General features: G+C 41.7%; 1 protein-coding gene and 3 pseudogenes across 10 annotated transcripts; all 4 read left to right on the top strand.

The window, feature by feature from the left end:
• The first annotated feature begins 14935 nt into the window (after positions 1 to 14935).
• Positions 14936 to 21030, top strand: LOC142457132 (PC4 and SFRS1-interacting protein pseudogene; annotated as a pseudogene).
• Positions 21031 to 21277: 247 nt separating this feature from the next.
• Positions 21278 to 22160, top strand: LOC142457131 (PC4 and SFRS1-interacting protein pseudogene; annotated as a pseudogene).
• Positions 22161 to 41613: 19453 nt separating this feature from the next.
• On the top strand, positions 41614 to 136673 carry LOC142456714 (zinc finger protein 614-like). Of its 10 annotated transcripts, XM_075557934.1 has the most exons (12): positions 41678 to 41763; positions 42083 to 42126; positions 47338 to 47655; positions 57363 to 57489; positions 101246 to 101338; positions 104685 to 104909; positions 110420 to 110653; positions 119122 to 119201; positions 120349 to 120389; positions 129324 to 129450; positions 130587 to 130710; positions 132417 to 136673. In XM_075557934.1, the coding sequence occupies exons 9-12, from the start codon at positions 120387 to 120389 to the stop codon at positions 133144 to 133146; spliced, it is 984 nt and encodes a 327-aa protein (XP_075414049.1). In that variant the 5' UTR covers positions 41678 to 41763; positions 42083 to 42126; positions 47338 to 47655; positions 57363 to 57489; positions 101246 to 101338; positions 104685 to 104909; positions 110420 to 110653; positions 119122 to 119201; positions 120349 to 120386; the 3' UTR covers positions 133147 to 136673. The 10 variants fall into 10 exon arrangements, with proteins under 10 accessions (XP_075414040.1, XP_075414049.1, XP_075414048.1 ...); XM_075557933.1 differs by lacking the exon at positions 119122 to 119201 and having other exon boundaries at positions 110523 to 110653; XM_075557931.1 differs by lacking the exon at positions 119122 to 119201.
• On the top strand, positions 49091 to 49996 carry LOC142456715 (protein C1orf43-like; annotated as a pseudogene).
• Positions 136674 to 144179: the final 7506 nt, after the last annotated feature.

Genomic DNA, 144179 nt, shown 5'->3' with positions numbered 1-144179 from the left:
TGTCCTACCAGGCCTGCCACACCCACCTCACCACCAACTTCAATCATTTGTCCCTGGGTTTGTTAACACCACTTCCTTACCCCCTGCCTTCCCCTATCCCAAATTTCCCTGGAACTGTCGGTCCTGTTGTTTTCTCCTCCAGATTGTTCATCCAGCCTATCTTATTTAGACAGACCTGTGGAGATAATAACAATCACAAAATCAAAATCAAGACAGAGCAAAACCAAGCAACAATATGCAACAAAACAACAACAACAAACCACTGACAAAGAACAAAACAAAACACAACAAGAAAGAAAAGCTTGTAGTTAGTTCAAGGATTGTTTGTTGGCCTTTAGGGTGTTTTCCAGTCCAGTCTGTTAGGGCACCATGCCCTGGTCCCAAAGTGCACCTTCAGCATTCCCTGTGGACCATGCCGCTTCATTCTCTTGTTGTTCCACTGCACTCCCCCAGCGCTTTCCCTCAGTGTGGTGGGATCAGGTCAGGTGCAATTCCCACAATATGTCTCCAGTGCTGTCCCCCGCAGGGTCATGGGTCAGTGAAGGACGTCATGTCTCATAGTGGGACTGGACATGTGGTGCTCTCTGTGGACTGGCTGTGCTAATTGGGGTCATCATCCTCAGGGCCTGGTGGGCCAAGATGTGCTCCACTCTCTCCTACTCCCCCTTCATCTGCTCCCTTGTGCTCCGATCAGATATGTCCCTCTCCTGGAACTGCAGATTCAATGGAGTCCTTTGAAAAAAAATTATTCTGGGGGGAAGGGCAAGCATCCACTTAGTATTTGGTACTGAGGTAAGTCTCCCGAAACCTCTCCACTGGTTCCCTACTCCACGCCAGAATGTTAAATTCACACCTTGCGGCACTGGGTTGAAGTCTGGTCCCTCTTTCCCTGTGGAGATATAAGCAATACCCTCTCCTTGAGTGGGTTAGCGCCCCATGCCCCCGCTACCCATTTCTTCCTTATTTTCATTTTTTTTATTTCCCTTCCCCACCTCCTACCCAGTTGTCTACCATGTGCATCCCTGCATTTGATCTGGTCCCTGCCATACTACAAGGTCCTCACCCCAAAATGTTTGTATACAGTAGCTTTTTCTCTATGCCCCTTTTGCATTTTTTTAATGCTTACCTCAGCGGGCTCATGTTGTACTTGTCCTTTTGTGCCTGACTTACTTTGCTTAGCATGATTTTCTACCGTTCTTCCCATGCCGCTATGTGCCTCATACATGCATTGCTGCCTTTTAGTGATGCGTAGTGCTCTATTGTATGTATATACCACATTTTTTAATCCAGTCGTCATTTGATGGAAATTTGGGTTGCTTCCAACTCCTTGCAATTGTGAACTGTGCCGCAATGGATATTGGAGCACAGATATCTAGCCATGTTTTTTATTTGCCTCTTCTGGGTATATGCCCAGTAGGGGGATTGCTGGGTCATATGGTAACTCTATTTCCATCTGTTTTAGATATCACCAGATCTATTTCCATAGTGTTTGTACATACTTACAAGTCCACCAGCAGTGGATGAGAGTTCCTGTCTCCCCACAACCCCTCCAACACTTGTTGCTTTCTGATTTTTTTAATTGGGCTACCTTTGAGGGTGTTATGTGGTACCACACTGTTGTTTTAATATGTATTTCTCTTATGTCTAGAGGTCGGGAACATTTTCTCATATGTTTGTTGGTCATTAGGATTTCTGCCCCTGTGAAACTTCTGTTCAAGTCCTTTTCCCACCACTCAAGAGGGCAATTGGGTTTTTTTTCTTTTTGGATGCTGAGTATTCTAGATTTTAGTAATAAGGCCTTTGTCTGATGTGTCATTGCTAAAGATGTTTTCCCAGTTCGTGGACTCTTTTATTACTCTCTTGGTGAATTCTTTCGATGTACACAGGTGTTTTATCTTCAGTATATCCCTTTTGTCAATTTGTGCCTCCTCTGTGTGTGTAACCTTCCCTATTTCTGATAGCCTGTGCATTCCCTGTGCCAAAGTTCTCAAGTTGGTCCCAATTCCCTTATTAATGGCCCTAATAGTTTGGGGTTTAACTTTAAGGTCTATGACCCACCTTGAGTTTCTTCTTGTGGATGGAGTGAGATAAGGGTCTTGCTTCATTTTTCTGCATGTAAATATCCATTTTTTCCAGCACCACTTGTTAAAGAGGGCATCTGCTTCTCATTGGATATTTTGGGGGCCCTTATCAAAGATCAGTTGTCTGTATGCTGATGATTTTATTTCTGGGTTTTCAGTTCTTTTCCATTGATCTGGTTATCTGCCATTGTAGTAATACCATGCGGTTTTGATAACTGTGGCTGTATAGTATGTGCAAAAGTCAAGTAAGCAAGCCCTCTCACTATGTACTTCTTCTTGAGGAGTTCTCTGCTATTTCTGGGCTTCCTCCCTCTCCATATGAAGTTGGTAATGAGTTTTTCCATTTCTTTGAAGAAAGATGATGGAAATTGTATTGGGATGGAATTAAAATTATATAGTGCTTTTGGAATAACTGACATCTTGACTATATTGAGTCTTTCAATACACGAGCATGGGATAGTCTTCCATTTGTTGAGGTCGCTCTTGGTTTCTTGTAATAGTGTTCTATAGTTTTCCCCGTATAGATCTTTTGTTTTTTAAGTCAGGTATATCCCTGGATATTTCCATTTGTATTTGGGTATTGTGAAGTGCACCACCTTTTTTATTTCTTCTTCTGTGGTCTTATCCGATGTGTATAACAGTCCAATGGATTTCTGTTTGTTGACCTTGTATCCTGCCACTCTGCCAAAGTCCTCTATTGTTTCCAGTGCTCCCTTCTGGAACTTTTGGGATTTTCCATATATAAAATCACATCATCTGCAAATAACGATAGTTTCACCTCTTCCTTCCCCAGACGAATACCTTTGATGTCTCTTCTTTGCCTTATGCTGTTAGCTAAAGCCTCCAGTACGATATTAAATAAGAGTGAGGACAAGGGGTATCCTTGTCTGGTCCCCTTTTTCAGTGGGATTGTGTTAGTCTTTTCTCCATTGACTACCACATTGGCTGTTGGTTTTTCTTTTTTTAAAAAACATTTTATTAGGGGATCATACAACTCTTATCACAACCCATACATATACATACATCAGTTGTATACAGCACATCTGTACATTCTTTTCCCTAATCACTTTTAAAGCATTTGCTCTCCACTTAAGCCCTTTGCATCAGGTCCTGTTTTTTTCCCCTCACTACCCGTTCCCTCCTCCCTCATGAGCCCTTGACAACTTATAGATTGTTATTTTGTCATATCTTTCCCTATCTGGAGTCTCCCTTCCCCCCCCCCCCTTCTCTGCCGTCCGTCTCCCAGGGAAGAGGTCACATGTGGACCCTTGTAATCGGTTCCCCCTTTCCAACCCACTCTCCCAGTCTCGCCCCTCATACCCCTGGTCCTGAAGGTATCATCCATCCTGGATTCCCTGTACCTCCAGCTCCCATATGCACCAGTGTACAACCTCTGCCCTATCCAGTCCTGCAAGGTAGAATTTGGATCTTGGTAGTTGGGGGGAGGATCTGGGAGAAAGCTCTGTTCTTCACTGGTACTACATCACACCCTGACTGACCCATCTCCTCTCCTAAACCCCTCTGTGAGGGGATCTCCAGTGGCTGACAAATGGGCTTGGGTCTCCACTCTGCACTTCTCCCTTCATTCACTATTGTGTGTGTGTGTGTGTGTGTGTGTATACCATCAGCTTTTCAAAGAACCAACTTTTAGCAGTATTTTTCCCATAATTTTATTTTCCCTCTCCTGATTGTCCTACTGACTCTGCTCTAGTTGTAAATTTTGTGCTAGCATATCAATCATGAGTCTCTTTTCCTTTCTCAGGTGTGCATGTATTGCTATGGAACTTCCTCTAATGACTGCCTTTGCTGTGTCTCATAAGTTTTGGTACATCGTGTGCTCATTTTCATTGGTTTCTAGAAGTTGACTTATTTCATCTCTGGTCTACACCAGTTCACACTCCTTTTGCCATAGAGAGTTAGTCATCTTCCAATTGGGTGCTCTTATTTTATTTGTCTCCCTTTTGTTAATTTCCAGCCTTTTGACAGAGTGGTCAGAGAGAGGTCTGTATTATTTCAATGTGCTTAAATTTATGTAGATTTGCCTTATGCCCCAGAATGTGGTCTATTTTTTAATATGTGCCATGTGGACTTGAAAAGAATGTGAACTTTTTTTTATTTTGATGAAAAGCTCTGTAAATATCTATCAGGTCAAATTGTCTAATTGTGGTGTTTAGCTCTCCAGTCTCCTTGTTGAGTTTCTTTCCCTGTGATCTTTCTCAGAGAGTGATGTGTTGAAGTCACTCACTATAATTGTCGAGTCTGTGATTTCTTTGTTAATCTTCTGGAGTGTTTGGTTGACATATTTAGCAGATCTCTCATTTGGGGAATATATGTTTACAATGCTTAGTGGTTCTTTGCCTACCATTCCCTTGACCATTATATAGTGTCCCTCCTTATCTCTTTTTATGGTTTGCACTTTGAGGTCAATTTTATCAGAGATTAGGATTACAACCCCTGCTTTTTTTTTTTTTTTTTTTTTGCTGTTTGCTTGGTAGGACCTTCTCTAGCCTTTGATTCTCAGCCCATTTTTGTCTTTAGCTTTGAGATATGTCTCCTGTAGGCAATAGATTGATGAGTTATGTTTTCTAAGCCAGTCTGCTAATCTCAATCTTTTGATGCCTTTGTTCAGTTCATTGGTATTCAGGGTTAATATCTCCATCTGTGGACTCTGTGCTGTCATACCTTTTGTGTTGGGGGTTTTCCTACTTTCCTTTCTCATTTGTGTGTTGTGCATGTGTGTCATTCTTGACTTCTTTCCATCCTTAAGCCAATGCTATCTTGGGGTCTGTTTTCTCTTTGTTGCCCTCTGGGTGAGGTTGTTCTATGTGGCGGTCTCTTATTTATGCTTGGTGAGTGTTGTTCTTCTGCCCACAATAGGTCGACAAGGATCTTTTGTAGGGCTGGGTTTCTTTTAACGTGTTCTTTGAGCTTTTCCTTGTCTGAGAAGACTCTTCTCCATCTATCTTGATTGATTATTTGGTTGGGTAGAGTATTCTTGGGTTTTCATTGTTTTCCTTCAATTTTTAGAATATGTTACTCCACTCTCTCCGCTTCATAGTTTCTGCTGATAGTTTTGAGCATATTCTTATGTGGGAACTTTTATATGTGATTGCTTGTTTTTCCCTAGCTGCTCTCATGATTTTCTCCTTTTCCTCAAAGTTGGCTAATTTAACTATAATGTGCCTTGGTGAGTTCTTCTTGGGATTTAGTATTGCTGGTGTTCTTTCAGCCTCATGAATGGTTACTTGGTTTTTATTCATTAAGCTAGGGAATTTTTCCTCCAAGAATTCTCTCACTATTGTTGCAGATGACTTCTTTGTTGTGTCTTCCTCCAGTAAGCCAATAATTCTAATGTTGTTCTGCTTCAAAGCATTAGACATAGCTTTTAAGTTTTCTTCAGCTTCTCTGATGATCATATTAGATTTTTGTTTACGTTTGTTAAAGTCTGATTGGCTGTCCTCCAAGTCACTGATGCGGTGCTCTGATTCCTCCCATCGATTCTCAAGGCTCATGTTTCTGCTACTGGTTTTTGTTATCTCCTTCCTAAGCTCCTGTATTTCCCTTTGGTGTATGGCCTTTATCCCCTCTGTCATTTCATCCTTTTTCTGTATTGTTTCCCTCATATCCTGTATGACTGCAAGCAGCATTCTGAACATTTATTTCTGTAGCAGCTCAATGTCTGCTTCTTCTATGTATGTTGTTATGTTCAGGACATCTTCTGCCATTGCCTTTTGTTTCTCCTGTTTTTTCCATTGAGGTTGTTGGGGCTGTTTATGTTGCATTGTTTTAGAGGAGCCAGGTGCAATTTTCCAGGGAGTTGAAGAGCATTGGCTCCCACTGGGAGATTTATTTAGAGGAATGTTTCTTCAAACTGCCTACATCTAATTTTACTACCTCTTTATCCTCCTGTAGCTTCTCTATCAGGGGAGTGCCCCAGAAAGCTGGTAGGGTGTCTGCTTTGGTGTTGCAGAAGTTAGGCAGAGGATTCTGCAACTGCTTGGAACGTTGATGAGTGTTGGCTGAGCTGCCTTATGCCCTCAGGTACACAGGCAGGAATTCCCTGTGAGAAGTTGGGTAGAGTATCCCCTGGAGGGAAAACGGGGCTTTCCTTAGCCTTGGGCTAGCTACACAGGGTGACACTCACCTAGCTGGGTGTAGTACAGGTGTAAATGCCATAGGACAAAGAGAGTATTCTGGAGGTCAGCAGTGGAGTGTGAGAAAACAGGAAAGAGACACAGAGGAGGAAAAAAATTAAAAGTAAGACCGTTTAAACTGTGTGGGGAATATAGGGAAGAGAAGGAAACAAAAGCAACTATGTAGCTGAGTCCCACACCTCGCTCATGGAGTTACACGGGTTTAGTCCCTACCCGGAGGCAGTGAGGCAAGCCACAGCTGAGCAGAGAGAAAGCCGCTGAGCAGCCCTCAAAGACCGCGGGAGGGGGACAGAGAGCAGAGATATACACAGAAGCTGAATCCTGATCCCTGCCCGTGGAGCTGCGAGGGTTTGGGTTTAGTCCCTGGTGGCAAGCTGTGGCTGTGCAGAGAAAAAGTCCCTGTACAGCCTTCCAGGGCTATGTGGGAACAGAGAGCAGAGATGTAAACAGAAGCAACAATGTAGCTGAACCCCCATCCCTGCAGGTGGAGCTGCAAGGGTCCTGTGCCTGCCCTGAGGCAGGCAGGAGAAAACTGTGGCTTTGTTGAGAACAAGCCCAGCTACAGGCTCCAAATGGTCATGGCTCCGGTAGATACAGTGGCAGGGCCAAGGTCAAGCCCCAGCCAGCTTCCACTGAGGTAAGCCTAAAGCCCCCAGCTCCTCAAAACCTCATGGGTCTCTGCCTACTTATCTTTATGATGCTCCTCCTGCATTCCAGCAGTGTTGCATTTCCCTCTAAGCAACTCTCCTGAGCTGAATTTGTTAGGCAGCTAGCATCAGGCATGGGAAAGTCCATTTATGCATGCCCAGGAGAGCCAGCAAAGGACAAAGCTGGATTTTTCCGCCCGTGGGCGCAGATGGGCGTTACACCTGGAGCAGCCCACCTGGGCCAGGTGATTGCAATTCAGCCAATGGGAGCGACCTGGGGTTGTTCACCACGCCTCCCCCAGGAACCCTTGAAAAGGCAGGGTCCGGAAGGCAGAGGGGCTGGTCTGGGGTGGTCTGGTCATCTTTGTGGGAGGAGAGAGGTCCTTGCGTGACCTGGGGCGGTCTCTGCCAGGCCGCATGGTCAAAGGAATCCTATGGGTGCCGCGTAAAACCTGAAACTTCTTTTAACTCTCATTAAATTCACTTGGATCATGAGCCCGGCTTCGGAGTGAAATCTCTCTCGCATGGAGCCAAGGACCGAGGCTGAAATCTAGCCTGGAGAGAGAGACCTAAGAAATTCTGCGGAGTCCCTCTGGTATGTGTCACTGTATCACCATCTTCCCCCTCGCCCTTTTCGAGTCCTATATTCTTATGATTTAGGTTAATTATATTAAAGGACTAGACCTCTGGTGGACCAGGTTGGACTGGTCAGGGTTCACTCATTTTGGATTATGGAGGTGACCAAGTCCAAGTGGGGTAGCTGGGTCTACTGCTGCTGCATACCTAGGTGGCCTAGAAGGGAAGGATAAAGCAGTATCCTACTCAGAGGGCAGAATGATTTCTGAGTGGCTTAGGGTGCTGACCTGGGGCTAGTGTCATGGGACAGCTGGTGGATGACTCAATATATCCAGTAACTCAGTGGGGAGTTGCTTTGGGGTCCTGTGGCTTATTATGGTCCTTGTCTCATCTACAAACTCCTGTCTTTGTAAAACCAATGGTGCAATTTCTACTTGTATTATTATGCTAAATACCTTGCGAATGGGCCGGGAGTGTGTTGTTTGCTAACAAAGGGGGGGGGGTGGAGAAAAAAGTGAAAGCCAGGAATGGTCGTACTTTTCTATTGCTTTAAGATGGGGCTGTACAGAGCTGTATTTCAAGGACAAGGGATTTGTTTCTCTTAGTGAGATTGGAGTTGTTTCAACGTGTGTGGGTAGTTATATTCACTATTCATGCCCACTCCAGTCTGTCCTAACGAATTATGCCCACATTTTGGTATTCTGTGCTATCCCTGTTATCGTGGGGGTAGGGCTGAGAGAGGATCGGAAGAGAGCACCCTTAGCTTGGGCTGAGAACCAAGTCTATTTGTGCTCATATCTGCCCCAGGCTGGTCATGCACAGCTATGTCCCCACAAGTTATTCAGCCAGGCACCTTACCTAGCTCCAGAGCCTGGAAAAATTGGTTGGGAGAGTTTGAGATCTGCACTCCTCCAGTTTGTGTTGAGGGCCAATGATAAAAGGGACATCAATCAGCAGTCATTACTTCTCTTTTAATAAATCTGTGACTATTTGATGCTGAGAATCACACTGTCTGGATGTGCAGGGTATTCTTCTCTGTGGCCCCTTTGTGCTAGTAGCTGCCTCAATCCCTCTTCTGACACCAAAAATGCCATAGAGGAAAAAAATGACACGTAAAGTAAAATGCTTTATTAAGACCAGAAAGTTTTTTTTACCGACAAACAGGGAGGACAGAGCCAAGAGCCCTGACAATGTACACTGAAAATTTTATTATTTGGGGCTAGCCACCACAAACCAGTGGTAGTGGTACACTTAGGTATTTTCTGATTAAATAACATAAGCAAAGCTGTAGGTGGCAGGACCTTAGCCACATTACAGAAGCATTTTCTCTTGAAAAGGGGGTGTCAAATGAGATAAAATGTGACTGCAAATTACTTGGACTAAGTTTACAAAAGAGTTGTAATTATAAGTAGGGTTACTTTAAGTACCGAAATCGCATATTTAACAGTGTATGTAAAAAAACTGTTCACATTTAATCATTGAATCACATTTAATCATTACTTAACAACATCTGTTTCTAACCACAAAACTGAATTGAAATAAGCAAAACCCTATTTTCCTGTTAGGAACAACTTGTATATGTGTCAAATATTTTCCAAAAAATAACAAGTGGTACTTTTAATTTAATAAAAAGAGACTCACTTGGGATGAGAAAATAAAAGTAGACCTTAATCAGGAGTCTTTAGTCACATCTAAGCATTAGTTTTGAAATACTCTTTGTCAGCAGTAAAATATATCTAAGTTAATACGTAATGTTTTTAACCTCTAAAGACAAAGATTGAATTTGTAAAGAAACGTATAATAATAAAAGGCAATAAAGATGGGGGGGGGGCAGGTATTCAAATTTCCTCAAGACCTACTCCATGGTACTATGAACTTCAGGGCTATGAACTTCAGTGAATTTGAACCCATGACTTCTAGGTAATTTGAGAGAACCCAATAAAGAGAACCGTCCTAGACAACACTGTGCCTCAGTCTAAACTCGGAAAGGACGGTTCGGACGAAGAGGGTTATGGGAAATGTGCCCTGGCTCCCCGCGCATGCCTGATAATGGTCCGCCTGGGCTCCATGTGGGCTTGCGCAGTCGGCTTCACGCCCGCTTCCGGAAGGGGCTGATACTCCTCTGGGCTGGACGAAACACTGGGTGGCAGAGCCGGGGTGAAAGCACATTACAGGACTGACCACGAACTTGCCACGGACACCCGCGGTGATGCCTGACCGTCGGCTCACTCCACGAAAATGAAGAAATTGAGAAGGACTACCTCATGGTGTTGTTCTGAGAAGTAGGTAATTAGGCGGTTATCCAACTGCCAGGGACTCGTGCTAGCGCACATTGTTTCAGAGAGGTTGACATGACCATCTGTGAGTCTGAGGGCCAGTGATTTGTTCAAGGACGCCCAGTTTGTGATAGAGCCAGAAACAAGACCACAGTACTGCTCACCCTCAAAGGTAAGCCACACAAAGGGAAGTACTCAAGGGCCTTTCTGGGAAACCAGGTAAAATTTGTTTTAAAAAGGCAGTATTTATAAACTACCAAGGGCACATGAGGGAGGGGGAAAGGGGAGGAAGGGGGAAAAAAAAGAGGACCTGATGCGAGGGGCTTAAGTGGAGAACAAATGCCTTGAGAATGATTGGGGCAGGGAATGTATGGATGTGCTTTATACAATTGATGTATGTATATGTATGGATGGTGATAAGAGTTGTATGAGTCCCTAATAAAATGTAAAAAAAAGAAAAGAGGAGAAAAAAATGATTAGGGCAAAGACTGTACAGATGTGCTTGATACAATTGATGTATGTATATGTATGAACTGTGATAAGAATTGTATGAGCCCCAATAAATTGTTAAAAAAAAAGAGGTAAGCAAAAAAAAATGCTCCTGAATTTTAAAATGTTAACATTCCTAATAAACCCAATAATCATGGGGAAAAAAAGGCAGTATTTGGAAGCATGGTTGTCTCCTATTTAACTTTCTGGGATTTTAACCCTAGGGATAAACAATACTGCAAGGGACATGGGTAAAGAACATAGTTGAAATTTTCTACATTAATTTGAAGAAAATCACTCTAATTTGTCAACTTTTTCCTGTGCATCAATCAATAGAAAGATTTTCATTCAGCAATGAAAGTCTGCAAGTTTCTGTCTCCCAATTCACTTCAGAGTCTAATTAGGACAGGGAGTACTGTCTTTTCAAATCAAATACCACAGCTCTTATTCATCTAGGGAGATTGTGCCTTAGCTGCTGTGCTCAGATTTTGGGAGGAGAAACTAGTTGCTGTATGACAACCATGATCTCATGATCCCAGGTCTCTTTCTGTCCTCACATCTGATTGACTCTTCCAGAAAATGAATCCTTTCAAGTGAGATTTTTGTTTGTTTCCCACTTTGTAATGGACTATGAAATGTATAGGGTCGATACATTAAATGGAGCTTTATGGCAAACACACTGTTTTACCTCGATGTTTACTGTTGGCTAGTGGAAAACATAACCACTTGTCTGTAATTGTCTCTTACTATGGTGGCTTGTGTGTTGCTCAGATGTTTTAAGTTATGCCACCAGTATTTCAATTACCAGCAGTGTGGCTCATTTTGAACAAATTTCAACAGAGCTTACAAACTAGGAAGAAGGAAGAGGTAGTTTACTTCTGAGAAATTATCTACTGAGAACCTCAGGAATAATAGAGGAAGATTGTCTGATATGTTGCCAGAAGATGAGCTCCTCAGGTTAGAAGGCACTCAAAGTATGATGGCCTCATATCCACCCACCTACTGCCTTCAAGTTAATTCTGACTCATAGCAACCCTCAACCTTAATGGGCTGGAGGGAGAAAAGCTTTCAGGATCTTTTGCTGAACTGGCATGACTCAAAATGAGAATAATCAACTGTAGCTATCCATTACTAATGGGAATATAGAAATGTCTGAAGTACAAACCAAGGTAAATGGAAATTTATCAAGAATGAATTAAAATATCTAAACATTGATATCCTAGGCATTAGTGAACTGACATGGATTCATATTGACCATTTGCCTGGAATGATAAATTTGTAAAGGAAAGCTGTGAGAGTCATCATTAACAAGAACATTTTAGGGAGAAAAGTAATAAGTAAAATGTAATAGTATATAATTATTTTAATCAATATTATAAAATTTGCAAAAAGAATATAGCTCTTTCTAGAAATTGGCCTCACTTGTGAAATATTCAGATATTTGATCATATAACTTGTTTCATTTAAAAATCAAGCAAACCCCACAAACACGATACAATCTTTGTACAAAATAATATACTAGTTGCATGGCATCTTTGCCGGTTCATTTTGCTCCTGAAGTCCATTTATTGTAGTACTCACTTTCTCATGCATCCACAGACAAGAAATCAGTCCTTTTGAGTGGCAGAAGTGATGCCCAACAAAATATAGCTGTAACACTGATGTCAGTAAACTAGATGACAACGAAAATTAGACAAGTAGATATTTTACCTTCCTTAGAAAGTTGAGGATTGAACTCAACTAGTAAACTCACGTCAATTCACTAATGTCTAGGATATAAAGAAGACTAGATTGTAGTCTTCTTACCTTGGGCCAGAGTCTAATGAATGCCTGTTAAGGGACAGCCTGTGCATGTTTCTATGAGGATTAGAATTCCTTTGTTCACAAGTAATAAGATAAAAGACGCAAATACAGAAACATTTCCTCTGCTAAGTGGAGCTGGTGCTATTCCTTCTGCACTGCCAATCCGATAAGTAGTTCCATAGCTACTCAGAAGAGGCTGTCAGTGGGTGGCTGCTCACTCGGGCTCCTGAGAATGGAGGTAATAGCTCAGCATGTGAGCTCTGTAGGAGTTCTCTGTGGAGATGGCTGAGGGTGTCTCCGAGGCAGATTTCTCTGGAGGTCTCTTTGGAGATCTCTATCAGAGGTTTCTCTTGGAGATTTTTGTGTGGTGCCTATGGTTCTTCCCCGTAGGAGGTCTAAGTTTGAGAGGTCCCAGTGGGAGATCGCTGTATGGTGACTGTCAGGGGTCTGTGGTGAAAGTTTCTATAGAAGGCTTTCTGTGAGGTCTGTATGGGAGTCTCCTGGTGACGTCCCTGATTGCTTGCTAAGGGAAGTCTCTGTTGGAGATCTTTGAGGTTTCTTTTAGTCTCTGTGTGAGTTCCCTGAGAGATGTTCAGATCTGTGTGTGATAACTCTTTGGAAGGTCTCTTGGTGGGGCATCTCCTGGTGACAGATTTCTATATGGGGTTTCTCTATGAGGTAACTCTAAGACAGTCCTCTGTAGGAGGACTGTTTGTGAGAAGTTTCAGTTGGAGATGTGTCTGAGATGAGAATTCTGTGTGGGGGGTCTTTTGATTCTCAGTTGGGTTTCTGTGGTAGGTCTCTGGGAGACCTACCTGGGAGACCTCTCTGGGAGAGGTTTCTTGTCTGCCATTGTGAAGTCCCTATGGATTCTCTCTCTGTGGACATCTTTCTGTCAAGTCTCTGTGTAGAGCTCGTTATTCTGGTCTTCCAGAACCTTATAAGGACATTTGGAGACAAGAGAACGAGAAGGGAGATGCTACATTCAGTCACCCCATCTGTGTGTTACTGTTGAGATTAAATTTGGGAGTGCTTGTTAAATGAGATTCATTGTGATTTCCTTCCTGCTTCATATAAAAGGAGTCATCTCACAGGAAAGTAGGGGTTTCTCACTGCCAGCAAGAGCCAGGAGTGAAGCTTGTCCTCTGCACTCCGAGGTCTCTATGCAATGAACCTTCTTGGTCTGGGAGATGGCATTGATGCCACAGGACTGACAGTGAAGCAGTAGCTCTGATAAGAATGTCTGTCCATCTGGGGGGAACCCTCATTGTCAATAGAATTTCTTTGGGTGGTGGGTGGGTGTTTGGTTTTTGTTTATTAATAAATGCATAGAGTGCTTATAATTCTTCAGGTATTTTAATAAGCATTTTTATAGCAACATGTTAACATCCCCATTTTACAGACAAACTGAGGTACTCTACCCCCAAAAAGAAAAACGAATCCATTCTAATCAAGTAAATTCCAACCCATATGACCCAATAGAGGACAGAATAGAATGGCCCCATAAGGTTTCTACGGCTGGAAGTCTTTATCTTTGTTTAAAGTTTTATTAGAACTTCATCCACATACCATACAATGCAATGATTTAGTCATATCAAGAAGAGTTTTACACTCCTTCCAACAGAAGAGTGTGAACCCAAAGCCCCACTTGAGTTTTACACTCCTTCCAACAGAAGGGGGTGAACCCAAAGCCCCACTTCACCCCGTTTGCCAGCAGGAAGCAGCTAGAGATGTCATTGCCCAGTACCCCAAAGATTTGGGTCCATACCTCTTCAGGGTAGGGACTGGGTTGTCCATGGTATATGCTCAGAGTTTTGAGCTTCTGGCTAGGAAGGAGTGGTAAACTTAGGTGGGGGTTATACCTGGATTGGCCCATTTGGGCCAGGAGATTCAGTTCATCGCTTGAGCTGAGACTGTTGGGCCCTGTCATCTGGCTGACTGTTGGTGACCTGCCTTGGTGTTTGCTGCCTGTGGCCGGGTTGCCTGAATTGCTGAACAGAGGACTTAGCTGTCTGCTTCCTTGACTTGCACCCAGCGGCCCTCAAGACTTGAAGGACTGGCAGTGTATTAGCTGTTTCACAGAATTAAGTTGCTCTGAGCCATTTGTACTGCTCTATAGACTAATTAGCAGTTTATTTCTTATGTTGTATATATAAATATATATAATCATAAATTTCCTAGTTTTGTTTCCCTAGAGAACCCTGTCTAACATAACCCCCCTAAGCAACAACTCTTTCTCCTAATTGTGATGATGTATATACAACTCTTTTTTTAAAATGACAAAGCTATGGAAGTGTATGACATGTGAATTTGATATCAAGAAAAGTACTAAAAAAAGAAAAAGAAACCAAAGTTGACCAGTTGTTATCATGGATAATGGAGGAAGGCTTTTGCTTAGAGGGCATTGAGTTTATGTTAATGCTGTTGGAATAATAACTGGATTATGCATGTAGAAGTTGATGAATGGGATAATGTTTCATATTTCTGAATTTGAATCTCTCAGCTGCAACCACCACTGCCCAAAGGAAGAAATTTACAGTGTCATCATTAAAACATCTTTATAATGTGCTGTCCCAGTAAAAATACTTGGATGCGCTTAACATAGTAGAAGAATGGTAACCATTCCCAAGATGTTATAAAATGTTGCAGAGTACCGACATTTTGAAACAGTCATTTAAAATGTTTTAAAAATACAAATATAAAAATATCAGAGAATCCTGCTTATAACAATGCAACTTTCAAATGTTTTAAAATCGGCTGTCATTAGGTTGCTCACCTTTGGGGATTTTGTGGTGGGAGTTGGCTTTCAGTTTGTTGTCTGATAGCTTCCTTGGAAGCATGAATTCCCACTCCTTCACCACATTTCCATCTTCCAAAATGTTGTTGACTTCTTTTGTGGCATTGGAGCCATGGTGGTGGTGTCGTGGTTAAACGTCTACATTCAAGGTCAGTAGTTGGAAACCACCAGATGCCCCAAGAGAGATCAATGAGGTTTTCTACTCCCAGATAGAGTTAGAGTCTTGGAAAACAACAAGGGCAATTCTACCCAGTCCTATAAGGTTGCTGGAGTCAGAATTGACTCAATGACAGTAAGTTTTTTGGGGGATTTTTTGGATATTTTTTCTGCTGCATTCTCTCCTGTTCTTATCCTCAAAGGCCTATTTTTTTTAAACATTTTATTGTGAACTTGGTGAAAGTATACATAACAAATCATCTGTTTTACATTAAACAATTCATACACATTCTTTCATCTTATTCATTGCAGTCCCCTCAATGTGCAATCATTTATTCAACATCTTGCTTGTGTTTCCTAGTTCCATTTCTCCTTTCCTACGCCTTTTAAACTTTGTATTTTTCTAACTTTTGTGAACTCTATTCTCAAGGGTTTACATTTTAACAGGCTGTATATCACTATCATCATTTTCAGAACATTTTCATTACCTCAAGGAGAAACCTATACCCTTTAGCTATCACTTCTCTTACCTCCCTCTTCCTCAAGTCCTCAGCAGCTATGCACAACTCTCTATTTCTTGAGATTTCTGTTCTGTAATTTCATGAAAATGGATTTCTAAGAGGGTAAGACAGACTATATTGCTACAAAACCATAGAACACGTTCTTAAGCATAACTATCATGTGAAGCCATTGCTTCTAAAGCACATATTATACATCAACATTTATTCCTCAAACACTTCTGATTGCAGGGTTCCCCTTTCTCTAAAGCTTCCCTGAGTGATTTTCTGCAAAAATGACTTTAAAATATCATTTTATTAGGGGCTCATACAACTCATCACAATCCATACGTACCTCAATTGTGTAAAGCACATTTGTACATTCATTGCCCTCATCATTCTCAAAACATTTGCTCTCTACTTAAGCCCCTGGCATCAGTTCCTCATTTTCCCCACTCCCCCCGTCCCTCATGAACCCTTGATAATTTATGAATTATTATTTTGTCATATCTTGCCCTGTCCCATGTTTCCCTTCATCCACTTTTCTGTTGTCCATTCCCCAAGGAGGAGGTCACATGTAGATCCCTGTAGTCGAATCCCCTTTTCCAACCCATTCTTCCTCTACCCTCCCCGTATCGCCACTCACACCAAGTCCTGAAGGGATCATCCATCCTGAATTCCCTGTTTCCAGTTCCTATCTGTACCAGTATACATGCTCTAGTCTAGCCAGAATTGCCAGGTAGAATTGGGATCATGATGGGGTGGGGGAAGAAGGGGGGAAGGAATCATTTAGGAACTAGAAGAAAGTTGTATGCTTCATTGTTGCTACATCGCACGCTGACAGGCTCGTCTCTTCCCGCGACCCTTCTGTAAGGGGATGTCCAGTTGTCTACAGATGGGCTTTGGGTCCCCACTCGCACATCCCCTCATTCACAATGATATATTTTGTCCTTTGATGCCTGATACCTCATCCTTTCAACACCTCGTGATCACACAGGCTAGCATGCTTCTTCCCTGGGGGCTTTGTTGCTTCTGAGCTAGATGGCTAATTGTTTACCTTCAAGTCTTTAAGACCCCAGACGCTGTATCTTTTGATAGCCGGGCACCATCAGCTTTCTTTGCCACATTTGCTTATGCACCCATTTGTCTTCAGCGATCTTATCATGGAGGTGAGCACACAATGATATGACTATTTGTTCTTTGATGCCTGATACCTGATCCCTTTGACACCTCGTGATCACACAGGCTGGTGTGCTTCTTCCATGTGGGCTTTGTTGCTTCTGAGCTAGATGGCCGCTTGTTTACCTTCAAGCCTTTAAGACCCCAGACTTCAGGCACCATCAGCTTTCTTCACCACATTTTCTTATTCACCCGCTTTGTCTTCAGCAGTTGTGTCTGGAAGGTGAGCGTCATAGAATGCCAATTTAATAGAAGAGAGTATTCTTGCATTGAGGGAGTACTTGATTGGAGTCCCAATGTCCTTCTGCTACCTTAATACTAAACCTATAAATATATGCACATAGATCTACTTCCCATTCTCATTTATAAGTATATTTGCATATGTACATGTATTTATCTGGGCCTCTATAAATGCTCTTTTCCTCCTAGCTCTTTCCTCTATTTCCTTTGACTTTCCTCCTGTCCCACTATCATGCTCAGTTCCCACGAGGTTTTCAGCAATTCCTCTTGGTTACATTACCCTTGATCATGCCCTACCAGGCCTCCCACATCCTCTTCACCACCGATTTGGATCATTTGTTGTTCCCTTGTCCCTGGGTTTGTTAACACCACTACCTTTCCCCCCACCTTCCCCTCTCCCATATCCCCCCAGAACTGTCAGTCCAGTTGTTTTCACCTCCAGATTGTTCATCCAGCCTATCTTAATAAGACAGACCTGCGGAGATAATAACATGCACAAAAACAAGACAGAGCAAAACCAAGCAACAATATACAACAAAACAATGACAAAACACAACACAACAGAACAAAAAAGAAAAGCTTGTAGTTAGTTCAAGGATTGTTTGTTGGCCTTTAGGAGTGTTTTCCAGTCCAGTCTGTTGGGGCACTACGCCTTGGCCCCAGAGTCCACCTTCAGCATTTTCCGGGGACCTCGCCACTCCATTCCCTTGATGTTCTGTTACACCCCCTTAGCCCCTCGCCTTGGTGTGGTGGGATTGATCAGGTGCAATTCCCACACTGTGTGTCCAGTGCTGTCCTCTGTAGGGCTATGTTTCAGTGAGGGGCATCATGTCTCACAGTGGGGCCGGCCATGTCCAAAATGACTCTTTTGACTCCTGTAAAGATTTACAGTCTTGGAAAACCAAGGGGAAATTCTACCCTGTCAAATAGGGTCACTCTGACTTGACTCTCCTCGGTGACAGTGAGTTGTTGGACCACTAACCTCACACAGAGCCAGGCTGCCTACTTGCATGCGGTGACACACAATGGCCACAAGGGGTAAGCATTGTGCCAGTTCTGCCCAAGGCAAGCCTACTGGGGCCCAAGGCAAGCCTACTGTGGGAGTGAGGGCAGTCTTTGAGGAGCTGTGGCTGGCAGACATCACTCACACCAGACCATGGTGAAGGGTGGACACTGAGGAGCACAATAGAGTGAGTGACCGTGATCTGTTAGGGTGGTGGGCTCACTGAACTCTTACCTGTTCCCACATTTGCCCACAATGGCAATAAGGTGCTGGTCCACAGGTTGGGGGGTAAAGTGGGGGTGTCAAACTTGTGCTGCAACAGAGATGAGCCAGCACAATGCACATCTAATCTTTTTCCTCTACTGTGGGAGTGTGAAGGCTGTACATCCTGGCTCAGCTGAGGAGGGCGAGGCTTGCTCTTGATCCTAGGTCTGTGAGTGAACATGGTGAGCAGATTCCTATGGGCAAAATTTGGACATGGAGCCTAGGCCAGAGATAAACCTCACTGCTTAAGTCACGGAGTTAAGGGCCATTGGTTGTTACTGTTGCATAGGTTTGCCTTACTTGATTAGATCACCTGATCGCTGATGGAACCTTGTTCTATCTCCTGCATAGTGATGCCAGTTACACTGAGCTGGTTATGAACCCAGAAGGGGCTCTTGATGATGCTCTGACAGCTTGGGCCTTGCCACAGATGGCTGGTCCAAGTTGTGGCAGTCATGTCGACTTTGTGAGTAAGTAAGAGACAGCAGCATGGCCGGATGTTCTTCCATCTCCATGAGCTTTGGGGATTCAGTCCGTTATTGGGGCTATGATGACTTTCCTTCGTTTGGTTGACCTACTTTAGAAACCATGATGTCTTTTTCTACTGGTGGGTCTTTCCTGGTGATATGTTCAACATAAGTAAGCTGGAGCCCCATCATTCTCACTTCCAAGTGGCGTTCTTATTCCATTGCTTGAAGATTGATTCATGTGTTCTTCTGGCAGTCCACAATATATTCAGTGTTTTTTCATCAGTACCACAGTCCCATTGCATATATCCGTCATCACTCTTCCTTATTCTGTGTCCAGCTCTCACACATGCACAGAAGGAAAGACCATGGGTTGGGTCAAGTGCCTCTTAGTTATCAAAGTGTGACCTTTATTTTTTTAAACTTCAAAAAGTTACTTGGGCATCAGATTTGATCAATATCCTGGATCATTTAATTTCTTGAACTTAGCTGTGACTGGGTACCACTGCTCCATAGGCCACAGTGGGAAGCAATGCAGCACAAGGTGCTTGGGATGCCCAGGGGCATCCCTTCCTCCCACTGAACCCCACCTCACCTGACTTGCCTGCTTGCTGGGCTCCGGCCACACAGAAGGGATGTTAAGTCCAAGGTGCTGTGTAGCACTGATGAAATATATAGCTGTCCTCTAGTTCTTTAATATTTCCTCCCCTCGCTATTATGGTTCTTGTTTTACCTCATTATTCTTGTGAGACATGAGTATGTTCATTTGTACAATTGGGATCCTTTGATGAATGAAAGCCAAGTTAGATAACCCTTTAGAAACAGTAACGGAATCAATGGTTCTTTGAAGATATGGGAAGATAGGACAGGGGTGGGGGGTAGGTAAGGAGTAGCTGACAGTAGTGATGACTGTATAATCCCACTTGAGGGGAATGAATAATAGTACTGTAGTTAAACAAATATATGGGAAGGTGTAAGACATGGAAAACAACAATTATATTAATATATAACATAACAATAAGGGTTTCTGGGTGATAGGCAGGGGTGGGAGGGGATAAAAGGGAGCTGATATCAAGGAATTCACGAAGAAAGAAAACTTTTTGAAACGGATGGTGGCAGCAATGGTACAATTATGCTGGTTCTTTGTTGTTGTTGTTGTTGCTCTAATTGAATTATGAATAGTCACAACATCTGTAAGAGCTCCCAGTTAAATGATTAATTAGAACAAGAAACAAGAAACCTGACTCACGATTTCAAAACCAGAGGCCTCGTTTTCGCCAAGATCAAAGGATATCCTCGTTGGCCAGCTCCAGTAGGTGAAGTTCCTGATGGAAGTGTAAAGCCACCTGCAAAGAAACCACCCATTTTCTTTTATGGAACTCATGAGAATGCTTTTTTAGGACCAAAAGATGTATTTCCTTACTCTGAAAATAAGGAAAAATATGGCAAGTCAAACAAATGAAAAGATTTTAATGAAGGTTTCTAGGAAAAAGATAACCCCAAAGTGAAAATTTTCAAGTCACTGGGCCGCAAGAAGCAATCTAATTTGTCCTCTAATGTTGAAGCTGAAGAAAAGGAATCTAGTGTTTAATTTTGAGTTAGGAGGCAAAAGCCCGGAATGAGTTTGTGACTAAAGCAATTGATATAACTATTCCGAAAGCTGCCAGAAGAGGGAGAAAGATAACGGCAGAAAAACAAGTAGAAACTGAGGAGACTGGAGGAGGGATAACAGCAGTCGAGTCCCATTCATCTAAAAGAGGATGGCTTTCAGCTACAGAAGGTAACTTCTAAAACCAAGAGGCAGAGCCAAAATGGTAAAACAGCTTTGCCCTTCAGAGAGTGAAGTGGGAACTGAAGAGAAAAGTAAGAAAAAAAGTGCAAGAGGAAAAACAACTTAAAAAGCACCTGATATCTGTATTATCTCCTGTGTTAGGCTGGTTGACTGAAGAAACAAAGTCCAGAGACACTCATATATGTGTAAGAGAGAGCTTTATATCAAGAAGTAATTGTATATCGAGCAAACATCCCAGCCTAGTCCAGATCAAATTCATAAGTCCAGTACTAGCCCAGAAGTCCCTCTTCAGACTCACGCAGCCACAGCAATGATGCAGAATGTAGGGAGATCACAGGCTGGTGGGAGCAAAGTCTGGTGGATCCAATGTTGGTGGCTGCATTGCTGGGCTCACTCAGTTCTCAGTGTGGCTCTACATGGCTTTTCAGCAGAAGGTGATGCAGAGAGAGAGAGAGAAAGAGAGAGAGAGCAGTTTCTAAAGAGCCATTTGTCTCATGGCACCTACAAATAAGGTCATCAAGCTGCGACCTGATTAACAGGCTACACTCCACCCATATCTTCTTATTTTTTGTGCCATGTCACACACAGAAAAACTGTCACAGTCAGTAAATAAAGTGATTAGGGGGAAAAAGAGAGATCAAATGACATCTTGCATGGGACAAATCTGCTGCACAGGACCTCTTTAAGGTGTTGAAAATCAAAGATGTTACTCTGAGGACTAAGATACACCTGGCCCAAGTCATGGTATTTTCAATTGCCTCATTTGCATGTGGAATTTGGACATTGAATAAAAGTTGGATAACAGACATGTGGGTAAAAAAAAACAAAACAACAACAACTCTGCCCCCACCAAAAAAAACTGAAAAAGAAGAAAGAAGGCCAAAAGTAGGAAAAACAAGAAAAGAGCCAGACTAACAAGAAGGGGAGAATGAAGTAGAATCAAAGTGGAAAAAAATCACCCACCAGTAGCAGGAGCTGCTCTGTTTCTGAAGAAGGGATGGTCACCTAGGTGAAAAGAACAAGGTGGGCAGAGCGTTCCCACTGTTCCTTGGAGGAACGTGCTGAACTGGCAGCACCAGATGGGAGCAACAGAGAGGGAACGTAAGCCAGGGGAGCAAACGGAGATGAGCAACAGAATAAAGAGGAAGGAAAGAAGCCCAAAGTTAAGAGAGTGGAGAAGAAGCGAAGAAACCTCAGGGGATTCTCGGCTTCAAAGGATACCCACTGAAATTAAAATTTTGCTCCGAATTAATCATCTTGACGTGAACAGTTGTATTGAGGCCCTGGGTGAATTTGCTTGACTTTAGGTCACGATTCAACAGAACCACACAGAGATGATTCCACCACTGGAAAACAAAGTCCACAACATTGTACAGCAAGTTTAAGACTATGTGTCTGGTGGCTGAGGGAGTCTGTGATCACCCAAGTGCTGAATACATCTCTAGCTGAACAAAACCAGCACGAGGAAGTGAATAAAATCAAGGATCAAGGAAAGAAAATACCAAGCAGAAAGCCAGAAAAGAGCAAACAGTTTGATGATTGTCAATGGGCATCGGAGGCACAGCCACAGCCCCATGGCGATAGCCGTGAAGAAGCAGAGACCACGAGGCGAGGCAGCACTAAGGAAAGAACTTCTAGCGGAGACAGATGTGGAGCTCTCTCTCAAAGAGTGCACACACGATGACCAAGCTGAAGCCCTTGGAGCACAGGACACTCAAGATGTTTGTAATGATTTTTAATGGGAAATATTTAGACAGTTGAGAAGGAAAGATGAACATTTTTGTAACCATAAGGTTTGATGTTGAAAACTTATTTCAGGGGAATGAATCTCATTGTCTTTGTTTACGATCAAAACGTCATTGCTGATTATACTCGTGCAGTATGAACAGCTACAGTAAACAGTAAAAGTGAGGGTGGGAGGGGGAATCCACTTGGAGAATGTTAAGCTGCTTTTCCGGACATTATGGTTGTAGCATTTTCTCACTGAAATGTGTAAGTTAATGTGTAATTGAGAGTAGAGTTACTTCTGTAAAAGCCATATTTGTATTATCTTCCCCCTCCTCCCCTCCCCCCAAATACCGTGGGTTTTGTGCATCACTTATGCACACATTGGACTTACCAAGTTGTCTAATAACTCTTTGTGAGTTCTGGAGAAGTTGAGCATTTTTATGGTAGCTAAGATGTTGCTTCAATGTAAGTACTTACCACCTCCTTTAATCGAGAGTTCATTTTAATCTTCATCTACATTGGGCTACACTAACCTACTTCTTTGTCACAAGGTGTGGTCTGTATACCTTTTTGTAGGATAACTTGATTCTCAATTATGGTGGAACTGACAATTTTGTAAGGTACAAAACTTATGGTAATCTTTGAAGATCATTTAGCTTTGTGGCTGGGAATTCACTGAAATCACAGGACTTCCCCTGCAGAGAGCAGAGTGGGTATATATTGGAATGAATGACTGGCATTAAAAACCTCCTTGAAATTAACCATGGAAGGAAGAAAGCTGATGGTGCCCGGCTATCAAAAGATACAGTGTCTGGGGTCTTAAAGGCTTGAAGGTAAACAAGTAGCCATCTAGCAACAAAGCCCCCATGGAAGAAGCACGCCAACCTGTGTGATCACAAGGTGTTGAAGGGATGAGGTATCAGGCATCAAAGAACAAAAAAATCATATCATTGTGAATGAGGGGGTATGCTGAGTGGGGACCCAAAGCCCACCTGTAGACAACTGGACATGCCCTTATGGAAGGGTCACGGGGAAGAGACGAGCCAGTCAGGGTGCAGTGTAGCAAGGATGAAACATACAACTTTTCTCTAGTTCCTAAATGCTTCCTCCCTACCCACTATCATGATTCCCAATTCTACCTTACAAATCTGGCTAGACCAGAGGATGTACACTGGTACAGATAGGAAGTGGAAACAGGGAATCCAGGACGGATGATCTCTTCAAGAACAGTGGTGAGAGTGGCAATTCTGGAAGGGTGGAAGAAGGTTGGCGTAGAGAGGGGAAACCGATTATAAGGATCTACATATAACCTCCTCACTGGGGGGCAGACAACAGAAAAGTGGCTGATGGGAGACGTAGGACAGTGTAAGATATGACAAAATAATAATTTATAAATTATCAAGGCTTTATGAGGAGGGGAGTGAGAAGGCAGGGAGAAAATGAGGACATGATGCCAGGGGCTTATGTGCAGAGCAAATTTTGAGAATGATGAGGGTAACAAATATACAAAAGTGCTTTATACAATTGATCTATGTATGGATTGTGATAAGAGCTCTATGGGCCACCAATAAAACGATGTAAAAAAAGAAATTAACCACGTAAGGTCCTTTGTATGTAGTATGAGCCAAAATTAAAACAAAACAAAAACAACCCAACTAAATGATAAAAGTTCTTTTTTGAGGAATATCTCACACTTGCTCTTTTAAAAGTCAAGCTCCATGGGAGCAGATGAAGGGGCAGGAGGAGAGAGTGGAGCACAGCCTGGCCCACCAGGCCATGAGGATGATGTTCCTGAGTAGAGCAGCCAGTTCACAGAGAGAACAACATGCTGGCCCCACTATGAGAAATGATGCCAATCAGTGACTAAGGGCGATACAGGGGACTGCACCGGAGACACAGTGTGGGAATTGCACCGGACCTGATCCCACCACACCGAGGCAAATCACTGGGGGAGTGCAGCGGAACAGCAAGGGAATGGAGTGGCAAGGTCCCCAGGGAATGCTGAAAGTGGACTTTGGGGCCAGGGCACGGTGCCCCAACAGACTGGACTGGAAAACACTCCTAGGGCCAGCAAACGATCCCTGAACTAACTACAAGCGTTTCTTTTGTGAAGTGTTTTGTTTTATTCTTTGTCAGTGGTTTGTTTTTGTTGTGTTGTTGTCTGGTTGTATACTGTTGCTTTGTTTTCCTCTGTCTTGTTTTCGTGCATGTTAGTGTCTCCACAAGTCTGCCTGAATAGGACAGGCTGGATGAACTATCTGGAGGAAAAACAACGGGACTGACAGTTCCGTGGGGGCTTGGGGTGGGGGGGTGGGGGGGTAAGGAAGTGGTGTTAACAAACCCAGGGAAAAGGGAAAAACATGGGACCCCAAATGGTAGAGAGGGGGGAGTGGCAGGCCTGGTGGGAAATGATCAAGGGTAAGGTTGCTTAGAGAAGAGGTATACTCTAGCCCAGGTGGCAACGAAACATGGTAGTAGGGCAGGAGGAAAGTGAAGGGAGATGGAGGAAAGAGCTAGGAGTCAAAGGGCATTTATGGAGGTCTAGACAAATACATGTACATGCAAATATATATAGGAGGATGGGGAAATAGATCTATGTGTCTATATTTATAGGTTAATTATTAAGGTGGCGGAAGGACCTTGGGCCTCTACTCAAACACTCCCTCAATGCATGAATACTTTCTTTTATTAAATTGGAACTCTATGATGCTCACTCTCCCGACACAACTGCTGGAGCCAAAGGGGGTGAACAAGTAAATGTGGTGAAGAAAGCTGATGGTGCCCAGCTATTAAAAGAGATAGTAACTGGGGTCTTAAAGGCTTGAAGATAAACAAGCGGCCATCTGGCTCAGAAGCAACAAAGTCCACATGGAAGAACACACCAGCCTGTGTGATCGAGTGGTCGCGAAGGGATCAGTTACCAGGCATCAAAGAACAAAAAAATCATATCATTGACTGCACACCTCCATGATAGGATCGCTGAAGACAAATGGGAGCATAAGCAAATGTGGTGAAGAAAGCTGATGGTGCCCCGCTATCAAAAGAGATAGTGTCTGCGGTCTTAAAGGCTTGAAGATGAACAAGCGGCCCTCTAGCTCAAAAGCAAAAAATCCCACATCGAAGAAGCACACCGGCCAGTGTGATCACGAGGTGCCAAGGGACCAGGTATAAGGCATCATGCAAGAAAAAAAAAAGATATATGTGTGTGTATGTATATATATGTATATATATATATACCATATTAAATGAAGGGGGAAGTGCAGTGTGGGGACCCAAGGCCCAAGTGTCGGCCAATGGAGATCCCCTCAGAGGGGTTTAGGAGAGGAGGTGGGTTAATTAGGGTGCGAGGTAGTACCGATGAAGAACACAGCTTTCCCCAGATCCTGGATGATTCCTCCCCCCAACTACCATGATCCGAATTCTACCTTGCAGGGCTGGATAGGGCAGAGGCTGTACACTGGTACATATGAGGGCTGGAGGCACAGGGAATCCAGGGTGGATGATAACTTCAGGACCAAGGGTGTGAGGGGCGATGCTGGGAGAGTGCAGGGTGAGTGGGTTGGAAAGGGGGAACTGATTACAAGGATCCACATGTGACCTCTTCCCTGGTAGAGGGACAGCAGAATGGGGGGGAAGAGAGACTCTGGATAGGGCAAGATATGACAAAATAACGATGTATAAAATACCAATGGCACATGAGGGAGGGGGAAGAGGGGAGGGAGGGAGAAAAAAAAGAGGACCTGATGCAAAGGGCTTAAGTGGAGAGCAAATGCTTTGAGAATGATTGGGGCAGGGAATGTATGGATGTGCTTTATACAATTGATTTATGTATATGTATGGATTGTGATAAGAGTTGTATGAGCCCCTAATAAAACATTAAAAATTTTTTTTAAAAATAGATTATTTTAATGGAGAAATATAGTTTGAATCACTAGCCATTCATGTGATCTAAAAAAGTCTATCATTTTTTGAATGTTTATATATGAGTAAACATAATAATTTCCAAAAAAGAGTTGTATGAGCCCCTAATAAATTGTTAAAAAATAATAATAAAGCCTGTTAATGCCTGCAAAAAAAAAAAAGTCAAGCTCATTAAGAAAGTCACTGAAGAGGAGGGAGAGGAGGGGAGGACAGGTAGGGAGTGACCAAGAGCAAGGTAATTGAGAGGAATTACTGAAACCAGAATGAAGGCTAAACATGGGAATGGGTCGGGAGGAAAGCGAAAGGAAATAGAGGAAAGGAGTAGGAGGCAAAGTGCATACAGAGAAGCCTAAATACAGACATGTACATATATAAATATATTTATGATTATGGGGGTAATAGACTTATGTGCATATATTTATAGGTTCAGTGGTAGGGTAGCAGATGGACATTGGGCCTCCTCATGCATAATCCCCCAATACAATAGCACCTCGCCCTGCTAAACGGTCATTGCAGGATACCCACCTTCCTGACATCACTGAAGACAGACGTGTGTGTAAGCAAACGTGGTGAAGAAAGCTGATGGTGCCCGGCTATCAAAAAATATAGCGTCTGGGGTCTTAAAGGCTTGAAGGCAAATAAGTGGTCATCTAGCTCAGAAGCAACAAAGCCCCCAGAGAAGAAGCACACGGCCTAAGTGAATACAAGGTGTTGAATGGACAATGTAGCAGACACCAAGGAACACAAACAATCATTGTGTGATCACCTTCCTCACATAATCGCTGAAGACGAAAGTGTGCATAAGCAAGTGTGGTGAAGATGGCTGACCGTGCCCGGCTACTGAGAGATATAGCATCTGGGGACTTAAAGGCTTGAAAGCAAACAAGCGGCCATCTAGCCCAGAAGCAACCAAGCCCACACGGAAGCAGCACACCAACATAGGTGATCGTGAAGGTCAGAGGAGACCAGGTCTCAAACAACAAAGATGGGGTGGTGGTGAGAATCACATCACCGTGAAAGAGGGGGAGTACATGATGGGGACCCAATGCCCATCTGTAGACAGCTGGACATCCCTTCCAGAGGGGTAGTGGGGAGGAGATGAGTCACTCAGGGTTCCGTTTAGCAACAATAAAACTCAAAACCTTCCTCTAGTTCGTGAACACTTCCTCCCCTCCCAATTATCATGACCCCATTTCTACCTTGCAGACCTGGTTATACCAGAGGATGTACAGCGGTGCAGTAGGGATCTGGAAACACAGGGAATCTAGGACAGATGAACCCCTCAACACCAGCGGTGGGAGTGGCGACACCAGGAGGGAAGGGGGTGTAGAAAGGGAGAACCGATCTCGGAGATCTATGTGTAACCTCCTCTCTGGGAGATGGGCAATGGGAAGGTAGGTGAAGGTAGACGCTGGGGAGTGTAAGATAAGATATAATAATTATTTATAAACTATCAAGGGACCAGGGTTGGGGTCGGGGAGGGAGGGGGATGGGGGGGAAAAGGGAAACCGAGCTGATTCCAGGAACCCAAGTGGAAGGTGAATTATGAGAGTGATGAGTGCAACGAATGTATAAGGGTGCTTTGCTCAATTGATGTATGTACAGATTGTGATAAGAGCCTTATGAGCCCCAATAAAAAGATTTTTTAAAAGAGAAAGTCACTGGAAAGTAGTTTTTAAATTTGGAAATCAATACCTAATACTTATGCAATAAATATGTTAATGTATATAAAATATAACCTATTTGAAACATGACTTTAGATGATGATTTTTAGATGATAATTTTAATTTTCATTTTTATATCATGTGACAGGATTACAAAGAGTAGAAACAGATTGCTTGAAGCAAGTTGACAGGGACTTAGTACTTTGATGGTTTGTATACTCATATGGCCCGAGTCAGGCAAAATCAATGTTAACACACATGAAAAGGCTGCATTAGCTAAAAGTCAGCATTCTATTTTGACTATTAGGTGAGAGGCTGGTTTTCAACAGTTTAAACGGCACTTCACATGTTTTGATAGGATTATGGGGAAATGGGATGAAGAGTGAATGTAAGGTCTATGGCTTATAAACTGACCCACCCTAAGTGGGTGGTAAGCATTGTCTATTTTAATTTCATGGCTGATTGTTTTATCTATAGAGGAAAAATTTGAACCTTCAGTTTCAATAATTGCACTTTTGCTTTCAAAGGGTCTTAAAATAGAACACAGGCCATTGTTTTGATGGAGCACTGCTATAATACTAGATAGATTGGATTTGAACAGATTTGTTCTAGTTGAGCCATAAACTTTGTTTGATGAAAATATTTTTTATGAAGTTCTACTGGTACACTACTTTTTTTGCTACCTACAAGAGCAAGAGATGGATTGTGGATTTGCTCCTAAGAAAATAATATGAGGGAGACTTCTAAATGTTAATGGAAAAATTCTGTTATCTAGCCTAATTTCCAGTGAACTGTAATTTTAGTGATGAGGTCATGGAGCTTCAGAGCCAGGGTAACTAACAGAAAGATAAAAGTAAAAGAAAGAGTTTCTTTTTTATACAAAAAAATCTTGAGTGCTGGTTTGTGGACATTGATTATTGATGAAAGTTGAAATAGCTGACAACTTAAATTTCTTCCCCGTTGACCAAGGCACATTTTACTACTTCATTTGTGACATTGCCACTTTCATGATATCAGCTGTAATCTATACTGAAGGCTTTCATGCTCTAAGGTTTAGGCAAGCAGCACTGTGCCACGTGATTATTTCATGCATCCAACAGAATTGGATAGGATAGTTTCTTGGGTTATTTTCTCAGTATACCGAATAAGCACGTAACGTGAAAGGATACAGCCTGCTGCACATCTTTCCAATTCTGGAATTATTATTAAGAGAGATGTAGGTATTTCTTCCTGGCAAATGGAACTGTCTACCGAGCTCATGCTGCCATGTGGTGTGGACAGTCTGGTCAGGTCATACTGCATGCTGCAGGGTGGCCACAAGGGGGCTCCAGAGCCCACACTTTGCCCTATCAAGCCTAGGTGAGGTCATCCTGGGGACCTGGACAGTTTGTAAGGATCTAGAGCTGGCCTTGCTCACAGTTCTGAACAGGACTCTGACTGAGCCCTGAGCTTGACTCCACGGGACACAGGGCTTGGACTCATCCCCAGTGTGGCACCCCTAAGGGAATGATTATAACCTTCTTTTGAGGTTGTTCGAAGGACTCCACACTCACTTCCACTCAAAAGATGGGGAGGAAGAAATTATTTCAGACCTGGACTTTTACTGGGGTAAAGGGGCCACTTAGGGCAAGGATCCACAACAAGTTGTGGTTCAGTGTGTGCCCTTTGATGGCTCTGAGACCCAGGAGAATGGGCTGGAACGTTTTTTGATGGAGGTGTAACTGCAATGCTGCAGACCAGCACATGGTGTCGCCAGAGTCATGGTCTCTTTAGAGTTGCTTACACTTCATGAGACCCTGGACTAGAGTGTAGCTGGCTCTCAAGGGTCCTGGGAGCTCCTGATGTCTGACTAACTGTGGACCCCAGGCCTATAGAGGATCAGACTGAGCCCTCATCTCATGTTGAGCCCCTTAACCCCACAGTGAGCCCTGATCCCAGCCCCAGCTCTGACCCTGCTGCAGACGAGGAAAAGAGACATCTTTCAGGCCACCAACTTTCCTTATCCACGCTGGGCCTGAGTGAGCTGTTGGTGTTGTGTGGTTGAGGTCAACTTTTGGACACCATTGCCATCCCTCAGAGACTGGCGTAAGGCCCTTGTGGGACTCTCTCTCCTGGCTTGTCCTCCTTTGGGGCTGGGTTCTGTCCATTGGCAATTCTCAAGCGTTAAGTAGGTAGGTAGGGAGAAGTCTGGGCCTTGGGATTCCACTCCGCAGGGAGGGTTTGGAGGTGCTGGTCCAGGATGGAATCACACTCAAAGCTATGGAGGCTACAGAAGCCCTCTTGGAGCAGGCTCTCAAACTCTTTAACCCCACAGACTCTATGAGGTTGCAGGCCCTCCGCTTCAGAACAATTGGGAACATTGCAGACAGTGGCACTCTGGGGCCATACAGCAAACAGCCCCAGGAGGGAGGCTAAGACCCTTGTCCATACTTCTGTTTCCCATGCTGTTGACTGGGAATCCAGATATGTTGTGTTCTGAGTCCCCCTCAGGCCTGGCAACCGGGGCCCTCCTTGCTGGGTAGTGAAACTGGGTCATTTTAGGGCTCTGTGGCTCCCTTCCCACATTTAGTCTTTCCTTTCAGCTGTGAGAATGTTAGTGAATTAGGAATTCTCAGAGTGACTGGCTAGGAAGAATGGAAATACTCATCTGCCCATTTTGAGATGGGTTAAGATATTGAGAACCATAGAAAACCTAATAGAAAACCTAATCCCATCCCCACTTTTCTGATTACTAGCCTATCTCCACATGTGCTGTCATTCTGTGTCTATAAGTATATCTCTGTGTTGCCTATATTTGACTCTGTAGCTAGATCACCTACCTGTAAACCAAGACAAATAAACAGTTGTCCTGGAGTCCACCTGACTCATCGTACCCACACATGTATCCAAGTAGAACTGTGTTCTCTGGGGATTTCAGTGGCTGCTTTTTGGGTAGAAGATCACAGGCCTTTCTTCCAAGGAGCATCTGGGTAGACTCAAATCACCATTCTTCCATTTAGCTATGAGTGTGAAAATTGGCTCCAAGCCAGGTAGAATCCATGCCCTCTCTCTGCCATTCTGTTTCTATGAAGTCCCTTTAATGGCCCAAATCCAACAATCAACCTAACCCAAACCAAACCAAACAAAGCACACCAAACTCTCTGTCATTGAATGTATTTGAGTCATAGTAGCTCAGAGGACCAAGTGACTGTCAGTCTTTATATGAGCAGACAGCCTCATCTTCACCGCAGAGCAGCTGGTTGGTTTCAAGCAGTGACCCTTCAGTTTGCAGCCTGATGCTTACAGTTGGACCACTAATACTCCATACTTCAATGCACAGAGGTAGATAAAAGGCATGTGTGAAATGCCAAACAACAATTGTGTGTCAGCTTGCTGTGCTGTGGAGGCTGTGTTGCTGTGATGCTGGAAGCTGTGTCACTGGTACTTGAAGTACCAGCAGGATCATCTGACGTGAACAGGTTTCAGTGGAGATACCAGACGAAGAATACACAGCCGAGAAGCAATCGGCCGCCTACTTCTGAGACAGTTGTCATTGTAAATCCAGTACCAGAAATGCTGTCAGATAATGAAGGCATAATGAATGGACACAGAGCATTCATAGTTGGAGATAGTGTCATATGATGGGCCAAGTCGGGCAGAGTCAGTGGAAATGTGACGGAGGAGGAGCTGCTTTCATGGGAACTGACTGGAAGAACTCTTGTGGGAGCTGAGACGTTGAGATCTTAATTTGCTTGTGAGGCATGACTCAAGGTAGGCAGCAACTTCAAAAATCTTCTAGTGATAAAAGTTTGGAATGTACAGGTATGAATCTAGGAAAATTGGAAGTCATCAGAAATGAAGTAGAAGACATAAAGAGCGATATCCCAGGCTTTAGTGAGCTGAAATGTACTGGGATTGGTTATTTTTAATCATAGAAATTCATAGTTTTCTATGCTTGGAAGGACACACTCAAGAGGAATGGTGTGGCATTTACAGTAGATGTATGTATGGATTGTGACAAGAGTTGTATGAGGCCCCAATAAAATGATTTTTAAAAGGACATTTTAAGAAGGACCTTGAAGCACATCAGTGATAGGATTATAACCGTCTGTTTTAAGGAAATCCAATTAAATACAACTATTATTTAGATATATGCACCAACTATGGATACTCGTGATGAAGAAATTGAAGAATTCTGTCAGTGCCTTCAGCTGGAAATTGATCAAGCATGGGGTCAAGATGCTTTGCGATTGGAGTACAAAAGTTGGGAACGAGGAGGATGGAAAATATATGTTTGGTGATAGATCTGCAGCTGTTTATATTACAGAATTTTGCTTTAGCAATGTATTATTCATAGGAAATACCTTTTTTCAAAAACAAATGTTAAGTACATACATGGGCTTCTCCAGGTGGAATACCCAGAAACCAAATGACAGCAGTGGACAAAGAGAACGCACATGCTCAACATCAGCATCTGAAACCAAGCCAGGGGCCAACTGTGGAACAGACCATCCATGGCTCATATGTAAGTTCAGGCTGAAGTTGAAGAAAATTAAAACAAGACCACAAAAGCCAAAATATGACCTTGAGTCTATGCCATGTGAACTTTGAGAACACCTCAAGAACATATTTACTGTCTTGAACACTAATGACAAAGGGCTGATGAGCTGTGGAAGGACATCCAGAAAGCCATTCAGGAGCAAAGCCAACAATCATGAGAAAGACAGGAAGGAATGTACAGATCACTGTGGATGTCAGAAGAGACTCTGAAACTTGCTCTTCATACCAGAGTACCTGAAGCAGATGAAGGAAATGATGAAGTTAGAGAGCTGAATAGAACCTACCAAAGAGAAGCTATAGAAGACAAAGTCAAATGTTATCATGACATGTGCAAAGACCTAGAGCCAGAAAACGAAAGAGAAGAACAAGCTTGGCCAATGTGAAAGTAAGAGAAATTCAAGAATTTCTGCTCAGGCAGAAAGACACTGCTGCTAGGTGACCACAAGGGGGCTACAGAGCCTTCCCTTTACCTTTGGCCAGTCTAGGTGAGGTCATTTTGTGAGGGTTTCTAGGTGGCATAAGTCACTTGCCAATCTGATAGCACCCCTGAGTTCTGAGCCCGACCATGCTCTTAATTCTGGCCTGGACTGGGATGGGCAGACTTTGACTTTGACTGGTTTCAGAACAAAGGTCTTTTCTCTTGTCATGACCCCAAGATTAAGGTGACCAGATTTTAACATCGGTAAAGCGGGACACCATTGACGGGGGGTGGGGGGTGTTCTTGATTAAAAATTTGGTCTATATGGAGCAACAAAAATTTTCATAGAACGCAAAAATATATATTTTTAAATAATATATTTTTTTAATTTCAACATAAGTATAATTTACAAATATACATTTAAAATTATGTATAGTATTATTTAATCCTTTGGCGTATTTCTCATTTGAGTGAATTTTTTTAGTAGATTGTCGTTTAAAAGGTCATGAAATTTTCATAAGAATTTGTTAAATTATATTTCACACATAAAATGGCTTTCAAAGTCGCAACACTTCTTTGTGATTTTTCCGATGTCCACACTTTATTTACCATAGAAAAAATGCATTCAGTCACAGCACTAGTTCCTGGTAAGGGCAGCACGTATTCCACAATTTTTAGTGCATTATTGTATGGAACGTGGTTTGTTTCAAAATGATGAAATATTTCTAACCATTTGTTCTCTATTGTGATGTTTGCTGATGCCGAAGATTTAACCTTGTCCTTATCAATATATTTTTTAATAATGATACCTGATTAAGAAGATCATTTTCAGAAATATCATGATATGAGAAATTTTGAGTAATATGATCAAATGTTTTTTGCACATTATTCAAATTAAGTTCTTGTTTTAATGTAACCCAATGAAAATGTTCAATATCATTGTAATGTACCATCACTCTTCTAAATAATCTATGCAGTTACTATAGAACTTTTTAACGTGATTCATGATATCTGCATGATTTATTGCACCTTGTTCTTCTAGCTGGCTTGTCCTATTACAGATAGTTAATGGAAGAAAATTATTTTCTAACTGCTCGACACTGAAAATTTAAATTATAAACTTCACTGGCTACTTGGATTACCGAAATTTTGTCATCTTCAATAAGTTTTATAGAATTTTGAAAAAGAGCTGCTTGAATGTGTACAAACTCTAGCCCAATTTTTGAAGATTCTTTTTCAAAATAATCTTCTGAAATTCCAGGACATTTATCCTGTGATAGAAAGTAGGATTTCAAAGGATCATATATTTTCAAAATTCTTTCGACAGCTGGCAAAAGAGCTAACTAGCGTGTTTTACTGTATCCAAGTATTTTCTGATAATCGACTTCTGCAGTTTCACAAAATTCTTTAAGCATTTCAACACGCACAGTGTATATATAGAAATAATCTATTTTAATAACAATATTTTCCACATCTACAGGCAACAAATCAGCAGCTGTTTGAATGGCATTATGTATAATGTGTACTGTACAACCAACACCAATAATGTTTTGACTAAGGTTTTAGTTTAATTTATAAAAAATATTATTTGTACCTCTTCTCGCTTTTCCTCCAAAATTTGTGTTCATGTTGTCTGCACAATATGCAATCATTTTATGTTTTAAATTTTTTCCAAAATATTAATAATGGAACTGAAAATTATTTCAGAAGTTTTGCTGGGCAAAGAAACAAAATATAAAATTCTAACTTTTATTCGTTTCTGAATCAAAAATTCTAATAATGGTTGGAAATAACTTTATATCCTTAGGCTTAGATGCCTCAATATATGGATATAAAATTAATTTTTTCTACATTTTTGTTTAATTCTGAAAATGCATATGGGGCAGCACATTACACACAATTGACTCAGATTTTGTTCTAGCACAGGCAAATTTTTGGTTGATTACCTTTTTGACAACTTGTGATGTACAGTCCATAGATCTGAAGGAATGATTGTGATTAATAGAATGAAATGGCATAAGTCCTTCTTCTAACGCTAACTTCTTCGTCTCCGTAAGATGTTTTCAGAAAAAATTCCTGTATTTTAGAGGAAGATGTAGCGGTATTAAATTATCTTTTTATGTTTCTGTGTCTCCAAGTGCTTTGAAATATCATTCTTCCAGCCATGCGGAATAGAAAATTCACCATTATATTTCTCACATTTTACCATGTAATCACTTTTGGTTTTTTTAATAAAAGGAAATTCACTTCTTAGATCATCGTTGAATTTGCATCCTCTTTTCTTACTCATTATGTTAAAAATCTAAAAAAATTTTTTAAATTATATTATAAATTATATACATATTGCTTAAAAACACAGCAACTAGGTACATAATTACAGGAACATCTTTTATTGTTAGTTTATAAATTAAAATAATTTGATTGTTATAAAGTAACTATATTTTAAGATTTATTTTAATTTTAATCCTATATTTCTTTCTAAATAATAACAATACTAACTTGTATTATTTTTTCTCTCAATTTTCCCTAACATAAGTTATAAGTGTCACTTTCAAGGCCGGCGCTAGACTTTTTACCGCCACTATAAAATATAAATAATACAAGTACTGTCTGCTAAATTCAAGAAAATGTATGTATTTATGAAATAAATACTTACCTAAATTATCTGAATAGCTGATTTGTTGACATCACTTGTTTAACAAGCACTAGCACGCAGTACGATGTGTATCGTCTGAGAGACAGTTACAAAATGTTTCCATCATTGCCAATGCCAAAAAATGCCATTGTTTATTAAGCCCAAACAATGGTGATCAATTCTAACAACTGATCAACAATGCGAACTTTGATAAGCAGTTCTCGATTATCAGTTCTCAACAATTATTTGTTATTATTAAAGTTTAACATTATAAAATTAACAAAAATAATATGAAACTCATATCCTGGCGAAACAGCCACGTGGTAGCCGAAAAGTGTATATTCCCCTCCTTTTCTCCCGCTGTTCCCTAGCTTGTGCATTCTTTCCAAAAATCAGGACATTCAAAAAACGCTGCGGGACACGGGGCAAATTGTTAAAAACCCGACTGTCCTGCCAAAAGCGGGACGTCTGGTCACCTTAGAAGTGGGCTCCGTGCTCCCGCCCCTGCTTGGGCCGGGACACAGCCCACTCCTCCTCTCTTCTCGAACTGCTGGAGCCTGTCTGAACGAGCAACCTCTGGTCAGTATCTCTCTGTGTCTGTTCGTTCTGTCTCATTTGTCTTGTTTGTCGCTGTGGACACCGAGGACCAGCAAACTCATAGGGAACATAGGGTCCGCGGGAGGCTAACTAGCTGAAAGCCCTGAAAAGCAGGAGGAGCTGGAAATAACTGCCTTTCCCCAAAAGGGGTGCAACGATAAGGTCATTTTCTCTCTCGGGTCCATCTTTTCTGTGTGTCAGTCTTCGCTCACGTGGCCTCCAGCCTTTTGCCTCTGTGCTCATCTTCTGGGACTCCTGCTGACAACAGGTCTCCTAGCAGGAGGCCTAGCAGTCACTGCACCTTCTGCCTGGCCTGGAACGCAGAGGGTGTGTCTGAGCCCTTTCTACCTGTTTGTGTTTTGAGTCTGCGACCCCGGTGCTTTCTCTAAAATTTTCTGCTTCCCCTTCCGCTCCCCCTAAACAAAGGCCTGACTAAACTCCATTTTTACCCGCCATAAAGCCAGGCCCCTCTCCCCCCCTCCTTGGCTTCCACTGTGCCTCTCTGATCTGAGGTGCCTGTCTGCTGATTAAAGCCACAGGCCTGCGCCAGAGAACCTTCCTGTTCCAGATATTCCAGGACTCTCCCACTGGGCCCCTGATATGGTTACATATTTTTCATATTTTAAATAACAGCAGATTAACCCTTTCACTCTCCCTCCACCCTCACAGTTTTGACTTAACCATTTCAAGCCTCTTAAGGCACTATCTTCTGGCAGTCCATGGTACTTTCTGCATTCTTTGCCAATACCCTATTTCAAATGAATTGATTCCTCTTTGGTCTTCTTTACTCAATATCCAACTTGCACATGCATATGAAGGGACTGACAAAAGGTGTACCTCTGTCCTCAAAGTGACCTCTTTCCTCTTCAGTACTTTAAAGAGGTCTTGTACAGCAGATATGCCCACTGAAAACATGTGCCCAAACAAGATGAAATCCTTGACAACTTCAATATTTCCCCTATTTATCATATTATCTCTTGATTCCATTAATGATAGTTTCATTTTCTTTACATCGTGTTGGAATCCATGCTGAAAGTTTCCATCCTTTTCAGCATGCAAGGTGTGGCACGTGTAGATTGACAGATGTTAAAAAGCCTTCGTCCTAGAAAATGCAAAGTATAAAGCCAAGTTCTTCTTCAGAAACTCCAGCTTCTTGGATGATTTGCTCAGCGAATAGATTGAATAAGTATGATGAAAGGATACAATTCTGACATACGCCTTTCCTGATTCTAAACCACAAAACATTCTCTTCTTTTTAAATGGGAGCTTCTTGGTCCATGTACAAGTTCTACATGAGCACAACTACATGTTCTGAAATTCAAATTCATCTCAATGCTGTGATCCTGTGTTAGGCCAGGTTGTCTAGAGAAACAAATCCAGTGACACTCATATGTATAAGGAAGAGTTTTACATCAAGAAGTAACATTCTATCACGAAGGCATCCCACCCCAGTCTAACTCAAGGTCACAAGTCTGATGCAGGGCAGGGTCTTCTGCACACTCACATAGCTGCAGGATGATGACGTATAAAGGTGAAGCGGGATGCGGAAGATAACAGGCAAAATCACATGTATCTAAGGTCAGTCGTGGTGTGGAAGGGTGCCAATAGTTCTCAGGCTCAGGCAGCCTACATGGGATCACCCCTGAAGAAAGACAGAGTTCTAACAAGCAGGAATATGGAGTGGCAGATAGAGGGAAATTCCAATATTGTCCAATTATTAGAAGGCCACACCCCCAAGGAGGGATCATGAGGCTGTGATCTGATTGACAGGTTGGATTCCACCACTACACGTTCATACATCTTCACGTTGACATAAATCTACCTGCCACAGATCCACACAGTTAAACGCTTTTGCATAGTCAATGAACACAAGTAAACACCTTTCTGGTAGCTTTCAGGCAAGACCCATCTGATGTCAACAGTGACATCTCATTTCACATTCTCTTCTGAGTCCAGATTGCATTTCTGGAGTCTCCCTGTTGAAGTACTGCTGTAATCATTATTGAATTATATTCTGCAAAATGTTATGTGCATGAGGTATTAATTCTATTGGTTGATAATTTCTACAGTTTTTTATTGTGAGATCGCTGTGTTTTGAATTTCTTACACAGAGGAATGAGTGATTCCTGTGCTTCATCAGCTGGTTGGAAGATTTCAGCTGGTATTCTGTCAGCTCCTGGAGCCTTGTTTTTTGCTAGAATCTTCAGTACCATTTGGACTTCTTCCTTCAGTGTCACCGGTTCTTGATCATGTGCTATTCTTGTTTTGTGTTTTTCTTCCATTCAATTTTGGTATTTCCTGTATCATTTGAATTATGGTTTGGCAAAGAATACTGAAAGAACCATGGACTTCAAGAAGAACTAACAAATCTGTCTCAGAAGACGGACATCGAGAATGCTCCTGAGAAGTGAGCATGGTGAGATGTTGTCTCATGTGCTTTGGATATGTTATCAGGAGAAAGCAGTTCCTGGAAAAGGTTATCATGCTTGGGAAAGTAGACGGGCAGTGAAAAAGAGGAAGATCCTTGTGAGAGTAAGTGCAACAATGGACTTAAACAGAAAAAGTGTTGAGATGGAGCAGGACTTGGCAGTGTTTCATTCTGTTGTACATAGGTTTTCTGTGAGCTGGACCTAATTGAGGGTAACTATCAACAACAACACACTATCATTCATCCCACTCTCTTCAGGACTTTTCTGTTTCTATTCCTCCACATTTCCTAAATTCTGTTCTTGGGTGGGTACTGTCCTTTGATCTTACATGGTTGGCTAGTCTATCAACAGGGTGAGTTCAGTTCCAGACTATGGGAAAATAAGACTGAGGGAAATGGGACTAGGACTATAGTCCCCAATTTATAACAGTGGGAATCTGGAAAGCTAGTATTCCACAATAGGAAAGCCACCACTTTGGTACGTTAGATATAAAGTCCAAGTACATCATCCTGCTTTAAATATCATTCCCATAGATTCTCCCCTAACAGCTATGCTGCCTTAAAATGAACTCATGGTTGATTCTATCTCTATATAGAAGCAAATATTCTTGTTGTTTCCTCCCACCTCAGCACCCATCCCCCCTCATGCCCTCCCCGCAACGTAGGTATTAGGTTTCCTCACCTGTGAGCTCAGAGACTTTACTGTGGTGACCACCCACCTTGCGATGTATGGAACTATTGAATGTGCATATTTTATGGCTACCTACAAATACACCAAGACAGTAATGATTGTCTCTCTCCTCTTCCCTCTTTCTGCATGGACCTGGCTGTTGAATTAATGGGCATCCCAGAGTTGAGCACGCCACCATAAAATGTGTCTGACTCCTTTATTTTACTTTCTCTCTCCTCTCTTCTATGACTTTACTATGATCTTTATATACTATAGCCAAACAATTGCACCTATGAACCCTATGATTGTCACAGGCTTGTTTACACTAAGACTGGACTTGAAAGGTGACTAAAGGCCATTGTACTGAGGATCTCTTTGGTGATTTGAGTTTGGGTCCACATTTTCCTCCCACTCGATCTAGGATCTCCTAATGGGATTCCTTTTGGAGCACTTAGTAGTGGTACCTGGGCACATCTGGTTCTGATCACTCACTAACATTAGGTTAACAATTCAATGGAAAGTACCTTGCATAACTGAGGGATCCTTTTGGACTCTACTTGCATGCTAATGTGGGTAGAGCTACAATGATAGATAAGAAGCCCTGTTTGTGTAGTGGCTATGAGTTGGGCTGCTAACTTTAAGACTAGCACTTTGAATCCACCATTCACAAGGAAAGATGGAACTTTTTACTTCAGCAAAGATTTAGTCTTGAAAGCTCTCAGGGGCAGTTCTACCCTATCCTGTAGCATCACTATGAGTCCACATTGACTCGATGGCAGAGAGTTGGGGTTTTTGTTTTAAAATTCATGATTTATCCATGGAGACAGAAAACTTCATCTGAAAGCAGGTATAGTAGTTATATAATTTAATATTCACTTGATAAATAAGTCTAGGGGTAGAGGTTAGCCTGTCAATCAGGTCACAGCTGGATGATGCCTCCTGGCGGGTTTGACTTCTCATGAGCATTCTGGGAACTTCCACTCTTTCTCCATGGAGGTCAGCCACCCTCTCTGCGTCACCCTCTCACTGTTCGGAGAGCTAGAAGAGCCACGTGGAGACCTGCGGGCAGCACTAAGAAATTCTACCGCCTTTGGATACACAAGAATTTTCCGCCATTGACCTGTGATCTTTCTGCATTCAGTATCATTGTATGTGCTGTGTGAGTCTGAAGAGGAATCTATGGACTAGTATTGGACTTGTGTGCTAACATCGGACTTATGGACTTGATCTAGACTGGGCTGGGATGTTTCCTTGACATCCAATTACTCTTTGATATAAAGCCCTTTCTTACACATCACGAGTATCCCTGGATTTGTTTCTCTAGCTTACCCAGTCAAACAGGACAGGTATTTCAAGAGAAGTTCCCCTTTAGTTGCAAAATCTAGCCTCTGCTTTCCAAGATTTAAGAACTGGGAACATAAATCAGTTTAATTCAGTAAGTATTTGCTGATAAGTACTTATTTCGATTCCTGATAACGTTAGACAACAGAGTTTTCTGTACAGTCTGCAGAACAATCTGACCAAATTGGGAAATGTGACAAATTGTTACAATTCTCATATGCAATTCTCATTTTCAGCCAGCAACTTTGGAATCTGACTAGAACTTTCATAAAGGAATTCTCTATATAACAGGTATAAAAGAAGCATAATCCTTATGGATGCAAATTAATAGGGAAATGCTTCACTTTGATCTGTCCCATAAGCACTTGTTCTGAGAGACCCAACAGACAAGAGTTACTTGGAGGAAGTAAACTTAAATTGCAAACCTCTCAATTTGGAAGAGTCTCTAAAAACATCTGCACATTCACTTGAAACCACTGGATTGATAGAACCTCTGGTCAGTGATAAATTAAATTATCAGTGCGATAATCATGATAGGCCTCATTGAACTGAACTGTATGTTTAACTGCCCCAATAGCATTCAAGCAAAACAAAACAAGATAAAAATACAAACTCTAACCCTAAGGGCAGTCAAGTTGAACAACCATCCCCCCAGCCACCCCTTTCTCCCATCAATATTTAGGGCTCCTGCTTGTTTTATTTTTAAATTTTGTTACACTGACATACTTTTCCTAGACCATATGATGCCAGGTATTTCTCTTCCTAAAGGCAGTCATACACGACAATGCTTTGGGGGGCGGAATGGTCCATCATCTCAAGGTCATTAGTTTCGGTTCTTGCTTCAGCCCCATTAACACCTTGGCAGGGTTGGGTGGCTGGGTGGTTCGCATTAGTTACTAGGAGTCCCCATCTGGGGAATCTGATCACAGGCTTGCACACGTTCATTGTGCATCATTTTATGTCCCCCGAGCACGCTCTTGGGGCTGGGGGAAAGTATCATTTCTGCCCGCAGGTGCCTCAGCCATCATTACCTGAGCCTTTGCAGCTGCAGCCTCAGCCAGCCTGAGGGCCCATTGTTGCCAGACCGCCTCTCCCTGTCCCCTCCCCGCCCCAGACCCCGCCCCCTGCCCCCAGGCCCAAACAGCACCGCCCCTCCGCGCTTCCCCAGGCACCTGCAGCAGCAGCAGCAGCAATGGGCGGGTCCAGAGCCGCCTCAAAGGTGACATGAAGGTGGAGACCATGACCCCGCAAGCTCCTCCCCCCGGGGGGTCGCTGAGAGACAGGGCGGAAGTGGCGGTGTCCTAGCAGGAAGGGTGGCTTTTGGGGCGGGTCCTACTTTGCGCCGCGCGCGGAGCTGGAGGAGCGTCCGCAACCTGAGCACCATGTAGCCCAAGCTCCCAGGTGAGGGGCGCTCGTCTCCAGGGACTTGCGTGTGGGCGGCGGCCAGAGTGGGGTACCCTGGCGCACACAGCAGCCCTGCTGGGGTGCAAGCGCCCTTTCTCGCCTCCCCTTCCACCATGCGGCGCCCCTCTGGTGGTGATAGAGGAGAGCAGGCGCCCTGGGAGGCTGATCCCATCCCCCAGATTTTGGATTGGCTGGGGTTCATGGTGGGAATCCCAGTTGGAGAAAGGGGTAATCCCACATTTGGGTTCTTGTCTTGGGGGTTCCCAGGTTCGTTGCCTTGTGGGTTTCCACCTTTCATTGTTTCCTTTCCGCACAGCGGTGCCTTCTCCGGGAGACTCCTTGCACCTCTTCAGCTCAAAGGTGAGCCCGGGGTCTGTTATTTCTCTCACTACGAAGAAGAGAACACGTCTCCGGAAGCGCGTGGCTGCGGCTGGTGCGCAAAACGTTAGGGCTTCCTCCGCAGGATTGCTAAGTCTTGTCACCTGTTTGGGGGGGGGGGAGGGGAGAACCCAAGGTCCAGGTCTGGAAACTCCCTGGCTCTTCGTGCCAGCTGGTGTGTGGCTGCAGGGAGCACACTCAGCCGTGTGGGTGTTGAAGTAGGCTAGAGGAAGAAATCCATAGAAACGCATGTGTATAAAAGTTTTCTATGAAGGGTAATGTAAAGGCGAAACTGAGGAACAGGGAGGAAGACGGATATAACTGACAGGACGAGGGAGAGCAGAAACAGAAATAGCTTTATTACGGGGTGGGAGGTCCAGGAAGCGGTTCCGTGACCTAGGCAACAGGTCTGGGACGTCTACTCAGCAGCTGGGGGCGAGGGTTCGTAAAGGGGTGGTGAGGCACGTATGGCACTTAGCTTATGGAGTATGGAAGCCTCTTTCTTCGAACCTGGAACATCTGGTTTCACTGGTTACCTTATTTGACGCCGGCTGCTGCTGACCTTTAGGATGTGCAGGGAAGCATGTGCTTTGTGAATTGAGTACCCAAAGTTATATTTGCGTGTTGAAATGTAGCCTACAACGTTTATATATTTATTACCTATTTAAGGCATATCTTGACTCTTTCATGGATACGATCATTAATGTATGATTCAAGCACTTTTTATTTCTCTTTGGCAGCCTCGTCCTTAAAAAACTTATTCTGAATGTGGTAGTTTTAATATACAGCCAATTTTGAATATCATTGGTGAAAGTGGATATTTTTGTAGTGTTTCTGAGGTGGGGTGATGTTTTTTTCTCTTCTCTCTAAGTCTGACATTTTGACCTTTTTTTAAAAAGGAGTGTTTATTAGCATATTAACATATTGAACTATATCTCTTGTATGTAAGGTTTATGGAGGGTTTTTTCCCTTAACATGAAAATCCTTTGACTTTGTTTAGTATGTTTTATGTGTCTAGGTAATTGATAATTATCAATTTTTTTGTAATGTGAAAAAGAGTTTTTTTACATTAATTGGTATATTAGAGTGCTTATTGTATGTTAAGTCAAATCTAGGGCACATTTCAATTAATCATCGTATATAATTATTATTAAATCATTTTATTGGGGGCTCATACAATTCTTATCACAATCCATACATACCTCTGTTGTGTCAAGAATAAATGTACATTTGTTGCCATCATCATTCTCAAAACATTTGCCTTCTACTTGAGCCCTTAATATCTGCTGCTCATTTTACCCCTCCCTCCCCATTCCCCCCTGCCTCATGAACCCTTCATCATTCATAAATTATTATTATTTTGTCATATATTACACTGTCTGACGTCTTCCCCACCCCACCCCACCCCCGCCTTCTTCTCTGCTGTCCCTCCACCAGGGAGGAGGCTATACGTAGATTCTTGTAATCAATTCCCCCTTTCCAATGCACCCTCCCTCCACCCTCCCAGCATCACCACTCTCACCACTGCTCCTGGAGGAGTCATCTGTCCTGGATTCCCTGTGTTTCCAGTTGCTTTCTGTACCAATGTACATCCTCTGGTCTAGCCAGATTTTTAAGGTAGAATTGGGATCATGATAGTGGGGGGCAGAAAGTATTTAAGAACTACATGAAAATTATATGTTGCACCCTGCCTGGTTCATCTCTTCCCCACAACCCTTCAGTAAGGGGGTGTCTGGTTGGCTACCGATGGGTTTTGAGTCTCCACTCGGCACTCACCCACCTTTTCAGTGATATGATTTTTGTTCCTTTATGTTTGATACCTGATTCCTTCGACATCTCGTGGTCAGCCAAGCTGGTGTGCTTCTTCCATGTGGGCTTTGATACTTCTCAGCTAGATGGCTGCTTGTTTATCTTCAATCCTTTAGGACCCCAAATGCTATATCTTTTGATAGCTGGGCACCATCAGCTTTCTTCACCACATTTGCTTATGCACACGTTTGTCTTCATTGATCATATCAGGGAGGAGGGCACCCACTGATATGGTTTTCAGCTCTTTGATGTCTGATAACTGGTCCCTTCTGCATCTTGTGGTCAGACAGGCTGGTGTGCTTCTTCCCTGTGGGCTTTGATGCTTCTCAGCTAGATGGCCTCTTGTTTATCTTCAAGCCTTTAAGACCCCAGGCGCTATATCTTTTGATAGCCGGGCACTGTCAGCTTTCTTCACATTTGCTTATGCACACATTTTCTTCAGCTATCCTGTCGGGAAGGTTTGCATCCTGGAATGCCAATTTATTAGAACAACGTGTTCTTGCATTGAGTAAGTGCTTGATTATTTTAATGTGTTGTCTGACTCAGTTCCCAATAATTTTAAGAACTTTTTCATGTAATTCCATTACCAATATTGGTCTAGAGTTTTCTTAATTATCATCTGACCTTGGTATCAGTTTTTTTACTGGTCTCATAGAAAATGTTAGTAAGTGTACCCAATAACTTGAGCTTACACAACAAAACCTAAAGAAATACTGTGTGAATACTCTGGTCTCTAGCTACCAGAATCTTTAGCTTTAATCTATTTTACAGTTAGCCTTGAAATTTTGCATGGAATTTAATTTTGCTTCGGTGATTGTAGACCTTTTGAGTATCCTGAATCCCACTTAACTCTCATAGATAACTTGCTCTGTCTGGATCTTCTGGACTTGTAACTGACCCCTCAGTGTAGAGGGATAAATGATTTACACTCCTCTTGACAGACAAATAGTCACTCACACCTGAGTGACTGTATACTGCCCTCACACTTGAGCACAAGTTTGGGAAATACTCTGTCATAAGACATTGTTTGGTGGATCTCAGAGGATTTCCTTCAACTCCCCTCCAGGAGAATGGTGTAAATCAATAAGGGGCAGGAATTCCTCAGTGATTTTGTCATTGCTTTGTTACACACACACACACACACACACACACACCCACAAAAAAAAAACAACATTCCTTTTTAATAAGAAAGCTTTTGTTCCAGCAAATGTTGCGTGAAAGATTTGGCTTCCGTTACCATGGAAACAGTGTTTTGTAAACATAACTAACACACTGGTATTTTGTGCCTGTCTTGGGTACTGATCAGTGGTTTCTGAGGCTGTTGTTAGGTGGCATTGAGTTGATTCCACATCCCAGGGACCAACATATAACATATACAACAGAAGGAAACACTGGCTTCTCCTCTGCCAGACTCACAATTTAGGATGAACCCATTGTTGCCATCACTGTGTCAATCCCTTTAGCTTGGGATTCCTACTTTTCCCTGTCCTTCTACTTTGCCACATATACTATCCTCCAGGGACTGCTCCCTTCTCACAACATTGTCCAAAGTATGTAATATGAACTCTCAGTATGTTTACCTCTAATTAGCACTCTGAGTTTACTTCTTCGAAGGCAAATTTGTTTGTGCTTTTGGAGACCCAATGTTATTTCCGTATTCTTGGCCAGCATTACAATTCAAACAAATCAATTCTTCTTCATTCTTCCTTATGCTGGGTTCAACTCCCAGTACATATGAAACAATTGACAATACCATGTTTTGGGTGAGGTGAACCTAGTCCTCAAAAGTAAGAGCCCTGCTCTTCAACACTCTGAACAGGCCTAATAAGGCATATTTATCCAATGCAATGTATCTGTTGGTCTCTTGACTGTTACTATCACCATTCTGTTTTTTTGTATTTTTTGCACAAGCTATCAGTATTTCTGGAAGGAATTAAAGCTTAGTCAAGCTTAGATTAAAAGTGTTGCTCAAGGAGGGGCCTGTAAGCCAACCTTACTCTGCAACCAACCAATGTAAGAGCCCTGAGTTGAAGCCTGTCCTTAAGACCCGGTGGAATGGTGAGCCTTATATTGAAGGTATGCCTGATGACTGGTATACATGAGAGAGTTTAAAACAAATTGTGTTTTTCTATAGGAACCTGACTTACTGATTAGTTTTAGACTAGCACTAATCCACATCCTTTATCCTATCCCTTCACCTCACACATCTCTTCCTTCAGAAACACTGGGGCTTGCAAAAGGTCAGTGTCAGTGATATCCAACTAGTCACTCAGGCTACTGCCTCCCTACTTTATCACAGCATAGCTTCTTCCCAGCACATTCATTTTGTTATCCTGCCAAACTAGGTTCCTGGTAGAGCATGTTTCACAAGCTCAAGCCTAGGCATTAGCTTTTTCCTTTCTCCCTAGAAGACCACGACTATGGATGGGACATCCTAGAACCCAAGCCAATAAGCCCTCTCCTACAGTTTGTGTTGTGTGTCATCAGTCAGCATTACCTAGAGCTAGGAATCCAGAATCTAGGCCAAGATGACAGAATGGTTGATCAGTCATCTCTTTCCTGGATCCCTCTTGTTCTTTTAAGCTTCTGCCTTTACCTTGGTTCTTGGCATCACCCATCTACCTACCCCTTGCCATTCTTTGACTGTAGGATGCAATCTTTCCCAAAGGCTTTAAAATTGGACATGCATCAAGCCACGAACTTAAGAGGGTAGCAAATAAGCATTCCCCTGGCTTATTTTCTTGTTTAGGATAACTCTGTCTTGGCCAAGGTACCTCTAGGTTGTCCTGTTGGTGTTCTTCTGTCTCTTGTCTACTTCCACAGCAAGTTTCTCTAATTACCACACAACCTTAGGCATTTCTTCACACTCAATAGATATTGTAAAGAATACACAGGATGGAAGGGAATTGTGGCAGGTTAAACTTGATGAACTTGATGAAAAGCTCAGCATGGATTGGAGGGCATATGTGAGCATGATTCAGCCAAATATGATTTAGCCAAATACGTCAAAGGTTGGTCTGAGGTCGAGTACAGGTTAGGAAATGTTTTTCATAAAATATTCCTTTCTTCAGATTGCTGGTGAAAAGGAGATATTTAGCTTCAATTGAGCTTGAGAATTTTGAGACTTTAAATACTTCCATTTTATTCTGAATATAAATAAATAAATACTGTACATATAGGATGTGGATCCGAAGTTGAAAACGATATTTGAGAAATGAGTAAAATTACGCTGTAAAGATAGAGTGGGCTCTTGTTTAATGTAAACACCCTCAGATTGGAGCATGGTTTTGATCCCAGGGGGTGGGGTGGTCACTATTTAGTGCAAAAAGTACAGGCCAAGAACCTGACATACCTTTCTCAACACTGATTCCTCTTCTGTTTCAGATCAAAGATTTGCCACAGTGAAATTTGATCCAGTCTAGGGAGCTAGAAATCTGTTACTACTGTCTTGCGCATTGAAGTGTCACAAGGAAAGATTTCAACTTCTGACTGGTTTGTGAAGCAAATCCGTTCACCTGACTCCAAGCAGGGTGTGAAGGCCTGGGGTTCCTGAGGGCAGTGCTGGGCGAGGAGCTTGAGGGGAGGCAGGAAGGATCCGTGTCTCCTGGACTCTGACCCCAGGAGAGCGCCAGTGTACAAGGCTGTCCTGATGGTCAGCGTCCAAGGTCTTTACTCGTCTCCCTGAATGATAGCATTCACTGGGTAAGTAACTGTTTATAATTGTATTAGAACTTAAGTTCTGAGCACTCCAACTTAACAAAAGGCTGGTGTCGTAGTGGTTACAGATTCCAAGTCACACCTGGGGTGAAAGACGGGGTGTCTACTCTTGTAGAGAGTTAGTCTTAGAAACCCAGAAACAGCAGTTCATCTTCTCCTAAAGAGTTGCTATAATCGGAATCCACTTGATGGCATTGAGTTGGGTTTTAGGATTGGTTTGCTGATGACAGTGACAACTCAGTGTCCATTTGCTGTGTCCCCACTTTGATTAAGCCGCCATTAAATTCTCTCTGATCATTAACCTAGCAGGCAGATCATTTTCCTCTGGGGAAGAATGCCTTCGAAGTAGACTGCACTCCTTTCCAGCCAGCCTCTCTCCACTTGCCTGCCTAGGTGTATCCTTGATGGAGGTCAACTTCCTGAGGGAAGAACAGGGGCCATTGTCAGGAGTCTTGCCTTGACTGGCTTTGTGTAAAGACTCTGGACCTATTTTGTAAGTCCCTCTCTCTAATAATGTGCATGTCCTAATCATGGTCTCATTCCTGATGCTGCAGTCCCATGTGTACCTGTGATGTATTCCTATGCCACCAGTCGTGATCTGTGACTTGCCTTTTGTTCTACGCCCTTTTTATTCAGGGTCCCGACTGATTCTTCAGTTGTTATTTTGACTTTATGCTACTGGCCTCCCTTAAATATATGGGGTGTGTGTGCGTGCGTGCGCACACGCATGTCTTTTGCTATCTCTTAAGTTTAATAAATGATCTCCTTAAATTATATTTGACAAATGGTTCACTTTTCTACCCTAACACACAATTTAGGATCATAAATGACTCAAGGTACAGTTCTTCTTTCGGATAGCACTTTGACAGATATACCTGCATCTAAGGTCAGGCCCTGTAGCCTATTGGTCTCTGTCTTAAATGGGCAAATGTTATAAAGGTCTTTTAGCTCTGCGGAATAAATGCTCTCTCTACTCCTTAGCCTCAGACCAAATATACTCAGCTCTGTGTGGGTCGGCAAATCTAGTTCCCAAATAAGTACTCAGATAGATGTACAGTACTTCACCTCCTAACCTCCTGCCCAAAGGCACTGAGCTCTCGTGTTCTGTGGCCTCTAAGCCCACTGCTCTCTCTCAGTCTCTTGGTTTTGCTGTCACATGTCTCTGTTGTTGCTCCTCCCCATCGCATTCTCTCTTGTGTCACAGCTCTGTCTTTTGGATTGAAGAGTTTTAATACAAGAATCTAGGATATGCCTCCTCCCCCCCACCCCCTCCCGAAGCTGCCATGTTTCTGGCTGGGTCTCACTTAGTCTTCCCCCATAAGGAAATGGCCGGGGTGCTCCAGGAAACGCAGACAAACCTGGGCTGATGAGTCAAGGCATCGGGGTAAACCAGAGCAGCTCTGTGTAGGGTGGGAAGGCCATGGCATCCAGTAGTGACTGGCTGTCCGAGGTGAATGTCACGCTGGTGATGGTCTACGGGAGCTTGGTGTTTATACTACTATTTATTTTTTGTGAAGAGGCAAATCATGCACTTTGCAATGAAATCTCAGAGGGGACCTCATGACCCTGTGGGACACAATGCCCCCAAGGATCTGAAAGAAGTAATTGATATTCAACTGTCCAGAGTTCTGGCTAGCAAGTAGGAACCCCATCTCCTTGCAGTTGATGATGCCAAACTGCCACAGCTGGAAACCTGGGGAAATCAAAATTGCTACAACTATCTGTACAAGATGAAAGCTCTGGACGCCATTCCTGCCTCTGAGTTCCCATTTCACAGTGAAGGCCGGCATCCCTGTTCCCTAATGGGCAAACATTTCTCCTACCTGCTCTATCTTTGGAACGCTGCTCCTCCTTTCAAGGGTATGTGCAAGACCCTCATTGATCCCCTGCTGCATGGCTATGAGGCAGTCCGCTATGGGGCAGGGGTCTTTGGCCAGAGTGAGTACCTGTGCTATCAGGAGGCCCTGACTGAGCTGGCCACTGCGGTCAAAGCACCAAGTGGGAGCTCTCAGTGACACCACCAGTCAGCAGCCAAAGACCTTACCCAATCTCCTGAAGCCTCCCCAACTACCTTCCAGGTGACATACCTCCCCTCCAGTCAGAAGAGTGAACGTGCCAAGCACGTCCTCGGATTGAAGGGCTTTAAGGACAACTGTAATGCCCTGGGGAGTGCTCTGTGATGGACCTGACAGACTCGCTGGAGATGAGCCAGGACTAGAGCGTGCTACCAGGCAGTCCTCAGGGTAGCTGGCTGGTGGCCTGCACTCTGCTGCCTGACGTTCCCGATGTGTGCAAGATCATGCCTGGACGCCCTTGGGGGATATTTCTAAACAACAAGTAAGACTATTTTCCCCACCCCCTACTCCCCCCTTCTCAATAAAAATAAGAATCTTGGATCCAGGCTCTTCTTTTTTGATGGTAGTGAGATCCCAATTTCTTTTTCTGAAATGGATCAATGAAACCTAACACGATGTCTAATGTGACTAATTCCCTCATTAGGTTTTCAGACATCTTATTTGCATAGCCCCAAGGATACCAATGTGTTGTTGGGCAAGCTGCCCAATCCTCTTAAACAAAAAACAAACAAAAAAAAAAACAAAACAAACTCAGTGCTATCAAGTTAACACTGGCTCATAGAAAGCTTATATGACAGGGTAGAACTGCCCTTGTGGGTTTCAAAGACTATCTCTTTAGCAGAGTAGAGAGCCGTGCCACTCTTGAGAGAAGAAAATAACATCTTTCTTTCAAGGAGAAATACATGGTTTCCAACTGTTGACCTTGCAGTTAGCAGCCCAACAGTAGCCACTATTGCCACCAGGGCTCCTTTGCTTCATTCACATTGGTGGGCAACAAACCCGCGTAAATATTTGGAAGGAGTTAAGGGGCCATCTCTAGAGGGACTGTATACTTGTATGGGCCAACTAGCAAACTGCATTAGGTAATACAAATAATGCTACCTTAAAAGCACTATAAGGGGATGTATACTTCTTACTTCATTTCAAAATATATAAGTTTCAATCGGATATGATACATAAGTATTTATTTTGGAGCCCTGGTTTTGACATGTATTAAGAGTTGGACTGCTAACCTCATGGTCAGAGGTACAAACCCATTAGCTGCCTGTCATGGCTTTAGAGTCTCAGAAACTCTGTGCAGCAGTTTTATTGTGTCCTAACGGGTGCTTATCCTTCTAACTCTACTTGATGGTTAGTTTTAAAGTGTTTCTAAAGTGATTTTAAAATTTAAAGTTCCTCCTGAAAATAATTTTCAGTGTATAATAGTTTTTATATAGCCCATGTAAAATGTTGCCAGATGGTTTAATTAATGTAATCATCTTTAAAGTTCATTGATTTGTCATTCTCTTTGAGATTCACACAGTAAGTAATTGATAGTTCTGTATGCTGTGAGGTAGGGATCCAGCTTTTTTGAGATGTATATTTGATTGTCCACTCTCTAGTTGTCAGAAACTCATCTTTTACTCGCATGTCTGAAAATTCAGGGTTTTTGATTTATTGGGCATGGTATAAGCATGTTTTCCGTCAAGCATGTTTTCCGTCACTCAGTAAGGGCACTGTTAACAGGATTGAGGACTTTGTGTAAGAAGAGGGACAGAATAGTAACACATCTGGACCTACAGGTTATGTATTACTCACGTTGCATTCTCTCACCAGCCTGCAAATTGTGCGTCAACAGCAGCGAAGTAGAAAGAGGAAGTGCCTGGTTTGGGTATTATTATTTCTGGATATCCCCATGAGAGATTGAAATTTGTGAACATCGTTAGAGCTGATACAGATAAGACAAACATAGAGCATCCCAGTTGCCGGCAGTGTCCTAAAGACCAAAAGAAAATTGCCAAGACTCAGGTGATTTTGATGTATTTTATCCTTTTCTATATTTCCTACTGGAAATGTAGAAGCCTGTATAATACTGATTCAGTTCATTGGAAAAGAGGAAATTTGAAATAGAAGTTATAGATAAACTCTGATTCTGACTTCAAGATTGGTCTGGAGAAGATTAGGAGTATGTATATTGTTCATAGGATTAAAACTAAACTATTGACATTGAACATAATACGTCACTGAGGAGTCTTTGGATGACATTATCTTTCAACTAATAATTCATTATTCTATGGCCAACTCATAAATATCATTCAAATGATATGCTATGCCAAATTTGTTTGTTGAAGTCATTTTATTTGTGGAATCGTACAACACTTTCCACAATCCATACATATATCTATTGTTTCAAGCACATTTGTGCGTCTGTTGCAATCCTTCTCAAAACATTTTCTTTCTACTTGAGCCCTTGATTTTAGCTTCCCATTTTTCCCACCTTCCCTTACCCTTGATAATTTATAAATTATTATTCTTTTTTCATGTCTTACACTGTCCAGTGTCTCTCTTTACCCACTTTTCTGTTGTTCCTTCCCCAGGGAGGGGGTTAAATGTAGATCATTGTGATCGATTTCCCTTTTCTCCCCCACCTTCCCCTTACCCTCCTGGTATCTCTACTCTCATTATTGGTCCTCAGGGGGTTATGTATCTTGGATGACCTGTGTTTCCAGTCCTATCTGTACCATTTTACATCCTCTGGTCTAGCTGGATTTGCAAGGTAGAATTGAGATCATGATTGTGGAGGGGAAGAAGCATTAAAGAACTAGAGGAATATTGTATGTCTCATCGGTGCTATAGTGCACCCTAACTGGCTCTTCTCACTGCGACCCCTCTGCAAGGGGATGTCCAATTGCCTACAGTTGGGCTCTGGGTCTCCACTCTGCACTCCCCGCTCATTCACAATGATATGATTTTTTTTGTTCTTTGATGTATGCTACTTGATCCCTTCAACACCTCATGATCACACAGGCTGGTGTGCTTCTTTTCTCCCTTGTGGGCTTTGTTGCTTCTGAGCTAGATGGCTGTCTGTTTATCGTCAAGCCTTTAAGGCTCCAGACACTATATCTGTTGATAGCCGGGCACCATCAGCTTTCTTCACCACACTTGCTTATGCACTCGGCAATCATGTGGGGAAGGTGAGCATGCCAGGTTAATAGAACAAAATGTTCATGCATTGAGGGAGTACTTGAGTAGAGGCCCAAGGTCCATTTGCTACCTTAGTACTAAAACCTATAAAATATATGCACATAGATCTATTTCCCCATCATCATATATAAATATATTTATATTTGTACATGACTGTATTTAGACCTCTGTCGATGCCCTTTGCCTCTTAGTTCCTTCCTATATTTCCTTTTACTTTATTCTTGTCACACTATCATGTTCAGCCTTCATGTAGATTTCAGTAATTCCTCTCGGTTACATTGTCCTTGATAAGCAGTACTAGGCCTCCTACATGCTCCTCACCATCAATTTTAGATCACTTGTTGTTCCCGTGTCTCTGGATTTATTAACAACCACTTCCTTTCCCCCTGCCTCCCCCTCTCCCATTGCTTTCTCCTCTAGTTTGTTTATCCTGCCTATCTTATCTACATAGACCTGCAGAGATAATAACATGCATACAAAAGAAGACAGAGCAAAACAAAGCAACAAAAGAAAACAAAACAACAACAACAAAACCAAAAACATACACAAAAAGCCTGTAAATAATTCAAGGTCTGTTAACATTTAGGAGTGTTTTCCTGATGGGGTGCCATGCCGTGGACCCAAAGTCTATTTTTGGTATTCCCTGGGGACTTCATTATTCTGTTCCCCTTGCTGTTCTGTTGCCTACCCTTGTTTCGCCTCAGTATGATGTCAGATTGGGCGCAATTTCTGCACTGTGTCTCCAGTGTTGTCCCCTGTAATGCTGTGGGTTAGTTACGGACATCCTGTCTTGTAGTGAGTCAGGCCCTATGGTCCTCTCGGTTCGTTGGCTGCTCTGAGCGGGAATATTGCCCTCAAGCCGTAGTGGGCCAGGATGTATACCACTCTCTTCCTCTCCCTTCTTTTGCTCCTGTCTGCTCTGGTCAGACATGTCCCTCTCCCTGAGCTGTAATTTCAGTAATGTGCTCTGAAGTGAATTCTTCTATTGGAGGGGGCACTCTCCACATTGTTGGGATTGGAGCTGGCTCCTCAGACCCCCCTATTGGCTCCCTGCTTCATGCCGGTATGTTACATTCATGTCTTGGTGCACCCGGTTGAAGTCTGGTCCCTCTTTCTCTGTGGAGATATAAACAATGTCCTCCATTTGGATGGGTTAATATTCTGTTCCCCTGCTACCCATGTCTTTATCTTTTTTCCCCACCCCCCCCCCCATCTTTGTAGTTGGCTACCATATGTATCCCTGGATTTGGTCTGGCCCCTGCCATACTACCTGAACCTCACCCTAGGAATGTTTGTATAAAGTAGCTTTTTCCCTATGACCCTTTTGCATTTTTAAGCTTACCTCAGCAGACTCATGCTATACTTGTCCTTTTGTGCTTGGCTTACTTCACTTAGCATAATTTCCTCCCGTTCTTCCCGTGAGGTGATATGCTTCATATGTCCATCACTGCTTTTTAAGGATGCATGGTACTTCATTGTATGTACCACAGTTTTTGATCCATTCATCCGTTGATGGAAATTTTGGTTATTTCCAACTCCTTGACTATGCCTAGTTTTTAAGGAGAAATAAGGTCACCTCTTTAGGACAGGTCAGTATTTCATGGGAATTTTGTCTGAGTAAGTTTCTTTAATGTTTCTTTCTAAAGGTGATGCATTACATATTCTTATTAATGCAGCTAAAATGGGCCTTGTAGCAATAGTAGTTTAAAAAAGGTTGACGGCTTCTCACCTCCTCTAACTATAGATGCAGGAGAGAGAATCAGCCATCAGCATCAGCTCTGATTCATGTGAGGCAGAACATAAACATACCTGTACTCTCCAATACTTTAACAGTTTTGACCCTAGTATCTTTCCCACAGTCCTCTCCTACTCAGCTCATCAATTTTTTGCAGTGGCCATGTACAACTTACAGTCCAGATTCACACGTACAAGTTTTATTCGGTAACAGAATGTGCCTTAGTATCAGAATCCATAGGCTACTCATTGGCATTCATATTACAGAACCATGTAGGCACATTTGCTCTTCTTCAGGGCAGGCCTTTTCTCTGTGTCGCTCTCAGACATTTTGCCCCCTGAAGGTAAGCTCTCTTCATAGTGCCATCTTTATAGGCTCCTCTCAGCTCCATAGAGATGTCCTCCTCTTGATCTTGCCTGCCTGTCCCATATCTTGGCTGAAAAGCCATTTCTGGACCTGTCACAATTGGCTCTGTCACTATGTCCCTTCTGCCCTCGGCATTATCTCCATTGGTATAGCCCTTGATTCATGAATATTACAGTACATTGTGCAGGAGCAGCAGTAGATCAGTCCATATGAAGTAGAGGTTCAAGATGTCCCTTGATTTGCTCTGCAGTCTCTCAACAAAACTAAATAGTCATCAGGTAATTAACTCTTCAGGATGTGGAAGTTGTTGAATCTCAGATATCAGGCAGCAATCTGTTGGCTCATGGAGTGGAGAAGCTCTTAAATCAGGTCACACAGGCAGCTCACAGTTGACAGGGATGTTACGGAAATGGCTCATGGAGTTCTGGAAGCTGGCAAATCCCTAATCCATTCTGAACTATGTGGCTGCAGGGGCTGACAATACCAGATAACACGTAACAGGCCAATGTCTCACGGTTTGTTCTCAACAATGCTTGCATGCAGTTCTCTCTCTCCCTCTTTTTCTAGCTCTTGATATGATGGCTTCTTGGGTCAACCTAGCACCTTGCCCACCTAGGCAAGATTAGGAGGGGCCTCTTGGAGAGCATGTGACGAACGAAGGCAGGTTCAAGAGGACCTTTTAATTAAAGTCAATACTGTTCCAAGGTGGCTGAGAAGAATTTTTCCTAAGATTGACAAGAGGAGCTTGTCCAAAGGTGACTTATAAGAGCCTCCTGCCTCAGGAAGGGAGATAGTCCCTATGAACTTTCTGTGTTGGGATCTGAGTTATAGCTTCTTATTCCTGATCCCAGGTTTTACCTTGTTCATTAATAGACCAGTTTGCTTTATGAGTTTTGTGTGGCCATAGCAACAAATTATCAAACCCAGAAGTGAGACAAAGAGTGGTGTTGGAGGAATGACTTGTGTAAGAATTGACAAAAAATGTTGGAGAGCTGAGGCATGTTTGACCTCCCCATCTGAACAGTTCCTGATACCTATTGCCACTGAAGATGCAGAGCCTCGTATACTGGTGATCCTGCCAGGACTCCTAATTCCATTTCACAATGTGTTGTAAACTTGTTTGTTAATATAAACAGGTGTGTATCTACTTTGTGTGAGTATAAATTGGCGATTTCTAGCCGTTCAGATCATTTCACTGGTACTCAAAATTCTAATTTTATGAGTGGGTGGATTATTTTGGTGGCACAGGGTTCCCCAACACTCGAACCTTAGGAGTAACATTGCAATTGTGGTAAATATTAAAATACGGAGAGTAGACAGCCGGACACCGGGGCTCTCTTCCTATGCCAGGATTGAGAGAGTGAATGTATTTTCCAGTGGGTGTATATAATGGAGCTTACAGATCTTTCATAAGGCATGTACCTCATGCAGTTAGCGTATACATGGTCAATGGGTAATATCATAAGTGGGTAACATAACAAACAAGCAAAAAGGTGAGTCACCATCTTGACCTAGGACTAATTGACATCAAACATGCCCTGAGCCCTCCCCAGGCATTTGCCACATTTTATGGTGGACTGGCTACAAAACCTGGTGGTTCTAATCCACAGATAACCTTCAAGCATAGTTAGAAGCAGCCAGGCAGAGAAATGATTCTACTACTACTGTGTTTCCTCCAAAATAAGACACTGTCTTATGTTTATTTTTCCTCAAGAAGACACTCTGAGGTTGATTTTCAGGGGTGTCTTATTTTTATTAAGTATGGTCTAACAATCTACATTTATTCAAATATAGTTAAGCCGTCTTCTTCTGGAACATCGACCCACAGTGCTGAGTAAAATGGCAGCCACAGCTTTCCTCCGTCCCCCTGAGGACAAACAATGCCTGAAGCAGAGCGTCCTGCTCCTCACTTCACTGAGGAGACTTTTATGTTCATTTTCTGTGTCTCCCGCTGTGCCTCAGCTTGCAGCACACATGGTACAACCGGGACCTGACTGGGGGGCCAGCCAGGTTGATGGGGCTGCCCACACCTCTTCGGTCACCTCCAAGATAACAGCTGTCACGATGGGGCAGACGAGAAGGGCTGTCCGTCTTCATTACCTCTCCATGGCGATATGCTGCATAGCCATGCCTATCACTGTCTTATTTTGGGGGTGTGGCTCATATTGAACAAATGCTTAGAAATCCTGCTATGGCTTATTTTATGGGTATGTCTTATTTTCAGGGAAACACAGTGTGATAGCTCCTTTAAGACTGCTCCTTTATGGAGGTCTGTTGTCGGGTGCACATTATTTGGAGGATGTGTATTTGGGAAGATTTCTTTATCCGAACAATGGAGATCTTTCTGAAAATAGGACTAGTTTTCCGTGCCCATGGTTGCAAGTCTAGAAAAATAGGTCAAATGCTTTCTACCAAGTCCTCAGTTGACCACACCTATGGAATGTACTAACTCAGAATAGTTTTTATTATTATTTTGCTTTCTTTAGTGTAAGATGTATTTTTTTAATTTTCAAATGGAAAATATGTCATTAAATAGACTCCTTTTACTACAGGAATCACTGACATTCAGTGATGTGGCTGTAAAGTTCACCTGGGAAGAATGGCGGCTCCTGAACACTGCTCAGAAGACCCTAAATCAGGATGTGATGTTGGAGAACTATCGCAACCTGGTTTCCATTGGTGAGGAGAATTCTCAAGTCATTGGCCCTGTCATTAGCTTTTCCTATCTTAAGTGTTGAAATCCTTACAGTGTCTGTTGTGTTCTCAAAGAGGTAGATTCTCATTGCATTCTCTGGTCCTAAGTTAGTGGGTAAGGTCATCTGTCCTTGAGAGACTACCCTTTACTTTGTTCATTTGAACATGATTTTTCTAGAAATACAACATTCTGCAGGCTTTATAAAGTTTAGGTCAAGTTTGGTGTGTCTAAGATTCTATAATTTCTCATGAGCAGGTTATCCAGTTGTCACCTCAGAAGCTTCCTCTCAATAGGAACAAGGAGAAATGTGGTCATTTTTAGAGACAAGCTATGGTGGAAATTTTTCCGGTGCGTAGTCAAGTACCTTAAAGGTAATTGGACAGGGCAGGGGAGTTGATTCAACTGGTAGAAGGCCTCACATCCATCACAGGTGTCCTTCGAATGTGAGACCTCACTTTTCCTACCGTTGCAATAGTACTCCAGTGCTCTTCTGAGATTAGATTTTTAGATTTCTATTTATTTGATATACATTAGTATATGTTTGGGTCTATAATTTTCTTTAAGATTGTCAAAAAGTTCCCTCTCTTATATGCTTCTACCTTACTATGAAAGTCCATCTTGCGATCCTCTCGCCTCCACTACTGAGCAAGCATGGATCTCGAGCTCCCACCATAAACGTTCTCCATTGTGCTAACTTAGCTTCCCTCCTTGGAGTTTGTCTATTTTCCTTCTTACTTCACAATTAATTTTGCTACTGTTAGGAATCAGTGACCCCTGTGAAAGGGTCGTTGGATCCCCAAAGGGGTCACAACTCACAGTTTGAGAATGAGTAAAGGTTTCGGTTTCCATTTTCTCATTTTGTCTCCTCTCCCTTTAAAGTTTTCTTCATTCTAGTGAGATAAGTTATTTGTTTCCTATTAGAGATGGTCAAATTGCCTTATCTGTTGGAATAGTTTAACAGACATATTTCTCCATATTTTACTCTTTTTGGTGAAATACGTGTGCGACTTCTGTTATTTTCAGGTGTCTATGATCATCTTCCCAGCAAGAAAATTGTTATCAGCTTAGGATATCTTTTAGCATTTACCTTCAGTTTTTTCTACCTGTAGGATTTTTTCTTTATCATTTTACTTGGGGATCATACAACTCTTATCCCAATCCATACATATATCAATTGTGTAAAGCACATTTGCACAATTGTTGCCCTCATTATTCTCAAAACATTTGCTCACCGCTTAAGCCCTTGGCATAGCTCCTCATTTCTCCCCTTTGTCCCTGGTCCCCCCTCCCTCATGAACCCTTGATAATTTATAAATTATTATTTTGTCATTTCTTACACTGTCCGATATCTCCCTTAACCCACTTTTCTGTTGTCTGTCCCCCAGGGAGGAGGTTATATGTGGATCCTTATTACAGGTTCCCCTTCTCTATCCCACTCTCCCTCCACCTCCCAGTATTGCTACACTCACTGTTGGTTCTGAAAGGATCATCTGCCCTGGATTCTCTGTGTTTCCACTTCCGATCTGTATCAATGTACTTCCTCTGGTCTAGCCAGATTTGTAGAATTGGGATCATGATGGGGGGAAAACATTTAGGAACGAGAGAAAAGTTGTATGTTTCATTGTTGTTACACTGCACCCTGACTGGCTTGTCTCTTCCTCACAACCCTTCCGTAAGGGGATGTCCAATTGCCTACAGATGGGCTTTTGGTCTCCACTCCGCACTCCTTTTCATGCACAATGATAGGATTTTTTGTTCTGATGATGCCTGATACCTGATCCCTTCGACACCAGGTGATCACACAGGCTGGTGTGCTTTTTCCAAGTGGGCTTTTTTTGCTTCTGAGCTAGATGACTCGATTTTTTTTAACAATTTATTAGGGCTCATACAACTCTTATCACAGTCCATACATATACATACATCAATTGTATAAAGCACATCCATACATTCCCTGCCCCAATCATTCTCAAAGCATTTGCTCTCCACTTAAGCCCTTTGCATCAGGTCCTCTTTTTTTCCCCCTCCCTCCCCATTCCACCCTCCCTCATGTGCCCTTGGTAATTTATACATCGTTATTTTGTCATATCTTGCCCTATCCGGAGTCTCCCCTCCCCCCCTTCTCTGCTGTCCCTCTCCGAGGGAAGAGGTCACATGTGGATCCTTGTAATCAGTTCCCCCTTACCAACCCACGCACCCTCCACTCTCCCAGCATCGCCCCTCACACCCTTGGTCCTGAAGGTATCATCCACCCTGGATTCCCTGTGCCTCCAGCCCTCATATGTACCAGTGTACAGCCTCTGCCCTATCCAGCCCTGCAAGGTAGGATTCGGATCATGGTAGTTGGGGTGAGGAAACATCCAGGATCTTGGGGAAAGCTGTGTTCTTCATCGGTACTACCTCGCACGCTACTTAACCCATCTCCTCTCCTAAACCCCTCTATGAGGGGATCTCCATTGGCCGACACTTGGGCCTTGGGTCTCCACTCTGTACTTCCCCCTTCATTTAATATGGTATATATATACATATATATATACACATATATACACACACACATATAACTTTTTTTTTTTTTTGCATGATGCCTTATACCTGGTCCCTTGGCTCCTCGTGATCGCACTGGCCGGTGTGCTTCTTCCATGTGGGCTTTTTTGCTTCTGAGCTAGATGGCCGCTCTTTTATCTTCAAGCCTTTAAGACCCCAGTCACTATCTCTTTTGATAGTCGGGCACCATCCGCTTTCTTCATCACATTTACTAGTTCACCCCCTATGGCTCCAGCAGTTGTGTCGGAAGAGTGAGCATCATAGAGTTCCAATTTAATAAAAGAAAGTATTCGTGCATTGAGGGAGTGTTTGAGTAGAGGCCCAGGTCCTTCCGCCACCTTAATACTTAACCTATAAATATAGACACATAGATCTATTTCCCCATCCTCCTATATATATATTTGCATGCACATGTCTTTGTCTAGACCTCCATAAATGCCCTTTGACTCCTAGCTCTTTCCTCCATCTCCCTTGACTTTCCTCCTGCCCTACTACCATGCTTCGTCGCCACCTGGGCTAGAGTATACCTCTTCTCTAAGCAACCTTACCCTTGATCATTCCCCACCAGGCCTGCCACTCCCCACTCTCTACCATTTGGGTCCCATGTTTTTCCCTTGTCCCTGTGTTTGTTAACACCACTTCCTTATCCCCCCTACCCCCACAACCCAAGTCCCCCCGGAACTGTCGGTCCCGTTGTTTTTCCTCCAGGTAGTTAATCCAGCCTGTCCTATTCAGACAGACCTGCGGAGACACTAACATGCACGAAAACAAGACAGAGGAAAACAAAGCAACAGTATACAACCAGACAACAAAACAACAAAAACAAACCACTGACAAAGAACAGAACAAAACAGTTCATAAGAGAAAAGCTTGTAGTTAGTTCAGGGATTGTTTGCTGGCCCTAGGAGTGTTTTCCAGTCCAGTCTGTTGGGGCATCACGCCCTGGCCCCAAAGTCCATTTTCGGCATTCCCTGGGGACCTTGCCACTCCTTTCCCTTTCTATTCTGCTGCACTCCCCCAGTGATTTGCCTCGGTGTGGTGGGATCATGTCAGGTGCAATTCCCACACTGTGTCTCCGGTGCAGTCCCCTGTATCACCCTTAGTCACTGATTGGCATCATTTCTCATAGTGCGGCCAACCACGTTGTTCTCTCTGTGGACTGGCTGCTCTACTCAGGAACATCATCCTCACTGCCTGGTGGGCCAGGCTGTGCTCCGCTCTCTCCTCCTGCCCCTGCATCTGCTCCAGTGTGCTCTGATCAGATATGTTCATCTCCTGGAGCTGCAGAGTCAATGTCGTCCTTTGGAACAAATTCTTTTTGGGGGAGGGGCAGGAATCCACTTAATTTATGGTGCTGGGGCCAGCCTCCCAGACCTCTCCACTGGTTCCCTACTCCACGCCGGGATATTGCATTCACACCTTGCGGCACTAGGTTGAAGTCTGGTCCCACTTTCCCTGTGGAGATATAAACAATACCCTCCCCTTTGGTGGATTAATGCCCCATGCCCCAGCTCCCGTTTTCTTCCTTATATTCATCCTTTTGTTTTCCTTTCCCCCCCTCCTCCACCATTGTCTACCATGTACATCCCTGGTTTTGGTCTGGTCCCTTTCATACTACACAGTCTTCACCCCTAAAATGTTTGTATACAGTAGCTTTTTCCCCTATGCCACTTTTGCTTTTTAAAATTTTTTTTAATTCTTACCTGAGCGGGCTCATGTTGTACTTGTCCTTTTGTGCCTGACTTACCTTGCTTAGCATGATTTCCTCCAGTTCTTCCCATGCCGCTATGTGCCTCATACTTTCATCACTGCTTTTTAGTGATGCGTAGTACTCCATTGTATGTATATACCACAGTTTTTTAATCCAATCGTCAGTTGATGGAAATTTGGGTTGCTTCCAACTCCTTGCAATTGTGAACTGTGCTGCAATGAACATTGGAGCACAGATGTCTGGTCTTGGTTTGTTTCTTGCCTCTTCTGGGTATATGCCCAGTAGGGGGATTGCTGGGTCATATGGTAACTCTATTTCCATCTGTTTTAGGTATCGCCAGATTGATTTCCATAGTGGCTGTACATACTTACAGGCCCACCAGCAGTGGATGAGAGTTCCTGTCTCCCCACAGCCCCTCCAAAACTTATTGCTTTCTGATTTTTTGAATTTGGCTACCTTTGAGGGTGTCAGGGGGTACCTCATTGTTGTTTTAATTTGCATGTCTCTTATGGCTAAAGATCGGGAACATTTTCTCATATGTTTGTTGGCCATTCGGATTTCTGTCCCTGTAAAATTTCTGTTCAAGTCCTTTGCCCAGCTTTCAAGTGGGCTATTGGTTTTTTTCTTTTTGAATCTAGCAGAGTATTGTAAATTTAGTAATAAGGCCTTTGTCTGATGTGTCATTGCTAAAGATGTTTTCCCAGTCTGTGGACTCTCTTATTACTCTCTTGGTGAATCCTTTGGATGTACACAAGTGTTTTATCTTCAGTATATCCCATTTGTCAATTTGTGCCTCCTCTGTGTTTGTGTCCTTCCCTATTTCTGATAGCCTGTGTATTTCCTGCGCCAAAGTTCTCAAGTTGGTCCCAATTCCCTCTTTGATGGCCCTAATAGTTTGGGATTTAACTTCAAGGTCTGTGATCCACCTTGCGTTTATTCTTGTGCATGGAGTGAGATAAGGGTCTTGCTTCATTTTTCTGCATGTTGATATCCATTTTTTCCAGCACCACTTGTTAAAGAGGGCATCTGCTTCCCATTTGATCTTTTTGGGGCCATTGTCAAAGATCAGCTGTGTGTATGCTGATACTTTTATTTCTGGATTTTCAGTTCTTTTGCATTGGTCTTAGTATCTGCCATTGTAGCAATACCATGCAGTTTTGAGAACTGTGGCTGCATAGTATGTGCCAAAGTCAGGTAAAGCAAGCCCTCCCACGGTGTCCTTGTTCTTGAGGAGTTCTCTGCTAATTCTGGGCTTCTTCCCTCTCCATATGAAGTTGGTAATGAGTTATTCCATTTCTTTGAAGAAAGATGATGGTAATTGAATCGGGATGGCATCAAACTTACATAGTGCTTTTAGCATAACTGACATCTTAACTATATTAAGTCTCCCAATCCAAGAGCATGGAATATTCTTCCATTTGTTGAGGTCGCTCTTAGTTTCTTGTAATAGTGTTCTATAGTTTTCCCTATATAGATCTTTTGTTTTTTCAGTCAGGTGTATCCCTAGATATTTCAATTTGTGTTTGGCTATTGTGAAGGTTACCACCTTTTTGATCTCTTCTTCTGTGGTCTTATCTGATATGTATAACAGTCCGATGGACTTTTGTTTGTTGATCTTGTATCCTGCCACTCTGCCAAACTGCTCTATTGCTTCCAGTACTCCCCTTGTGGAACTTTTGGGATTTTCCATATATAAAATCATATCATCTGCAAATAACGATAGTTTCACCTCTTCCTTCCGCAGGCGAATACCTTTGATGTCACTTCTTTGCGTTATGCTGTTAGCTAAAACCTCCAGCACAATATTAAATAGGAGTAGAGACAAGGGGCATCCTTGTCTGGTCCCCTTTTTCAGTGGGATTGTGTTAGTGTTTTCTCCATTGACTATGACTTTGGCTGTTGGTTTTTCATATATAGCTTGTATTGTCTTGAGGAACTTTCCTTCCATCCCTATCTTCGCTAGTGTCTTAAACAGGAATTGATGTTGGATGTTGTCGAATGCTTTTTCTGTGTCTATTGATGTAATCATCTGATTCTTATACTTTTTCATGTCAATGTGACGAATAATACTAGTGGTCTTTCGTATGTTGAACCATCCCTGCATCCCTGGTATGAATCCCACTTGGTCATGGTGAATTATTTGTTTTATATACTTTTGTATTCTGTTGGCTAGTATTTTGTTAAGGATTTTTGCATCAATGTTCATTAGGGATATCTGTCTGTAGTTCTCGATTCTTGTGGGATCCTTGCCCGGTTTGGGTATCAGAGTTATACTAGCTTCATAGAAGGAATTTGGGAGTTTGCCGTCTTTTTCTATGTTCTGGAAAAGTTTGTGTAGGATTGGTATTAGTTCTTCCCTGAATGCTTCATAGAATTCTCCAGTGTATCCATCTGATCCAGGGGATTTTTTTGTTGGTAATCCCTTGATAACCTTTTCTATTTCTTCTATTGCTATGGGTCTGTTGAGATTCTTGATGCCTACCGAGGAGAGTCTAGGGAGGGATTATTTTTCCAGGAATGTGTCCATGTCTTCCAAATTGTTGAATTCATTGGAGTAAAATCCTTCATAGTATTGTGTGTAACTATCCTTTTGATTTCATTATGGTCTGTTGTAATGACCCCTCTTGCATCCCTTATTCTTGCTATTGAGATTTGTTCCCTCCTTTCTTTGGTTAGGTTTGCCAATGGTCTATCGATCTTGTTTATCCTTTCAAAGAACCAACTTTTAGCGATATTAATTTTTTCCATAGTTTTTTTATTTTCCCTCTCCTGAATCTCAGCCCTGATTTTTATAGTTTCTTTTCTTTTGCTATTAGTAGGGTTGTCCTGCTGACTCAGCTCTAGTTTTTGTAAATTTTGTGTCAGTGTATCCGTCATGAGTCTCTCTCCTTTTCTTAGGTGTGCTTGTATTTCTATGAACCTTCCTCTGATGACTGCCTTTGCTGTGTCCCGTAAGTTTTGGTATGTCGTGTGCTCATTTTCATTGGTTTCTAGAAATTTCCTGATTTCGTCTCTGATCTGGACCAGTATGCACTCCTTTTGCAGTAGAGAGTTATTCATCCTCCAATTAATTGCTCTTATTTTCTTTGTCTTCCTTTTGTTGATTTCCAGTCTTATGGCACAGTGGTCAGAGAGAGAGGTCTGTATTATTTCAATGTGCTTACATTTATGTAGATTTGCCTTATGCCCCAGCATGTGGTCTGTCTTCGAATATGTGCCATGGGGACTTGAAAAGAAAGTGAAATTTTTTATATTTGGATGAAAAGCTCTGTAAATATCTATTAGGTCAAATTGTCTAATTGTGGAGTTTAGCTCTCTAGTCTCCTTGTTGAGTTTCTTTCCCTGTGATCTATCTTTCTCAGTGAGTGGTGTGTTGAAGTCACCCAGTATAATTGTCCAGTCTGATTTCTTTCTTAATCTTTTGGAGTGTTTGGTTGACGTATTGAGCTGGTCTCTCATTCGGGGAATATATGTTTACAATGCTTAGTGGTTCATTGTCTATCATTCCCTTGAGCATTATATAGTGTCCCTCCTTATCTCTTTTTATGGTTTGCTCTTTGAGGTCAATTTTGTCCGAGATAAGATCGCAACACCTGCTTTTTTTGTATTGCTGTTTGCTTGGTAGGTCCTTCTCCAGCCTTTGATTCTCAGCCTATTTTTGTCTGTAGCCTTGAGATGTGTCTCCTGTAGGCAGCAACTTGATGGGTTGTGTTTTCTAAGCCATTCTGCTAGTCTCAGTCTTTTAATGCCTGAGTTCAGGCCATTGATATTCAGGGTTATTATCTCCATGTGCGGGCTCTGTGATGCCATTTTATACCTTTTCTGTTGGGAGTTTTCCTACTTTCCTTTCTCATTAGTGTGTGTGTATCATTCTTGACTTCTTTCCATCCTTAAGCCATTGCTATCTTGGGGTCTGTTTTCTCTTTGTTGTGCTCTGGGTGAGGTTGTTCTATGTGTTGGTCTCTTTTTTGTGCTTGGTGAGTGTTGTTCTTCTGCCCATACTGAGTCGGCGAGAATATTTTGTAAGGGTGGGTTTGTTGTAACGTTATTTTTGAGTTTTTCCTTGTCTGGGAAGACTTTTACTTCTCCATCGATCTTGATCGATAATTTGGCTGGGTAGAGTATTCTTGGATTTGCGTTGTTTTCTTTCAATTTTTGGAATATATTACTCCACTCTCCTTTTTTTTATAGTTTCTGCTGATAGGTCTGAGCATATCCTTATGTGGGAACCTTTATATGTGATTGCTTGCTTTTCCCTAGCTGCTCTCATGATTTTCTCCTTTTCCTCAAAGTTGGATAGTTTAACTATTCTGTGCCTTGGTGATTTCTTCTTGGGGTCCGGTCATGCTGGTGTTCTTTCAGTCTCCTGGATGGTTGCTTGGTTTTCTTTCATTAGGCTGGGGAAGTTTTCCTCCAAGAATTCTCTCGCTATTGTTGCAGATGACTTCTTTGATGTGTCTTCCTCAGGTAGGCCAATTATTCTAATGTTGTTCCACTTCATAGCATCAGACATAGCTCTTAGGTTTTCTTCGGCTTCTCTGATGCTCTTATTAGATTTTTGTTCACGTTTATTAAATCTGCTTGGCTGTCCTCCACAACACTGATGCGGTTCTCTGATTCCTCCAATCGATTCTCAAGGAACACGATTCTGCTATTGTTTTTCCTTATCTGCTCCTTAAGCTCCTGTATTTCCCTTTGGTGTATGTCTTTTATCTCCCCTATCATTTCATCCTTTTTCTGTGTTGTTCCCTCATATCCTGCATGGCTCCAAGCAGCATTCTGAGAGTTTCTTTGTATGGCATCCCAATGTCTGATTCTTCTATGTATGTTGCTATGTTCAGGACATCTTCTGCCTTCGTCTTTTGTTTCTCCTGTTTTTTCATTGAGGTCATTGGGGGTGATAGCTGTTTGCGTTGAGTTGTTTTTGAGGGACCAGGTGCCATTTTCTAGTCTCTCTCTGGAAGACTTATAGGAATGCTTCTTCGATCTGCTTACAGCTGATTTTGCTATGGGATTAACCTACAGCTGATTTTGCTGCAGGATTAACCTACAGCTTTTTTTGCTATGGGATTAACCTACCACTTTATCTTCCTGTGGCTTCCCTATCAGGGGAGTGCCCCAGATGCCAGGTCGACTGCCTGCCCCAGTGATGCAGAGGCTGGGCTGAAGTTCCCGCTATTGGTTTGAATATTGATAAGTGTTGCCTGAGCTGCTTTATGTCCCCAGGTACACAGGCAGGAACTCCCTGGTGAGAAGTCTGAGGAGTATCCCCTGGAGAGCAAGCAGGCATTTCCCTAGCCTTGGGCTATCTATGCAGGGTGGAGCTCACCTAGCTGGGTGTGGCCCAGGCGCAAATGCCCTAGGGCAATGGGAGTGCCCCGTAAGTCTGCAATGGAGTGTGAGAGAGCAGGGCAGGAACAAGGGGGGGGGGAGAAAAATCAAAAAGTGAGACTAGACTGTGCAGGGGTACAGGGAAGCAAGGGAAGCAAAAGAAACTATATAGCTGAATCCCACTCCCTGCCTGTGGATCTGAAAGGGCTTACTCCCTGCCCCATGCCCCAGTGGTAGTCTGCAGCTGAGCCCGAAGAAGGAGAAGGGTCGCAAGAAAACTTCTGAGCAGCCCCCAGAGAAGTGGGTGGGACAGAGAGCAGAGATGTTAACAGACGCCGCAGTGTAGCTGAAGCTTGATCCCTGCCTATGGAGCTGTGGGGGTTTGGGTTTAGTCCCTGCTCAGACCATGCGGCGCGGCTGCGGCTGTGCCTTGAAAAAGCCCCTGCGCAGCCCTCCAAGGCTGTGTGGGAATATAGAGCAGAGAAGCAAACAGAAGCAACAATGTAGTTGAACCCCGATCCCTGCCAGTAGAGCCGCAAGCATCCTGTCCCTGCCCTTAGGCAGGTAGGGGAAAACTGTGGCTGTGCTGGGACCAAGCCCTGCTACAGGCTCCAAATGGTCCCGGCTTGGGCAGATCCTGCACCTTGACTAGGGTCGAGCCCCAGCTGGCTTCCACTGAGGTAAGTCAAAAGCCCCCAGCCCCTCAAAACCCCGTGGATCTGTGCCTACTTATCTTTATGATGCACCTCCTGCGATCCAGTGGTGTTGAATTTCACTCTGAGCAACTCTCCTTGGTTGGATTCTGCGGAGTCCCTCTGGTGTGTCACTCCGTTGCCATCTTCCCGGCTCTCTCTTCTCGATTTTTTTTTTAAGTTGCCTGTTCCTCCAATAATTTTGTAAGCGGAAAGGGCATTATTAACACCCTGCTTTCTGTTTTCTTTTTTCACTAAACACATGTCTGATGTATATTCCTTACTATACAGTGTGCTTCCTTAAGCCCACACCTTCTTAACAGGTCCAAAACCCGAAAGATGCCCTGCTGTTTCTAAAGAATATTTTGGCTGTGTATTCCAACACTTAATTTTTTTGTTGTTATTCAAACAATGCATAGTATATTCAATATTGCTGTCTTTGTTTATTTTCTTTTTAGTAGTCTTTTGGGTTCCATGTGTATGATGTCCTTCGTGTCATCCCACAACTTATCTGCTCCTCAGTCATTAGTGTTCAGTCATCAGTCTTTTATTCCTTAAGTTTATTCTTTAGATAGTCTCTAAGCTCTGTGATCTAAGTACTTTGGCTAGCTTCAACTTGCATTTGAGCAATTAATGATCAGTTCCACAGGTAACCCCTGGCCTTGTTTTGACTAATGAGCTTCCTCAGCATTTCTTTGTAGCGATGTGGTTGATTTGATTTTCATTTGTTCCTTTCAGAAAGATCTATATGTGTAGTTTCCATTTCTGTTGTTTAATAAGGAATTTGTTGTAAAATCATCATTAGTCTCAAAATTTTGTTGGTTAACTTGTGTCATTTCTGTCACTAAGGCCACATTTTCCAATTACTGATAATGTTCCCAAATTTTACATTCATCAGTGCACATGATTGTATGGTTGATCAATGTCAAGTTGCAAAAATTATGCAAATTATATATATATATATATATCTTTAATCATTTTATTGGGAGATCTTACAGATATCATAACAGTCCATAGTTCTAACACATCAAACAGTACTGTACAATTGCTACCACAGTTTCAAAACATTTTCTTCTTGCATTCCTTGATATCAGCTCCCCTTTTTTCCCTTCATCCCCCACCCTCAATTTCTTTATTGTGGAAATCAGAACCTGGATCAAAGTGTAAGCAGCCTTATCTCTATACTCCTGACCACAGGGCTTGGAAGATCAGTGCTAGTGTTAGAAGAAAACCTCCACAAGCCCCAAGGATAAAGCAAGAGCCGATAATGCACAATCTCCTGATAACGTTTATCCACACTGCCCTCCAGTAAGATGTTAGTGTACAGCTCCTACAGGTGACTGACAACTTGCTACTCAGCTAAAAGATGCCTAGCTTTAAAAGCAATCAGCTTCCCTTTGTTGCTATCACTCAAGGAATCAACTATCCTTTTGTCTCTTAAATATCTTCTGGATGGGTCCTAAGGGATGGTTGTGTAATTGAAGGGCAGACATTAAAAGGCAGTCAGAAGTATTTAGGCACTCACCTCTTCCATGATGCCAAGTCTGAGCAGGATAGAGAGAGAATGTATTCTTTCACCAATTTGCCATATATGCTTGTGTATATGCCGAGTTTTTCAGCTCAATTTTTATTCAGTTTTTGTGTTATTTGGGTTGCCTTATACTCGAGTAAAAGTGGTATAAAGTCCTGGGGCATGCAACCGCACAACTCCCCCCACCCCCAACCCCTACCCGGCCACCCCCCCCACCCCCGGGACACCTATGTACCTAGCAAGGTAGGCAGTATCTTTTCCCTGGACGTCCCTGAAGTACTTGGCTGTGCAATTTTAGGCAAGTACTCAGGGCAGGTGGGGGTGGGGTGTGGGGGCTGGAATAACTGTCCCCTGAGCAGGGAGGCCAATAACAACATGTCTTCTCTTATAGTTAAAGCCATGTGCTTGTATGAGGCATCATTAAGGTAGCACTATAATGAGGGGATATTGTGGGCATGGTTTTTAATTAGGAGAATGTGACAGGGACTCTTTTCCAACTTACAAATATGAATGCCTCCCTCTTCCCAGATACCTGGCTTTGCAGTCTTCTTTAATTCTGAGAATAAAGAATTTGTCTGCATCCACCCTCTTCTTGGTCCTAAGTTTCCCACAACCTGCTACTTATCTTGAAGTATTCTAAAAGAATTCAGGATATTCCCACATTCCCACTTGTCCATTCTGTGTGTCTATGCCTTCTGGAGGCTTCCGCATCTTACTACTATATAAATTCACTGTTAAATGACCTCGCTGTCTTATTCTGGCATCGTAGATGAGCCACTCGTACCCCATTGTTACTGTCTGCTTTATCTTCCTTGATGCACATGCTATTCCTAGGGGCCCGTTTGGCTGTGGGGTAAATCCCACATTTTATGTTTGCTTTATCACTTGGTGCAAAAATTTAAATAACACTTGTAGTAACTGGTCTTACCTGCAAGCATATGAATACTAACCTACTACAGACAGAATTATACTTCAGAGAATTCTTGCAATGTACTTTTTGCTGATGAATATGACATGAGTGTTCTTGAATTTGTCTATCTCACCCTTATAAACCACTTGATTATCTCATTAAAAATGGCCAGTTCCAGTCTATTTAAGTATAATAAGCCATACACCATCAATATTTAAACATTTCATTTTGTTTTGACATCTTGCAATTGTTCTCGATAATCCTTCATTTATTCCTCCTTCAAATTATTAGAGGATGTTTGTATGTTAGACAAGGTTTTCTAGAGAGATAAAACTAGATTGTTGATAATTATGTATATATTTATAAATAAGAAATGAACAGTTAAATTATAAAGCAGTACAAATGGCTCAGTGCAACTCACTCCCGTGAGAGAGTTGTGAGACACTAGCCGTCCTTCAAGTCTTGAGGGCCGTCTGGTAGTCCTCTGTAGAGAGAGAGAGCTAGGCTATCCCAGCACAGGCAGCAAACAGTAAGGCAGGTCACCAACTGTCTTCCAGGTCACCAACAGTCAGTCCCTAGTTCAAGAGATGTAAATTCCAATCTTGTGGTCTTAAAGGGACCCCAACATACAGCGACACAGTCCACAGGCTAGGCGTCCCACAGGTAGAGTAGCTTATAAATTGAGGCACAGAACAAGCAAGGCAACTGCACACTGGCCCGATGATAAAGGAGGGAGAGACCAGAAAGGTGAGGCTCACCAAGCCATTTATCTCTTTGCCCTTCAATTAATCCCACTCATGTTTATCTGTCAGGCTGGCACAATAAACTAACAATCTCAGTTTGCATCTATTTTTTTCTTCTTTTCAGTCATGACCTGTCAACCACTTCAAGTCCCCAAAGCTCTCCTCCATCCACATCATCACTGTTGAATGTACTTTGAGGATTTAGTACTTGTTCAGTGTTACTTCATTGCCATTAAACCTGGGGGGTTCATGTTCTAGAAGTAGGTCACCAGGTATTCCTCCCAGTCTCTATTTCTGGAGATTCCACTAAAATCCATGCACCATGGGTGGTCCTGCTTGTATTTGAAACACTGGGTGGCATTGCTTCTGGCATCATGGCAACATGCAAGCCACCACCACAGGACAGCACTGAAAGCTGGGTGGTGTCAGCTAGAATACAGCCTCCATGAACATAAAGAATACGTTTGTGTACCGTAATACCTTTCATATACACCTGTAAAAATGGTTTTCTCCCAAGTAGAACATTCTTCATTTTCACATTCCCAACTTTATGTATGTAGTACTTAGTTGTGTCTCAATAAAGATTGATGGAATGAATACATCTGTCATCTACCAATTAAAATTAGCAAGCCTTAACTACCCCTTTGGTCTATTGGTCTTAATGTCTTGTTTGTATTACATTTGTTGTATATTTTCATGGCCTTATTTAAGCAAATACCAAATCTGTGTTCATTCATTACTTTCATGTCCAATGTCGTTTCTATAATAGCTGTTTTTATAATTTGGATTGTTTACATGATTGTATTTCTTTCAATGGATAAACTTTAAACATAGTGTTTTATTTACATTTCATATAAGAGGGTTGTCACTACAGATTTACCTTGTATCAATGCAAATTTTAAGAGGTCCATTGTAAGTCAAGATAATGGAAAGATTCAATGCTCTGTTCTTTTATAGTCCTCCAGAAAGATGGTGATCATATGCTCGAACACTTGCAACATGAAAGATACATGGATAGAACAGAACAGTGCTATAAATTTAATTAATATATTGGAAATTATTGTTTCTCAGCACAAAAATAATTTTCCTCTCAAGGAAAATTATGAGATGTTTAGCTTTCATGAAGAAGTTATAAAATCATTTTTAATCATTCTGAAATTAAATCAGAGCAGAAGCAACAAAATAAAGAAGTCAGTTGTGCTCAGTGGAGATGAAAAAACTTTTGTCCATGTTGAACAGAAGAAATTTTGTACTGACATGAAATTCCATGAGTGTGAACAATCCAGGCACATGAAATTACAGTGGATTCAGCATCAGGAATCTGATTAAATTGAGAAACCATTCACAGGTGGTAAATGTGGGGCAACCTTCATTGAGGAGTCTTTGCTCTGTGAGCACCAGGTCATATGTATAATAGATAAGACCTATGAATGCAGTCAGTGTGGGCAAAAATGAGATAAAATGTTCAAACTCAATGAACATTATCAAAAAGCTCATAAAGGACAAAAACTATATAAATGCTTGGAATGTACCAAAGCTTATCACAGTATGTCACACCTCAAGGAACATCAGAAAACGCATGTGGCGCAGACACCCTGTGTATGCAGAGAATGTGGGAAAGGCTTCACCAGGAAGAGTGATCTCACTGCTCATCAGCGAATTCATACTAGAGAGAAATCCCATGTCTGTACTAAATGTGAGAAAGCTTATATTAGGAAGAAGTACCTCACTATTGATCAGAAAAGTCATACTGGGGAGAAACCCCATGTCTGTGGTGAATGTGGAAAAGCATTCATTCGGAAAGCACGTCTCAAGAGTCATCTACGAACTCATGCAGGAGAAAAACCCTATGTATGTCGTGAGTGTGGTAAGCTTTCAGCCAGAAGCAATGCCTTATAGCACATCAGGTGTTTCACACAGGAGAAAAACCCCATGTATGTGGTGAATGAGGAAAAGCCTATATGTGGAAGCGTGCTTTCATTTATCACCAGCGAACTCATACCGGAGAGAAACCCCCTGTATGTGGTGAATGTGGCAAAAGCCTTTATCAGGAAGACTGCTCACACTGATCATCAGCAAATTGATACTGGAGAGAAACCCCATTATGTGGTGAGTGTGGCAAAGCCTTTATCTCGAAGACTGCTCTCACTGATCACCAGTGAACTCATACTGGGGAGAAACCCCATGTATGTAGAGACTGTGGCAAAGCCTTTTTCTGGACGAAGGACCTCACTGTTCATCATCGAACACATACTAGAGAGAAAACCCATGTGTGTGGTAAATGTGGCAAAGTCTTCACTCAGAAAGCACCTCTCAAAAGTCATCTACGAACTCATACAGGAGAAAAGCCCTTTATATGTCATGAGTGTGGTAAAGCTTTCAGCCAGAAGCAATGCCTTGTAGCACATCAGGTGTTTCACACAGGAGAAAAACCCCATGTATGTGGTGAATGTGGAAAAGGCTATATCTGGAAGCGTGATCTCACTGTTCATAAGCGAACTCATACTGGAGAGAAACCTTATGTATGTAGTGAATGTGGAAAAGCTTTGATCAGGAAGACTGCTCTCACTATTCATCAGCGAACTCATACTGGAGAAAAACCCCATGTATGTGATGAATGTGGAAAGGCTTTGATCAGGAAGACTGCTCTCACTATTCATCAGCGAACTCATACTGGAGAAAAACCCCATGTATGTGATGAATGTGGAAAAGCTTTGATCAGGAAGACTACTCTCACTAATCATCAGCGAACTCATACCAGAGAGAAGCCTCATGTATGTGGTGAATGTGGCAAAGGCTTCATTCGGAAAACATCTCAAAACTCATCTAAGAATTCATACCTGAGAAAAACCTTATATATGGTGTAGGTAGTAAAGTTATATCTTGAAGAATTTCCTTATAGCACATCAGAGATTTCACATAGTAAAGCAGTCCTTTGCATGTATTCAGTGTGGAAAATCTGATATGTAGAAGTCAAGTCTCATGAAACGAGAAAATTTCCAAGAAAACTTTTCATTAGGGTTAGTGTAACATGTTTTCAAAACAAATGAAGAGGTGCTAGAATTTGTCATGGATCAAGCATGGGAACCGACAATTGTGACTAACCAGGCAGGTACCCATTCTCTGAATTGCTGTTCCTCTACTGACATGGCTCATCAGTGTGGGGACAGGGCCTTCCAGACCTCCACATGGCACAAGGGCACCTCGTTGCTCTTCCAGCTGTCAGTGCCTGAAAGAGCTGAACCTGTTTTTTCTGGGTCACAGCTATACCAAACAGTACATTGCCCACTCAGATGCCAGTAGTGCCCGCCCCATCTACATGCTCATTGTTACCCCCAGAAACAGCACCAAAGTACTATAAAATAAGATGATAAAATATGTATAGGAACAATTAATCCAGAGGACCATTTCACCACAGCGAACCTCAGCCTACACAACCCTGAGATAAGAAGTAGACGGTGCCTAGCTTCACCTGCTAATTACTAAGAAAGGGATCACAAAAGAGAAGCATGAGTTGAATGGGAGAACAAAGTGGAACAAAACCACAAATCATAAACTAGATCAGGCATCCCCAGACTATGTCCCTTAGTGACTCTTCACTCCAGGAAATGTACTCACTCCTCTGCTCAGCTAAACATTATACAGGCTTGGAGGGGAAGAGAAACATCTGAGATGTATTCAGTCCTTAGAACAATCAACCATATCAGATCAAAAGGATAGCATTTGCTTATGGATAAACTCTTAAAAGCAAGAAGGAACAGGAAAGAAGGTTGAATAATGATGGTAAAACACAGGGAGGGTGGAAGTGGGAAGAGTGCTCGTACATCTTGGGGACTGCAATCAAGGTGTGAATTGTTGAATGGAAAACCAATTTACTGTGTAAAGTTTTAAATCATAAACTTTTTAAGCTCATGTCACATCAGTTATTTCATGTAGGATCGTTATCATTTAGCTGTCATGAGTGTGGGTAAAGATTTGCCTGTGTTTCTAAGTTTTCTTGACATAAACACACAACGTTGAAAAAGCTTTAAATTCAGTCAAGGTGGGAAAGCTCTCCACAGGGAGTCATGTGTCATCACATAACACTGATCTCATGCAGGAGAAAAGCTCTGGCCTTTTAATAACTTGACAAATACTTTTGGCTTCTGTTGTGTCAGTAAACTACATTAGGATTCTAACTAATGTAGTTTGGTTGGCTGGCCAATAACCAAAAAGTAGTCGTGACAATAGGGGATTTGTACAGCAGAGAACATAAGAATTTAGGGAATACATTTAATGACTGGTAGTGCCTCCAGTATACAATTACATTTTCTTTTATGTTTTAGAACGCCCATAGGATAAACTCTGATGCAGTAATTGGACAGGAGGGTTGAGCAAAATGTCTGCCACATTGTATGACTTCAGTGTAAATCATGCAGGAAATCAGGAATACAAAGACTGGGAAAGCCTGATAGATTCATCCTGTGTGCATACATGTACATTGATATCAAGACCAATATCTTTTTTTTACAATTAAAAAAATCATTTTATTGGGGGCTCATACAACATCACAATCCATACATGCATCAATTGTGTAAAACACATTTGTATCATTCTCAAGACTTGCTCTCCACGTGAGCCTCTGGCATCTAAGGCTCTATATATTGTGGAGACAAACACTTTCTCCCTTGGAGGGGCTGGTGGGTTTGAACTGCTGTCTTGCAGCAAGGCCACACAGCAGTGCTCAAACCCAAGTCCCATGCCTCCAGATATTATTTTAATCGTTTTTTAATTGTTTTATTAGGGCCTCATACAACTCATCACAATCCATCCATACATCCATTGTGTAAAGCACATTTGTACATTCATTGCCCTCATCATTCTCAAAAAACGTCACCTCTACTTAAGCCCCTGACATCAGCTCCTCATTTTTCCCCGCCCTCTCCCCTCCCTCCTCCCACATGGGCCCTTGATAATTTTTTAATTATTTTGTCATATCTTGCCCTGTCCGATGTCTCCCTTCACCCCCTTTTCTGTTGTCCATCCCCCAGGGAGGAGGTCACAGGTAGATCCTTGTAATTGGTTCCCCCTTTCCAACCTACCCACCCAGTATGGCCACTTACAGCACTGGTTCTGAAGGGATCATCCGCCCTCGATTCCCTGTTTTCAGTTCCTATCTGTACCAGTATACATCCTCTGGTCTAGCCAGATTTGCAAGGTAGAATTGGGATCATGATGGGGGTTTTGGGGCAGGAACCATTTAAGAACTAGAGGAAACTTGTGTGTTTCATTGTTGCTACATCACACCCTGGCTGGCTCATCTCCTCCCCGAAACCCTTCCGTAAGGGATGTCGAATGGTCTACAAATGGGCTTTGGGTCTCCACTCTGCATTGTCCCCCCCCCCCAATTCATTGTGGGCTTTGTTGCTTCTGAACTAGATGGCCGCTTGTTTACCTTCAAGTCTTTAAGACCCCAGATGCCATATCTTTTGATAGCCAGGCACCATCAGCTTTCTTTGCCACATTTGCTTATGCACCCATATGTCTTCAGCGATCTTTTTTTTTTTTTTTAACGTTTTATTAGGGGCTCATACAACTCTTATCACAATCCATACATACATCAGTTGTGTAAAGTGCATCTGTACATTCATTGCCCTCATAATTTTCAAAGCATTTGCTCTCTGCTTAAGCCCTTGGCATCAGGTTCTTTTTTTTTTCCCCTTCCGCGTTTGCCCTTGATAATTTTAAAATTACTATTTGTCAAATCTTGCCCTGTCTGACATCTCCCTTCACCTTCTTTTCTGTTGTCCGTCCCCAGGGAGGAGGTCACATGTAGATCCTTGTAATCTGTTCCCTTTTTCCAACCCACTCTCTCTCTACCCTCCCAGTATGGCCACTCACACCTGGTCTTGAAGGTATCATCATCCCTGGATTCCCTCTGCCTCCAGCTCCTATCTGCACCAGTGTACATCCTCTGCCCTATCCACACTTGCAAGGTAGAATTCAGATCATGATAGAAGAGGGGTCGGGGAAGCATTTAGGAACTAGAGGAAAGCTGTATTCATCAGTGCTATATCACACCCTGACTGACTCATCTCCCTTAGACCCCTCTGCAAGGGGATCTCCAGTGGCCAACAAAAGGGCTTTGGGTCTCCACTCTGCACTTCCCCCTTTATTCACTATGGTAAAATTTTTTTGTTCTGATGATGCCTTATACCTGATCCCTTTGACACCTCGTGATCACACAGACTGGTGTTACTTCTTCCATGTGGGCTTTGTTGCTTCTGAGCTGGATGGCCATTTGTTTACCTTCAAGCCTCTAAGACTCCAGATGCTATCTCTTGATAGCCGGACACCATCATCTTTCTTCGCCACATTTGCTTATGCACCATTTGTCCTCAGCGATCATATCTTGGAGGTGTGCAGTCAATGATATGATTTTTTGTTCTTTGATGCCTGATAACTGATCCACTTGGCACCTCGTGATCACACAGGCTGGTGTGATACTTCCATGTGGACTTTGTTGCTTCTAAGCTAGATAGCCACTTGTTTACCTTCAAGCCTTTAAGAACCCAGATGCTACATCATTTGATAGCCGGGCAACATCAGTTTTCTTCACCACATTTGCTTATTCACCCACTTTGTCTTCAGCAGTTGTGTCAGGAAGGTGAGCATCATAGAATGCCAATTTAATAGAAGAAAATATTCTTGCATTGAGGGAGTACTTGAGTGGAGGCCCAATGTCCTGCTACCTTAATACTAAACCTATAAATATATGCACATAGATCTATTTCCCCATCTTCATATATAAATATATTTGCATATGTACATGTCTTTATCTAGACCTCTATAAATGCCATTTGCCTCCCAGCTCTTCTCTATTTCCTTTGGCTTTCCTCATGTCCCCTATCATGCTCAGTCCCTACAAGGGTTTCAGCACTTCCTCTTGGTTACATTACCCTCGATCATGCCCTACCAAGCCTCTCATTCCCTCCTCACCACCGATTTGGATCACTTGTTCCTGGGTTTGTTAACACCACTAGTTTTCCCCCCACCTCTCTTTATCCCATGTCCCCCCGGAAATGTCGGTCATGTTGTTTTCTCCTCCAGATTGTTAATCCAGCCTATCTTATTTAGACAGTCCTGCAGAGATAATAACAATCACAAAAACAAGACAGAGCAAAACTAAGCAACAATATACAACAAACCAATGACAAAAAATAACAACGCAAGAAAGAAAAGCTTGTAGTTAGTTCAAGGACTTTTTGTTGGCCTTTAGGAGTGTTTTCTAGTCCAGTCTGTTGGGGCACCATGCCCTGGCCCCAAAGTCCACCTTCAGCATTCCCTGGGGACCTCACTGCTCCATTTCCTTGCTGTTCTGTTATACTCCCTTAGTGTTTTGCCTCAGTTTGGTGGGATCAGATCAGGTGCGATTCGTGCACTGTGTCTCTCGTGTTGTCCCCTGTAGGGCGATGGTTCAGTGAGGGAGGGGTGTCATGGCTTATAGTGGAGCTGCCCATGTGGTCCTCTCTGTGGACTGCTTGCTCTAATTGGGAACATGATCCTCATGGCTTGGTGGGCCAGGATATGCTCCACTCTCTCCTCCTTCCCCCACTTCATCTGCTCTCGTGTGCTCCGATCAGATATGCCCCTCTCCCGGAGCTGCAAATTCAGCGCTTTCCTTCTAAATAAATTCATCTTGGGGGAGCGAGACCAATATCTGATTTTACCTTTGACATCTCTTTTGACCTGTATTTACTACGTTAACCAGAGAAACTGACCATAGAACAGGAATGATAATGGCCTTACTATCGTGCAGGCTTCATGGGAAAGTTGATTATTGCAGATGCAGTTAAGTTAAAATATAACCCTTTATCCTTTGAGATCCTTTTTGACTCATTTAAAATATATTGTAGCTTTTAATATTACTTTGTGATTCAGATTTATCTCCTTGCCTTTGTTGTTCTTTAAAATATATTTCTCAATATATGAATGCCATGATACGTACTAGGGAGTGGTGTTGCTAGATCATATGGGATTTCAAGTACTGGTTATTTTAAGTAGTGCCACAGGTTTTTCACAGTGGCTGTATGTATTTATAAGTCCACCAGAGGTATATGAATCTGAATCCCTCCTATATCCTCTCCAGCATTTGTTTCGTGTCTTTGGTTTGGGCTAGAATTGTAGGTGTTGAGTACTATCATTGTGGTGTGAATTTGCTAATGATCCTGATCATTTTTTAAAGTTTGTTAATCTTTTGTCCTTCATTTTTTGGTTAACTGGCTGTTCATATCTCTTTGCTATTTCTCGAATGGGTCTCTTGTTATTTTCTTATTGAGATGTAGAGTTCTGTATATTTTCTTAATTAACCCTTTGTCCGATATGTCATTGGCAAAAAACATTTTCCCAATCTCTCATTTCTCTCTTCTAATGCTGTTTTTTGATGTAACTTCATTTATGTCCAATCGGCTTTATTCTAGCCAGTGACCTTTGGGATGATTGAAGTGTCTGGGAAATTCCCCTGGGCCCCAAACAACAATCAGAGGTGGTTTATAAGGACAAGAACCCGAAGCCAGTTTGGCCCCCAGGAGGTTGAGGGTATTACATTCCTTTCAGTGGGTAAGCAGGGAGGGGCTGAGGACTCTGCATTCCTTTTAGCCAATAGTTTACACAGGCTGAGATAAGAGTTAATTTTTCCTGACTTTGGGAGGCAGGAAGGAATGGGGTAAGGCACAAAACTAAAAGGGTTGGTCTTTCTGGTCCTGGTTGGAGCCTCTTTCAGGGGCTGAACTTGGACATTGTGAGGGGCCTCGCTATGGGTGTGTAGAGGAGACAAAGCCTGATTTTTTGATCCTGCAGGAGTCAGTGGGGCACTTGCTCCCTACAAAGTTTAACATAAGGCTGGGAAAGGTCCGACTCCTGGGGAAGTGTAGGGTAAACTGCCTTAGTGTAAGGTAAACTGGGAGCCTGGGAGCCTGGGCTAGGTGGTGAACTACCCTTAATTGTCAACAAAGGCCCTGAGTGGGAATTTGCTAACATCACCTGGAGACCTGACAGCTTGGCCCATTTCTGTCATCACTATGGGGTCCTGAAGAAGATTTAGCCCAGTGGTTCTCAACCGTCCTAATGTCTCCACCCTTTAATACAGTTCCTCATGTTGTGGTGACCCCCAACCATAAAATTACTTTTGTTGCTGCTTTGTAACAGTAATTTACTTACTGTTATGAATGGTAATATAAATTTCTGATATGCAGGATGTATTTTCCTTGTTACAAATTGAGCATAATTACAACAGTGATTAATCACAAAACAATATGTAATTATATTACAAATAGATGAAATTTTGTGTTGAAGCATGGCGTAGCATGGGTAACAGTCTTAATAAGACAACAGTAAATTACATTGCTACATCCTGCGACAGTATGCGTAAAAAGCCAACGTCAGTACGAAGGTTGAGATAGCTTCTTTCTCACCAGATCAGAAATTCTCGGGGAAGTCTTTGTAAGAGCACAATGAAGATCATCTTCCACAAGTCTGTTTCTATATTTAAACTTGATAATCAGCAAACTGATAAACCCTGTTTCACAAAGATATGTTGTTGGAAATGGAAGAAGGAGAATGCGACACAGTATCAGACAGAACAGGATATGACTTCAAACACTTGATCCAGAATTTTGTAACTGGCATTGTAGAGAAATTAGTTCTCTGCATCGTTGTTAATAAGTTCAGTGAACTCCTCTTGTGCTGTCTCAGGAACATCTTCAGCTTTGACTGTGAATGGGCTTCTGGCAAGTGCAAATGGGGTGTCAGATAGATTTGGAGAGTATGATGAAATTTCTTCTGCAAACATGTGCAAATATTCTTTCACAGAAATTACGACCATACTCCTTTTGTCTGGTCAATGTCATGTTCCTCAAAGAAAACAGATAAAGGCAGGCAACATGCAAATTTTAATTTCATCCAATTATTTTTGCCAAAGCTGAAGTGTCATTTGGAATGATCGGATATTTGCAGACCAATCAAAGCATGTAGCATTTTGACCTTGCAGTGATCAATTTCACTATTCAAGATGGCAAAGTGTCAACTAAGTAAGCATTTTCCGCAGTTCATTTTTATCGCTGAAAAGTGTTTTGAACTGCGGTCTTGCTTTCTGATGAAAAATTTTGAGTTCATCATGAAACTCAAAAACACGCTGTAAAATTTTTCCTCTGGACAACCATCTCGCTTCATGTGACATAGAGCACTGTTTGGTGCATCAAACTTGTTGCACAGTTGCAAAACAGTCGACTGTGGAAGGTGCTCGCCTTTACAAAATTGACAGATCTCATGACTCTTTTCATTACTTCTTGTAACTCTTGTGGCAGCGTCTTCATTGGTAATATTTGCCGATGAATCACACAGTGCGTTCCGATGACTTTGGGTGACTCATTCAGTAGCAAACGTTGAAATGCATCCAGATCGACATCCTAGCATAGCTGGAGCCCCATCCTTGCCAACACCACAAACCTTTCCCAAGAGATCTTACGCTCTTTCAGAAACAAGCAACGGTGTCAAATACATCATATGGAGTAGTTGTCATTTCAAGAGGCTTGCCAAAAAATTCATCTTTAAAGTCGCCCTCATTAATATTCCTCACGTAAACCAGTAACTGAACAGTTTGCAACGTCTGTAGATTGAAGTTGTATGCTAAATATTGGAAGTGGAGCACATTTAATTTCCTGGACAACCTGATCAAGAATATCAGCAGACATACCATCTATTCTGCAGCTAGTGTCATTGCACTCAATTTTGTAACATTCGTCTCCGATCATAACTCAAACAATGTGTTTGGCCACTGACTGACAACAGCAAATCCTCATCAATGGTGTGAGGTTTCATAGCTCTGACAATGCTGAGTGCCACCAAATATGAAGCTTCAATGGCTGCTACAACTTGTTTGTGGCACTTGCCACCAGTGTCAAGTCTGGATTTCTTGAGTCTACCAGCTTTGCTTCCAAAATAGTTGGTATCCTTGCCAGCAAAGCTCGGATGCTTGCTATCAAAATGGCGTTTTAGTTTGGTCAGCTTCATAGATTCGGTGACAGAACTTCACAACAAATGACACATTGCTGTTTCTCAATTCCTGCTGTAATGATTGAGGTAAAACCATACTGTAAAAAAATGCTCACTATATTTTCTTTTCTTAACATTCTTCTCTACATGATCCATTGTCATGGGATGGTTTGGTAATGAAAATAATATATAGCAATAGCTTTAATAGTACAAAAGATGATACATGGCATAGTTCAGTCAATACAGTTCATTAAAGTTTTCTGTGATTTACTATTCTCTGTTGTTTTTTACATACCTGTTACATCAGTAGGGGATAGTATTCACATCAACCAAAGCTGACTATAAATAGACCAATCAGCATCCAGATTAAATTCAAATTCCCATGGTACAGATATATATAATATATATACATATATATATTTTTGGCAGTAGATGATTTTACATTTATTCAGTAATTACAATTCACGAAGTGTCCTTTTACCCTACCTCCAATACTGCTGCTTTCAACAAAATAGCTGCTTTTACCATAGTAGCTGCTTTCAACACAACAGCTGCTTCGTACAAGATAGTTGCTGTCTACACGTGTGACTGGTTCACAGAAGTACATTATGGCACCAACCCTGTCACATACACTCGTATTTGTATGGAGGGTATGCGATGGAGTTGGTGCGATGATGTCATGACGCCATACGTACTTGTATGTGGGCATACCCATGTGGAGATGGGTAGAGGAGGGGTGTCTCAGTTCCTAAGACCATTGGAAGTATGTGTTTTCTGATGGTCTTAGGCGACCCTTGTAACCGGGTCATTCCACCCCCAAAGAGGTGCAACCCACAGGTTGAGAACCACTGATTCAGCCATACATCAATATAGGGGAATTGATCAGGTGGCCAGGTTTCCTTGTTACTGTTGGGGATTCAAATAAATGACAGCCACTATAATGCCTTGATCATTTAGGAGTCTTTATTGGGCTATAACCGGACTGCTAGAATGTAAAAGTGATTCTCTGATTGCAGTCCTGAGTGCACATTTCAGACCACCTTTAAGGCCAAAAATCTTGTTTATCACCTGTCTAGGGTTCAAGCAATCATCAACAGAAACAGAAAGCAAAATTAATGGATTAATTGTAACATCAAAAAGAGTAAGCATGCCTTACAAAGTACATTTCTTTTCATAAAAGGAACAATACCAAAATTGATTATAATATTCTATTTACCATAACAAAATTATATTGTCACATTCTGGTTATCATGACAAGATTAACTACACCATTCAGGTTACAACATCAAAGGGAACAATATTGAATCCGAACAAACGATATATTGACAAATAATCAAAACTAATTCTGTCCAGAACCAGGAAACAAAGTACATTCTAAAGTTAACCACCAGTAGACACTTTCCCACTGTCAGGCAGAAGCAGGAATTAGCAGGGCAGATGGGCTAGGAGATAGAGCTGGTGAAAACAATCCAAGGACTCTTAAGAGAGGCCAGACCCCCCTTACCCCTGTTCCTCCTCCCCTTCAAGGCCTTCAGGCCCAGGTACAGAAGACTAAGCGTTTATAGATAACTTTGAACGCTGTTGCTTAGCTCTGGACCCGCAGGCAACAAAGTTGCAGAAAAATTCCCTAGCTACTCCCTCCCTCCAGACCTGGGCTATAAAACTATCTACCTCTCACGTGGACAGTGTGAAATTACAGGGCCCCAACTGGGGATCCCGTGAGCCCCGGGAGCTCAAGATGCTCCTATCCCTTTCTCTGCTCTCCCCTCCTCAGAGCTCTGAAACTGTTTTCTACCTTTGCTTTCTTTATTTCTGTCGCCAAGTCAACCTCACATTTGGTGCATGAAACCCAGGAGAGGAGTAAGAGGTGTCTTGATGCACCCCTGCCCACTTTTGGGTGAATGTGGTGCCCCTTTCTGCTCCATCCGTCCCTTTTCTCAGACCAGGACTTCACAGCTGCCATCTGTAGCATCTATGAGTGAGTACCTGACAGTACCTTACTAAATGTTATTTGTATTTCGGCCACTGCCCCTTTCTGCTGGGTTCTTTAGAGCATCTTCTCATTCATTTCATTTCTGAGTCATGGGCCCACTGAATGTCCGTGGTCAAAGGACAGCACTTAGGGATACCTGAGGCTCGCTGCTCCTTTTCTGGGGGATCTGGAAAGCCAGGCTTCGCCATCCCCACATTCCAGAGGCCTAGTTGGATACTCACGAAGCTGATTGTCTAGCTCAGTCTATTCCAAGAACCCTGCAGCATGGGAAACAAAAATTTCAAGTCAGAATCCTCCACACCTGTAGGTTGCCTCCTGGCTAATCTCTCAACCCTTGGCTTAACTCCAGATCTTTGGCTCAAATGCCATGTTTTTAACTGCAATTCTGTTTGGCCCCAATGTAAACTAGATAATGTGTCTCAATGGCCAGAAGACAGTACTTTCAATTTCAACATTTTGACTGATCTCAGTAACTTTTGCCAGCAAACTGGCAAATGGCCTGAGGTCCCCTACATCCAAGCTTTCTTCCTTCTCTGCTCCCATCCCTCTCTCTCTACTACCTGTCACTCCACTCAAGTTCTTTTATCCCAATATTCTCTTAACCTGAAACACCAGCTCAAACAGAGCCACTGCTCCCCAATCAAGCCTCCAACAGTACTCCCCCTCATCTTTCTCAACCCCCTAACTCCTTGTCTGTGCCTCCAGTAAGGCCTTCTCCATATTCTGGGTGCCCTTCACCATTACCTCCCTCCACTGCCCCAACTCCCAACCACCCGTCTGCTGTTCCCCCAACTCCAGGACCTAAACTTTCTCCTTTGTTTTCCCGTCATCATCATACCCATTTGCACCAACCCCTCTCTGCCCCCAGGAAGTTGCAGGCACTGAAGTCTCCTCTGTGTCCATGGTCCCTTCTCTCCCACTGACTTGTTCCAAATTGAAAAGCACTTAACTTCGTTTTCCAATGATCCCACCACGTACATCAAAAGTTTTGCTATTTGTCTCAAGCCTATGATTTATCATGGCATGATATTTTTGTAGTCCTTCCATCCACTCTCACCTCAGATGAAAGAGAGTGTGTTTTTACCACTGCCCAGCAGCATGCAGACTAGGTTTATCTCACTGAGCCCAACATGCCTGTGGGTACCAAGGCAGGAACCAGACTAAAGTTACCAAACCAATACCCAGGCAGGCCAGGACAGCCAGGCCTGCTGAGATAAATTGCTCCAGTGTGTCCTGGCTGGCCTGGCAATTTCTCACAAAGCAGTTAATTCTGATAAGCACAGGGAAATTACTTAAAGACCAGATAAAAATCTGGCAGCATTTGTTTTTATTAGTGACCCATACAACTCTTTTCACAATCCATACATACATTATTTGTGTCCAGCACATTTGTACATATGTTGCCATTATTATTCTCAAAACACCTGCTTTCTACTTGAGCCCTTGGTATCAGCTCCTCATTTCCCCCCTCCTTCTGTGCTCCCTCCTCCCCCTGATCCCATGATAATGTATACATTATTATTATTTTATCATATCTTCTACCATCCGACATCTCCCTCACCCACTTCTCCACTGTCCACCCTCAGGGGTGAGGTTATATGTAGACCTTATCATTTGTTTCCCCTTTCTCCCTCACCTTCCCTCTGCCCTCCTGATATAGGGACTCTCAGCACTGGGCCTGAGGGGTTCATCTGCCCTGGATTCCCTGTATTTCCAGTTCCTATCTGTGCCAGTGTACATCCTTCTGTCCAGCCAGATATGTAAGGTAGAATTGGGATCATGATAGTGGAGGGTGGGGGGGAAGGAAGCATTCAATAGCTAGCGGAAAATTGTATATTTCATCGTTGCTACACTGCACTCTGGCTCCTCTCCTCCTTGTAGCCCATCTGCAAGAGGATGTCCAATTTCCCCAAAAGGGGTCTGGGTCTCCACTCTGCACTCCCCCTCATTCACAACGCTATGTTTTTGGGTTTTTTTGGTCTTTGATGCCTTATACCTGATCCCTTCGATGCCTTGTCATCTCACAGGCTGGGTGCTTCTTCCATGTGTAAGTTGACCAGATTTTAACATTGGTAAAGCGGGACACCAGCTGGACACCATTGATAAAACTCATATCCTGGTGAAATAGGCACATGGCAGCCAAAAACTGTATACCCTAGCTTGTCGTGCATTCTTTTAAAAAATCCGGACTTTTTAAAAAAATGCCGCGGGACACGGGAAAAATTGTTAAAAATCGAGACTGTCCCGCCAAAAGCAGGATGTCTGATCACCCTATCCATGTGGGCTTTGTTGTTTCTCAGTTAGATGGCCCCTTGTTTATCTTCCAGCCTATGGGACCCCAGATTCTATATATTTTGACAGCTCGGCGCCATCAGCTTTCTTCACTGCATTTGCCTATGCACTGCTTTGTCTTCAGCATTGTGTCAGGGTAGGCTGGTATGCTTCTTCCATGTGGGCTTTGTTGTTTCTTAGCTAGATTGCCGCCTGATTGTCTTCAAGCCTTTAAGACCCCAGACACTATATCATTTGATAGCTAGGCACCATCAGCTTTCTTCACCACTTTTGCTTATGCACCCACTTTGTCCTCAATGATCGAGTTGGGACAGGCTGGTGTGCTTCTTCCATGTAGGTTTTTTTGTCTCTCAGCTAGATGGCTACTTGTTTATCTTCAGGTCCTTAAGACTTCAGGTGCTATGTCTTTTGGTGACTGGGCATCATCAGCTTTTGTCACCACATTTGCTCGTGCACCCGTTTTCTTCTGCGATTGTGCCAGGAAAGTGAGCACCTCAAACTGTCTGGCAGCATTTTTAAATCACCTGACTGAAGCTCTTACCCAATACACCGGCTTAGACCTAACTTCAACAGCAGGCGCCACTGGCGCCACTGTCCTTGCACGCATTTCATTACTCAATCAGCTTCAGCCATTAGAAAAGTTAAAAAAGGCCAAAGATAGCCCTCAAACTCCTGTCTGTGACCTAGTAAATATGGCCTTTAACGTCTTTTAATACCAGAGAGGAGCAGGCAGAGGCAGACAGGGAGTCCCGAAATCACCAGAAGGCAAACTTACAGGCCCAAGCCTTGATTGCAGCCCTAAGGCCCTTAGCAACCGGGAAGACATCGGCTGGCAACTGGGAAGACATCAACATCCATCTCAGGCCCAGAACACAACAGTTTCAGACCACCCCTAAGAATCTGCTTCAAGTGTGATCAGCAATGTCACTGGGCCAATCACTTTAGATTGCCCACAACCTGTCCGCTATGTAGTCAATGGAGCCACTGGAGAAGTGCCTGGCTACTGAGGACTGACAGAGCCTGGACTTGACGACCCCAATCACCCTCTCTGAGCCTTGGGTAACAATTAAGGTACTGGGTAAGGTTTTGTCCTTTCCAGTCGCCACAGGGTTACCGTCTCAGTTTTCCCTTCTCTGGTCTTTTACAACCTTCCCAGGTGTCTGTCATGGGTATCAACAGCCGTCCCTCTGACCCATTGTACACTGGGCCCCTTACATGTCAGAAATATGAAGGGTATCAAACTGATGATTCCCCGGTAACACAGGGAAACAACAGAGCAGATTTGGTTACCCGCAGAGGAAGTGAATCAGATTCACCTACAATGAGTCTGTTACTTCACAGATCAGAATGTAGATGGGTTTTCTCTGCACAAAGCGTGTAGACAATATAACTGTTAATACTAAAATTTTCTCCAACCCCAGACAATTCTTTTGGTGCAATGGAACTTTAACTAAATATGTAAATTCCTCGACGGCAGGACCTTGTTTTCCAGTTACCATAGTTCCTCAGCTCACCCTCTATGTTCAGTCTGAGTTAGCATGGTTACACTGTCTGATGATCAAAGACAGAGGATATTCCTTCCTATAATGGTAGGTATAAGCCTAGCCTTCAATCACAGCATCTGTAGTGGCTGGAGGAGCACTCAGCCACTCCATCATCTGAGCACAAGATTTCGAAGACCAATTGCAGACTGCTTTGGAGTCTACCACAGCCTCTTTAACCTTGTTGCAGTGCCAGATCACCTCTCTGGCCAGAGTTGCCCTACAGAACAAACGGGCCTTAGATCTTCTCATTGCTGAAAAAGGGGGTCCCTGCCTCCTCCTCAGGGAAGAGTGCTGTTACTATATCAATGAACCTGGGTTGGTGTAGCAAGACATAAAAACACTGCCCCACCTAAGTGAGGACCTCCGCGGTCACAGATGGACAAATTACTCCCCATTTGGCTTACTGCAATCCCCCTTGGCCACCTGGTTGTTACCCCTATTAGGGTCACTAATCCTTATCTCTTTAATTTTCCTCTTAGCTCCCTGTTTTCTCAGATTTATCCAGTAGGGCATACAGAAATTGTCCAGGGTCACAGTAAACCAGCCACTGCTTCACCCATAAACTCAATTGGCCACTGTGCCCCCACCCCCATCATCTTCTATCTGCTCTGATGTCTAAACCTACAGTGCCCCCTACCAGTAGGAAGCAATCAGAATATGACACCCCTTATCACCAAAACACCAGAATGTGAGGCAGAAGCGGGAGTTTGCAGGGCAGGTGGGCTAGGTGATAGAGCTGGTGAAAACACTCCAAGGACACTCCTCCTCCCCTTCAGTGGCTGTCAGGCCCAGGTACAGAAGAATAACCATTGCAGATAACTTTGAATGCTGTTACTTGGCTCTGGACCTGCAGACAACAAAGTTGCAGTGGAAAATTCCCCAGCTACTACCTCTCCCCAGGCCCAGGCTATAAAACTGTTCACCTCTCACCTGAACAGTGTGATTTTGTGGGGCCACAACTGGGGGCCCCATGAACCTCACTGGGGAGCTCAGGATGCTCCCATTCCTTTTTTTTTCCTGCTCTCCCTTCCCTCCCTGGAGCTCTTAAATAAACATCTGAAACAGTTTCTACCTTTGCTTTCTTTCCATCGCCAAATCAACCTCACACTCATAAGGGGAAGGAGAACCAGCAGGTCAGCTCTCTGAGATGGGAGGGAGGAATGGGCAAGTTACTTAGCTTACCAAAATGGAGTTTCTTTTGCTTGGGTGCCTCATTCCTACCTTCCATACTGGGATATCTTAGGGTTATATGTGCCCATATCAAGCCAACCAACCTCAAATATAGACCACTCTAATTCACAAAGGGCTTGGAGATTTCTAGGATGAAGCTGTACTCCGTACTTATCAGTAAATTCAGCTTTAAATTTGTCAGGCTGCACTGTAGAGGAGTGCTACTGGTAGAACATGAGTCTCCCCTGAAGGTAGTTGGTTTAGAGGAGAAAGAATAGAAGAGTAAATAAAGAGACTCATAGAGGGTTAAGCTGGGAGAGTTCCCTGAAACCAGAGGTCAGTAATCCACTCAAACAAATGATCTAGGTCCCTCATGTAAGGAAAAAAAGCATTGACTATCTTGATATAGTCATTGAATGAAATGAGAAAACTAAGACCCCAAGTGATCCAGAGAACTATCACTTATTTGATCAAGCACTGTTGGACTAAAAAGAACACGGCCCCCAAAAAACATTAAAAAGAGCCAGCCTGCAGGAAGAGCCCACTCTACCAGAGTAGTCACTGCCAATCCAAGGACTAAGAACAATACAAGGGGAAAAACAATGAGACAAGGAAGAAGACAAGACAATCAAGACTGGACTATATTTAAAACGAATCCAAAAATGGACACCATAACAGCCAGACTCTGAGTGTTCTGATCCTCCTTTATCCCCTCCACAAGCCCCGATGGACTAGTCCAAAACCAGAAAATGGAGGCTTACCTATGGAAGTGAACCATGCACACTCCAAATCAAATACAGATTTTGGGTGGGTAACTCCCCGGCAGCTTTGAGACCAAGTCATTGAGAAAGTCCTGGGCTGTGGAACAGCTTCAGGTGGCGCCTCCCCTGGAGTTCTCCCATCATCAGGTCAAGGCTATATTCCAGAGGGCACAGTAGTTACGGTATCTTGCTCGCACCTCCAAAATGGTGCGTTGTAAGAAATTAATAACCACTATAATGTCCTTTCTGCACCACTTGGGAGTCTTTCCTCTAGCTGGAGGCCATTGGGAGGATTCGGGTCTCTCGGGTTCCCCAATGCCCCAGGTGATACTCAGGTGGGGTTCATAAGGATAAAAACTGAAACCAGCTTGGCAAGCAGGAGGGGTTGAGGGTATTACTTTCCGTGGGAAAGCAGGGAAGGGTTGGGGCTCCACATTCCTTTGGCAAGCAGTTTACAGAAGCTTGTGGAAGGGTTAATCTTACCTTTGTGGGACACCATGGAATGTGGTAAGGGACAAAGGACACATTGAAAGGACAGGAGAATATTGGCATTTGGGAAATGATACAATTTGAAGGGGCAAAACTGGGTGTGTAGGAGAAAGAGATTACATACGTTAGTGATGAAAGAGGCCAGCATTTTTAAAATTCCAGAATGGGGGCACATGAGTCAAGCTTGAGAATTTTTACCGCACTGCCCTGCTAACCAATTGGCTGGTGATTCAAATTCACCCAGAATGTCTTGGAAGGCAGACTTAGTGAATTACTTCTCAAAGGTCTCAGCCTTCAAAATAGAAATGCAATTCTGCTCTGTGTGCAGTGGGTCACAATGAATCAGAATCACCCCAATAGAATCTAAAACAATACCAGACTGATTTTGTTTTGTTTAGTTGCTATGAGCATATAGAAACCGTGGCAGCACTGTGGGTGGGGCATTGACCCCCTGAAATCCAGCTTCTGGGAAGAATGATTAAAGGGTCTGCCTCCTAAGGGTTTACAATCCAGACCCTACCATGCCCCTGTGAGTTGGAATTGACTAGGTGACTGTGTTTATGGTCTAATTGTTTGACTTGAGTCAAAAAGCATATTCCCCCTATTTTGTGGTGCTGGTTTAACCGCCCCAAACTGAAAATATTTCACAGGAAATTAAAACTTACTTTTTTCCCCACAACGTTTTAACCACTAAGTGTGTGGGGGGTGGGGTGGAGAAAGGCAGTAAACAAATTGTCCAAGTCATTCACTCTGTCCTGCAGTTCTGACATTTTCAGGATGTGGGTTTTCCCTGTGTTTCCTATATAGTTAGAGGTGGCAGTGTCCCCACACTGCAGACTGATAATCTGAAGATACACTGTCCTGACTGAAATGACCATGGAGAATTTTCCTTCTGTAAAGTTCTCAAGGAGATGCATTTTCAGTGACTGCAATACTAGTCTCTCACAGACCAGATATTGTTTTGATGATGCTGTGTAATTGTTAGGTATCTTGTAGTCAGCTGGATTCACTGTGAACCTGAATGCAATAATAGTAAACACCACTTGGACTTAGATTTGGTCAGTCATATAGTCAAGGTGTACTAAATACCCAATATTCTGAGATGTGGAAATGAAAGAAATTATGATTCTAAGGAAAATACAATTCAGTTTGCTGCAGTTGTATTCTGTTAATTGGTAAACAAGAATAAAACTTTGCAGGTTAAAATTCTAATTACTTTGTTATTATTTGTTTTTATGACTCTATGACTAAGAGATGGTATGGAGGAGAAGGTCCCATTCCAGATCTCACCTAGTGCCCGATTGAAAAGCTCAACAGATGAATGGAGACCTTTCTTCCAAGATGGCTTTGTCTTAAGTTTGGCATGCCATCCCAGCTGTAAGCTAGGAATGCAGACAGAGCTGAAGACCAGGACCTTGTTCTAGAACCTGCATCTCTCCTTTGGACTGAGATTCCTCCCAACATGCAGTCTGAGTGTCTCCTGAAAGTCATGAGATTAAAAAAGTGAAAGTGGTATAAAAAGTTATTGAATTACATTTATATTTAAATTATGAAATAAAATTATTTAGTTTAATATTATTTATAGCATTTGACACATTATAAATACTTTGGGGGACTATACAATCAACACCACAAGGGAAACTCTAGAAAAGAGTTTTACTGAAGAAAAAGCACCTCTCCTTGTTCCAAACACAGCAGCACACTACTCCTGGGGCCTCAAACGTGTCCTCTGGAACCCATCACCTCTTCTGTCCTGACTCCCAGTCAGCAGCTGAAGATGGCAGCAGGATTTAGGCAAGCTAGATTTTGAGACCCACATGACAGCTCTGGTGAGCAATTGTGGCTTGAGGATGCCATTGTGCTATTGCTGGTCTATCCAGGACTCAGCAGATTTTAGGGAAATCTTAGCCATCCTATACCCTCCTCTCCCAATACCAGTTTCTGAGGACAGATTTACATCAGAGCTGACAGGTCCTTCAGCTTTGCCTTGTTCCCTCTGTATGATGTGCCTCTATGTGTGACCTTCTGCTCTTTGGAAATAGAAGAATGTTTCCTCATCTTACAATGAGATGTTTGAAATTCAGTATTTGATACAAACCCACACATCTGGAGAGATCCTCAAGGGAAATGGTAAGAGAGAGGAAGCCCCAGACATTGACAGGAAGTCAGCTTTTATCTCCTCTCTGTTCTGTCTGCTGGAACTAAGCCCTAGGGTGAGAGTCCTGTGCACTCACCGAAATCCATTCTCTCCCTGTAGGAGGGGTGCGTACAGATGTTTAATGATTTCCTTTACTGTGTCTCTTTTATGGTGATACAAGGTTATGTCCTTCCTTTGAGCCTGAGCATTTGAATGTGGGGAATGTTCTTGTCATTGTCTCTGGGGACTGCCAATCAGCCACACACCAACTGTATGTAGGATGTAGTACCAACATTAGTACTAGTAACTGACCCCACTGCAAGCCCTTCCCTGGAGCTTGCTGATGCAATCCATGTCATAACTGCTGGTGGTAAATGCAGAGATCTGATGGGAGAGACAGGAGAGTCTCAAACATGGTGTAGTCTGCCTCAAGTCTCCCCCAGACTACCAGCTGCACTTTGCCCTGGACACCTGCAAATACAAAGACATCCTGTCCAGGAAACCATCATACATATCCACTGTTTCTTTTATTCATCTTTTTCTCCTCTTCCTTTTTATAATTGCCACCAGGAAATCTTAGGTCAGCAAACTCCATTGGGATTTGTGCGTTATCATACCTGCTGAGTGAATGGGGAGACCTGGGCAAGCCCATGGCTATGCGCTGTCTTTCCTAGAGCTGAAGAGTTAGGCTAGGCTGGTTTTCATCAGCAGATTAATGTGCCTTTGGGCAGATATGAGTGTCCTGCGGCAAATAGCTAGTAATTACAGTGTTTGGAAAAATATAATATCTGATTATACAAGTTTAATGCACCTGTTAAACCACATAGACACCAAGAAGAACAGAGGGAACAATACTTTCCCCCATAATATAGCTCCTGTCATCTATAAGATGTAAATGCCTAAGGGAACACGTGAATGACGCCAAAACAGGATGTTATGGTTACATGTGGTAGACTACTGCAGCTGGTGGGGGGTGGGGGTGGGGAGAGGATGAGGGGGCAAAGGAAAAAGAAGTTCTATCCTGGAAGAGGGTCAGAAATTTCTCCTGGGCCCATAATGCCCATTATTGAGAGACATTGATACTTTTAAGGTCACAATCCAGACATAGGTTAACAGCGCCCCCTTAGGCATCAAAGAACAAAAAATCATATCATTGTAAATGAGGGCGAGTGGAGACACAAAGCCCATCTGTAGGCAACTGGACACCCCTTACTGAAGGATAGTGGGGAGGAGATGAGCCAGTCAGGGTGCAGTATAGCAAGGATAAAACATACAACTTTGCTTTAGTTCCTAAATGCTTCCCCCCCCGCCATCCCAATTCTACCTTACAAATCTGGCTAGACCAGAGGATGTACATTGGTACAGATAGCAACTGGAGAAAAAACAAAACCAGATAGCAACTGGAAACACAGGGAATCCAGGACAGTTGACCCCTTCAGGACCTGTGGTGAGAGTGGCAATACCTGGAGGGTGCAGGGAAGGTGGGGTAGAAAGGGGGAACCAATTACAAAGATGTATATATAACCTCCTCCCTTGGGGTCGGACAACAGAAAAGTGGGTCAAGGGAGATGTTGGACAGTGTAAGATGACATAATAATTTATAAATTATCAAGAGTTCATGAGGGAGGGGAGCGGCGAGGGAGGGGGGAAATGAGCTGATATTAAGGGCTCAAGTAGAAGGCAAATGTTTTGAAAATGATGATAGCAACAAATGTGCTTGAAACAATGGATGGATGTCTGGATTGTGATAAGAATTGTACGAGTCCCCAAGTAAATATTTTGTTAATCTATTAATTAAACTTCATTGTCACATAGGTGATCACTTATCTGGAAATATTACATAATTGTATTTCATAAGATACCTATTTAGACATCAAACTTAATTTTTGAAAGGCAAGTATGATGGTCTTTAAAATTATATGTGTGGTAGTTATGTAATCTCATGTCAACTTGAGAGGATTGAGAATGAAGGGGTGAGGTTTAGCCTGTCAATCAGGTTACAACTTGATTGGAGGGCATCCTGGATAAAGGACTCTGGAGGCTGGCCTCCCTCTCTCTCTGCTTCACCTTCCTGTTGAAGAGTCACATTCGGAGAGATGGAGGAGCCACGTCGAAACCAGTGCCAGCACTGAAATGCTTTCACTGTCATTGGATCCACAAGACTTTTTACCCACCATCCAGTGATCTTCCTGCATTCTGCATCTGCATGTGACTGTATCATTATGAAGAAGGATTTGTGGATTCCTATTGGACTTATGGACTTGATCTAGATGGAGCTGGGATGTTTTCTTAATATACAATTACCCTTTGACATAAAGCTTTCTTATACATTAAAAAAGAATGATGCAAAGTCAGAGGATTAATCACCACTCCCATTAGCAAAGTCCCACATAAAATTAGCAGTCATCAAATATAATAATCCTGGAATGCACCTGAGAGTGCTGGAAAGGCAAGAGTGGTTTTGGGGTTTTTTTTTTTTTTTTTTTTTGGTATGATGTGTGTTTCTGGAGAGTGCAAAGCCAAATGAGAAGCAAAGAAAAACCTTCAACACCGATATCCATGGGCTTGAACCTCTAATACCATTCCCTCCTCTGATCTTGGCGTTACCATTTGAAATCCTTGGATCATACTCTGAAGCCTATGGCTGTGGGTTAGCAGTTATATGTACCTCCCAGTCCAGGGTGTTCCAACTCTAAATCCAATGGAATATTTAAGTTCCTTTAATAACACCATAGTAGGAGATACTATTAAATTGAAGTAACCCTAGGATGAGGCTGAATTACAAGAGCTATTTGGTCTTTCCTTTTTCCTGCTAAATGCCAAAATGACCTCATCCAAGGTGGAGCCTCCACTAAAGAAGCACTATTTTCATTTAATTTTTTTAAGATATAAATGTCATAGAGAGTCATGAAACAACATCATATGAAATGAGTACTTAATCTGGGACATCATGTGAAATGAGTACTTAATCTGAGAACAGGTGTCAGACTGTTGGTGTTTATGCTGATAGTGGTCTCATACAATATTTGTCCTTTTGAGATGGACTGCTTTAACTCAGCATAATGTTCTCTAGGTCTATCTGTATAGTGATGAGCTTTGTCGGTGTTCCAGTATTGTCTACACAGATATAGTATCCCATCGTGTGTGTGTACCAAAGTTTCTTTATCCAATCTTCTACTCACTGACTTTTGGTTACTGCCAATTTCTTGATATTTTGAAGAGTACTTTGATGAACATAGAAGTTCATATGTCTATCTTTAGTTTGTGATGTTCATATACGCACTGAAAGCATTGCTGGAGTGCATGCAGTTTATTATCCCATTTGTGGTATCACCGTATCACTTTCCAGGGTAGTTGGACAGAACTACCAGCAGCAGTGTCTGAGAGTTCCAATCTCTCTGCTTCTTCTCCAGTATATATTTTTTCTGTTTTTCATTCTTTCTTTCTATTAATGGGCTACCATTTTCAGTGTAAGGTGATATATCTACTTCTTTGTTATCTGCATCTTCTGTATGACTAATGATCATGAACATTTTTTGATGTGTCTATTTGACATTTGGGAGCCTATTTTTGTTAACTGTCTATGTATAACTTTTTACTGCCTTTATAGTTGAGTTATTGGGTTTTTCCTTATTGAAGTCTTGCATCATTTTATATATTTTAGAGTTATGTAATTGTCCCTTATATCATTGCTCATGATTTTCCAGTCCAGGAAATAATTGTTAATTCTCTTATTGTATTATTTTGATGTACATATGGGTCTTATTATACATAGGATTAGTCAGTTATTTTGCTTCTCTTGTGTGCTCGTCCTCTGCTGGGTTTGAAACATTGTATGCCCTGCATTTGGGCCCTTAAGTATGTAACTGTTTTCCTATTGGTGATCTTAATGGGTCTGTATATGGATTTAGGTCTTTGATCCAACTTGACTTCAGTTTTGTTCATGGGAAGTCTTATGGGTCCTGTGTAATTCTTCTGGTGATTGAGGTCCAATTTTGCCATCACCATTTGTTGAAGAGAATGGTTTTGAATATCAGTTGCCTATAGGTGGCTGAATTTATTTGTGAGTAGTCTATGCTTTTTTACTGGTCAATGTACTTATGACTTTACCAGTACTATGCTGTTTTGGCTAATGTGGCTATGTAATAGGTTTTGAGATTGGGTAATGTGAGGTCTCTTACTTTGTTCTTCTTTTGGTTTTTTGCTTATCCTGGGTCTCTTCTCCCTTCATATGAAGTTATTAATTATTTTTAACACTTATTTATGGGATGAAGTTATTTGGATCAGTATTGAATCGTATTTAAAAATTGCTTTGGTAATACTGATATTTACATAGTGAGCCTTCCTATCATGAACATGGGATAGTCTTCCATTTGTGTAGGCCTCTTTCGGTTTCTTTTTGTTAGGTGCCATCGAGTGGGGTTCTGCCTCACAGTGACCCTCTGTACAACAGTATGAAGTGCTGCTCAGTCCTGTGCCATTCTCACTGAAGAAGGGTCAAAGTGCTGCTCTGGAGAAGACAAAGCACAGCTCTGGTGACAAAGAAACCTGTGGGATGTGAAAAATCCCACTTTTAACCCCCTTCCACTTCTGTAACCCACTTTACTATCTGTTGGCCAGCCAACCCCTGACAGCCTGGTGTAGCTGCTCATTTCTGCTTCTGTGTATTCCTGCTTGATGGCTCACTGTCCAACCACAGACAACGCCGTGAATCAACTCCCCTTTCACATATCATTGCAATTCATTAGTTCAGTCGTATCAAGAGTTGTACAGTCCTTACCTCAGTCTTTTTAGAACATTTTCTTCTTCCTTGTACTCATTAATGTAATTTTTTTCATTGTGGTAAAATATACACAACAAAACATCCTCCAATTCAACACCTTCTGTGTTTATAATTCAGCACCATTGTTTATACTCTGGTGTGCAACCATTATTGATATCCTTTGCCAAATTTTCCCATCACTATTAATATACGCTCAATGCCCCCTTAGCAAAAACTCTTTGTCCTTCACCCATGGTAACGGTTGGTCAAATTTGGTTACTTCCTTTTTTTTAAGTAATTTTCTTGATATTATATTCACATACCATCCACTTCCTTAGTTAAATCACTTTTTAAAATAGCTTTATTTACATCATCACAATTCAGTTACAGTGGTCCTTATAACTCCTTTATTCATAATTTGCTCACCAGTGACTGCACATTCTCCATCTCGTGTTCCTGATAAACCATTTCATCAGTTAGTGTCTCTATGTGTCCATTTCTGTGCTTCATAAACTGGGAAACCTAACACAAATGTTAACAAACAAAACAGAAATAATAATAATAATAATATAAAGATAAAAATAAAATGTAATAAATAAAAGTCTACCAAAAATATTTTTAAAAAACAGAGAAGAAATTTCTCTCGTGGAAAAAAATATAATTATATTTAACCCTAGAGCAAATTCGATTGTGTCAAGACAGAAGTGAAGTGACCTAGTATCTCATTCCATGACTCAATCCATTATAATCTAATTTATAATAGTCTGTGCATGATACTAAAGATGAATTGCTTTTTTCAGGGAAAAGAAATTAAAATAAGGAAAATTAACATTAATTATTATTTTGTCTTAAATATAACTAATAATTAAAACAGTAACAAATTTGTATACTTATCTATTATAGTCAAGTGATTTTGTTTAAAAAGGGACAGAAGATAGGGAAGGAAGAATTGGAAATATGTTTTTAAAATATCCTTATGTATAAAGGAAGGAGCATATTACGGACTGAACATAAAATATGATTATTAAAAATCCATGTCATAAAACATAGGATAGTAAAAGTTCATGCAAGAAGAATTTACTAATTCAATTAATGTAATGTATATAGTATTTTTAAAATACTAAGTCAAGGCAAGAATTAAAACAAAAAACTAAATCTGATCAACAGAAAACTACTAGTAAAGGAAACTTGCTAGTAATGTGTTCAGTTTTAATACAAAATGTTCACTGTGGTTAATTTAAGTCTGAGTACTAATTTGAGTGGGAGACATTTCCTTTGAAGCAAATACCTGTCACTCCTGTGTGGGAAGTGTGTGACTGGCGTAGGGCAGGGGCACACCTGGGTAAAGGACAATCCTGTCTTAGGGGAGAAAGAGTCAATTTGGCACACAGTCTGACTCTTTGTTCTTTTTGAGAAATTATCTCAATCACCTAGCTGATGAGAATCCTCGGGTATTCTGTTTATCAATAGGAAAGGGTCGCATGTCATGTAGGTAAAATGTATAAGAACAATCACTCACCTTGAAGCACCGAGACAATTCCAACTCACAGTGACCCAATAAGGTGGAGTAGAGCTACTCCACAGTGCTTTAGAGACTGTGAATATGTGTGGAAGCAGACAGCCTCATCACATTCTCCTGCAAAGTGGCTGGTGGGTTTGAACCAACTACCTTGGCATTAGTAGCTGAACACTTAAGCCATTGCATCACTATGGCTACTAAGAATGTTTTCAGTCATTGGAAAATTCTCATCTGTATGCAGAAAATATCACTTCCTCCTTCTAAGACTGCAATAGTGATCAATAAAGGCCATAAAGAAAACGCAACAAAAAAGTGCCCCTGGGGACAACTGACAACAAGGTGACAGGAGAAAAATCATAAGATAATATTGGCTGCACATATATCTGAATGCACAAATTAAATAGGAAAAATTAAAAAGTCAAAAAACCTAACTTCCTCACAAAACTCAGATCACACACCAGATTATAGCTATATCGGTGAGAATATGATAACATATTAAATGTCTTTGCCATTAGGTAATTGTAAAGCACAACAGTGAGATACCATAGTTTTGAAATGAATGAATCAAGCAACAATACAGGGCAACCTAATAATATCGTATGTTGTTTAGTGTTTTGATAGTTGTATAAATGACAAAAGCTCAGAGAGTTGTTCTCTAAAATCTGGTCAGGAATATGCACCAGCTGTTTACATTTTATTTTTGTGTTTTAATGCACTATGGTCTTAAATAAATGGTAATATTAGTTTGATGATTTCCAAAGTATCTGTTGAGGAGTGTTATAGTTAGGTTTTGCGTGAACTTGGCTGGGGTAGTGTTCGTAGTGGTTTGGTAGTTGGCACCTAGTAAGTCCTCATCATGTGAATGAACACAATTTAGTCAATTCCATAATGGGGTCCGCTGTGAGTAGCCAAGCAGTTGTATGGCTAGGGTGGAATGTAACTCCCTTACTCAGCACACAGCTCTGAAGCAACTGGGGAAAAAAAAAAAAAGATTCCGTGTGTTTGTGGCCTAATACCCTTATAAACAGACTGGTAGGGAAACTTGATAGATTCTTTCTGGGTTTGCATCCTGCATCTGGCCTCTTCAATCTCTAGTTCTTTGAATTTAACTGGAGGCTTGAAATAGCCCCCGCCAATTCTGAGAGTCCACAGTGGCTTGTCGTCTGACATGTGATCTGACCTTGGAGTAGTATACCTCTTCAATAACAAGGCTGACTTGTTATTCACCTGCCTTTTTATTCGCCTGCCTTTGAAACTGCCATCAAGGTGTGCTCCAGCCTATTGTAGGTTTATCAGCCCCGAAGCTACACAAGTCAGGAGCATCCTAACTGAGACTCAAGGACGTAGAATCAGAATGATGTGCCCACTTCTACAACTGCATGAGCGATTCTCTTTATCCATCTATCCAACTTTGGTTTTATTTTTCTAGTGAACTTATTCTTACATAGATGTTGACTGTTACTGCACTCGATTTATCATTCAGTTTTAGAAATGACAAGATTTAGAATCACTGAGTTTTATAATAAATACCATGACATGCTCCATTTATTTCTGGTATATTTCATTTACCTCAATAATATTTCAAAATTTCTATGGAATTTTAAATATTAATACCATGTAATTTATTATGCATTTCATTCTTTGAAACATGTAATCCTGCTTTTTATTTTATTTTAGTTATTTTTTTTCAAAAACCATTTTGCAGGTCCTCATGCAGATATCATATCATCCCATAGTTCAACCACATCAAGACAAGAATGTGCATTTGCTACCACAATCCGTTTCAAAACATTTTCTTCCTTCCTGAATTCTTGGATATCAACTCCCCTTTACTCTGTCTGTCCCCCAATCCCCCGACCCCACTATATCCTTCAGGAATGCTTATTTTACTTGCTGTCTCTATAGGTTCATCAGTCCTGGGTTTCATATACTGCAAAATCAGAAAAAATATATATATAATGGAAATTCAGTAGAGTTACCACCAAAAACAATATACATCTGAGTATAGAATACCCAATATGAAACACAGAGAGAGGCAGGGAGAGAGAGAATGCTGAAAGCCACATCAGGCCCAATATGCATCAGTGAGGGGTTAACTGAGAAGGTTTTAACCATTCATGTCAGGTTTATCATTTTGATCTACTATAGTCATCTCTCCAGTGAAATCTGATTAGTAACCAGGCGGAGCCCACTCCTCTATTATGGACAGAGGGAAATCACCGCAGGTTTATTTCCTCCGTAGATCTCACAAATGTATCTTGCTTTTAAACATGTGTCTTCCATTCTTCCTAAAGTTTAGAATGATGTTATTATTTATTTCCTTTGGATCTGGTGATCTTAGAAAGGGACAATAGTATTTCTACTTTTTCCTTTCTGTCTTCTGTGACCACAGTGATGTTCCATCAGGATAATGTGGGTTTTCTTGCTCGTTCCTCAGATAGATTCATTTATTTCCTTAATACTTGGAAACTTGACTTGTATTCGTGCTGAAAGCTGCTCAGGTCTCATGTAAAAATCAGCTAAGGTAAGCTTTAATCATATGCCATGAAGTGTGACAATTTTATTTTCTCTCTCTTTCCTCAGATATATTATCATTTATTTCCTTAATATAATAAAAGCTGGTGTGGATTATTGCTAAAAGCTGAAGCTGTTCTCGTCTCACTTAAAATCAGTGAGGTAAACTTTAATCATATCACATGAATTGTGATGATTTTATTTGTATATAGTCTTTATTATTTTTCTGTTACACATTTTCTGGTTATTGATAACTGTGTAGTTTTCATTTTTAAGGTGTGATGTGTTTATTGAATTTCTCAAGTCAGGAGTGGATGAAATCCAACCTCAGTCACCAAAACGCTCTGTTCCATCAGACACACACTTGGAAGTGGCCTGCTGGAAGACTAGTAGTGGTAGCTCCCAGACTTCTGTGAAGCAGCAGGAGCCCAGAGATGCAAACTGTCCTGCTGGGCAGAGGCCTAAGTGTGGTGTCTGAGAGGTGTGCTGGGGGCAGTCTGGTCAGGAATGATGCTATGCCTCTGTCCACTTCCATAGGTGAATTCTCATTGATGCTGAGAGACCGCAGTGTGGAATCTGAACCCTGTCATTCCCTGCTTTTGTTCAAGGATCGTCCAGATGCCCGCCCAGTAAATCCCCCAGTTATACTGTCAATCTCTTACCAAATTTGTTCTAGATCATGTGTTCCATGGAGTGGAAGCTCTTCTTAGTTTTTCCCTGTGATCTGTTAGCTCAGGCACAGAGAGAGGGGCAGCAACACTGAAGGTGCAGACCTAAATTGGGAACAAGAAGGGGATCTATAATTAGGAAAACATAAAATATTGGAAACAGGATTTGATTTTAAAACCTCATCCAAAAAGGAATACAATAACCCATATAATCAGACTTTATTAAAACATACTGGGAGAAAAATCTAAGCATCACATATAACCAATAAGCAGCATTGCTGAAAAGCAAACAGACAAGATATAGCACCAGAAAAGTCATACATATGGAGGGAAACATGATGTGATAAGATCTTCAGCATTACTTGTCATTAGAGAATTGTAAGATTAAACAATGATATACCCTCACATACTGTTTGAAATCAACACACACACAAACCCCACAACAAAACAGTCAACTGAGAAGGAAATGCAACAAAGACTGATCATATCTAATGTTGCTCATTGTTTTATAGTTGTCTGAAAGCCACAAACATGGTGTTGTACTTGAGAATCTGGTCAAGAATATACATTAGCTGGGGGAAGGGCAGGCAGGAGTGTGGTCTCGAAGCCCAGGGTGAGGTGGCAGAGCCCCCCTCCCGTGTCGCCTTCCCTCCTAGGCTAGGAACCCAGTGGTCTGCCAAGGGGCCAGCAACCTCTGAGGCTGGGAGAACAGACCTGGGCACATTAGAACAGACCTCCTGCCACCCAACTTTGTGTTTCTGTTTGCCCCTTTTATCTTTTGATACTTTTGTGTTGTCTACCCTCCCCCCTTATTTGTAAAAAAAACAGAGGCCCTGGGGCTGCAGGGTGTCTTTGCTCTCTCCCTCCACTACTTCCTGGAAGAAAGTAGGATGACAGAGATGTGGGGGGGGGGGGAGTGTTTTGTACGGTTGGAATAATAAAATGACTTGAAAATAAAAAAAAAAAGAATATACATTAGCTTTATTTATTGTTTATTTTTAATCTACAATGATCCCAACTAAATTTTAATATTATGATGATTTCTGAAAATTTCTGTTATCAAATTGATTGGTAATGGATTGAATTGTGACTAAAACTTAAAAGTTGAAACATTTGGAAATATTTCCACCCTAATATCTAGTAAAACAATATGCTGATAACCTTTGGATTCAGTGACCTGAGTATAGTACGAACTTTGTGTCCACTGTTCACTTAGTTTTTCATTTGTGAATGCAGTATCTCATCAGAATCATAAGTGTTTTATGTGTATTTCCTCTGATACAAGTTCATTTGCTCTTCCTTGTTACATGGGAATTTTTATTGGACTCAATAATGGAATCATTGACTATTTACCATTGTTTATACTAAACCCCCAACTCCCTTCTCTTGAGTCCATTCTCTGTCTTCACCGTCCTGCAGGGTAGAGCACAGCGGGCCCTGTGGGTTGAGAGGCTGTGGTGCTCTACTACCTGCTGAGCCCGCAGTTAGCAGCCCGACCGAAACCTACTGTGTCACCATGGCTCCTTAGGTCATTATAATCGTTATTATTTATTTCTTACACTTGGCCTTGGTTTTCTGGTATCCCTACAGGTTTTATAATAATTAGAAATGGCACATGTATTGAATTTTAAATCATTTTAATACTTCTAAATAAAATAAAAATAATATGCTGTAATATATTATAATGGTGATTTAGGCAATTACATTTACTTACAAAATTACTTTCAGTTTTCTACCCCTCACTCCATTAGAGATGTTGGTAGGTGCTGTTGAGTCAGTGCTTACTCATAGCGACTCTGTATAAAACCGAACAATAACAATAATGCCCAGGTCCTGCTCCATCCTCACACTCCTCCCGTGTGTGAGACCCTTTTAGCAGCCACTGACTACTCTCACCTGATGGAGGGTGCTCCAGTACAATGGGGCATTCTTCCCTAGGGACTTGTCTCCCTGACGACATACTCAAACTAAGTGAGAAGTGTCGTCATCTCCACTTCAAACCAGCATTCTGAGACACTCATTTGAAATGTCCGCTCTGGTAACACACTTGCCATTTTATAGGAATCAAACTTGTCCTTCCAATGAGTGTTCCCTTCAATGAGTGATCTCAGAACAAAGTCCTCCAGTCTTTCAGGCCATTCCATTTGCCCTTGTCTCACATGCCAGGGGTCTCCCTGTGCCCAGAACACTTATTTCTGCATAAATGGAGACAATGGGCTGCATCATTATGGGCACCAGAAGTCAAAACAATTATTTTCTGAGACAGAGCTCATCGATCACTCACTCCTCACAGAGTCAAGGAGCGATGCAGAGAGGCAGCTAAGAGGACCTGCCCTGCACTGTTAGACCAATGCACCATTTGAACTCACGTTATTTAAAACCATGAATTGCACCCATGAGTATGTACATGCCTGTTTTTTCTTGCAATATAAACAGTTTTCCAGTGGCAAGTAGGATGAGAATGTCTATGGTGTTCTGTTTGTCAAAAAATAAAAATATGTAATAAAGAAGATAGTAAAGGGTCTTGGTGATTTTTATATTTCTACTTCAAACAGAAAATGTTAGTTGCTCCTTTCAAGCCTGTATTGAGAAGGAGAAAATTTAGACTGAAAAAAAAAATAAATGAAAAGGCAAAATTGTCCCTGGGGATGCTGAGAGCTAACAGAGGAAGCCTTAATTCCAACTGGACATCCTGTCGTCCATCTATGCCTGTCTGGGCTTGGCTGTCTGTGCTCTGTGGGTCCTGCATGCCCCCTGCTGCCCATTGTCTCCCCTGCAGGGAGGTTTGTGTCTGGGTTCAGCACACTGACTTCCCCTCTCTGTGTGTTTCCCTTGCACAGTAATACATGGCTGTGTCCTAAGCAGTCACGGAGCTCAGCTGCAGGGAGAACTGATTCTTCGATGTGTCTCTGGTGAGGGAGTGTCGGCTTTGGAAGGACGAGTTATAATATGTATCACCATCGTACCACATGCTTCCCATTCACTGCAGCCTCTTCCCTGTGGACTGGCGGATCCAGTGCCAGCAGTAACCACTGCTTGTAATGGAGAAACCAGAGACAGTGCAGGTGAGAGACAGCTTCTGGGAGGGTTGCACTAATCCTGGGCCTGACTCCTGAAGCTGTCCTGGAACAGGACACATGCAAATGAAGGTAATTGATCTCCGTCAATATACCCAGGTTCCGCATTGATAATCTGAGATCTTCACCTTGGGGAACTGTCACGGGGCACAGGAGAATGCATAGCAATAGCATCTTTAGACCACGGCTGTGCTTTCCCAAGGGACCCACAGCCCTGTCAGAAGAGAACTGATAGCCTTTAGTGCCCATGGCTTGTATTTTAACCTAGTGCCTGAAGAATGATTTGCATAAGAGGGAGCGTGTTCTTATAAATAGAGGCTCCTTTGTTTCTTCTGAGCCATTGTAGCGGAATTCTTCTTTTGAACCCTTCTGTGTGTTAGTCTGCAATGAGAAAACACTTTTCCTAGGAGGTGTCTGTGAATGGTCAAAGGACAGCCCAGCATTTCTGAGCCCAGAATTCTCTCCCTCCAGCCCTTCATTGCTCCTGCCCTGCCTGAGGCTCCCGTATATCCTGTGCGGCAGAGACTGGGCAGTATAGAGTTCCTTGAAACCATCAGGTCCACCCCACAGTGTCTCCATTACCTCACACTCTCCAAAACACACTTCTTTTTTATACACTGATGCCACTTAGTTACCTCCTCAAAGTCCTTAGTAATTTTCATATCTTTTAGAAGAATTAATACCAGACCCGTCCCAAGGAGATGGGGATTGATGATGCCTCAGATATCTAACTCCTCCATGATGCCATACAGTGCCCTTTTCCACCCACTCCTCCCTTGAGTAGATTTCCTCATGTTTCTGGGCTCTGTGAATTGTGGCAATGTCCAACAGAAACTCATGAATACTTGAGGAAATGGATCACGTGGTGGTGGGTGCCCTTCAGACCATATAACTAAGGTTAGGCAGCAGTAAGCTGGGGCCAGAGGCTGTCCTTCACTTCTGTCTCTGTATTTTATTAATGCTCAGATGCCCTGAGCCTGTGGTAGGATGTCTCCAGTAGGCATTGGTCTCCTACTAATGGTAATCAACCAGGTCTTTCCCCGCCTTAGCCAAGATCCTCACAATCCCCACCGCTGTAACAAGCAACACCATCACTGCATCCCAGTCCTGATGGCTAAAGAAAACCTTAATGCAAATAAAGTGATTCACGTGCCATCGTGTTTTAGGAAAGAAGTTGCCAACTAGAAAAGTTGGTCCCTAGCCAAGACAAGGTTTTAACTCTGTACTCTCTAAGAAATGAAAGATTCTGAAGAGAGACCCCTTTGTTGGGCAGAGAATGTTCAGAAAAGTGCAAACCAGTCAGGTGTCGTGACTTCACGTGTAGACATCCATCAGAGAAGGGAGGGGGGAAAGAGTTGTTTAATAGACAGGGAAAACTAAGAATAAGACCCAAAAACAGTATTTCAGATCCTAAACCAAACTACACCGGGTTGAGACAAAGGCACTCTGCATTAAATGAGATCCATTCCGGTCCTAAAATTTTAGGAAGGAGCATAGTCAGTTTTAACTATTCTTTACCCAGGGGACTCTGGCTCACCTGAAATTTGAGCATTTACAACCCAAGTCTGCCTCTCTATTTGTGTTTAGGTGTGACCCCTTGATAACTACAGGGATCTCAACCTTGAATTTATTACCCAACTCACAAATTGTCTGATTTTGGAATTATTTGCATATTATTGACCATGAACTCAGTAGTAGAATCCTTACACATGCATTTTTAATGTTGAATTCCCATTAAGATGTCTTTCTCATCTATATCGATCATGACAAGTATTTTCTCCGGTCTTGAAGTTGACACTGCTCATTTACTGAATTATTAAACTGTCAGTGTATCTGGCAATTAATGTTTATTTTACCAATGTGGAAATCCATGAACAAGGTGGTGGTCACCTGAGTTTTTCTGAGCCAGTATTTGCTGGGGAGAATAAGCAAAAGCTTTGTGCACACCCAAAAAAAAAACTCACAAAAATTCATGAGGTTCACTAAAATTCAGGATTTCAAGCAATTGATACAATATTTTTCAGTTGAAGATCATTGGAGTCATTCAGTTTCCACATAGACTTGGATGGCATTACGTGAACCTGGTCATTCTAGCACACACTCATCTCATAACATCTATTGCTGGTGGTTGGCAGGGCAATTTAAGGATCACACTGTGATGTAGCTGCACACTTGACCAGGTCACCTCCATCTCTTTTCCGTATCCCCATTATAGAACTAGAAGGTTATGTTATCAATGTTGAGGCTGTCCATTTGAAGATGCAAAATGTTCTTGGCTTTATCTCTGGTGACTTTCAATCAGGTATTCACAGTGTATAGGTAGGATATGGAGTAAGTACCAGCAACTGTTACTCACGCCAGGCCCTTCATGGAATTGGCTGATGACATCCATGCCAGGTCAGGGAAGGGAGGAGGTGTTAGCCAACCCAGGGACAAGGGAAAAATAAGTGGTTCAAAACCAGTGGAGGGAGGGACTGGGAGAACTGGAAGGGAGTGACCAAGGGCAAGGCAACAGAGGAATTACTGAAACCAGAATGAAGGCTGAACATGCCAGTGGAACAGGAGGAAAGCATAAGGAAATAGAGGAAAGGAGTAGGAGGCAAAGGACATACATAGAAGCCTAAATACAGACATGTACATATGTAAATATATTTATGATTATGGGGGAAATAGAACTATGTGCATATATTTATAGGATCAGCAGTAGGGTAGCAGGTGGACATTGGGCCTCCCTCCTCACATGCACCCCCTCAATACAATAGCACCTTATTCAGCTAAACGGTCATTCCATGATACTCACCTTCCCGACATGATTGCTGAAGATAGCCATGTGAATAAGCAAACGTGGTGAGGAAAGCTGATGGTGCCAGCTATCAAAAAAATACAGCATCTGGGGTCTTATTGGCTTGAAGGCAAACAAGCGGCCATCTAGCTCGGAAGCAACGAAGCCCACAGAGAAGAAGCACACAAGCCTAAGTGAACACGAGGTGTTGAAGGGATCAGGTAGCAGACACCAAAGAACAAAAATCATCATTCTGTGTTCACCTTCCCCATGCTGAAGACGAATGTGTGCATAAGCAAGTGTGAAGAAGGGTGATGGTGCCCGGCTATTGAGAGATATAGTGTCTGGCGACTTAAAGGCTTGAAAGTAAACAAGCAGCCATCTAGCCCAGAAGCAACAAAGCCCACGTGGAAGCAGCACACCAACATGTGTGATCATAAAGGGCCGAGGGGACCAGGTGTCAAGCAACAAAGGCGGTGGGGGTGGGGATATCATGAATGAGCGAAATGCATGATGGGGACCCAATGCCCATCTGTAAACAACTGGTCATCCCTTGCAGAGCGGTAGTGGGGAGGAGATGAGTCACTCTGGGTTCAATGTAGCAATAATGAAACTCACAACCTTCCTCTAGTTCTTAAACGCTTCCTCCCTCCAACTCTCATGATCCCAATTCTACCTTGCAAACCTGGTTAGACCAGAGGATGCACACCAGTACAGTTGGGATCTGAAAACACAGGGAATCTAGGACAGATGAACCCCTCAGGACCAACGGTGAGAGTGGCGATACCGTGAGGGAAGGGGTAGGCAGAAAGGGGGAACCTATCTCAGGAATCTACATATAACCTCCTCTCTGGGGGATGGGCAACAGGAAAGTGGGTGAAGGGAGACACCGGGCAGCGTAAGATCAGATAAAATAATAATTTATAAATTATTAAGGGTTCATGAGAGAGGGGGGAATGGGGAGGGAAAAAGAAAATGAACTGATTCCAGGAACCCAAGCGGAAGGCGAATTTTGAGAATGGTGAGAACAACGAATGTATAAGGGTGCTTTACTCAATTGATGTATGTATGGATTGTGATAAGAGTTATATGAGCCCCAATAAAATTATTTAAAAATAAAAGAATGCTGCAGTCAGAAGATCAGTTCATCACTTCTCACTTTAGCAGAGCTCCAGACAAAACTTACATTCATGAAATATAATAACCCTGGAATCCACGTGAGAGGGCTGGCAAGGGAAGTGCGGGTTTGTTTTTCCCCCTTGTAAGACCAATGCACCCCACAATCTCCCCCACCCCTCTTTGTTGTGTTGTTCTTCCTGAGGGCTTCTCCAAATGAAATCAGGTTATGTGTTCCTATCCTCACATCCGAGTCAGCGTCAACGTATGTGTGTTTGAGATGATAGATGATTTCTTGCATGTACTCTTTTGTTTGTGCATTCCCCATCATGGGGGGCGGGGAAGGGGGAGACATTAACATAAAACCACAGGAACCAAATAGTTACCATAATATATTTAGAACAGGATCTTAGCTCACTGTGTTGGTCTGGGGAGCCCAGAAAAACAAATCCACAGAAACTCATATATGTCTAAGAGAGTTTTATATAAAGGGTAAGTGTTCATTAAGAAAGTATCCCAATCAGTGCTGTCCAAGCCCTTAAATCCAACATTAGCCCACATGTCTGACTGATGTACAAAGTCCTCCTCAATCTCACAAAACACACACAATGACTGAATGCAGGAGGAAAGCAGAATCAGTGGTGTAAGCATCTCAGTGTTGGCAGGGGTCTCCACGCGGCTTCTCCAGGACTTAGGGCTGCATCAGGGTAGGTCCACGGGGCTTCTCAGGGATCTCTCTCAGGAAGTGAGCCTTGCTAGCCGAAGCAGAGAACTAGCTAAAGCAGCGACACAATGGTCCGACCAACAAAGAACAAGAGATAGGACAGACGAGGTTTGCCACGCCATCTATCTCTCCACCCTTAAATTAAACTGCCCTTCGATTAATCCCACCTGTGTGTTTTGACCAGGTTGGCACAATAAACCTCTCACAAATATCACAAGACGAACGGAGCCCTGGTGGCATACTGGTTGAGAGAGGGGCTGTGTCCCCTGGTCTGCAGTTCCAAACAGCTAGCTGTTCCAGTGGCGAAAGACAGTGCTCTCTCCTCCTGTGAAGAGTTTCAGTGTCAGGATCCCACAGGAGCCGTTCCTCCAATAGGGTTGTCATGTCTGAGAATTGAATGCCTAGGAGTGAGCTTGAGGGTTTTTGAAAGCCAAAGGGGCTCTTTTTTTCTCCTCATAAAGCTGCTCTGAGTAAAAATAGACACAATTGCAGTGAATTTCTGCTAAGGGCCAGAGCCAGATAGATACCATAAATATTCAAAATGTCAAAATCTTCCGGTGTATATGGGATCCAGGTTGATGAAGCTATTTCTGGAAGTGTATGGCTCATGCTCCTTCCCTTTCATGTTTTACTGTTATTGAAATTACTTGGGCTGGTGGCACAGTGGGTAATGTGTAATGGCTGTGATTCTGTGTCGACTTGGCCAGGCCAGGATTCTCAGAAGTTTAGGAATTACGAATTAGCCTAGGTGACAGGGTTTGCTATAATGCCATCACTTCCATGAAGAGATTTGCTGTCAGCAGCTGAGAAGTGGGAGGTGTTACCCTGTTGGGTGTGGTTTTCCCCAGTATAAATTCAAGTGAATTCTATTTGCAGCTTATGGCCAGGTCTACACGACTTTCCAGACGTGTGGATCTCCATACGTGAGAGAGCATCTTGCCACATTTCATATATAGCTTGGATTTATCCATCTGCACAGCCCGTGAGGAAGCAGCCTACCATCTGACCTTCCCATCTTGGATTCAGGGGGCATTTGACCTACTTGAGTCAAGAGAAGGGTCCAGACTGATATCTGAGCCTTGCCAGCCTCTACATCTGTAAATTGAAAAGGTGAGTGGCGTGACTGGAATATTTCCTAAGTGTTTCTGATATGGGGTAGCAGGATGCGAGAAAAACTGGGCTTTCTACTCTAGTACAGGGTACAGTCTTGGAAACTCCACAGCGGAAGTTCTCCCCTTTACTATAGGGTCTCTATGAGACAGCATTGACTCCAGACCTTCCTGTGAGTATGGGTTCTGGGGCCAAGATTGTGGAGGGCTGGGCTCTCCTGAGGTCTGAGCATACAACTTACCATTCAGAGTCCACGATTCCTTTTGGAGTAGATCCATTAGAATGAGCTCAGCGACCCACCCAGTATTTTGGAATTTTCCATTGAGTTTGTTGCAACATGAGGCTTCAACCATGGCCTCACTGGAATGGCTGACCATAGAAATTTTCCCACTGTTGTTCATGGCAGCTGTTGCCCAGAGATACAGAGAGACCGTGAACGTCATGGTGGAGTCCTGGCCCTTCATCTCGCTGCCCCTGGTTGTTCTAGAGACAATCTCACAGGATATATTTTGCTTGTGAGAGACAGTTGTCTTTATATTCTCAGTTTCAAGAGTATTTAAACTTTTGATATTCTGCTTTTAATTTATGGTAGCCCGTGTTTTTTAGAGAATAACCATGCCTCCTAGTAGTTTGAAAGGTTGTTTTTTCAAAAATAAGTCAATAGGCTTGACTCTTAAATTGTCTCTGAGGAGAAACCAACTATCTTCTAACTTAGCTACTAAGCATTTTATCTGTGTTTGATTAGGAGTTCCAAGTTCAAAGAAGTTCCCATTAATTTCACTTTACTCAAGAAGAAAAATGACCCACGGTGATATTTTTATGTTGAAAGTTTTAAAGAATTTTTTTCTAATTAAATTCTTCCTTTTAAGATTTTTGAGTTTGCATTAATATTTGGTTTGTTTCATTTTCTAGTAAAGTTCTCTAAGGTTTTAAGGGGAAAGGCATTGCAGGTAATTTGCTGCTACTGATATTTCTGAGATGATTACTAGGTGGGGCTTAAGAGTGGATCAATTAGAAGTCGGGTGGAGATAACATAGACCTAAATAAGAGACTGTGATAGGATTTTCAGATTGGAATCTGGATAGGTCTAACCATTAAGAATAGTTTGGGAAGATTTGAATTCCTCTGGTGAGACACTTTCTTTTAGATGCATAATTCATAAATTCTACTTATGGACCCTTACTTTTACAGTTTTGTGCTTGGCCCTTGATGCATCTTTGTGTTGTTACTCATTGCTATTGAGTGGGTTCTGAAGCATAGTAACACCAGATACAACAAGACTTAATTCTACTCAGTCCTGTGCCAGTCTCACAATTGTTGTTTTGTTGGATTCAATTGTTGTAGCCACTGTGTCCATCCATCTTGTGTGTGCAATCTGTCCTTGTGGGCGTTTCACTTTATCCCAGGCCCTTCACTCTACCACATATGCTGTGTTCTCCAGAGTCTCTTCTCTTCTGACAACATGTCCATGTTACCTCTGCTGGTCTCTAAGGGCATTCAGGTCTTCCTTCTTTCAGGAACTTGGTTGTTCTATTGGCAGTTTATGGCACTTTCAAATTCTCGGCTAGCACCGCAATTCAAAGGCTTTGATTCTTCTTTTATCTTCCGCATTTATAGGATTAGATGTAGAACGAGAGTTGTTTTTCCAAGGTCCAGTGAAACTTGCATTAAAAAATGATGTCGGGCCAGCAAACGATCCCTGAACTAACTACAAGCTTTTCTCTTGTGAACTGTTTCGTTCTGTTCTTTGTCAGTGGTTTGTTTTTGTTGTTTTGTTGTCTGGTTGTATACTGTTGCTTTGTTTTCCTCTGTCTAGTTTTCGTGCATATTAGTGACTCCACAGGTCTGTCTGAATAGGACAAGCTGGATGAACTATCTGTAGGAAAAACAACGGGACCGACAGTTCTGGGGGGACTTGGGGTGGGGGGGTAGGGGGGGTAAGGAAGTGGTGTTAACAAACCCAGGGACAAGGGAAAAACATGGGACCCCAAAGGGTAGAGAAGGGGAAGTGGCAGGCATGGTGGGAAATGATCAAGGGTAAGGTTGCTTAGAGAAGAGGTATACTCTAGCCCAGGTGGCGATGAAGCATGGTAGTAGGGCAGGAGGAAAGTCAAGGGAGATGGAGGAAAGAGCTAGGAGTCAAAGTGCATTCATGGAGGTCTAGACAAGACATGTACATGCAAATATATATAGGAGCATGGGGAAATAGATCTATGTGTCTATAGGTCAAGTATTAAGGTGGCGGAAGGACCTTGGGCCTCTACTCAAACACTCCCTCAATGCATGAATACCTTCTTTTATTAAATTGGAACTCTATGATGCTCACTCTCACGACACAACGGCTGGAGCCAAAGTGGGTGAACTAGTAAATGTGGTGAAGAAAGCTGATGGTGCCCGGCTATCAAAAGAGATAGTGACTGGGGTCTTAAAGGCTTGAAGATAAACAAGCGGCCATCTAGCTCAGAAGCAACAAAGTCCACATGGAAGAACATACCAGCCTGTGTGATCGAGTGGTCCCAAAGGGATCAGTTACCAGGTATCAAAGAACAAAAAATCATATCATTGACTGCACACCACCATGATTGGATCGCTGAGGACAAATGGGTGCATAAGCAAATGTGGTGAAGAAAGCTGATGGTGCCCGGCTATCAAAAGAGATATTGTCTGGGGTCTTAAAGGCTTGAAGGGGAACAAGCGGCCATCTAGCTCAGAAGCAAATAAGCCCACATGGAAGAAGCACACCGGCCAGTGCGATCACGAGGTGCCCAAGGGACCAGGTATAAGGCATCTAGCAAAAAAAAAGATATAAGTGTGTTTATGTATGTGTGTATATGTGTATATGTATGTGTGTGTGTGTATATATATATATATATATATACATATATATATATATATCATATTAAATGAAGGGGGAAGTGCAGAGTGGAGACCCAAGGCCCAAGTGTCGGCCAATGGAGAGCCCCTCATAGAGGCGTTTAGGAGAGGAGATGGGTTAATTAGGGTGCGAGGTAGTATCGATGAAGAACACAGCTTTCCCCCAGATCCTGGATGCTTCCTCCCCCCAACTACCATGATCCGAATTCTACCTTGCAGGGCTGGATAGGACAGAGGCTGTACACTGGTGCATATGAGGGTTGGAGGTACAGGGATTCCAGGGTGGATGATACCTTCAGGACCAAGGGTGTGAGGGACGATGCTGGGAGAGTGGAGGGTGAGTGGGTTGGAAAGGGGGAACTGATTACAAGGATCCACATGTGACCTCTTCCCTGGGAGAGGGACAGCAGAGAAGGGGGGAGGGGAGACTCCGTATAGGGCAAGATATGACAAAATAACGATGTATAAATTACCAAGGGCATATGAGGGAGGGGGGAATGGGGAGGGAGGGGGGGGAAAAAGAGGACCTGATGCAAGGGGCTTAAGTGGAGAGCAAATGCCTTGAGAATGATTGGGGCAGGGAATGTATGGATGTGCTTTATACAATTGATGTATGTATATGTATGGATTGTGGTAAGAGTTGTATGAGTCCCTAATAAAATGTAAAAGAAGAAAAGAGAAAATAATGATTAGGGCAAAGACTTTACAGATGTGCTTTGTACAATTGATGTATGTATGTGCATGAACTGTGAAAAGAATTGTATGAGCCCCAATAAATTGTTAAAATAAAATTTAAAAAAATGATGTCACGGTTACATAACACACCTCATGGCAAACCTGATGTATTTGCCCCATAACATAACTGAAAGTGAGTGAATGCAGGCTTTCTCCAGCTAGGTTTTCATATCTGGATTCTAATCACTTCAGGTCCTGCAGTCGGGTTGCCTTTCCTGGGTGCCAGTTCTGGAGCAGTGAATCCACTGACGTTTGATTCAAGGACCTGGAACCTGCCAACTGCTGTTACCAGTCTGTTCTTTTTCTTTAAAAAAAAATCACTTAATGGAGACTCTTGCAGATATCATATATCTGTATATCTTTTTTAAACATTTTATTAGGGGCTCATACAACTCTTATCACAATCCATACATATACATACATCAATTGTATAAAGCACATCTGTACATTCTTTACCCTAATCACTCTCAAAGCATTTGCTCTCCATTTAAGCACTCTGCATCAGGTCCTCTTTTTTTTCCCCCTCCCTCCCTGCTCCCCCCTCCCTCATGAGCCCCTGATAATCCACGGATTGTTATTTTGTCATATCTTGCCCTATCTGGAGTCTCCCTTCCCCCCAGTTCTCTGTCGTCCATCTCCCTGGGAGGAGGTTACATGTGGATCCTTGTAATCAGTTCCCCCTTTCCAACCCATTCACCCTCCACTCTCCCAGCATCGCCCCTCACACCCCTGGTCCTGAAGGTATCATCCACCCTGGGTTCCCTTTGCCTCTAGCTCCTATATGCACCAGTGTACAACCTCTGCCCTATCCAGTGCTGCAAGGTAGAATTCGGATCATGGTAGTTGGAGGGAGGAAGCATCCAGGATCTGAGGGAAAGCTGTGTTCTTCATCAGTACTATATCGCACCCTGACTGACCCATCTCTTCTTCTAAACCCCACTATGAGGGGATCTCTAGTGGTCGACATTTGGGCCTCGGGTATCCACACTGCACTTCCCCCTTAATTCACTATGGTGAATATACACACACACACACACACACACATATACATACATATATTCTTTTTTTTGGCATAATGCCTTATACCTGGTCCCTTTGACACCTCGTGATCGCACAGCCTGGTGTGCTTCTTCCATGTGGGCTTTGTTGCTTCTGAGCTAGATGGCCGCTTGTTCACCTTCAAGCCTTTAAGATCCCAGACACTGTCTCTTTCGATAGACGGGCACCATCAGATTTCTTCGCTACATTTGCTTATGCATCCGTTTGTCTTCGGCAATTGTATCATGGAGGTGTGCAGCCAATGATAGGAATTTTTGTTCTTTGATGCCTGATAACTGATCCCTTCGGGACGACGCGATCATACAGGTTGGTGTGTTCTTCCATGTGGACTTTGTTGCCCCTGAGCTAGATGGCCGCTTGTTTATCTTCAAGTCTTTAAGACCCCAGTCTATATCTGTATATCTTACAGATATTATAACAATCCATAAATCAAACATGTGTTGCCATCGTCATTTTCAAAACATTATCTATCTACTTGATGCCTTGTTATCACCCCCTCTTTTTTCTCCTCCTTCCCCCAGTAATTAATTTTTCTGGGCTTGATCTTTCTGCCTGACATGGGCAGGTCCTCACTCATGGCATTTAACGGACCTTTTCTCATACCTTTCCTGTGATATTTCTGGTCTCTTCCAAAAAGGAATATGATTTTTTGTGTGTGGGGGAGATGATCCCCTGTTTTGGTATTATTAGAGGCTCTCAAGTTAGTTCTGGGTAATATTAACCCTCCTTTAGGACACACAGATATGCTATAAGTTCTTGCTCCATCTTCACAATGGTTATGCTTGAGCCCCATTGTTGCAGCCACTGTGTGGATGCACCTTCTTTGGGTCTTCTGCCTAACATAGCAAGATGTTCTATTTCAAGACTGGTCTCACTGGAAAACATAGGTTCTTTGAAACAATGTATACTACTACATGGCTGTGGATGGGGTTAGAATATGGTCAGATTAGGAAAGGTGAAGCCTAAAGGTGTGGGGCTTCATTGGTGGTTAGCAGGAAACACTCTGCAGAATCAAGATATTGCTTGGTGCACAGAAATAGATTTCCTTCACCGTAACTTTGCCTTGTGAGTCACAATTGCTTTCATAGTATACGGTTGAAGCGTTTTTGGTTTTTAAAAACATTTTATTAGGGGCTCATACAACTCTTATCACAATCCATACATATACATACACCAATTGTATAAAGCACATCCATACATTCCCTGCCCCAATCTTTCTCAAAGCATTTGCTCTCCACTTAAGCCCTTTGCATCAGGTCCTCTATTTTTTTCCCACTCTCCCTACTCCCCCCTCCCTCACGAAACCTTGATAATTTTAGATTATTATTTTGTCATATCTTGCCCCATCCGGTGTCTCCAGGGTTGAAGCGTTTTAACAGAGCACTTGGTATTCGTTGGTTTTAACACAGGGAGATTTTTTGTCAGAGAAGAACTGAGCCGCACGGCGTTTTCAAAGTTTGATTTTTCTAAAGGAGGTCACCAGGCCTCAATGAAGACAACTCTCCTGTTAGTTGCTGACCATATTAACTACTTGTATCTTTTAAGGACTTCAAGTTCACAGAATTACTATAAATTATACATTAATTCACAGAGAAAATCACACTGTGATGTTTTTATGTCTTTGGGCTTTGTAGCCCTTTTACCTATTTAGTTCATTCTTCTGAATAATTTTGGGTTTGTATTTATTTTGTTTCGTTTGGCTTTTGCTAAATTCTTAGCTTGTTATTCCTGATGTTTCTGAGAAGGTGGCTAGGTGCAGCATAAGAGCACATCAATTAGTAAGTGGTTGGAGGTGATTTGGTAATAAATGGAAGATTGTAACAGGAATTTCCTGGCAGAATCAGGGTGGGCCTAGCCCCATAAGAATTATACTGGGAGATTTGCATTCCTATGTTGAGAATATTTCATTGAGATGTATGATTCATGAATTAAATTATATTTATGGATCCTAAAATGCCTTTGACCTGATGTTTTAGGCTGTTGTTAACGGCCCTGGAATCGTTTCTGACTCATACTCACCCTCATAGTCTGACTCATAGTTGGCCTATGTCAAAATGGAAAAAAAAAATACTGTCCAATTCATGGTCATTCTCACAGTAGTTATTTGGGAGCTGATTGCTGCAGTTACCATGTCATTCCATCTCAGTGAATGTCTTCCTCTATTTTTCCTGAACTTGGTATTTACCAAGCCTGCTGTCCTCCAAGGACTGACATTATAGTCTAGTAGATGTCAATTCCAGTTCCTTAAGTTTTTTTCCCTTCAAATCATCAAATGTTACAACAATATCATTTCGTATTGGAAACCAAGTTAGTGTGTGTGTGTGTTTTCTCTAAGAAAAGCTTTTAGTTTGAGTTCAGAGAAATATCCCTTGTCTCTGAATGCAAGTCATAGTTAGATTTTAATTTGACTTTCTCTAACGTTCACCTACTGAGGGAAAATGCGTCCAGTGATGCAGACTGTTTGTGACATGGACATGCTTGTTTCCTGTTTCAATTTTCTGTTTCTTCTCGTACATATAGAATCAGGAAATGCAATGAGTAAGATCTTAGATGCAAAATAATAGCCATTGGTTCAAGTCCACCAGCTGTTTGCTGGAATTAAGGAATTGCAGGACAAAGATATGCCTAGAGATGATGGCACAGTCAGATTCCATAAGGTCACAGCCTTGAAGATAAGGCTTTGGTGCAGTGCTACTGTCTTCTACAGGGTATTCATTCTGTTATAAGATTTACTTGCTGGTCTGAGTAAAATGAGGTTGGTGTAATTTTCAATTATGTGATGTAGGTTGAGTTTGAACTGCCGGGTTCTGTGTTAGATATGAAGCTGTGTATCATTGACGTTCATCCCACATAGGCCTCCTTAAGCTATGCTTAAACTTTAATAAAGAGAATTGTGAATGTGTGTATTCCTAAAAGGACTCTAAAGCTTGTATAACATAGGAATTAGACTCAAATTAGAAAATAACATAGATTTCACAACTTCTTACTTCTTTTGTTTGGCCCCAATTTTTTTCTTTCCCTTTTGCTGGTATAGTAGGGGTAAAATGTGAGATCTGAAACTAGGTTCTAATTTCCTAGTCATTATTTCTAAATACTATGTACTTGAGATTCAATCATCCCCAATGGTATCATAATGTTTGAGAGCTTTCGCCCCTTTCAGGTTTATTTCTAACACACAGTTACATAAACATCTTTCATAGCTAAATTTTTTGGTACTTTTTAAAAACAATTTATTAGGGACTCATACAACTCTTTTCTATATATATATATATATATATATATATATATATATATATATATATATATATATATATCAATTGTATAAAGCAAATCTGTACATTCTTTGCCCTAATCATTTTCAAAGCATTTTCTCTCCACTTTAAGCCCTTTGCATCAAGTCCTCTTTTTTCCCCTCCTTCCCTGCTTCCGCCTCCCTCATGAGCCCTTGATAATTTATAAATTATTATTTTGTCATATCTTGCCCTATCCGGCATCTCCCTTCACCCCCTTTTCTGTTGCCCATCACCCAGGGAGGAAGTCACATGTAGATCCTTGTAATCTGTCCCCTCTTTCCAAGCCACTCACCCTCTTCCCTCCCAGTATCACCCCTCACATCCCTGGTCCTAAAGGTATCATCCACAGCTCCTATCTGCACCAGTGTATAACCTCTGCTCTCTCCAGACTTCCAAGATAGAATTCGGATCATGGTAATGGGGGGGGGGCGGGAATTTAGGAACTGGAGGAAAGCTGTATTGTTCATCTGTGCTACATCACACCCTGACTGACATCTCCTCCTCTAGACCCCTCTGTGAGGGGATCTCCAGTGGCCGACAAATTGGTTTTGGGTCTCCACTCTGCACTTCCCCTTTCATTCACTATGGTAAGATTTTTTTTTTTATGATGCCTTATACCTGATCCCTTCGACACCTTGTGATCGCACAGCCTGGTGTGCTTCTTCCATGTGGGCTATGTTGCTTCTGAGCTAGATGGCCGCTTGTTCACCTTCAAGCCTTTAAGACCCCAGACACTGTCTCTTTTGATAGCCGGGCACCATCAGCTTTCTTCACCACATTTGCTTGTTCACCCATTTTGGCTTCAGCGGTTGTGTCGGGAGGGTGAGCATCACAGAATACCAATTTAATAGAAGAAAGTATTCATGCATTGAGGGAGTGCTTGAGTAGAGGCCCAAGGTCCTTCTGCCACTTTAATACTAAACTTATAAATATAGGCACACAGATCTATTTCCCCATCCTCATATATATATTTCCATGTACATGTCTTTGTCTAGACCTCTATGAATGCCCTTTGCCTCCTATCTCTTTCCTCTTTTCCCTTGACTTTCCTCCTGCCCCACCATCATGCTCCGTCCCCACCTGGGTTACAGCTATACCTCTTCGTTACGTTACCTTACCCTTGATCATTCCCTACCAGGCCTGCCACTCCCCCCTCAACACCAATTTGGATCCCATATTGTTCCCTTGTCCCTGGGTTTGTTAATTTTTTGGTACTTATACTGGTTTTTCCAAGGGTCAACTTTGGGTTTTTGTCAGGATGGCTATTGTATTTTCTGTTTCTCTTAAAGTGTTTTATCAATTGTTTGTTTTTGCATGGCTTAATTCGTTTTTGAAGATACTTCATGTTGTTTAAGTTGACTGTTGAAATCATTCTATGTCAATCTTATTCCTCCCATTAAGTTCAGTGAACTCTTTAGCCCTGGTGGAGTAGTGGTGAACACTGGGCTGCCACCCAATGGAGCATGGCCTTGAGCCAGGGGGCAGCATGGTTACTAGTTATGGCAAGAAGTTCAGGTCAAGAACCTGACATGACTTACTCAACACTCTATCCTTTCTACTTCAGATCACAGATTAGCTACACAAAACATAGTCAAGTCTCGGGAGCTAGAAACCTGGGACTATTGTCTTGCCCATTTATTCATCATAAGGGATTTCAACTTATTATTTGTGTGTGGACCAAATTCATTCACCTGACTCCAAACTTCCTAGTGACTCTGCTTCTTTTATTTATAGAGTGCTTTGATTTGACCTCAAGAAGCTGGAACGACAAAATGGTGAGTACTAAAGAGACCTGGGTTATTTACATTATACAGAAGGAGGTCAGATAAAAAAAATTTAGGAATATTATGCCCCAGTATCTAAGGTTCTTCCATAAGTTAACCTTATGAAAGGTTTGGGGAACAACTGAAGGGGCCCAAGGGAGTGGTTTTGTGATTGAGGTGTGAATTAAGGAGACATCAGACAAGATAAAGCATGCAGGGGCTCAACTCCACTGCCATGAATTCAGGTCCCAGGTCCACACAGAGAAAGAGATAATATTTCCAATAACAGCTTATATTCTCAGGGAATGCAAGCTCCTCCCTCCCCCCTCCCCCAGTTACAGTTAACCACATACATAAAACAGTGGGCTGTGCACTGATCCTAAAGTACATTGGAGGAGTAACCTAATACCGGTGTTTGGTACAGGTAGGGGAGAGTGAGTGTCTTCAGAACCTCGAGGGCAATGGCACAGGTCTGCTCCTATAGTTAAAGGTGCCGGCTAGCTAGCAATCAGCCATGTGTTGTAAGAGTTAACTTTACGCAGCCCTACTATGGGAAAGTATAGTGTGGAACAATATGGATTATGAGAATGTGATTGGGATCTCCAACTCACAAGAATGAAGGCCTCCCTTAACCCTAGAAACCCAGCCTGCCAGACCTCTTAAGATATGAGAATAAAGAATCCATCCCATACACTCTCTTCCCGTTCTGTTTCCCATAATTCCCCTTTGGGTTTACATATAAAATTGTGTCTTATGTATAAAGTCATGCAGATAGAAGAATCTACATGATTTTCTTTCATATGCTTTAGTTTTCTAGAGAAGCAGCATGTGATTGCAAGGATAAAATTACAATAAGCATTAAACTAGGACTTAAACTATGCAAAATGTTTGGGACCCAGGCAGGTAGGTCAAGCCCCCCTAAAACATCTACCAATTATTTAATTTCCTTAGAACTAGGGGATAACTTTAGCCCATCTTAGATGTATTGAAAATTGCCCATTTTAGGTGAATCATATCTAAAGTAAAGTCTCTCTTTAACCCTGCAAATGCTTTCTAATTAAAGCCCAATTATGTAAGGTTACATTGTACAAAGAAAAGGTTACAGAAAAATTTCAATGTTCTGGTATCCATATTAACCAGCAATTAATGTTGAAAGTCCATAATCTTGATCTTTTAGCAAATGAACAATCTGTTGTAAAAGTCCAGTCCCTTTTGCATAAATGTTCAGTTATAATAGACGCCTGGAGTGTCTCTTAGCATCAGCAATGGTAGAGGTGATTATCAGTCTCAGCAGGCAGCAATTGCCAGTCTCAGGAATCTCTGAGGTCTTCTTGATGTTTTGGATAACTTCAGCAACAGGACAGGGGTCTATAGGCCGTTTTCTCAACTCTCAGGTAACACCCTCAGCCATCCTTTCTCTTCTGGGCCAACCTGGCTGAAGATAAATCCACTTATCCCCTTTGCCTGTGAAAACACAAACAGATAACCCCGCCCTTTGGTATGTTAGCAACCTGGAAACAGAATCATTCTTTTCTTTTTTTTTTTCATAAGCAGAATCATTCTTAAGACTGGGTGATTTCTTCATCTTTTGCATAGTGTTCATTTTTCTCCATACGAGGTTGCACCCTCCTAAGAGGAAACCATATGCTTTCTTGTGCAAAACCAAAAGTGAACAGCCCTTCCTACAGGAGATGAGCGACCCAGAACCCAAACGTGATTGTCATCCTACCAGGTCTTCTGAGGATCAGTTCCTTCCGCAGACGTGAAAATGTGTTTATGTGCCCTAATTTTGTTAGAAACTTTTAGTAGGGAGAAAAAATGTTTCGTTAAAAAGACCAAATGTTTCTCTTCTTCTCCCCCTTCTGTTTTAATAATGGAGGTTTTAAAGCCCTGTAAGTTAACCCAGGCAATTAGTTTGATTTTTAAAATGTCAAACTAGTTAGGTAGAATTCATTATGTATGAATTTTAGCTCCTTGGTCTCAGAGAATCAAGAGAGCTTATCTGTAGAGGAAGCTTTCAAAAGACTGACATCAGATGGAACTTCTGAGTTTTCTTAATACATTTAGGATAATTTGAAAGACTGTAAAAGTTCTCAATAAATTTGTTCAGCTGGTTTTGAACTAATTTATACAACAGATCTGCTCCCCATGAGGTTACAGGTGTGACTTCAGTTGTAATTAAGCCGTACTATATTTGGAAAGTGCTCAACACAATGGATGTATGCATAGATTGTGATAAAAACTGTATGAGCCATCAGTAAAATGATTAAAAAATAAAAATTAAACTTCTGAGCACACTTATGAGGTACAAAAAAATTAAGTCATACTGCCCTTCAGGCTTTTTAAACTGTAGGATTTTCCCATTTTGTGATATTGTTTCTTTACTAACTCCTCTTATTCCCTACATGCTGGACATAGGGGAATTGTGTGGACTGGCCTTAGGTCCTTGTGGGTGATTTATGTGTGTGACCCCATATCCAGAATATAAAAACCTTTTCCCTTCACTCTCTAATTCCATGTTGGGGAACTGTTGCTTGCCCATAACAGCATTCCAAACGACCCCTTGATTCATAAAAGGGTCCAATTTTTCAGGTGTGCTTTCCTGAGAGATATGTTTTAATTCTAAGAATAAAAGGAAGCAAAAATAATTGGCTTAAGCGATCTTTCTACTTTGTAAATCATGGTGCTTCAGATTTAACTACTGCCCTGATTTCTACTTCATAGTCTTGATCAATGACTCCAGCAGCAATTTGAACACCTTGAGAATTGCGGGTGGAGCGTCCTAATAAATGCCGTTTAGTTCTTTTAGGCAGTGATTCCCAAGTACCAATTTTAATAATTTCTCATTCAATTAAAGCTTTTAGCTTTTCTTCATAACTTTGATTGATAACTTCAATATCAATTTGGATGCCTTGAGTACTTAGGTTAAATCTCCCTGATAAAAGCTGTACTGCCCTTTCCAGCAGAGACTCCTGCTTTTTGTTATCAACAGACTGCCTTGAGAGCCCTTGAGCCTTTATTTGGATAGTTAAGACTGACAGCAAAGAGAACAAGGACTGGGCTTTTGCAAGTTTGGTTAGGGGCCGCCCCTTGCTGCCAGACTGGTGATACCTATAATTGTGTTTAAGGATCTGTGTGTTGGGTTAGGTTTGAGCTGTATCTCCTAAGCTTTGCTGGGCGGGTTTGGAGCTTGCTCCACTCCGTTTCCCTGCTGGGTAGCGTTTGCTCATAGAACTCCCTTATTCCTGAAACTTAAGTGCCTGATGCTTTCCCTTCCTGCAGGTGGGGTGGCTGTGGGGAGTACAGGTCCTGGTTATTTCAAACCGGATCTTGGTGGTCCTTGCTTGTGTTCTGGTGCAAGCTACTGATCACGCCTCTTGGCTGGGCTGATTGGCCTATGCTGTGGGAACTCTCTGAAAATGACCCATTTTCCCATAGCTAAAACATTTTCCTTGAGCTTCGGTGCAGTTGGTCAAAGCAGACGGTAGGCAGTCCACCTTGTGCACTTCAGATCCCACTCCCTGGCATATCCTGAGATAGTCTAAGAGCTTGCCCTCATTCCTGTCAGGGCTATTTCATTTCTGCAGTCCTCGTTAGAATTTTCCTAAAATAGTTTGTGACTCACATCTTCTGCTGCCTGTGCATTTGACAGTTTTCCGTAGAGCCCTGGAATTGGGACACAAAAACTATATATGACTCTTCACTACACTAGAGAATGGCCCTGCTCCTGGGTTCTTTCTCCTCTGAAGGCGTTGTCTTTTTCCCAATGCCGTAGACAAACATCCTGTATTTGTGAGAAGGCTTGTTTGGTAATCTACAATTGCATTTCCACTGTTATGAAATTACAATTCCCCATTAACTGATCTATCCGCATGAAGATCCCCTGTTCTGTGTTCCTGTGAGCTTGTGTCTGAGCTCCTTCAGTTCACCAGATTCGGTGCTGCAAGAAGTCTGAAGGAGAGAGGCAAACCATATTTAAGTCGTTCCAGACTGCACGGATGAGGCATTCAGTGTCAGCGAGAGATTTAATTGTGCTAGTCACCAAAGGGGAATCCAGGCATTAGATTGCACCTGCCTGTTGATGTCCTTTAACAGCTTAAAGGGGAAGGCCCCATATCAGACTTCCTTTTCTCTATGGGTTGTCTGCATTGGTGGTCTTTCAGTTACTGGAACAGGGAAAGCTAATCTGGTCTCTAAATCTCCTTCCTCAATTCCTTTCTCTACCTTTGAAAGTAAAGACACTTTGTTATGCTGAGTATTTGTCTTGCCCTTACCTTGGGTAAGGCTGACCTCCTCTGATGATTGAAAGTGTGATGATTTGTATTCATCTTGCCCTTACCTACTGTAAGGCTGGCTCCCTGTGATGACTTAAGGTTAGTCCAGGTACTCTAGAGAAACAAATTCATAGAGACTCTCATATGTGTATAAGAGAGAGTTTTATATAAAGGTCGGTTGTACATTTAGAAAACGTCCCAACCCAGTCCAGATCAAATCTTTAAGTCCGATATTAGTCCATATGCCTGATAGCAATCTACAACATCCTCTTCAGAATCACGAAATACAAGCAGTGATGCAGGAGGACCACAGGCCAGTGGGTTAGAAGTCTTGTGGATCCAGTGGTGTTGTAAGCATCTCAGCGCTGGCAGGGATCTCTATGTGACTTCTCCAGCTCCAGAGGCCTGATGCATCAGGGTAGGTCCATGTGGCTTCTCCAGCTCAGGGCACTAGCACAGTTCCATGTGTCTTGTCAGTAGATCGTCTCCCAGGGAGCAGGCCTTGTCAGTGGAAAGTATCCAAGGCAGTGAGCATAGAGAAAGAAGTGTCTCCTGACTCCAAGGAGAAAATAGAGGAGTTCCCAGAATTCTTAGGAGAAAGCTATGCCCACATCGGTTATATCTTGATTGACAGGCCACACTCCACCCCTTCACTCATAATCCTCTCAAATTGACACCAGATTATGTAACTAGCACAAGTTGTGATGGTTTGTATTCATCTTGACCTTATCTACTGTAAGGCCGGTTTCCTTTGATGGTTAAGGTTCTTCACTGTGCTGCACTCCTCAGATGGTGCAGAGGCATTTGCCATGAACCTTTCTTTGGAATCAGTCTTAATTTCTTCAGTTTTGTCTAAATGCTTTTTCAATGATCTCATCCTCATTTTCGATAACTTCTGCCTGTTTCTGTATTTCAGACTTTTCTTTACACTGATGTTCCTCTTTCCTCTCCTGCTCTGTCTGTAGAGGTTCCCAAACCACCTTAACTTGTATACACAGAGACTATGTCTCCATGGGAATACTGCACCTCTCTGTGTGTGTTTTCTTTACATTTACAACAGCCTTCTCCCAGATCTCTAGAGGAAAGGTTCCTGCCTTGGGAAACCATGGATTATTCTGTTTCAGTACTTGTAAAAAACCTTGCATCTTTTTTTTTTTTGTTTCTGCTACCTCTTGTTTTTCAGTAAGTGAATGAGAGAAACAGCAGGTTTTAGGTTTACTTCCATCTTGCCCCATTATATTTAAAATATGTATTCTATTATTATTATCATTATGTATCTGCTAATCCCCAAACTGGATGCTCAATTTAAATTTTTTCCACTATTCACTCTTCTGTTCAATGAAGTTACACACCATTTCAAGGGGTAATGCTTCTCTGCGGAGACCTTTACCTGGTCCCTATTTCAGGCACCAAATTGTGGCAGACCAGCCCCCTAAATCGAATGGGTTCAGAAGGGAGTTGTGTAACTGAGGGGAAAATAAAGAGACACCATACAAGATAAATCATGGTAGGCTCACCTCCACTATCATGACTTCAGGAGCCTGGTCCAGACAGCGAGAGAGAGATTTATTTCCAACGACAACCTTTATACTCTTGGAGCATTAAGCTGCCCTAAATACAGGTCACCATGCACATATCAAAATGGGCTATACCTACACTTTAAAAGTCCATGAATTCATTGGAGAAGTAGCTTAATACCAGTGCTGGGGATAGGTACTGGTGAGAGACCATCTTCAGATCCTAGAGAGCAATAGCACATGTCTGCGCCTATAGTTAAAGCTACCAGTCAGATAGCAATTAGCCATCTGCTTGTAAGAGGTCAATTTAAATGTAGCTCTCTTATGGGAGGATATACTGGGGAACAAGATTGAATCCTGCGTCATTGTGATGATCTTCTGTCTGTGACCTGGAGCTGGTTAAATAAGGTGTCAAAATCCCAGTTTGGGCCTTGATTCACTGTGATGGGCAAAAGAAATTCCTGAGATGATCTAGATATGACTCTGTTCCAGAAGACTTGAACTCTCATATTGCCAAGGGTCATCCTTGCTCCATGGATACAATTTTTCTCATTCCCTTCAGGCAGTGAAACCTCTTCTAGATAGTTCCAAAAATGGTAGATCAAACTCTTCCACTGTTTAGAGACTTAATCCTCTCATGGCCTCATCAAAGGAATGAGTATGATGACAGTATTTCCAGTTGGTCAATATGTGGGATTTCCCTACTCATTATTTTTATTGATGGTGATGGTAAACACTGTAGAAGTATTCCTCACTAATGATGATTTGGTGCAACAGAGGGACATCCTGCTCAGTCTTGAACTTGTGCTATTGTTAAACTACAGCCATTGAAGGTCTATTTTTTGTTGACTTTTTAAATCAATTATGTCCTTTTTTCTCTGGACAATTCTTTTCCTATAACATATCCTATGTTTATGGGATGATAGCTCACCATCTCTAATTTTTCATAGCATTTATCCTGTACTTCTAAGAGATGAAAAACTACAAACTAACTACCCTAGAAATGATTCCAACTCAAACAGATGTAAAGATGAGAACTCTCCCCTTTGCATACACTGTAGCTTCATATGGAAATAGAAACCCTCAACTTTCTCCCGTGCAGTGGCTGGTAGTTTCAAAGTGACCTAGCAGTTAGCAGCCCACAGTGCCACCAGGGCTCCATCTTCCAATATAGATTTGTTTATTCCTCTTGCTATCTAAGGTATAGTCAATATTCTGCACCAATACAACAAAATTCAAATGAATTCATTTAAATTTTTCTTAGTTATTGTGCATTAGAAAAGGTTATATAGGTTGATGAAAATATGATGATTTGAATCAAACTTAGTACCAAAGTGACGTATTGATTTAGCACATTAAGTAGGTCCTTTGCAGAGTATTTGCTCAATAAAATGTTTTGATTTCTTGACAGCTATTTACAAGCACACTGATTATGGATCCAAGTAAAATGCAAATCTTGATTTCAATTTATGGTCAAACTATTAGGATGTTCCTTTATGTGGATTTTTTTTCCTGCTTGCTGTGGTTTAATCAATACTCAGTGCTATTATCTTTGACTTTCATCAGTCATTTCTTCTCATTCTCTTCACTTTCAGCAAGAAATATCTATATTTTCACATGAGAAGTTATTAAAGTTAATCTCTCCCATCCTGATACCGTGCTCTCCATATGTCTAGTTTTTCAGATTATTTGTTTTAAAAATTAAATATATAGTAGTCCTTCCTTATAAATATATAGTCCTTCCTTATTATAAATATATAGTCCTTCCTTATTATAAACATATAGTCCTTCCTTATTCTAAATATATAGTCATTATTATTTTTATATCCCATTGTTTTTTGAATAACTTCCTCTTTTTTTCTACTGTAAGGGTTTCCTTAAGTACAATAAAACAGACTAACATTTTTAAGGTATTATCTTACTAAATCTTGTACAAGAACCATCTGATGTCACCAATAATGTCAGAAGTTCACATTCCAGAATTCTTCTCAACCCATCTTACTTTGATGTAGAATCACAGCTGTTTTAAAATTATTTTCAGCAGAAATTTACATTTGTCACATAATACTAATAATGCTTGAAAATTGCAGGTTCTATTTGAATATATCCTTTTTGCGATGCAAATCAATAAGAATTTCCAATAGTTGTGGACAAGTATTTGTTTTCCAAATTTGGAAGCATGGACCATTTCCAGATTTGCACGTGCTTATTAAACATATACATGGATATTCACTCAATTACTGAAACCTTCTTTATCCCTAATCCTTCACAGAACATTTGAATTATATGTTCAATCCGTTCAGATCTTGATGATTTGGTTTGTCCTTCAATGCTTGATGAAAGGCAACATACAAACAGTGACACAAAAACGCTGCTTGTCCTACACTATTTTCTTAATTGATAATATTTCAGCATTCCCTTAAGTATTTAAAAATATCTTTATTTGTTTCTATGAAAGGTGTTGCCAACCCCACCCATAAAACACACTCCCCACACACAGAAGAGGTGGTGTTGATATAGTAGAGAGTTCTGACTATTATTAATTCTTAAGTTTGGATGTAGGCAGGAATTAGCCTAATTGGGAAACCATTCGCTTCCTATGTTATAAACTTGAGATTTCACAAAGTAAATAGAAAATGTAAATGCAGGTAATAGATTTTTTCAGAAAAAATCTTGATGGGTTCTTATATTTATATCTATGAGATAAAATCTTAGGAGAGCTCTTTTGCTGTGGTCTCTCTCTCAATCCTTTCTTTCCCTTCCCCCCTCTTTCTCTTCTCCTCTCCTCTCCTCTTCTCTTTCTCTTCTCTGCTCTATCACCTTCTCTCCTTAATAAAAACCCATTTGGATCACCAAAACAAAACAAAAAATCTTAGGAGAAGTTTATGCAGATGATCAGAGAATGAGAATAATGGCTGAACCCTAAGATAGACTTTATAGAACATAAAACCATGCAGCCACTCCCTATGAAATGAAGGTTCCTCAGGATTATGAACCTAATCTTTTATTTCACACAATTTGTAGTAATTAATCCTTAGATGAACCAAATTAAAATGATGCTTTAATAATATAATTTATGACGATTATTTAAATAATAATTAAATTCTATTTTATTACAATAATTATTATAAAATGTATTTTGTGGGATATTTTAGGTCTCAGTGACTGTAGAGGATGTGTCTGTGGATTTCACCCCAGAAGAATGGACATTGCTGGATGTTTCGCAGAAACAACTCTTCAGAGATGTGATGGTGGAGACCATCTCAAACCTAACTTTATTAGGTATGAATATCTTCATTATTTTAAATTAATTCGTGATTTGCCAAATACACACTGTTGTCACCCAGTAACTGGGCTAATGATAATAATACTTGCTGAAATAAAACAATTAAGTTAATTTGCTCTCTGGACCAATTACATCCTAGGTTTCCCATGATATCAAATCTCTACTTATTACATTCTGCCATTACTCTGTTAGTTTGTCACACTGTCAAAGCTTGCATATTGCTATTCTGGGAGTCACCCTACATGTATTTCAATTACTAGCAGTCATGCTCTTGGTGAAGAGGTGCCTGTGGAACTTGAAAACTGAGGAAACTAGTAGTACGGAAAAGGTGTTCCACTTCCACAGTATAAGCCTCTGACAAATATATGAATCATAACGGAGTATTACCTGATAAAGCACCAGAAGAAGAGCACCTATGGTTACAAGATCTTCAAAGCATCCTTTCTTCCACAGAGCAGATTGTTGGTATCAAACTCCTGATGCTGTAGCTAGTGGCATAATGTGTAGCACCTATGACCCCAGTGTTTTTTGTGTGTTCATTAAACTTGGGAGGAAAAAAAGATTCTTTTGCAAATAATTCACACATACCTATTTGCAGAGATCTGGAAAATCAATGTATTGAGTCACTTTAGGGAAATGTTAATTGGGCAGCATGTTTATGCAGAACATTCACCCAGGCCTAGTGTGTCAATAAAGCATTGACCAGCTCTTCACTGAATAACTTGCTCTTGATAAATCAGTTAGAAAAATTTCATTTGACTAAGAAAAAAATTTCTGCACAAATGCCTATCCTTGTTTGTTTGCTACTTTAGGCATAGCAATACCACCTATGTCAATGAAGAGAAAAATATCTCCTTTTCATCTTTAGTGTTATATCTGTCTTGAACCCACTACCTTTAAAATTTGATCTTCTAGTTATGAGCCATATATGTTAGTTTTCCTTTTAATTTTCAAGAATGAATTTACTTGTCAATTGTTGTTTGAACATTGTAAAAACATTGAACAAAACATGGAAAAGTATTTCTTGTTTCACAACTCACTCTTGTCTGTACTTAATGCTTTTCATTTTCATTTCATATTGTGAACTTCAACATACAAAATTGGTTCTGATTCTCAAATGTTAATGACTAAGAACACCTACCCACTGAAGATGTAATGGGAAGATTCTCGAGAAATGCTACAAGTGCTTCCATCTTACAAAAACTCTGTGAATTTCATGGCCGTGGAAAGTGGGATAACCAAACCCCACTTTTGAGGTGAGTGTAATTTAGTTGAGAGTAAGCAATGCTCCAGGAGAGGGTTTAATGGGAATATTATGTTGTATATGTAACGACACTGAGACAAGTATTTTGGCATTTTAATTACATGTGGTACAGATGATTAAGCACATAGATAATAACACAAAATATGGCATTTCTGAACCATCCAGAGATTACGGGGAAGAAATACTTTGATAATTTCCTTCTTATTATTGATAAGTCGATATGAGCCAAGATTATCTTATCAGATAATAACATATCCCTCTCTCTCCAGAGAGCATTAAGCATAGACAAGAGTAAACTGAGATAAGAAATAATTTTCCACATTTTGTCCATTCAATGTTTTTACAGTGTTCAAACAGCAATTGACAAGTAAATGCATCCTTGAAGATTAACAGGAAAACTAACATATATGGCTTATAATGAGAAGATTAAATTTAAAAGGTAGTGGAATTAAGACAGATAAAACACTAAAGATGAAAAGGAGCGAGAAAGAGGTTGATATATCTTTATACATCTATAAGTATCCATTTTATATGATATATACAATTTGTACACTATCAACACACCATCTACACATATTAACCCACTGCTCTTCCAGTTGAAATCATAGTGTACAATGTAGTGCAGAGTGCAATACTGCATAGGCATTTTGAGGATATTAGTCTTTATGGAAGTAGATAATCTCATCCTATTCCTGAAGAATAGCTTTATTTTTTAACAGAACTATAACTTAGTAGCCCAACACCTAATTCACTTGCTGTGGTGATTACTTATTGCCATACTATGCACAAGGTCTTCAGTTCTAAACCACCAGCCATTTCATGAGAGAAAGAGGATGCCTTCTACACTCTGGAGGAGTTATAATCTCAGAAAACTACAGGGGCATTCCTACATGGTCCTATAGGGTCAATATGAGTCAGATTTGAGTCAATTAAAGGAATTTTGAGACATATAGTCCCTGAAAAAAATGGAATTGAAAAGAAAAAAAAATGGAATTGTCCACAAAAAATTTGATGCCCCACTCATGCGTTTGCAAATGAAAGTTTGTATGTTATGGAACTGTAGACAGAGAACTATGATCCTGGTGGTACATTATATTAAGCATTTGGTTACTAAATGTAAGGACAGTGGTTCTAACATATCAGCCACTGCAAATAAGAAATTTTCTTATAAAAATAGCATTTCTAGTCCTTCTTCTAGGCTCATTAGGAATATAATAAATCAATTGCAGTGGATATTTATATCTATATTTATGTTTTAATGTAATATATAAATATATGAATAAATAATATTTATACCTACTTCAATTAATATTTTATGTAAGTTTTAGTAATCCATTGTGGCTCAAAATGCCATTGAATTAATTCAAACTGTCGACATTAACTTTAATAGTACAAACATTTTGTGGTATATATATATATATATCTGTGTTTGTGTATCCTTAATTATATGTGTTAATAGTCCTACCACTGTATGTTTTTAATCTATGTGAGTTATATTTTCATTATTGGAAAACACTTCTCTTATATCCTGTTATATCATTGATCCATATTTTATTCATTCATTGAAAATGATGGTTATATTATACTCAGGTTTTTAATCTAATGATTTGTTAGGCAATTGAGGGTGTGTGTGTATGTTTACTGTCTATTGTAATGATGAAAATGTAGAAAATTTAAAATAATAATTTTTTTTAATAGAAGATATTTTCCAATCACATCCTGGGGAAGATATGAGGAAAATACTACTGATGAGTTCTCCAGTCAAATTTCTATTCTTCCTCCATTACAAAGACCAGAATATTTATATCCCATGGAATATTTTCAATACAGAAAACCATTCAAGAGTCTTTCTTCACTAGACCATAATGAACAGTTTCACACTCCATTCAATGCTGACAAATTTAGGAAATGTGAAAAAATATATATCCACACGCCAGCAGAATTTCTAACAAGATACAAGTTCTATGAATATAAAGAAATCTTAAGAGAATCTTTAAGATTCACAGATGATTTGGAAATCTCCAATAAAGCCAAGTCTTATGAATGTAAACAATGTGAGAGAACCTTTACTGGGTCCTTACAACTCACTCTGCATATGAGAATTCACAGTGGAGACAGGCCTTATGAATGTGCAGAATGTGGAAAAGCATTTACTCGTGCCTCAATACTCAAGAAACATCTGAGAATTCACAGTGAAGGGAGGCCTTATGAATGTGAGGAATGTGGAAAAGTATTTACTCGATCTTCAAACTTCAATGAACATATGAGAATTCACAGTGGAGAGAGTCCTTATGAATGTGATGAATGTGGAAAAGCATTTACTCGCTCCTCAGTCTTCAATGAACATATGAGAATTCACAGTGGAGAGAGACCTTATGAATGCGAGGAATGTGGAAAAGCATTTAACCGATCCTCCAGCCTCACTTGACATATGAGAATTCACACTGCAGAGACACTTTATGAATGTAATGAATGTGAGAAATAATTTAGTCACTCCTCACAGCTAACTAAACTTATCAGAACTCAGAGTTGAATGAAGACTTAGGAATTTAAGGAATGTTGTGACAGGTTTGGTAAATCCTGAAACTTGTCTATGTATAAGTTCCACCATGCAGAGAAGTCTGAGGAATTATGAAGAAGCTCTACCACTCTTAATAGTGTAATGGGTTTTTAATTTGTACTCCATTTTCTTAGCTAATGACTTCTATACATACTACGTAAATTTTATGAATTATTTTCTGTTATGTAGAAATAATAGCTTACTACCTCATAGATATATAATGTTTTACTCACTATTTTCTAATATTTTCAATTAAAAAATCTTCTTAAGTCCTTTAGAGGAATTTGGCTGTCATATGGTATGTGGATTTATAACATAAGTATGAGTCAAAATATTTTCAAGGGAATTTTTAATTCTGTGATCCCAACAGTAATATTTCACTGTAGTGTTGTGCTGAAATAACAGTCCTTTCTGGAGCAACCGAGAGACTGATGCTGTCAGTGGTCCCAGCAGAGAGCATTAGATAGGTGAATCACTGCATAGGGAATCCCATCCATGCTTAAGTGATGAAATTGTATACAGCAATCTTAACTAGAACAAACCCCAAAGTGCTAATGACACCACTGTCAACCTGGTCTGAAACCAGGACGCAGAAGATATTTTTTCAGGAAGGAAAATTTATTTCTCATATTACATGTAAAACAATGTGGCCTCTAATCCTAGAAACCACAGTTCCTTATATGTCAAATCTGTTTCTGGTATTAAAACAGACTTGCTCAGGTGTATCTGAGTCAAAGGTCACCAAGGAATCAGCCATGTATATTTCTCTTTCCTACCAAGTCTGAAGTATGTTTTACCTTCTTGACCAAAGGCTAAATCTATATGTGGCCATGTAGCAGTGGCATTGTCCAACAGTAGATAATGTGGTCAAACTTTTCTGATCCAACAATGAATATTCAAGAGTCTTGAATCCTCCTCTAAGATCCTGGTTTTATTTTGTTTTCAATTGGTTAGGTCTCATTTGTCCCAAAATTTTGGTATCGCCATTTCCACTTGGTTCTTTTCATCTACCAGAGTAGAGCAATCCTAAACCTTCAAATATTTGGTTCCTTTCTACTGAAGAACAAGTTAGTTATTCTTTCATAATCTCTAGTTCTTTATTTTGCCATTCAACTCTGCTCTGGTGAACACTAGGTATATGTTTTTTTATATGAGGTAAGATATTGAAATTTAATAAATTTTTCTCATTAAAACATATTAGGTCAAGAAATTCATGTGTATTAGGATGCAAGTCTTTGTGGGCCTGCAACCTGAGGTCCTTGGGGCAAAGGTACAAAGGGTCCTCTTGTCAGTTTCCATTGGACACCTGTGGTAGTTACATACTTTCATGTCAACTTGTTAAATAGGTTATAGGGGTGGAGTGTGGACTCAATCATGTCATAGCCAATCATGCCTACTCTGTGTGGGCATGGCCTTTTCCTGAGGATTCTGGGAACTTCTGTCTTCATGCCTGGAGGCGGCACACCCACTATCTGCTTCGTGTTCCTGCTGACAAGCCACATAGAGTTAGGCTGATGAAGCCAGAGCCCTGGAGCTGGAGGAGCCACATGGAGATCCACACCAGTGCAGAAATTCTTCCACTGCAATTTGACACCCAAGACTTACCACCCACTGGCTGGTGATTTTCCTGCACTTGGCATCATTGCATGTTCTGAGTGAGTCTGAAGAGGAATTTAAAGAATGGTATAGGACATATGGGCTAATATTGGACTTGTGGACTTGATCTTGACTGGGCTGGGATGTTTTAATACAAATTACTCTTTGATATAAAGTTCCCTATTACACACAAATGAGTGTCTCTGGATTTGTTTCTCTAGTTGACCCAGACCAACACAAGACCTTTATTATATCCAAGTTGAATGTTGTCTGTATGACTTTAAGGAGGGCTTCTGGATTCTGGAAGACTCTGCCTCCCGCATAGACCTTCCAGCTGGGCCATGCCCGTTATATTTTTTATTTGTTTGTTTAATGTGACATCTTAAAATCAAAACACAACATTTGGTCTAATTGAATCAGAATTGCCTCCACAGAATCTAACACAACACTGAATGTTTTGGTTTTAATTCCCATGTCATTATAGGAGCCTACAGAAGTCCTGGGGCCTCCTTACTTAGACAAACTGCCAAAAAAAAAGAAAAAGAGAGAAAGATTCCACATCTAATGCATGTGAAAGACTTTGTTATCAATAGCTTATGAGTAATTGGTAATGCAGTAGCTCTGCTGGATAGTATGTAAGACAGAGAACCTCTGATTTCAATTACATGAAGTGTGTGGGGTGCATATATGATGCAGGGAATTAAAATGCATTCTTTGGTCTTAAAGGGTCCGATCAATGCCTTATTTTTTATTGGTGTTGGAGTAGCTCTGCTTAATAATAGTGTGTGAGAGATAACCCCAAGTTTAATGAGTTATCATTGATGCTTTCTGTTCTGAATGCTAATGGTAGATGTTTCTCATCTAAATATAACACAATTCACACACACACAGGATGTAATGATTGAAATGCAGTGAAAGTAACTTTTTTGAGTGTTAATGTTGATATTATACTGGATTCTCCCCTCTGCCTGAGACCAAGTTCAATTATTTCTTCGTGACCCACGACAAACCACGTTTAATCCATTTTACTCTAACTTCATTTCCTCCAAGATAAACCCTTCTTTATACGTTGTGCCAGAAATGAATATTATTCCCTATCTTTGTAAATAATAATTTATACATTTTTCAATGACTTCCCATGTTTGTTACCTTATCCTTGCTATAGGTGCTGTCAGGTTAACCCAAATCTAAAAGACCTTATCTAAAATAGAAGACAAGGCAACCTTGCCCATTCCTGTGTCATCTGCTCAATCATTTCTATGTGTGAGCCCAGTTTCCAACTATTTTATCAATCCATCTTATTAAGAGCCTCCTTTTTCTTTTGTCAAACATCTATTTTATAAAACACGATGTCCTTCTACAGCAATTTGTTCCTGCTAATGACAAGAGCATTAGGAGTCCTGATGGTGTAGTATTAACGCTGTGGGCTACTAAATGCAAGGTCAGCAGTTGTAAACTTTCCATGTCTCCTCAGGAGAAAGAAGGAACTTTCTATTTCCATAATAAATTACGGTCTTGAAAACACAGAGGTACTGCTCTACCCTGTCCTATAGGGACATTATGAGTTAGCATGGCCTCAATCGAAAGGAGGGGCTTTTTGGGGGGGAGGGTGGGGGCTGTGGGAATGGCATGTCCTAAGCAAAATATCAAGTTTCATTGTGCTGGTTTCTAAGGATCATCTAGGCTGTACTTGCTAATAGACTGACATGCTCATTCTTCCAGAATTTCTTAACGTATTCAATATATATTGCTACCACCATAGTTTGCATAGCCTCACATTTGCTATTTCTACAAGTTGATTAAGGATTGTATTTTAATAATAGTTTGGCACTTTGTTCAAAAAGAATTATTAAAAACTTTGTTGAAAAACTAGTGACTCCTGTATTATGGATTTGCTTTAAGAATTACATGAGCATTCAAATAAAAATCCTGATGTATTTTTTAAAAATCAAAAGAAGAGAGCCAATATTCAAGAAACCAAAACAGAGTTACACAAACAGAATGATAAATGTTCATGGATCGGAAGACCTACTATAGGAAAACTACCAATATTACCAAAAGCACTCTATAAATTCCATGAAATTCCTATCTAATTCTCAGATTATTTTTCAAAATATTTAAAGATAAATTTCTAAGCTTATATGGAAAGGAACCCCAAGATTAACATAACTTCTTTTAAAAAAAGAAACGGAGTCATTAATGCCCAGATACAACTACAGTTATTAATACAGGTTGCTACTGGTGCAATGAAAGCTATATAGACCAATGAATTAGAACAGAGAATTCAGAAATACACTCAAAGTCCTACCCACACCTGATTGTTATCAAAAGACTAAAACACATTATGTAGGGCATAGGTATCTTCTTTAATAAAAAAGCTGGAATAATTTGATCTCCATTTGCATACACAAAAAAGGAATAAGGCCAATTCCTCACCCCATGTACAAAAACAAAGTCAAGATGGATTAAATAGCTAAATATAAGTCCTAGAACTATAAGAATTATCAGTGAAAAAAATAGGTACACATTTCAAGTGATCTCATGCCAGTCACAAACACTATTAAACATAATGAAAAACACTCATGATTTTGTTGTATGGTGCTGTTGTCTGTCCTGACTCACACCGGCTCTATGCCCAACAGAACAGAACACTGGCTCATCCTACACCATCCTCACAATTGTTCCTATATTTGATCACCTTGTTGCAGCCACTGCGTAAACCCAATTTCCTTGAGGAAGGCCCCCTCTTTTGGACTGTCCCTCTACCAAACAGGATGTCCTTCTCCATGGGGTGGTCTCTCCTGACCATACGTCCAAAGTATATTAGACGAAGTCTTGCCATCCTCTCAAAGGAGAATTCAGGGGTAGTAACCTAGCTTAACAGGAGGAATTCCATTGTGTTCTGAACCCCATTTTGTTTTAAACTGCCTTTAACCCCCACTACCAGTTAGCACCCATTTCTCCTCCCGCTTCAAGAAGTCTCCAAACTGCCTGCCCAAACAGAAAGAAATGTACACTATCTTGTAAGACCTTTAATTAGTACCTGCAGTTGTGCTGTTCCCTGAATCCTGATACCATGCCAACCTGATAAGTAATAGCTAGAATATCCTTTCACTTAAGCCAGCCCACTAGTCTAAACTAAAAAAATCCTGGAATGTCTTTGTTCTGGATCAAGAGGTTTCCAGGTGCAAACCCATTCTCAATCCAGCTGTTTAATAAAGGCTCTAGCTATTAATAAAGTGGGTGCTTACGTCACAAGCTGTAACTCTTGCAAGAAATATCTGTTCTTTTGGCAGCATATGCTATTTTCAATATTTTTCACCACGACCATAACTCAAATGCAGAAAATGAAATTAGCAATGAATAAATAATTGGTTTTGCAAAGTTCTTTTATACAATCTCTAGCTTAATGTTTTCCAATCATCAATAGCTCTTTCCAATTCACATTCTAATTTCCAGTAATTTTCAATACATGCTGTTTACGTGGTTGATTAATTTCAGAATGACAAAGTTATTAAAAGCTTCCATTTATTTCACTTTGACATCCATGTTTGCAGCCTAATTTGAATGATGTTATTGTTTATTGAGTTTCTTTGTAGGTAAAGGGATATTGTCCTATCTCACACACACACACACACACACACACCACAATTAATGTAATGCCATTCCATGTTAATCTATTATTCCTTGAAAAGTGGATCATAGAAGTATCTGATTTAAAATAGGCTATATGAATCCATTTCAGTTAATGAATATTTAGGATACAGATCTTCATGTGCTCAATTTCATTTCTGACATCTTCACATTTTCCTAGATTCATACATTTCACAAACTGATTATTTGTGGTTGTTTTTAGGTGTGACTTTCCATTTTTAGTCATGCCACATAAACACATGAAAGTTCTGAAAACTTAACTCTCTATACATCATTAACATCAACTCTAGTTTGAGGAATCAGCCCTTCTCAAGTCATATATTGAGGACCTTACTGTAGTAACCCACCACAATTAATACAGGGTGCTTTGGGAATCCTCTCAAAATGGTGAATCTATCTTTCACACATGGAGCATTCTCTGTTGTTTGACCGTTAGCTTTGTTTCTTATAATCACGGCCCACTCCAGTCCACTGCCACCCACATGGAGCCTGCTGGACCTAGCTCTTCCAGTAATCACTGAAGAAGAATCCACAAGCTGCACAAGAGGGTCTCTGAGACCCCCAAGGCTGTCTCAGATCACCCCCTGACTCCATCAGTTGCACTTAACACTGGACAAAGAGAAAGGCACTGTTATTAGAAGACAAACACACAAGAAAATGTACACACAACAGGGACTCCGTTTTACATGTTTCCATGTAAAATTCCCAACATGAAAGCCCAACTCAGTCCAAAGTTCATGATTCATTCCCTGTGTTAGCTCAAAATGCAAAGAGCAGGGATTGCTGGACTGGGGTTTCCCTCCCAAAGCTCCCAGGAAAGGGCCACTGCCTGGTTTCTCAGCAGACCAAGCGCTGCATTTACATTTCCTCCCCTGTTTAGGAGCAGAGGAAGAGAACAGCTGGGCTGGAGCTCTCCTTAAGCCTCATAGAACAGAGTTTTCATAAGAGTTACTCATGTACTTTGGATACAGGCTTTGCTGTGGTGATTGTAATGTAGTCTCAATTTTTTAAGGAAGTTTTTCATTTTAATCACTATTCTATACACATAACAACCTGTGTGATATGAGAGTTCAGAATGAATCCTACTTATTAATGTGGATGCACAGGGTGGTTATGCCTCCTGTCAACATGTTATCTTTTTATAAATCTATTTCTTGTTTAAGAGTATTATTATTTTTTTACTTTAGTTTTACTTAATTTTTCCCAATCATGGAATCTCCTTGTTTCATAAAGTGATTCATACAGCATTCCCAGTTTTTTATTTTAAGATCCAGCCACTGTACAGTGATGTCTCCCTCTAATATCTTGCATAGGACATTCATGTTCTCTCCCTCTTTGTCTTCATCAAGCAAACTATCTCTTGATCAATTTACTTGAACTTCCAGGAGAATGAGTTTCAACTTAATTGATTTACTTATTGTGTTCTTTAAATTTTATGTCACTTGAAAACATTAGTTTTTCCTGCTAAACTATAATAAAACATCCTTATTTTTCCACCATTATGAGAGGAAATTGAGGTAATTAATATCTGATCTTTCTATCTCAGTATAAAGATGATGGTGATTGTTTCAATAAAGATTGATAGTCTCAGAAAGCCCCCGGGACAGTTCTGCTCTGTCCTAAATGATCACTATTAGTCAAAATTGACTTCATTTCAGTGATTTTTAATTTTTCTTTCTATAATATAGGTACTCTTGATATCAGTCAGAATTTATTGGGCATAATATATTGATTTACTTTACAAAATACTCTTTAGTTTGAACCTCACCCATTTTGTTATGTTGTGTTTTATTTTCATTCAGTATGAAGTAACCATCCAAGAAAAATTATATAAATGTATATGATAGAAACACATGGTACAAAATGTGTATATACATATGTGATTACAAGTGATTGTGCATATACAATTCATAAATGAGTGGTTTTTAGAGTACCTATGGTATTTATAACAAATAATGTGGGAAAAATACTTTGAAGAAGTACTATGCTTTGGATGGAAAGGATAATAAAAGAAATCATTTTGTGCTTTCTTACCCCACACTCCACTTGGCTAGAGGTTTGACCTCTGCACCTGCCCACCCCAGATGACCCATGTAGACCAGCTCTATTCCTGTGCAGAAATTTGTGGCCCCTTGGTGTGTGTCCCAAGCAGTAAACGTGACTTGTTCTCACTTGTCACAGGGTTCAACTGCAAGGAGAAACATTATGTAGTCTTGATTCTGGAGCTCAAGAAGAAACCCTTTAGAGATGAAGCATAGTATGTTATGCTACCAAAGCGTACTGTAAAAAGACACTCTGACTCCTTCAGAAAGCACGAGCACATCCAGTTCTGGTGATACTACCTGGTTAGAGCGTCGCTCGATGAAGCACAACTGCGGGAAATGACATGTGATGCTCTTCCTGCTCCTCAGGCTCCCACCACTGTGCAGGACAATTAGGGACACAGAAAATAGTCATGGATGACAAACAATAGAGGTCTCATTCATGTCCACACATTTTGAGACTCTTAACACTCACAAGTAGAAGAACATCCAGGGGAAAACCTTGATTTCTGGACAAGGTCTGGTTGCAGAAGAATGCAGAGGCCTAGGGTGAGAAGAGTCTCACCAGGTTTTGAAATTTAATCTGGAAGGTGAAGAGGTCACATGCATGTTAGAAGCCCCAAGTGTGAACCAGGTAAATGTCAGGACTGTTCTCCATCTTGTGTCAGAAACTAGATGGAAAGCCAGCCTCCCTCACCATGGTAGCTCTCAGTGGTTAAGAAGCCAGGAGCCTCATCAGGAGGTAAATGAAATGGCTGCCACAAAGACTGTGCACACAAGAAACATTCGGATTTCCTAAGTAGCATGCTCTAATTGAGAAAGGCGTTCAGACCCCTTTTCTCATTTCTAAGCACACTCTTTCTTCCTCCTAACTTCTATGTGAACATTACTTCCAAGAACAATGGGACAACACACATAGTAGAGAATTTTGTGAAAAGGGGACCACAAATTGGAGGCTCAGCTTTGGGCAAATCTCTCAGCATCCCACTGGAACCTTTACCTTGACAATGGTCATGAGAATAAACCCCACCCTGGATGAGAGGTGGAATGAAGGGAGTCACCACCTTCCCTGATGATGTACATACCAAGGGTTTTAAAACACTTTGTGGATAGATGAAATAATATTGAAATTATATCATAATATTGGAAAGAAGATAGAATTTTCCTATGAACATGTTAAGCCCCATGGAGTGTGTTTTCAATATTCTTTCAGAAATTCCTTGATGGACATGAGAATGATGAGGGCAATGAATGTACAAATGTGCTTTACACAATTGATGTATGTATGGATTGTGATAAGAAATGTATGAGCCATAATGAAATGATTTAAAAAATAAAGATTATAGATAGTCTCAAAATTTTCCCACTCTGAGACGCAAAGCTACTGTCATGTAATTTTTCTGGACTGCTCTGCTCCCCGCAAAAATACTGGATACTCACATAAATACACACTACACTCATAGGGTATACGGACAAAAGAGCACAATATATGAAGTATCATAATCGCATGTCCTTCTTTTTGCTGATTGGGAAAATGCAGTTAGGTTCCAATTTTCTTATAAGTTGACTGAACTTCAATTCATTTGACTGTTAAACTGTGTCAGAGTCCTAGGACTTACACACCAGGCCTTGAGATGTTTTTCACATTTTAGATTTTTTTTTTTAATTTTTTTTTTAATTATTTTTTATTTTTTAACAAATTATTGGGGCTGATACAATTCTTTTCACAGTTCATACATATACATACATCAATTGTATAAAGCACATCTGTACAGTCTTTGCCCTAATAATTTTTTTCTCCTCTTTTCTTCATTTACATTTTATTAGGGACTCCAACAACTCTTACCACAATCCATACATATACATACATCAATTGTATAAAGCACACCCATACATTCCCTGTCCCAATCATTCTCAAGGCATTTGCTCTTCACTTAAGCCCCTTGCATCAGGTCCTCTTTTTTTTTCCCCCCCCTCCCTCCCTTTTCCCCCCTCCCTCATATGCCCTTGGTAATTTATACCTCGTTATTTTGTCATATCTTGCCCTATTCGGGGTCTCCCTTCCCCCCTTCTCTGCTGTCCCTCTCCCAGGGAAGAGGTCACATGTGGCTCCTTGTAATCAGTTCCCCCTTTCCAACCCACTCACCCTCCACTCTCCCAGCATCGTCCCTCACGCCCTTGGTCCTGGAGGTATCATCCACCCTGGATTCCCTGTATCTCCAACCCTCATATGTACCAGTGCACAGCCTCTGTCCTATCCAGCCCTGCAAGGTAGAATTCGGATCATGGTAGTTGGGGGGAGGAAGCATCCAGGATCTGGGGGAAAGCTGTGTTCTTCATCGATACTACCTCACACCCTAATTAACCCATCTCCTTTCCTAAGCCCCTCTATGAGGGGATCTCCATTGGCCGACACTTGGGCCTTGGGTCTCCACTCTGCACTTCCCCCTTCATTTAATATAATATATATATACGCATACATATATACATATACACATATATACACATACATACACACACTTATATCTTTTTTTTTGCATGATGCCTTATATCTGGTCCCTTGGGCACCTCGTGATCGCACTGGCCGGTGTGCTTCTTCCATGTGGGCTTATTTGTTTCTGAGCGAGATGGCCGCTTGTTCACCTTCAAGCCTTTAAGACCCCAAACACTATCTCTTTTGATAGCCGGGCACCATCAGCTTTCTTCACCACATTTGCTTGTGCACCCATTTGTCTTCAGCGATCCTATCATGGAGGTGTGCAGTCAATGATATGATTTTTTGTTCTTTGATGCCTGGTAACTGATCCCTTTGGGACCACTCGATCCCACAGGCTGGTGTGTTCTTCCATGTGGACTTTGTTGCTTCTGAGCTAGATGGCCGCTTGTTTATCTTCAAGCCTTTAAGACCCCAGTCACTATCTCTTTTGATAGCCGGGCACCATCAGCTTTCTTCACCACATTTACTTGTTCACCCATTTTGGCTCCAGCTGTTGTGTCGGGAGAGTGAGCATCATAGAGTTCCAATTTAATAAAAGAAGGTATTCATGCATAGAGGGAGTGTTTGAGTAGGGGCCCAAGGTCCTTCCGCCACCTTAATACTTGACCTATAAATATAGACACAAAGATCTATTTCCCCAACCTCCTATATATATTTGCATGTACATGTCTTTGTCTAGACCTCCATGCATGCCCTTTGACTCCTAGCTCTTTCCTCCATCTCCCTTGACCTTCCTCCTGCCCTACTACCATGCTTCATTGCCACTTGGGCTAGAGTATACCTCTTCTCTAAGCAACCTTACCCTTGATCATTTCCCACCAGGCCTGCCACTCCCCCTTCTCTACCCTTTGGGGTCCCATGTTTTAGATTTTTTAAAGATTTTTTCACAGTTGCAGATCATGGGAGGCAGACTAGTTGAGCATGATGACCACTAGACTAGCATTCTCTCAGCAGTGGGGCTTATCATACTTTTGTTCCCACAGTTTTTCAGGAGAGACCAGTCCCTAGAGGACATCATGCTTGGTAAGGGAGAGAGAGAGGCAAAGAAGTGAAAGGTCTTGGACAAAATAGATCGACACAGGGGCTGTCTCAATAGGCTCAAACGTGGGAAC

The sequence above is a fragment of the Tenrec ecaudatus genome, chromosome 9 (genome assembly GCF_050624435.1).
Source record: "Tenrec ecaudatus isolate mTenEca1 chromosome 9, mTenEca1.hap1, whole genome shotgun sequence".
Taxonomy (NCBI): domain Eukaryota; kingdom Metazoa; phylum Chordata; class Mammalia; order Afrosoricida; family Tenrecidae; genus Tenrec; species Tenrec ecaudatus.
This window is presented reverse-complemented; position numbering and strand designations above follow the sequence as displayed.

What these genes read in the sequence shown, in the direction of transcription:
- LOC142456714 (XM_075557925.1), top strand. Translation starts at nt 57,456, where the DNA reads ATGTTGGAGAACTATCGCAACCTGGTTTCCATTG. An exon ending in TCGCAACCTGGTTTCCATTG is followed by an intron (nt 57,490 to 120,348) that starts GTGAGGAGAATT and finishes TTTTATTTATAG; the next exon opens with AGTGCTTTGATTTGACCTCA. An exon ending in CTCAAACCTAACTTTATTAG is followed by an intron (nt 129,451 to 130,586) that starts GTATGAATATCT and finishes TTAATGACTAAG; the next exon opens with AACACCTACCCACTGAAGAT.